Source organism: Somniosus microcephalus, chromosome 1, assembly GCF_052327205.1.
Source record: "Somniosus microcephalus isolate GS21.2 chromosome 1, FLI_Smic_1.0, whole genome shotgun sequence".
Lineage (NCBI taxonomy): Eukaryota > Metazoa > Chordata > Chondrichthyes > Squaliformes > Somniosidae > Somniosus > Somniosus microcephalus.
In genome coordinates this window covers 208,071,985-208,203,199 of record NC_140987.1, presented here as the reverse complement: position 1 = coordinate 208,203,199, position 131,215 = coordinate 208,071,985, and the positions used below count along the sequence as shown (strand labels likewise).

At 45.4% G+C, this 131,215-nt stretch overlaps 1 protein-coding gene across 1 annotated transcript; it reads right to left on the bottom strand.

The window, feature by feature from the left end:
- Positions 1-28,854: 28,854 nt before the first annotated feature.
- Positions 28,855-92,467, bottom strand: hapln1b (hyaluronan and proteoglycan link protein 1b). The gene is made up of 4 exons (XM_085989363.1): positions 92,252-92,467; positions 63,515-63,889; positions 57,595-57,897; positions 28,855-35,444 (listed from the first exon to the last, which is right to left on the bottom strand). Exons 1-4 carry the CDS (start codon positions 92,355-92,357, stop codon positions 35,158-35,160), a joined length of 1,071 nt encoding a protein of 356 aa, XP_085845489.1. The 5' UTR covers positions 92,358-92,467; the 3' UTR covers positions 28,855-35,157.
- Positions 92,468-131,215: the final 38,748 nt, after the last annotated feature.

Genomic DNA, 131,215 nt, shown 5'->3' with positions numbered 1-131,215 from the left:
TAACAGAGAATGTGGTGTACATTGACTTCCAAAAGGCGTTTGATAAAGTGCCACATAATAGGCTTACCAACAAAGTTGAAGCCCATGGAATAAAAGGGACAGTGGCAGCATGGATATGAAATTGGCTAAGTGACAGGAAGCAGAGAGTAGTGGTGAATACTTGTTTTTCGGACTGGAGGAAGGTATACAGTGGTGTTCCCCAGGGGTTGGTTCTAGGATCACTGCTTTTCTTGATATATATTAATGACTTGGACTTGGGTGTACAGGGCACAATTTCAAAATTAGCAGATGACACAAAACTTGGAAGTATAGTGAACAGTGAGGAGGATAGTGATAGACTTCAAGAGGACATAGACAGGCTGGTGGAATGGGCGGACACGTGGCAGATGAAATATAATGCAGAAAAGTGCGAAGTGATACATTTTGGTAGGAAGAACGAGGAGAGGCAATATAAACTAAAGGCTACAATTCCAAAGGTGGGTGCATGAACAGAGAGACCTGGGGTATATGTGCACAAATCGTTGAAGGTGACGGGGCAGGTTGAGAAAGCAGTTTAAAAAAGCATACGGGACCCTGAGCTTTATAAATAGAGGGAGTCCAAAAGCAAGGAAGTTATGATGAACCTTTATAAAACACTGGTTTGGCCTCAACTGGAGTATTGAGTCCAATTCTGAGCACTGCACTTTAGGAAGGATGTGAAGGCTTTAGAGAGGGTGCAGAAAAGATTTACAAGAATGATTCCAGGGATGAGGGACTTCAGTCACATGGATAGACTGGAGAAGCTGGTGTTGTTCTCCTTAGAGCAGAGAAGATTGAGAGGAGATTAGATAAAGGTGTTCAAAATCATGAGGGGTCTAGACAGAGTAGATGAAAACTGTTCCCATTGGCGGAAGGGTCGAGAACCAGAGGACACAGATTTAAGGTGATTGGCAGAAGAACCAAAGGCGACATAAGGAAAAACTTTTTTATGCAGCGAGTTGTTAGGACCTGGAATGCACTGCCTGAAAGAGTGGTGGAGGCAGATTCAATTGTGGCTTTCAAAAGGGAATTGGATAAGTACCTGAAGGAAACAAATTTGCAGGGCTACGAGGAAAGGGCCGGGGAGTGTGACTAGCGGAAGTGCTCTTGCAGAGATCCAGCATGGGCTCGACAGGCCGAAAGGCCTCCTTCTGTGCTGTAACCATTCTATGATTCTATTAAAACCAGAAGTCTCATGAGGATCCTGTCCACAAACATCTTTTAGAATTTCAGTGGAACTTTATATTTTCAACAGAAAAATCGTAAACGGTATTTCTAACAACAAAAGGGAGAAGGGTTCTGGCCTTGTAATTTTTTGTTTTTTCCTCAGTCTCATTCCAACACTTCTCAATGCCAACTGAGTGCTTGGGGTCTGAGATGCCAATTTAAAATGATCACTAAGAGAGTGAGGAGGTAGGTTAGGAAAAATGTTGTTATGCAGAGACTTGATGGATCATGAAATGCTTTGCCACAAGGAGTCCAGACTGGTGCTGCTCTCTTGATGGAAGGCAGACACCTTGGAGCCATTTCCTGCTCTCCCACTAGGTAAGTGTTCAAGATATTGGGTGCTAATGATTTGGGGAAAACAGACCTATCATCTCTGAGAAAGCATATATCCTGCAAACTTTCTGAAATAGTGGTCTGGAGATCAGAATCGAGTAGATTTTGCTTTCTCTACTCACCCCATTCCATCACCCAGGGCCTAAATGCTCAGTCAAAGGTTCCACACTGGAAGTGATGACCTCCCTCCAGGCCTCTGTGTTCTTTGGGACATAAGCAGAGGTTCCTGCAGCTACCACCCATTCCAGGCTGCTCTGCAGTGTTGAGGAGCCCACTCTGATCTTGCTGCAAAGGGAAGCGTTGAACTCTTCCACCAGCTCTGATATCTGCTGCACATTTTCAGAGAGGCTTTTTATTTTGCCTTGAGTTTGATGCTCCTGCTGGCATTCCATTTTTTCATGGCAGGACCCCTGAGATCATTGTCCAAATGTTCGTCAAGCAAGTGCTGCTACTTCCTTAGTCTACATCCAGGACCATCCTTCTCCACTTTCACTGCTGCTTCCTCTGGCTTCCTTGTGTGTTGTGGGTTGGAGCCAAAGGCCAGCTATTCGTTATCCTCCCCCACAACTTCATGAGCTTCAGTGGGTTCAGCAATGGAGGCCACAGTTAGGTGGATCCAGCCAGCTTTGCTAGCCCGTGGATCTCCAGGGCCAGAAGGTTTCAGGAAGATTAAATAGTTTTAAATCCAAATAAAGAAAGTAGAGTTTTTATTAATTCAATAGCTAAGTTTGTAAGCACAGAGAGAAAGTAAAGTACCACAGCCAACAGAATAAATACAATAGTGTAAGATTATCTAAAATTAAGAGAAGATAACTGAATTAAAAAGAAAAAAGGAAGACTTGCATTCATATAGCGCGTTTCATGACCACCGGACATCTCAAAGCACTTTACAGCCAATGAAGTACTTTTTGAAGTGCAGTCACTGTTGTTATGTGGGAAACATGGCAGCCAATTTGCACACAGCAAGCTCCCACAAACAGCAATGTGATAATGACCAGAAACTCTGTTTTTGTTATGTTGATTGAGGGATAACTATTGGCCAGGACAATGGGGATAATTCCCCTGCTCTTCTTCAAAATAGTGCCATGGGATCTTTTATGTCCACTTGAGAGAGTAGACTGGTCCTCAGTTTAGCATCTCATCCGAAAGACAGCACTCCCTCAGCACTGCACTGGATTGTCAGCCTAGATTTATGTGCCCAAGTCGCATAGCGTGGGATTTAAACCCACAACTTTCTTGATTCGGGGGTAAGTGAGTTACCCACTGAGCCACAGCTGACACTTAAGTGGGAAGTAAGAAACTGTCTGTAGATGATGATTCGCTCCAGACGTAATCCTGAAATAAAGCCAGAACATCCCAGAACTGTCTAATGCTCCAGCAAAACAAACCTCCCTCTGCCCTAGCTCTGAATCCCTGTCTTAATCTAGTTCATCTCCTAGCTCACTAGTTTTCTTTTCGAGCTGATCTAGTCCTCGTGCTCCCTTGACTACTTTCTTATTAAACTGCTGACCACCTAACTTTCCTTCATAGTCCCCACACCAGTTAACATGGTAAATGGTCCCCTCTCCTCAAGCACTTCCCTCCACTTTCAAAACTACCTTCACCACCCCACCATCAAAAAACTCACTCTCAGCTCCTCTCTCCTTGCAAACTACTGCCTCATCTCCAACCTCCCTTTCCTCTCTTTCAATGTGTTGTCACCTCTCCAGTCTGTGCCCATCTCTTCCAGTTTGAATCTCTGCAATCAGGTTTCCGCCCACCCACAGCATCAAAAAAGCCCTAATTAAGTCATTAACTACATTCTCTGTGACTGTACAATGATGCTTTATCCATTCTCTTATTCCTCTACCTCTCTCCAGACTTTAACACGGTTAACTTCACCATCTTCCTCCATTGCCTCTCCTCCATTGTCCAACTCAGTGGGACTGCCCTTGCTTAGTTCCACTCTTACCTATCCGATGGTAGCCAGAGGAGTTCCTGCACTGACCTTGCTTCCTATCCCCTCACTGTTCCTCTAATCCTTAAGCCCATACTATTCCCTTGGTGACAGCATCCACAGGCATGGAGTCAGCTTCTACATATGCACCGAGGGCACACATCTCTACCTCTCCATTCCCTCTCTTGGAGTGGGACTATGAACCCCCAACCTTCATGACTCAGAGGCAAGAGTGCTACCAACTGAGCCACAGCTAACACTGGACTGGACCTGCGACATTGGGCCTCCTGCTGAGCGCACAGTCTGAAGCAGCGTGTTCGTTGCTGGGCTGTGCGTTGAAATCATTCATATCAGCAGGCAGCACCAAATTTTTTTTAACAGGCATGAGCAAATCTCACCCCGCAGTGCCACTGCACATTTTCAGGCCTTATCCAATTTCTATGCCTCCTTAAATAAAAACAGAAATTGCTGGAAATACTCAGCAGGTCAGGCAGCAGCTGTGGAGAGAGAAACAGAGTTAACGGGCAGGATTTTCATTGGGCCGTGGAGGCGGGATTGGAGGCGTGTTGGGGGTTAAAATCCCGAAATCGGGGGGCACAAACCCATCCTGCCCCCAACCTGCCTCCATGCCAATTTCAAATGAGGCGGGTACCCGACCCGCACTGGGACCCGCCTCCTCGAGGCGGGAAGGGGATTAGTGCCAATTAACTGCCTGTTAACAGGTAGTTTTTAGCCTAATCCCTATTTTCATTGTTGAAATGTGGGATTCCCGACAGCTCCAAACCACGCCAAGTTAGCGAGGCGGGCTTGTCTGACATCCAGTTTCCTCCAGCTAAACATTGGGAAGACCAATGCCATCAACTTCAGCTCCTGCCACAGGATTTGTACCTTTGCCACCAACTCCAGCCCCTTTACTAGCCAGTGTCTCAGGCTAGGCCAGAATGTTTGCATCCTCAGTGTCCTATTCATCCCTAAGCTGAGCTTCCGACCACTCCCACCCTATCCTCTCCATCACAAAGAAAGCCTAATTCCACCTCCGTAGCATTGCTTGCCTCCATCCATACCTTAGCCCAACTGTCAGTCATCAAATGAGACACATGATAGCCAATGAAAATCACCATTATTAAACTTCCTAGTAGAAATGTTGATTGTGTCTTTTTTTTAAACAATTAGTACATTTGAAGAGTATCAGTATTACATTCATCACATGGCACTGTTATTGGTGTCTATGATCACATCGCAGCATGATTTTAACAGCAAGTCCAATATTTCAGATACAAAAAGCACAAATTCAGACAATTAGAGAGCTAGCTAGTTAATTACAGGATGTATCCACCAGAAAGCTGATATTAGACAATGTCCTAGATTGACTTGATTGTTTAAAAGGAAACAGCTCACTTCAAAACATTTTGGCCAGCCTTTACAGTTCATTTGCCAAACACTCAATGGATTGACACAATCCATGTTGAAACACGTCGCTGAGTCACCAAAAAATTGTTGTATCATTTGCACATGATGCTAATGTGATGAACAAATTCACACCACTGAAGTAATGTGTTGGTCATCTATCTTCAGCTGCTCAGCATGGGGCATTTTAAAAGATATCTTGCAATATTATCACAATGCCTCCATCTAGTGGTCATTCCATGTGGAGGGATTTTCCTGTTGCTAGTGATACAAGCATTTTGCTATTTGTTCTTGGGATGTGGACGAGGCTGGCAAGGCCACATTTATTACCTGTCACCAGTTTCCCTGAAAAACTGGTGGTGGGCCTTCTCCTTGAACCGTTGAAGTCCTTGTGACGATGATACTCTTACCGTGGTTTTGATAGGGAATTCCAGGATTCTGGCGCAGTAACAATGAAGGAGCAACGATATCCAAGTCAGGATATGTACTTTGGACATAACCTTGTTCCCACAACATTGCTGCTTTTGCCATTCCCAGTGGTAGAGGGTGCAGGGGAGAGAGGTGCTGTTGAGGTAACCTTGATGAGTTGCTGTGGCACATCCTGCAGATTGAACAGCCAGCAATCCCAGTGCACCAATGATTGAGCCTGGTGATCGAGTGAACTGATCTGTCATGGCTGGTGTCAAGCTTCTTCAGTGGTGTTGCAGCTGCATCCATCCAGGTGAGTGGTGAGTATTCTATCACACTCCTGACCTGAACCTGGAGACTTTGAGGTTTCAGGAAGTGAGCCACTCATCATGGAGTACCTTGCCTCTGCCCTGCTCTTGTACCTATGGTGTTGATATGGCTGGTCCAGTTCAGCTTTTGGCCAAAGTGTTGATGGTGGGGGACTGAGTGATGGTGGTGCCAAGGGGAGATGGCTGAGCTTTCTCTTGTTTGAGGTGGTCATTACCTGTTTCTTATGTAGCTGGATTGTGACCTGCCCCTTGTCAGTGTAAGCTCGAATGTTACCCAGGTCCTGTTGTAGGCTGCTTCAATATTGGAGAAGTTGTGAATGGAGCTGAGAACTGTGGAATCAGCAGCGAATGGCCCTACTCCTGCCCTTATGATGGACGGAATGATAATGGGGCTAAAAGGGTTAAATTATGAAGAAAGGTTGCATAGAGTAGCCTTGTATTTTCTTGAATATAGAAGATTAAGGTGTGATCTAATTGAAGTATTTAAGATTAAGATTTGATAGGATAGATAGAGAGAAACGATTTCCTCTGGTAGGAGAGTCCAGAACAAGGTGCATAACCTTTAAATTAGAGCTAGGCCATTAGGGGTGATGTCAGAAAGCACTTCTACACAGAAAGGGTAGTGGAAATCTGGAACTCTCTCCCCCCAAAAAGCTGTTGAGGCTAGGTCAATTGAAAATTTCAAAACTGATATTGATAGGTTTTTATTAGGCAAGGATATTAAGGATTACGGAACCAAGGCAGATAGATGGAGTTAAGATAAAGATCAGCCATGATCTAATTCAATGACAAAACAGGCTCGAGGGGCTGAATGGCCTACTCCAGTTCCTATGTTCCTAGATAACATTATTAATGATGCAGCTAAAGATGATTGGGCTGAGGATGCTTCTCCGAGGAACTCCTGCAATTATGTCCTGGAGCTGTGATACAGGTATCTGAGGTATAATGAGGTCCGCATATGCTCGGTGTGCAGCATCCAAGTTCTGCGATTCTGGTGGGTGTGGGATTGTATTCTATTCTTAGGGAGGTTCCAGCAGTCAAGAGGAGGGGGATCAATTACCGTTGAAGAGACTTTTTTCTTATCTCCTCTTTGGCCCATTTTGAGCCTCCTGTGTCCCTTTTGGCACTGTCCAGTTCTGACAACCGCCTCTGCAGTAGGCTGGTGCCTCTAATGCACTATAGGGGTTAGCACCTGCCCCGAATATGTAAGTTTGTGGGGGAAGGTCAAACGACAGGCCAAAGTGGCAAATAGGAGCCCCATCCTGCTGCTCTTTCGCCCCATTAGAATGTCTGTGGAACTTTTAGCCTTATGACTCCATTGCCTTGAAGAAAAACAGTGTGGTCTTGAAATTATTCCATGGAATACTAGCGTATGACCAGTTATAGGAACATTGGAACAGGAGTAGGCCATTCAGCCCCTCGAGCCTATTCAATTAGATTATGGCTGATCTGTACCTCAACCCCATTTACCCACCTTTGCTCCATATCCCTTGATAGCCTTATCTGACAAAATCTATCGATCTCAGCCTTGAAAGCTTCAATTGACCTAGCATCCACAGTCTTTTGTTAACACCAGCATCTGAAATTCCCCTCTCCGCTCTTAGCAGTGAGACATTGGGGGTGAATTTTCATACGGGTTCTCCTGATCATCCACTTGGGTAAAGAATTGCAGAAATTCCAGTAAAATGGCATAAACAGTATTTATTAATTTGTAATGTGAGCTACTCCCTTAAAAATAATTTTGAATTGGGCAATGGAAAACATCATAAAACGATTAGACAATATTTGTTACTTATAGAAACCGTTTTCAAAAGTCTCGTCCTTATAGTTCTCATGAAAATACAGTATATGATTTCTAAGTATTAAGAATTTGTTTTTTTTAATGCACAATGTAGATGTGCATCCTTCTATCTTGTTTTGTAATGTGGTAAGTTCAGCACTTTCACCAGTGCAATACAACATGCCATTTTGAAAAGTGTCCAGCATTTATCTGTAAAACATGTTCTCAGATTCTCAGATTCTCAGATTCATAGATTTCTGTCTGCAGCAAATGCAAGCATATGAAGTCAGTGTTGGTGCTGCTACATCACCTCCTTCTCTCCCTGCAGGCAAAGAAAGTGAATAATTCACGCCAGTGGATAATAGTTTCAGCATGTACCATGTACGCAATAGAACTGATCTAATGTTAATATCTAGATGTACTTACTATAGTTCAGTTTTCTTACTGCAATATGTTTTACAGCCTCGGGTTAGAATATAAAGCAACCTTTCTGTCCGGGTGCAAGATTATCTTTGTGACTTTGCTGTTGAACTGGACTCAATGGGACCTGTAATCAGGCGTTTTGGCATACAGCTAATGCCAGAAAGGATTATAAATTATGCCCAGTTCTGGTATGACGTAGGGCATTGGAGGCTCACTTATATTCTGGACTGCTTCAAGTTTAATGTTTCAAGTCCCATAACATCTGTTGGAGCCACTGAAATGGACATATCTGTGATAGGTCCTGCAGTGAAAAACAAATCTTTGGCTTACATGAAATTTACACAATTTGGCCCTTTTCTTTTGAACTTCCTCTCAACTTCACAAAACAATGAACCAATTCAAGATAATCTGATGGACATGAAACTGGCTTTCTATAGCATATTGATGATATATAAAGAAAAGTAAGGAGCATAGCCCAGCAGTATTATTCAATTAAACTGAAAAATTATTTTTCTTCCATTTTGACTGTACAATGATCATCCATCCTAGGAACTTAGGAACAGGAGTAGGCCATTCAGCCCCTTGAGCCTGTTCTGCCATTCAATTAGATCATGGCTGCTCTGTGTCTTAACTACATCTACCCACTATCCTAGCTTTCTAGTATTAAGCGTTGCAACTTTACAAGCATCACAGGGGTAGATTGTGGCTTTGTGTGATAATGCAAAATGGGTGCTAGCGAATGGGCAGTCTGTTTTACATCACTCCCGATTTTTATTTCCATTAAAGTCAAAATGGAAATAAAGTACGGTGGGGTCAGTGTTAGTGTGGTCAGGCGGGCGGAAATCCTGCCATGCTGCACTGGCAGTAGTGATCATGCCACTGAGGAAAATCCAGGCTCTAGTGTTTTATTTTCAGTGCTGAGGAGACCGACTCAGTAATTGTCAAGAGAGACGTTGATCCACCCATCTCTAGTTTGTACGAGAGTTATGAATTCTCCTTAGTTGTTAACATTCAGCTGCTTGGCTGAGTCTCATCTGATCTACAAGGGCAAACGAGTGGCAATGGTGTTTGGAAAAGTACAGTTGACCCCAATTGCTGGTGACCAAGAATTTCTGCCCTGTGATGGAACAGTATAGCCTTATTTGGCATACAGCTAATGCCAGAAAGGATTATAAACTATGCCCAGTTCTGGTATGACGTAGGGCATTGGAGGCCCGCCTGTATTCTGGATTGCTTCAAGTTTAATGTTTCAAGTCCCATAACATTTTTTGGAGCCACTGAAATGGACATATCTGTGATAAGTCCTGCAGTGAAAAACAAACCTTTGGCTTACATGAAATTTACACAATTTTAGAGAGAAGGACACTCAGCTCTGAATATTGTTTTGAAGTTGCCATGTTGGTTCCTGGGAGAGTGTACATTGTAGCAGATATAATGTGCATTCTAATGCAGATAAGTATGTACCGTAGCATATATAATATGTGGATTTTGTAAATTGTTCCCTGTTTATTAAGACAGCTTTTCCCCCTGAAAGGACAGTCAGTGATGCAGACGGTGTCACTGTGTCACTGATGACCTCATACAGGCACCATTCAATACATTTACCACATTCTTTTCAGTGGCAGCAAAACCCCTTTAAACGAGCTGAAGTCCTGCACAATTTTAAAGAGAAACCATCGGAGCAATGGGAGGCTTTCAGAAGGGAGATTGAGAACATACAATGGCAACATGTTCCCGTAAAGGTCAAGGGTGGTTCCAAAAACCACAGGGAACCTTGGATGTCAGGGGATATACGGGAATGGATTAGGAAAAAAAGGAGGGCTTTTGGTAGATACAAAAGGCTAAAGACGGAGGAAGCCCTAGAGGAGTACAAAAAGTGCAGGGGGATACTTAAAAAAGAAATTAGGAGATCAAGGAGGGGCCATGAAATAACACTGGCAAGCAAAATAAAGGAAAATCCGAAGATGTTTTATAAGTATATTAAGGGTAAGAGGATAACTAGGGAAAAAATAGGGCCCATTAGGGACAAAAGTGGCAATCTGTGTGTGGAGCCGGAAGATGTAGGAGGGGTTCTGAATGAATTTTTTGCGTCTGTTTTCACTATGGAGAAGGACGATGTAGACATAGAAATAGGGCGGGGGGACTGTGATATGCTCGAACATATTAACATCGAGCGGGGGGAAGTATTGGCGGTTTTAGCTGGCCTAAAAATGGATAAATCCCCAGGCCCGGATGAAATGTATCCCAGGCTGCTGTGTGAGGCAAAGGAGGAGATTGCGGGGGCTCTAACACATATATTCAGGACCTCTCTGGCCACAGGGGATGTGCCAGAGGACTGGAGAACCGCTAATGTAGTACCATTATTCAAGAAGGGTAGTAGGGAAAAACCGGGGAACTACAGGCCAGTGAGCCTAACATCAGTGGTAGGAAAATTATTGGAAAAAATCCTGAGGGACAAAATGTGTCTCCACTTGGAGAGGCAAGGATTAATCAGGGATAGTCAACATGGCTTTGTCAAGGGAAGATCATGTCTGACTAATTTGATTGAATTTTTTGAGGGGGTGACTAGGTGTGTGGATGAGGGTAACGCAGTGGATGTGGTATACATGGATTTCAGTAAGGCCTTCGATAAAGTCCCACACAGGAGACTGGTCAAGAAGGTAAGAGCCCATGGAATCCAGGGTGCCTTGGCACATTGGATACAAAACTGGCTTAGTGGCAGAAGGCAGAGGGTGATGGTCGAAGGTTGTTTTTGTGACTGGAAGCCTGTGGCCAGTGGGGTACCACAGGGATCGGTGCTGGGTCCCTTGCTGTTTGTGGTCTACATTAATGACTTGGATATGAATGTAAAGGGTATGATCAGTAAGTTCGCGGATGATACAAAAATTGGTAGGGTGGTAAATAGCGAGGAGGGTAGCCTCAGTCTGCAGGACGATATAGATGGGTTGGTCAGATGGGCGGAACAGTGGCAAATGGAATTTAACCCGGAAAAGTGCGAGGTGATGCACTTTGGGGGGACTAACAAGGCAAAGGAATACACAATGAATGGAAAGACCCTAGGCAAGACGGAGGGTCAGAGGGATCTGGGTGTGCAAGTACACAGATCCCTGAAGGCGGCGGAACAGGTGGATAAGGTGGTAAAAAAGGCATATGGGATACTTGCCTTCATTAGCCGAGGCATTGAATATAAGAGCAAGGAGGTTATGATGGAGCTGTATAAAACACTGGTTAGGCCACAGCTGGAATATTGTGTGCAGTTCTGGTCGCCACACTACAGGAAGGATGTGATCGCGTTAGAGAGGGTGCAGAGGAGGTTCACCAGGATGTTACCAGGGCTGGAGCGCTTCAGCTATGAAGAGAGACTGGGCAGGTTGGGTTTGTTTTCCTTGGAGCTGAGGAGGCTGAGGGGGGACATGATTGAGGTGTACAAAATTATGAGGGGCATAGATAGGATGGATGCTGAGGAGCTTTTTCCCTTAGTAGAGGGGTCGATAACTAGGGGGCATAGATTCAAGGTAAAGGGCGGGAGGTTTAGAGGGGATTTGAGAAAGAACTTTTTCACCCAGAGGGTGGTTGGAGTCTGGAACTCACTGCCTGAAAGGGTTGTGGAGGCAGAAACCCTCACAACATTTAAGAAGCATTTGGATGTGCACTTGAAATGCCATAGCATACAAGGCTACGGGCCAAATGCTGGAATATGGGATTAGATTAGACAGGGCTTGATGGCCGGCGCGGACACGATGGGCCGAAGGGCCTCTATCCGTGCTGTATTACTCTATGACTCTATGACTCTATGACAAAGTGAAGGACCCACAGTGCAGGACACCATTAAGGTAGCGAAGTCACAGTGCACAGGAGGAGGTGGTACTGGCAGCAAAGGATATGCAGGAACCTGCAGCCTGAATGGCCACATAGTTGATATCAATGGACCCTCTACTTTAGGAAATACAGCAATGCAGTAACATTGAGTAGCTGTGTCAAGGAGATGAAAGTGTTGGCTCTGCTGATCATTGTACAAGTCACCTGTTTGATTCATGTGTGGCAGCACTTTGGTTGATACTTCAGATGATCCCTATGCTAGCTTGGAAGGAGGCCTGGGCAGAAAGGTTGGAGGTGGTGGTGCCATTGGCAGTGCCATTGTTATGGTGGAAATTGACTACGGGGATTGTATAACAGATGCAGACTCAGAGCATGAGGAACCAATTGCTCTCAGCCACTGCCTAGTAGGTGTGCCAAGACCTACAGGTATTATTGGGTTTGGGCAGTCTGGCTGCGGGGATCTGGTGCCTGCTGATTTAGCATGCCTTATTTCATCTTGCGCTACTTCAACCCTGTGATTGAGTCATTTTCCAAGAAAAATAGAAAGACTTTCATTTATATAGTGCCTTTCATGACCTCAGGACATCCCAAAGTGCTTTACAGCCAATGAAGTACTTTTGAAGTGGAGTCACTGTTGTAATGTAGGAAACATGGCAGCCAATTTGTGCACAGCAAGCTCCCACAAACAGCAATGCGATAATGACCAGATAATCTGTTTTTAGTGATATTGATTGAGGGATAAATATTGGCCAAGACACCGGGAATAACTCCCCTTCTCTTCTTTGAAATAGTGCCATGGGATCTTTTACGTCTACCTGAGAGAGAATATGGAGTCTTGGTTTAACATCTCATCCGAAAGATGGCACATCCGACAGTACAGCACTCCCTCAGCACTGCACTGGAGTGTCAGCCTAGATTTTTGTGCTCGCTGTCTCTGACGCGGGACTTCAACACACAACCTTCTGATTCAGAGGCAAGAGTGCTATGAATCGAGCCACGGCTGACAAAGCTAACTTAATAAAGGATTAATTTTAAATTGTCCTGCCAAACAGCAGGAGACTCTGTAGCTTGAAGCTAGATGGCTTGTTGCTCCATGAGCTGGATTGAATATTTATATTGTAACAGCACCTTTACATGGCTGCTTTTTATGCCATTTTCCGTTACTGGTGAACTCTTATAAATGCTTCGATTACTGTGGGCTACTTGGAACTTTTGCAAAAAGTAATCGGATGTTTCTGTTTCCATAGAAACATTCTGACCATATTCTGATGCCAATATAAAAGCCTAAGCTAAAACAATCCAAAAAAAAAAGAAAGTGGAAAAAGCACATTAACCATATATTTAAAAACACAGCAGTAGAAAGCTACTGAAAGAAATAAAAATGTTTATTAAAAATACCCGTGTCCCTTACAGAGCTCTTCCACCCATGAGCTTCTGCTCATTTTAATTGTGGATGGATTGTTAGGTACACAGCAAGATCCTGTTGTAAAACATGGAAACTCGTGTGCCCTTATATATACACATGAATGTAATGTCCGTGTGTAATTGAGACACGGACTGCAGGAGTTGGTTATAACAGGTGTTTACTGAATGGAAACAAAACTGGAACTACTATACAAAGTTACTACACAGGCTTATATACAGGGGTGGTCACTACTGGTACTGCAGTATACAGGGGCTGCAGAATATAGTTCCTTCTTCAAAGTACATACACTACAATTCCTCCCCTTTTAGCTAAACAGTACATAACATTCGATTAATAATTAAATAACATATTTACAATTACAGTTGCCATATACATTAGCTGAAGTTAAGCAATTATAAATTCAGTCTTTGAGGAGGCTTCCTGATTCTGGCCAGATAACGCCTCTTTGGGGTATCAGGTTCTTCTGGCAAAGTTGATTCGGGATCAACATCGTTGTTTGGTTCGTCTGCTTCCAATATCACCGATTCTGAGGTAGATGCAATTGGTACTTCGGTTTCATCACCAGGTGTATCGGATCGTGGTGTGGATTTGACGTTTTCCAGTGACTCTAGAATCTGGTCAGCATGGTGTCTTACAATGCTCTCTCCAACGTCCATGGTATACATTAGAGGTCTTTGCCATGTGCAGATCATTCCTGGCTGCCATTTCTCTGTGCGGTAGTCCCGGGCCAAAACTGGTTGACCTATCTTAAAACTCCTGGTTGGCCTTTCATTCATATTCTGAAGCTGCCTGTTCTCCACATCTCTTCTGATGTTTGGCTTAACCAAATCCAAGCGGCATCTTAGTCTTCGATTGAAGAACATCATGGCTGGAGTTTGGTTGGTAACCGCATGTGTCGCATTCCGGTAGGCAAACAAGAAGTTATCCACCTTGTGTTGTAGGGGTATGTCTTCATTACATATTGCCTTGATAGCCTTCTTGAATGTTTGAACGAACCTCTCAGCCAATCCATTGGTGGCTGGATGATATGAGGCGGATGTGTAATGCTTAACACCATTGTTCTTTAAGAACCTCCGGAACTCTTCAGACACAAACTGTGGTCCATTGTCGGAGCAAATCTGTTCAGGCAGCCCATTTCTGGCGAATATGGTTCGTAAGACTGTGATAGTTTTTTCTGTGGTGGTTGAGGACATTTTTATTACCTCTGGCCACTTTGAATGTGCATCCACCGCAATTAAAAACATCGAGTCCATAAATGGACCAGCAAAATCAATGTGCACCCTTTGCCATGGAGATGAGGGCCACTCCCATGGATGTAGAGGGGCTTGTGGTGGGGCGTTTTGGACCTTCTGGCATCCTGTACAGCTCTTGGTCATCTCTTCGATTTCTCTATCGATTCCTGGCCACCACACAAATGCTCTGGCTAAGTTCTTCATTTTTACCCCTCCCAGATGACCCTCATGAAGCTCATTGTCATAATAATCGTAATCTACTTTATTGTCATTGTTAGTGCACAAGTGCAGTACAACGAAATGTAGGCTTGCGGCTCCCGAGAGTGTACATTTAGATTAAGACATTTAAACATTCAACATACATTTGGCTTGTAATACATTAACATAAACATAACCATAATAAAGTGCATTGGCAGATGTGCAGGCTTTAGAGTTTATTTGTGGAGTTCAGTAGGATGACAGCCCTGGGAAAGAAGCTGTTCCTAAATCTGGTCGTACGGGTGCGAATGCATCTGTAGCGTCTCCGAGATGGCAGGAGGGCGAACAGACTGTGGCTGGGGTGGGTAGGGTCTTTGATGATGGTCCGTGACCTCCGTAAACAGCGTTTCTGGTATAAGTGCTCTATGGTCAGTCGCCGGGTGCCGGTAATGCGTTGGGCAGTTTTGACTACCTGCTGCAGGGCTTTCCGGTCATAGTAGCTACAGCTGCCATGCCATACTGTGATACAGTTCGTCAGGATGCTCTCTATTGTGCAGCGGTAAAAGTTAGAGAGGATCAGGGGTGACAGGTTACATCCCTTCAGCCTCCTTAGCACTCTATCATTCAATTTGGGTGGAATTACTACTCTGGACCCACACATCAAGGTTCCTCGGCACACTGACAGCTGTTCTCTTCTTGGCGAGAATGCTGGCAACAGTGGTTCGCCATGTGCTGGCCATCCCTTCACCGTTAAATCATAGACCCTGGAGAGTGTCGGGTCATTTCGTGTTTCCTTTTCTATGTTTGCATTCGTCACAGGTAGACATTCGACTATGGTCGAGTGGAATATCTCCACAGGATCCACTGCAGGTGCTTCTTCCACCGTCGGCAACGGTAGGCGCGACAATCCATCAGCATTCCCATGCAGTTTAGTTACTTTGTACTCGATGTCATATTGGTGTGCCCCTAGGAAAAGGGACCACCTCTGTAGCCGTTGTGCTGTCATTATCGGGAAGCCCTTCTGGGGGTTGAAAATGGAGACAAGAGGTTGATGATCAGTTAGTAGAGTAAATTTCTGTCCGTGCAGGTAGTGATTGAACTTCTTCACCCCCCACACCAGGCTGAGGGCCTCTCTGTCAATCTGGGCGTAGTTACGCTCGGCTGAAGTTAACGAGCGTGACGCAAAAGCTATCGGCCTCTCTGAACCATCAAGGAATTTATGTGACAGTACCGCTCCAATGCCGTAGGGAGACGCATCACACGCCAGTCTTATCGGTAGTGATGGGTTGTAGTGAGCCAATACTTCTCTTGAAGTGATTAGGTCCTTACACTTCTGAAAGGCCCGCTTACATTCATTGCTCCATTTCCATGCTACTCCAGTTTGTAGTAGGGCGTTCAGTGGGTGCAGAATTGTGGACAAATTCGGCAAAAACTTATGGTAGTAATTCACCAATCCGAGGAATGACCTCAGTTGCGACACATTTTCAGGTGCTGGAGCCTTAACTACCGCTTCAATTTTGTCAGGGGACTTATGTAACCCCTCTTCATCAATCACGTGGCCACAATACGATATCTGTTTCTTAAATAACTCGCACTTGGGGCGATTGGTTCGTAGCCCATGTTCCCTTAGTCTAGTGAGCACCTGCTCTAGGTTGGCAAGGTGTTCACTGTCATTTTCACCTGTCACTAGGATGTCGTCCAAGTAACACTGAGTCCCCGGAATCCCTTGCAGGGCTTGTTCCATCGCTCTTTGCCATATCGCCGGAGCTGATGCTACTCCGAATACCAGTCGATTATACTGGTAAAGACCTTTGTGAGTGTTTATCGTGAGATATTTCCTAGAGGATTCTTCAACCTCCATCTGCAAATATGCTTGTGCTAGGTCAATTTTTGTAAAATGCTTCCCTCCAGATAGTGAGGCGAAAATATCTTCTATCCTCGGGAGAGGATACTGTACTGTGTGAAGGACTGGGTTCACAGTCACCTTGAAGTCCCCACAGGTGCGAACCTTCCTTGGCTCCTCAGACTTATTGTTTAACGTTTTCTTCATGACAGGAACGATGGGTGTCGCCCACTCGCTCCAGTCTACCTTAGATAACATGCCTGCATTCTCCAGATTCTCCAGCTCTGCCTCGACGGCTGGGCGAATTGCATACGGTACCAGTCTTGCTTTGAAAAACTTGGAAATTGCATTCTCTTCTATTTTTATCGAGGCGGTTACGCCTTTAAGAGTTCCCAGTCCTTGTTGAAATACCTCTTTAGCGTTAGCTAAGATTTTTGACAATCGTCCAGGTGTGACGTCATCATCCTTTTTACCAGCCACAGTCAGTGCCTGAATGGAGTACCAGTCTAAACTTATCTTTCTGATCCATTCACGTCCCAATAACGGTGGTCCACCATCTTGCAGTATGCACAGATACAATTTCTGTATTTCCTTGCCGTTGTATTCGACAGGCACCCTTATTTTCCCTCTGGGGTATACTTTCTGCCCCGTATACGTCTTCAAGACAATGGATGTGTCTTTCAAGGGTATGTGTGAGAATAGCCGCTCGTAGTCTCGTCGATTCATGACGGTCAGGGCTGATCCTGTATCCAATTCCATTTTGACTTGGGACCCTGCTATCGTGAGGGTGACCCAAATGTTTCGGTGATCCTCTTTTGTGATTATGTTGTGTAGTTTGAGACAGCTTAGTCTCTTGTTCCCGGATTCACTATCGCTCTTCTGGTCTTCGGAACTACTGTCCGTCATCTTTTGTACTTTCCTGTACTGTTCCTTAGTAGCCTTTTTGTTGTCGTTAGTCTTCTTCCCGGACCTGCAAACTCGTGCAATGTGTCCCATCTTTCCGCATTGCCTGCATGTTTTGTCCTTGGACCAGCAGTCCTTCTGGTCATGGGTTGTTCTGCCGCAGCGATAACATTTTTCAAATCCCCGTGTCATTTCATGGGTGCCGTATTTCTGTGGCTTTTGCTGTATTTCTGCAGCTCCCCTTGCTGCTGCTTCGTACGATACTGCCACGCTGAAAGCCTTATCTAGCGTCAGCTCTTTCTCTGAGAGTGACCTCTTCTGGGTTCCTTCACTCAGGAGTCCACAGACAAATTTGTCCCGTAGGGTATCTGCCAGTCCTGCTCCGAACTGGCAGTGCTTTGATAGCTTGCGTAGTTCCGTAAGGTAATCAGCATTGCTCTCATTTTTATGCTGATTTCTCTTCTGGAATTTAAATCTTTCTGCTATCAGCAGCGGTGTAGGATTTAGGTGTTCCTGTAGGATATCAACAATTTTGTTAAAACTCTTCGCCATCGGTTTGACTGGAGTGATCAGGTTCCGCAATAGGCCGTACGTTCTTGCGCCCATTAAGTTTATTAGTACCGATGCCTTTTTCTCATCGGCTACTTCATTTGCCTTGCAATATACTTCGACTCTTTCCACATACGTGGTCCAGTCTTCTATTGCATTATCGAAGGCAGTGATATTGCCAGTCTTCGGCATCTTGGAGATCTAAGATGGCGCCTCCCGCGCTTTGCCTTCTTCCCTGATTGAACAAAATGGCGCCTCCCGCGCTTTGCCTTCTTCCCCGCTGGATTAAGATGGCGCCTCCTGCGCTTTCTGTCTTTTCCGCTGTTGCTAGCATTGTTGCTGCCGTTTTTATGCCTTGATGGCGACGCCCTATGGTCTTCACGCACTTCCCCCCCGCGCTGCTGCCAACGCCGCTCTCCGCGGTCCCCGTGGCAAACTGCAGCCCCTCGTGGCTTTCTGCGCTTCTAATTTCTTTTATTTTAATTACTGTTCCCGTTGTCAGAGCAAACCCTATGGGACACTTCCCTCCCTCTTCTCGGGTCTGTACGCTGCCCGGCTTCGTAGCACCGGCTGCGCCCTGTGTTCTCCACCCTCTCTCTCTCTCTCCTTCCCAACAACGCTGCTCGGCCCCGTTGAAAAGCCACCCGATCGAGCTCTAGCCCGCCGCAGCCCAGGAAGGATCAGTGTACTACCTGCCACCAGCCCGATTAGCTGGAACACCATAGACTGGATAACCAAGCCCCGCTCTCGACAGCCTCTCCTGCAAATCTTTGAATTCGATGAATCAGAGGGCGGTTGCCCACGGTCGACGCCCGTTTCTTCTGTTTGTTTTTTTTTCTTTTTGGATTTCTTCCTTCTGGCCTCGACCTCTAACAACTTCGCTTCAGGGATGGATCCCCGTGAGGTGGTGCAGAACTGTAGGTAAGTTCGGATCTGTTCGTCGCCAGTGTAACGTCCGTGTGTAATTGAGACACGGACTGCAGGAGTTGGTTATAACAGGTGTTTACTGAATGGAGACAAAACTGGAACGACTATACAAAGTTACTACACAGGCTTATATACAGGGGTGGTCACTACTGGTACTGCAGTATACAGGGGCTGCAGGATATAGTTCCTTCTTCAAAGTACATACACTACAATGAATATAATGGGCTGTTTTAAATATTAAAATTAAGCTCTTTGCATAAAATGTTTGTGAGAGGAATTTCGGCAGATGTTAAACCCGAACTGACAAATCTTGGGCGGTGGAATTTCAGTGGTGACTGGGCAGGATTGTGCTCTGTCAGATCTGCTAATCTCTGTGTACACATCAATAGGAGCAAGCTCCCATGAACAAATTGGGGCCTATTTTTGATTTGCAACCAAGGTATGCTTCTAACCTGGATGCAAATCAGAAAAATAAAAGAGATGGAGACTTACAGTGTCAGGCCTACACCCTCTTTGCACTGCTTGTGGGTTTCTCCAAGGAGGACAGCATCAGCGTGCCTCCTAACTTGTTTTCCTGGGCCTCAACATGGTGGAGACCCAAATGTAGAGGTTCCCGCAGTTAGTAATCATTACTGCTAGTGCCCAGATCCCTTCAAATTGAAGGTTCTGAGAGATGATAGGCAGCAAAGTCTTGGAGGTAACAAAAAGGTAAGGTTCTTTATTTTTTTACAGAGCCAACAGAATGAGCATTGGAGCTGGAAGCTGCTGCACTGCCATTTCTGGAAGGCCTGAAGCAGGTGGTCATGGTACTCTGCTCCTTCACTTCTGGGCTCTAGCCTCTGTCAAGGGATGTTTGTGCATCGGGTAATGTCAGGTCTATGCAAATGACCTGAACCTGGAAGTACAGGTGGATTATGGTCAGGACAGGCAAAGGGCACTTAGGTATGCCCAAACAGGGGTCGGGGAAGAAAATAGGCTCCATTGCATCTTTGATGAGCCGAAGGGCCCATAGTTCCTCGGGATACAATCCTGGCAGTACACCAGGATCATGCCTGTAGGTGCCCTCCATCGCTGATCAGCTGGAGTTTGCCGGTTCAGTGGGAGGACACTTAACTTGCATGGAACAGGCAAGAACATAAGAAATAGGAGCAGGACTAGGCCACTTGGCCCCTTGAGCCTGCTCAAGTGCGCTGTAGTTGCATCTCCAGTGCCCGCCTGCGACATAGAGCCAGAAATGCCAGTGCCTGTCATTGTGGCCGTTGTTTCCCAGGGCTTCTCAACCTTGGTTCCCCCAGCTCCATGTGCAAGGTGAATGAGCACGAAAGATAACCTAAAAAACCTCAATTTTCTTTGGGGACCAGGCTGCTTCTCTGTCCTGGATGCCATTGGTGGGGCACACTCCTGCCCATCTGGAGGCCAGTACACCTCAACTCACTCAGCCTGCCAGCCTTCAGAGATACATTGGGTCCTGAATGAGCCGGTGGAGTGGAGTTTCCACAACACATGGCAACGTTACAGCGGGAGCAGCTCCGAGGATATTCCAGGCCTAGGTGTCTGCCACTATCAGGGGCATTCCGTCAGTCTCCTGTCAGAGTTACAACAGGAGACTCGCGGAACCACCACAGAATATTGGCAGCAAGCTTTTCTTTGCCTGGTTTAAGGGCAATAAGAGATCAAGATGTCATGCTTCAGTCATTGCAAAAGGGTTAGAGTTAATGTGCACTGAGGTTGTGCAATCTGAACTGGTTAGTTCCACACCAGCATTTAGTTTTATAAACACCAGCTGTAGTCATTCCCATTGGAGTGAAAGAAAGCATGAAACGGACAGTGAAAAATTACAAAGTTTTTGGAATTACTGCCTCAAATTGCTTGATTTGTGAAGGATTCAGAAAGTGTTCCAAAGTGGTTTGTATTTTATTTCTACAGTAATCATGGATAATGGAACATTTATGTTCTCTTCAATTAACTAAACTTTGGAAAACCAATTCCTTACTTAGCATATTGCATGAGATTTATTCTATTTGCATTAATCTCCTCCACAGTAGTATGAAATCTGTAATATTCTATATAATAAAAAAGGGGTAAACCTAGTCTTGTCACAAGGGCATAAATAACAACATGACAGTAAAATTATCTTGGACAGCACATCCAAGTATTGCTGAGGAGAGTAAAATGGTATATGGTCCCACTATTCCTCTGATGGCTACAGGAGGCATCCCAAATTTGTGGGGTGCGAAGTCCAGGAAAAATGGATGGAGAGCCATTATGCAGTTTTTCTGTCTCAATTGCATTACCCTGATACTTCCACTGGCGTCCTACTACTGCTGCGCTTCATTACGTTTCAAAGTGGCCTTGAAAATAGGGGTCAAATTACGTCACAAAGGCCCGTGACCAGTTTTCCTCAGTTCCTGCAAGTCAAACACTGGCTGTCCCCATGAAGAGCAGTGATGAGGTAGTCATAGAGTCATAGGGGTCGATTTTGTCGAACCTGTTGGGAAGAAGGCGGGGCTTCCCCTTTCGGGTTTCTGACCCGCCTACTTCGACGTCCGGCCAATCCGCGCGATTTTCCCTTGATTGACCTTGTTGAGCCCGCTGGGCGGGCTCAGCAGGCCAATTAAGAGCCACCCGGCAACAGGTGACGTCACAGACTGAAATTTCATCTGTCAAGATTTCTGACAGATGAAATATCAGTGTTTTACAGCTGTTTAAAGCTGTCAAACACTGACAGTCTGATTTCTAAGATGAGTCCTTCTGCGCAGACTCATTTAGAAATCTCAGCAGCACTAAAAGCTAAAGGCTGTCACTTTTGACAGATCGCAGACATTCAGCTTTCAGTTCCGGCTGAGTGCTGCGCTCCCGACGGCTACAGGAAGAAAGGCTGTTAAGGTAAGTAAAGGTAAGTAAAAGTTCTTTACACACTTTAGACACACCAAACACACTTACCTTTACACTCATGCACCCATCACTCACCTGAGCGCCGACATCACGACCCCTCCAACTCATTCAACCCGACGGCCCGCTGCTCTAACCTGGCGTGGTTTGGAGCCGTCGGGAAACCCACACAAAACCCCTCAAAATGGGGATTAGGCTAAAAACTGCCTGTTAACTACCTGTTAACAGGCAGTTAATTGGCACTAATCCCTTCCTGCCTGGTTTCGGCGGGTCCCAGTGCGGGGCAGGTACCCACCGCCCCTGAAACTTACGTGGGGCGGGGTTTTGGGCGGGATGGTGTCGGGACCCCTAAAGTCAGGATTTTCCCCCCCCACACGCCTGAAACCCCGCCTGACGGCTCCCCGAAAATCTAGCAAGGTTATACAGCACAGAAATAGACCCTTCGGCCCATCATGTCCGCGCCGGCCATCAGGTCCTGTCTATTCTAATCCCATTTTCCAGCACTTGGTCCGTAGCCTTGTATGCTATGGCGTTTCAAGTGCTCATCTAAATGCTTCTTGAATGTTGAGGGTTCCTGCCTCTACCACCCTTTCAGGCAGTGAGTTCCAGATTCCAACCACCCTCTGGGTGAAAAAGTTTTTCCTCAAATCCCCATTAAACCTACTGCCCCTTGCCTTGAAATTATGCCCCCTGGTTATTGACCCCTCTACTAAGGGGAAAAGTTCCTTTCTATCTATCCTATCTATGCCCCTCATAATTTTGTACACCTCAATCAAGTCCCCACTCAGCCTTCTCTGCTCCAAGGAAAACAACCCCAGCCTGTCCAGTCTCTCCTCATAGCTGAAGCGTTCCATCCCAGGTAACATCCTGGTGAATCTCTTCTGCACCCTCTCCAATGCAATCACATCCTTCCTAGAGTGTGATGACCAGAACTGCACACAGTATTCCAGCTGTGGCCTAACTAGCGTTTTGTACAGCTCCATCATAACCTCCCTGCTCTTATATTCTATGCCTTGGCTAATGAAGGCAAGTGTCCCATATGCCTTTTTAACCACCTTATCTACCTGTCCTGCTGCCTTCAGGGATCTATGTACATGCACACCAAGGTCCCTCTGATCCTCTGTCCTTCCTAGGGTCCTACCATTCATTGTGTATTCCCTTGCCTCCTAAAATGCATCACCTCAGGCTAATAAGCCAAGGGAATACACAATAAATGGTAGGATACTAAGAAGTGTAGAGGAACAGAGGGACATGTCCACAGATCCCTGAAGGTAGCAGGACAGGTGGATAAGGTGGTTAAGAAGGCATACGGGATACTTTCCTTTATTAGCCGAGGCATAGAATATAAGAGGAAGGATATGCTTAAACTGTAAAAACCACTAGTTAGGCCACAGCTAGGGTACTGCGTACAGTTCTGGTCACTACATTACAGGAAAGATGTGATTGCATGAGAGAGGGTAGAGAGGAGATTTAGGAAGATGTTGCCAGGACTGGGGAATTTTAGCTATGTGGAAAGATTGGATAGGCTGGGGTTGTTTTCTTTGGAACAGAAGAGGCTGAGAGGAGGCATAATTGAGGTGTTTAAAATTGTGAAGGGCCTAGATAGGAAGGACCTATTTCCCTTAACAAGAGGTCAATAACCAGGGGGCATAGATTTAAAGTACTTGGTAGAAGGATTAGAGGGGAGTTGAGGAGAACATTTTTCACCCAGAGGGTGGTGGGGGTCTGGAAATCATTGCCTGAAAGGGTGGTAGACGCAGAAACCCTCATCGCATTTAAAAAGTACTTGGATATGCACTTGAAATGCCGTAACCTGCAGGGCTATGGACCAAGAGCTGGAAAATGGGATTAGGCTGGATAGCTCTTTTTCAGCCGGCGCAGACACGGCTGAAAGACCTCCTTCTGTGCTGTGAATTTCTATGGTTCTCTATGATTCTTTTCTTTTTCTTTCTTTTTTTAAGAGAACAGCAGAGTGTGAATCCACCTTCCCTGCCATTCACTTGCTGCAACCCAGGCGTCAGCAAGAATTCCTTAATGGGGGTAACTTGGAGTGCTGCACTGCAATGAAACCATCAGCGGAACCTTCTTATCTTCTGAAGATATAAAGGTGTGAGTTGAAGAACATTTGCAGGGAAAACAGGAAGATGTGAAAGGCCTTCTGCCTCCTTGTGGAGATTTCAGGGAAGACATGGGCTCAGAATTACTTCAGAGCTGCTTCCATTCTGTCACTGTGACTTCATCAGGCATATGGCAGGAACTCCATTTCCACGTTCACAGGGTTTCCGTTGGAGCACGGTGGCACAGTAGTTATGTTACTAGACTAGTAATCTAGAGGCCTGGACTAATAATCCGAGAGACATGAGTTCAAATCCCACTACAGCAGCTGAGGAATTTAAATTCAGTTAATTAAATAAATCTGGAATGAAAAGCTAGTATCGATAATGGTGACCATGAAACTATCAGAATGTCACAAAAACCCAATTGCTTCACTAATGTCCTTTAGGGAAGGAAATCTGTCATCCTTACCCAGTCTGGCCTATATGTGCCTCCAGGCCCACAGCAATGTGATTAATTCTTAACTGTCCTCTGAAATGGCCTAGCAAACCACTCAGTTGTACCAAACCGCTACAACAAAGTCAGCACTGTGGGAGTACCTTCACCACACGGACTGCAGTGGTTAACGAAGGTGGCTCACCACCACCTTCTCAAGGGCAATTAGGGATGGGCAATAAATGCTGGCCTTGTCAGCGATGCCCACATCCCATGAACGAATAAATTTTAAAAAACTTCCAGGGAAGTTACGGTGACGGACCAGCTCTGAGGAAATTCTGGGCCATGATGTGGAACACTGATAATTATGCATTCAGATTTGCTGTGAAAATAATGAATGTTGGTCCTCTTACCTTGGCTGACCTGATGAGGTCATTAACCTTTTTTGACATTAACTGACCATGTAAGGGGTTCTTTAGGTGGCACTGCCGGTCTCAGCCACCTCCTTCTACTGGGTCTGTACTGTGGACTTTGCTGGATTCCTGTCCAGTGGGCCTTTTTCTTGTCTCTGACCATAGCACCTTCACTCCATTGAGAACTCTGTAAACCTTTGGAGTAACTTGCTCTGATGATGCGCCCTGTGACAGCTCGCTTCTTTTTTTTCAACTTTTCTTCTCTCAAAATGGATGCAGTGGCCCTTCCGACCAGAGGCTGGCGGCTAATAGAAAGCTAAAATAGAACTGGGATCCCAACCACAATTGTGCCCCCAGGAAAATAGGGTGGATTCACAACGGTGTCACAAGTACCATTGGAAAGGCAGTCTTGGTGTTATTTTAGTGCAAATCCAATGCAGAAGAAAATCTAGGCCAGCATCATTATATTAATGTAGCAGTCACCTTTTTTTTGGTATAAGGGAGGGAGCTGCGTAAAGGCACACAAGTGGTGACACGAGTACAACCAATGGCGTATTGTACTTGGCAAATGTCAGATAATATTTGTGAGTCCAAAACTAGGGGACTAGACAGTCATTAATAAATCCAATAAGGAAATCAGGAGAATCTTCTTTACCCAGAGAGTGGTTACATTGTGGAACTCGCTGCCACAAGGAATAGTTGAGGTGAATAGCACAGCTGCATTTAAGGGGAAGCTAGATAAGTATATGAGGGAGAAAGGAATAGAAGGATACGCTGATAGGGTTAGATGAAGAGTGGTGAGAGGAGGCTCCTGTGGAGCACACACACTGGTGTAGATCAGTTGTGTCAAATGGCCTGTTTCTGTGCTGTAAATGCTATGTAGCTCTATGCAATAACTGAAAAAGTTGGGTCTGCCATTCCAGCCACAACATGTATTTTAATTGTTGACCTTGGGATATGCAGATGTGTGGCAAAGGAGAGCATATGTTTGCTCAGCGATGCAGTGGCGAGCTGCATACTGGCTGATCCAAGTGACGGCTCCTGCTGGTGCCTCGATGGATCCCATGGCATATAATGTTAGTCTCTTTCATTTCTGCTGAGAGTGCTATATGGATGATGCTTGTTAGTTGTAAATCAGGCACCATGAATTGAGACAGATCAAAGATCATGTGCCTGCTGAGGCACAGCTTCTTTGTGCATTGTTTCTTCCTGAGGTCCAGGTCAGTGGGATGCCTGCAGTGCTTATTCTGCAGTGGGAAGTAGACAAACCTGAAGGTCTGCCTTCAATGACCTTGAACCTCCTGAGTCATCATCTTCTGCTGTTCATTCTCCTCCCCCACCAAAGTATCTAGCAAGAAGAAGCTATACGTCTGTTCACTAAAAGACTCTAACTAATTCTATATTCTACTCTGCTGACCCCCAAAACTCTGCTGGTTCCCTCTGGTGCTCTTAATACCAGTTTCAATTGTGCAACATTAATGCCATGTGGGAATCAAGTAAATCCCGAGTAAATTGGTAAGTTCCCCTTTAATTGTGGCTTAACAAGCACTTTATTCAAAACAAGTTAATGCTGGGTGAGTTCATTAATGTGCATTAGACCTGTTTACTTTCAAGAGCAATGTAGGAATGTTCCATTAATGTTCACATATGACACTGTAGGGGGTGGCGTGTGCCCAGTCAGCTCTGCCCCTGACTGTCCCTGAGCGGTTCGAATCGCTCCCACACCCCTGGGTTCTAGACACCAGACTTAGGTACAGGCGGCGATACAGAAAAACGAGTAGACAGCTGGTTCGGTGCAAGAAAACCGTAATTTTTATTAAAGGCAAAACAAAATCACAATACTGAGAATTACTAAGATAATTACAGGCATATAAAAACCAATACAGTTATTTGGGAATGGGGAACACACGGCACATCGAGGGAACAAACACATTAAAATCCCCTTATCCTAATCCCACCCCCAATACCTAACTAGATTAAGCTATGAGGGGCCAGGGATTCATGCTCACCAATTTGAAACCTGTTGACTTTTTAACTGGTTGTGAGCTTTGGGGTCCACTCTTGCTGTCCTTTGGGGTGTGTTGTTGCCACGTGGTCACAGGGCATGGCGATGGAGTTGTTTGTGCGAAGCACCCTCCTTTTCCTCCGTTAACGCCTTCGTTGAGTCACGATGGGTCTTCTTCTTCTTCTGGCGGTTTGGTCGCCGACGGTATTTATTACGGTTGGGGCTCGGTTGGCGGTTTATATTGTCAATATGCTTTTACTACCCATGCTTCAAACGCCAGTTTATTCATCAAACGCCAGCTTATAACTAGGCCGTTTGTTCCCCAACGCGTCTTCCCGCTGCCCTTCTCTGCCTTTACCGGTTTACCATTTTCTTCACCTCGTCTTGTCTCGTCTGCCCGTTTGTGGCCCCATATGTCCTGTGCTTGTTTGAATCAGGTCTTGTTCTCCTCCCGCATTCGGCCCTTGGTGTAGTAATGGGCGTCCTTGATGTTGAGCGGTGCGGGGAGCGAGAAGAGAGCCCGCCACGAGGCCAGGGCAAGAGAGTCAAGAAGCACGAGCGGCAAGAGAGGGAGTCAAGAGGCAAGAGGACCTTGGCTACCGGTGGGCCTACAATTATACCCGGTTCTTCATCCCTTATCTGCGTGCCAAATCAGGTCAGTCCTTTGTCTAACTTTTGGCGGGTTTGTCCAAAGTGATTACGGTCATCTACTTTAATGGCCTTTGGGGCGATTGTCTCCTGGTTTAATGGCTCCGATATCCTGGCTGTTTGTTATTTATGAAATTTAATTGTCCTTATCCTGGCTTGATGGCTACTGTGAACTGTTACCGATTATGTATGCAGAAACTTAATGGCCTCGCGATTAGGCCCATTCTGACTTGATCTGTTCCAAGGTGAGGAATGCATATTCTGTGTTTACCTAGCTGTCTGGCTTCACAAAGTCTTTCACAGATTCATGCATGTTAGGTCTCGTTTCAGGTTTTGAAAGTGCCTGCCCTTTTGCGGGGCCTTGCTTTTAAAATCCTGTACTTTTGGTCACGAGGTTTCAGAAGCCATTTTGGGTACCCTTTTTAATAACTTGTCCATGCAGGCTCCCTTTATCCATAATTTTCGGGGAATGTGGGAATTTTGAGAACCCTACAACACTGCTATACTTTCAACAACAATTAGCATATGTGATAGCTAATAATGTTCAGAGCGAAATTAACTCCTACAGCGAGCTTTAAAAAAATCCTCTGTTTGTTCGTTATGGACATCCACACTGTGTTGCCGTGAAAGGCACAGCTTCTATCAGCTCTGTGCATTTTTTGTAATAGTGCAATGTAATGCCTAACCAATGAGGTGCAATATGCAAATCCAATGTAAATGATGCATTTACCAAAAGAGCCACTTCAGCAAAGCTTAACTGCAGCAAAAAGATCAAGCTTTCAGCACAACTGGCATCTCTGACACAGACAGATTAAATAAAAAAAAGTCAATAGTGCTCTTTCCCTCCAACACCCCTCCCAACAAAATCTTCAACTCAGTTCTTAAAGTAATTTAAGCAACTTGTTTTGGTGTAATGTCCTTTCAGTTATCAGATATAAAAGCTATTACATTTTTAATACTTGTTTTACAACATGCTAATAAAATTAACACAAACAAAAAATATATTAATAAAATACTCCTACACAGAATGGCTTGTTCACCCTTTAGGGCTCAGCAATGGTCAAAGCAATTTGGGGTAGATTGCGACTAATGTGTGCCGTACTGGCAGAGCATGCTGATCGACCGCCCATTCCTATCAGTTTGAGGCACCGGCCTCATTTAAATTTGTCAGGGGAGCTGCAGGGCCCCAAACAGGCATCCTATTGCAGCTCGCCAAATTAAATACTGAAAATCGGGCCAGAGATGCCGCCAGCCATGTAACTACAGGTTTATGTCATAGGAACCCGATTTCCATATTAAAAGGGGCCTATCTCCTGAAATAGGCGGGCACTTTGGACACCCGGTTGCAGTGCCCTTTCAAACCATTGCTGCTGTTAACGGGGCAATAAGTCCACCGAACACATTTTGAGGCTGTTACCATCCCATTGACGCCAGGCGAGCGCACTCAAAATCGACCCCTTTTTTGTGTGTGCGTAAAATGAACAATTGAAAGCAGTACACAATCACATTAAAACACCTGCACAAATTGCCTGAAATACATTCGAGTGCTGTGAATCATTTGATGGGGCTGCATTTGATAACAGAGATCATTACTTCATTTGATAAAATAGGACGATAATAAATCACAAAATAAAACTCAAGGAGAGGGTTAGTTTCATATTTTTATTAGCATTGCTGTGCTCCTGTCACAAAATGCAAAAAAAAAGTTTTTTATATACTTGAAATAAATTCCTTCCAACATTGATCTTTGGGGTTGAGTTTTACCTAACTTTCCATATGTTATGCTACAATTTACATTATATCAGTTGTTTCATTTTGTTAATGTATTCCAAGTAATTTTCTAGAAGACACATTAATAGTACTAATGCGGTACAGTGCAAATAGATGCAAGGATGGCATACAAACATAGAAGCACATTATAAATTCTATTTACATAGCACAGGGCCCACTGAGTTCTGAACGACTCTTTCGGCACCCAGCAGCATGCCAAATGTTTAGTGCCATTAAAACAAATTGTTCTATGTGCTTGTGTTCTAAAAATAAATTTGCATTTTCTTCCTCCATAACATTAGATTTCCGTAATGATGCCACCAGGATGCTGCAGGTTGTAGAAAAGTATTCAGTACTCCGAAGGTTAAATTAAGAATAGTGTGACAAAATACTGCAGTATGTGAGAACAGGAAAAAATAGTATAGTCAGCAAAAAAAACCCAGCACCTTTCCCTTGGGCAAGACGTATGCAGCAAACCTTGGCGCTATTTAAAAGACAGTCAGCAACAAACTTTTACCGTGCCATTGTTCCACCAGCTGAAGCAGATTGCTTGCTATTAGGGAGTCGCATTTGAATGACCCATATGCTGGACTGTATGTTTATGTACATTCGAAAACTAACATTTGGCCATAAGAAAGATGTTTGAGGTGAGATGCTTAACTGTTGAAGAATATATGGGGAGCATTGTTACTATAAGAAAAGTGTGGTTCTCTGCAGGAATCAGTGTCACAATCTTGAACTAGCTCCTTCTGTACAACCATCCACATTTCATATAATGCATGACACAATAATCTTTATACATTGCATGGTGTTCAAAAGGATTGCTGTGCATAGTCAGGTCTTGAGAAGAATATAGATTTTTTTTCACTTCCAGGATTTACTCATCTCACATATATATATATATAAATAATATATATATTGTACATACATTTTTGTGAAAAGGTTATAAGATTACTCCATTGTTCCAACTCAAAAAATTTGACACATATTTTTAAAGAAATTATTAATAAACAAATAAGTCTAAATTGGATTTAAGCATCTATGTTCTAGTCAGCTAAATCTTCATCTAACATTGTTAGTGCGTACGAATTGATGGCCTCACTTATTCACTGCCCTTATACAGTACGAGCTCAAACAGGTTAAAACACCAATTTTTACATTCCACAGCAGCTAACAGATTTGATATGAGCTAAGGAAACATGAATTAATTACTGAAACATTTCACACTGTTTCTTTGAGCATTCGTTGCACAAGCACAATAACTGTCTTAGTAAATTCAGCTTAATTCATTATGGAGTTTGTCCTATCATATTCCTTAATATCATTTGTAACTTCGTCTGTGACTAGCCACAAAAGCAACTGCTAATTTAAAAACACTTTCTCCATATTTGAAACAGACAGTAGCAGTTTTTGTTCGTAACTTTTAGGTGCCTTATTTAGTCATAATCTCTCTACGTAGCTGAAGATGAATAAGCATCATACATTAGGAATGTTACAATGACACAAATATTTTGAATGTAGCTAATCATATGGTTCCTCTGCCCTGCAGTTTTGTCAGATAACTATCCTGAGTTCTTATACAACTAATTTATCTCAGAATTAACAGAAATATCTCTGTAGTCATACAATGTACAGTAGTACTTCCCAGGCAATGACTGCCAAACTCTAAACAAAGCATTCACATTGTCTCATTGGAAAATTTGTCTGCAGCATATAATATTTTGCAAAAAAAAATGCACTGCCCAGCTAAAGCCGCTGCATGCACATTCTAAGATACATATTGATTGGACACAAAAGCACAAATGGAGACTGCAGCCAGAAAAGTAATTGAACAGTATAGCACAATTGAAGCTCAGCTAGGGACCTTTAAACCATGCAATACTGCCCACTGCGTACAACCTGATCATCGAGTCAGAAAAACAAGTATGGCAAAAAAATAATCACTCCATTATAAACAGTTAAACACGCAAATAGCCCCATAACATTTACAACCCCAGTCTACCACATGCAACCTCTTCCAGAGACAAATTCCATCTACCTGATAAATTCCTCATTTTCCCTCTTGAGATCCAAGGAGCATTTCTCCCAACTCAAGTCAAGTCTCAAGTCTCATCCTTCCCAGAAAAAATGTCACTTTCTAATAGACAATCTGTACCTTCCTAACTGACAAAGTCTATCAAAACTCAGCATGCTCTTTCTTCTAAGCCACCACAACCACTTCTCATTCAGCAAATGTTGCTCCTCAGCACAGCAGAATCTCTCTGCCTATTCAACATAGTTTAATTCCCTAACCCAACAAATTCTTTCCAATGGGGAGTGATTTTCGTCTGCACTACTGCCCTGCTCATGCTGAAAAAATAAGGCGGTAAGCAGACATTTTTTTCAAACTACCACTCACTGGCCTTCCGAGGCCCATCCAACTCGATTTTTGAGCAGGCCTCGAAATAGGTGGCCATCGCTCCTGCCTGAAACAGATGGGAGCCTAATTAAAATATTTAAATTTGGGTCCTACACTGGTTGTAAGGCTCAGATGCAATTTTCAGGTGCCATTGAGTGGCGTGTGAGTGACACATGCTCTTCCCAATGGATGCAGAGTGGCATAAACAATGGCTCTTAAAGGGACCATTGGAGGCTGCTCTGGAAATATTGCAGATAAGTTTCCCAAATGATTTTTGTGGGGCCCAGAGGAGCAGTCATGCTCCTACTGGCCCCTCGTAAATATTACGGCCTGCTGCTGGTCCTTTTATGCTCCCCCCCCCCCCCGAATTGCCATTCCTACTCGCCTTTAAGCATGTACTTTCGGCTCAGTTTTGTAGAGGAACCGCCAGATTTCCTGTCCTCTCCCAATCAGTGAGTTCCTGTCAGTGGTCCTTAAGCCCTGGTGATTTTATACAGATGAAACCTGACCATGAAAATGCCACTGCCCAGCTGATTTGCAACACAGTTGAAAATCACCTCCAATTAGTTAAATTAGTTCAGGATAATCATGCTATCACAGCCACTAATAAATTGACACAATGTCAGGAACAGCTTTGAATGTAATCATGTCACAAGGTTTGATATTAGTTAATATTCCACCACAAAAAGAATCAGGTTTAAAACAGAAATAGAAATAAGTAATCAGAAAAGAAATCAGGAAAATACAAAAGCATTCATGGCATAAATGGACACATGGCGTGTTCCATTGGAATACAGCTGTTGTACAAGTGATAAATTCAGTATCACAACACACTTGCAATCACATTATACATTATGTAAAAGTTCATCCAGTGGAGCCCACCATGTAACACTTGGTCCTTTATAATGCAGTACACTTTGATCACACAATGGCTAACAGTTAAACACCATTTTCTTATGAATTAATCGGATTAGATATTGTTATGTTAACCAAACTGTTGTGTCATTTCATATAAAGAATCTATGCATGTGAATCCATGGCAAAGTTTGGACTCCAGTTTGGACATTGAACAAGGTTCTCCTTTCAATGGACTATAGTTGACGTATTTCTGCACTAAATCAGTAATGCATGTAGATGAAGAATGGGATATATAATTATATTAAAACGACACCACATTCTTATTGTCATTCATGGTCACTCCTACTCTCAACTAGTAGCTGTTCTGGACCATACGGTCTCTAGGTAAAACCCAGAACTAGGTTTTTTTTTGCAGTCTGGAAATCTCTTTTCCATTGGAACAGAGTCACAGGTGAATAGTGGTGGTGGCATATTTCAGTACTTCATTACCAAAGATAACCAGTGCAGAAAACTGAAGAGCACAAATTGTAATCTGAAATCATAAAGCAACAAAGTAAGGCACCAGGCATTGTTAAACTGAAAGCATACCATGACCAATGTCCAATTTTAAAAAACTTCCAAACTGAGCAAGACTACCCAGTGGTAAATTCCATATAGGGATTGCCTTTTGTGATTTATGGACTTGAAACTTGTCTATTTGATCAGGCAAAGACATTAAATAAAGTTTTTATTCTCTTTTAGTTAGTGATGAATGAAACCTTTATTTGTATTGCTATGAAATTGGTGTTGAAAACATGTTTTGACAACAGTTTGCTTTACAGATGATTCTTGGTTAGATGGAACAGCATTAGTAACCTTTGACCGGTGCAGGATTTGAATGCAGCACATTGTACACTGTGAACCCATGGCTTAGCCAGGAAATATATCCAACAGGGGTATGGAAATGAAGGCAAAATTTTAAATGAGTTCTACACTATCTTTTTAATTGTTAAATGAAAGAAAGTAGAACAAAAGCCAATTCTGAAGTTTTTAAACATAACATTGAAAGAGAATGATAGCTTGTATAAAGTAACAGATGTGTAATTTCTTCAACCGCATAGCTAAAGAAATATAGAGTGATGGTCTATTACTGGAGTTCCTTCATAAATGATAACAACCCCCCAAAAAGTCATACACATCTCAAGAAAAGCTAGGATGGTCTTTCACCCAATATAAAATCTTCTATCACACTGACACTGGCACAATTTACACTTTATTCTGTGAGTTCATTCTTGACACTAAACTGTAATTGCACCATACCATTATCTATTTTTTTGGCCCCATAACTAATAACACAAGTTTCGTTTTGCCATTTTAGTGCTGACTTTAAGATTTTGCTTGTGGAATGGATGCACAGTGAGACCTGCAAAGTGCTGTTTAACTGCACCTAATTACTGTTTTGAGTTGCAACAGAATCACTAACACCCACAGAATAAAGTCTCTCTTCAAAGTCAGCTCATCCCCTTTTTAAAAAAAACACGTGACCTTCAGCCGATTTTGATGACATGAAGAGATTGAAGATGGTGTTGCATTTCTCAGACAATTCATTATTCAGCACAATAACCACAACAATTTGCCCAGGGAGAGAGAAAAAAATACTACGTGTGTATCAAACATTGTGCTTTACAACAAAAATCTGGAAATTAATCTACAACAATTTATTGAAAGAAATTTCATCATAGCCAGAAGGAAATACACATTGGGCCTGATGTTACTTTTTTTTCTTGACACTAAACTGTGATTGCACCAACAATTATGTTTTTTGGCCCCATAACTAATAACACAAGTTTAGTTTTGCAGTTTTAGTGCTGACTTTGCTTGTGGTTACAATGAAGATCACAGAATCCTGTAAATATTTTACTTTTTAGTGATGTAGCCATTCTGCTACCTCATTTTTTTCTAGTTTTTTATTTAAAGGATTCAGCAAAAGGCTTATGCCCCAAATACTATTTCATAGAGCGTTTTTGCATAACTTAAAAAATACATTAGGCCTCTGATCAATGAAATTTCCTTGTTCATCAAATTAGCATCTTAGTACACCACAGTACCACTTACTGACTTTAAAATTTTGCTACCAAATATGGTGCAAAGCCACATAGCACCATTGGAAAAAGTGGTACAAAATCAGGTCTTTTATTTTCTTGAAAACAATAATTGCTATCAAAGTTCAGAGATAAAACTCGCAAATTCATCAAGTATGACATAAATCTGGCAAAACTAGAATAGTACAGGGTTTCTCTATATTGTTCAACATCTAATGGTTTTGCAAAAGCATGCATCATCAATGGCAGCCAAATCAGATACATAAAATATTGGATGAATTATTGGTATGCTGCAGGAATTTAGAGTGTAGCATCAAGTTTCTCCACTGTTTTACCCAACTTTCTTGGAGAGGCAGAAGCGTACTACATTTCAGAAAGTTTTCAAAACAAGATGAATCCTGAATATTTGTATATTTCACAAAAGGATTGAAAGATTGCCTGAGAAATGTCCATGTTTTAATTGAATGGCCTTACAATTCTTAATAAGGTCTAGCTATGGCATGCCCCCCACCCATTCCTGAATGTTCTATCTATTAGACACCATCAGGGCAATGTTTAGGGTAGCTTTTACTAACTGCTACTTTTTTTAAAAAGCAAAATGGTGCTAAATCTTGGTATAGCTTCCTATAAAAATTATATTATTTTTAATTTTTAATGAATGTATGATACATTACAACAAAGAAAAAATGTTTTGGCTTGTATGAAAATGGCATTGTACAGTAAGTAAAAATAGTTTTATCACAGTTTTGGTAACATGTTTTGAGTTCATATCATTGAAAGTACATCCTTCACATGTGCAGAATTAAAATAACACTCGTCTCCATCTAAGCTTTTATGTGAATTATCAGTTGCTTATGAAGCAGTAGACACCATATAATCGGTGTTTCTTATCGGGGAAGCCAGCAAAGCGCACGGCTGCCTCGCTTTCACTGCACCGTTGCCGGGGTCTGGTGATTGGGTAACGGACACTGCCATCAGCTAGCCAGCCCGCATCACAGTGGTCGTAGCCCAGCAACTTCCAGGCGGCATACATCTGGCCAACTTTAGCAATCCTTGATCCATCTTGAATACAGGCTTGTACAGCTTCGCCATAAGTCAGCTTTCTAAAGTGAATTAGATAGTAGAAGCGCCCTAAGAGGAATTCAAAAATGGTAAATTGGTTAGAAGAAATTGTTAACTGGAGCATTTTATGCAGCTTTCAAAAAAATGCACATTCTTATCCATTAAAAATAGTGATTTAATCTAATGATTACAAAGCAGAATTTTAGAAAATGTACAGAATATTTATGCTTGCATTGTTTTCTCAGAGTAATACACTCTTGTCTTGGTTTCTTTTCCTATGTGGTGCATATATTGTACTTCAGTCTTTTGCCAGGAGGCGGGAAGCCGTCCTGCCCCGGGTCCCATCTCCTCGAGGCAGGAAAGGGATTAAATCCTTTTAACTGCCTGTTAACAGGTAGTTAACAGGCAGAAAAAGGATTAGTCCCATTTTACCTTTTCAGGTGAAGGCTTCCTGACCTTGGAGAACCCCGCTGGGTTGGAGGAGTTGAGTAGGAGGACTGCGGGGGTCGGAGGGTCTTGAAAGTGAGATGTAGAGGTGAGTGATGGGTGCAAGTGTGGAGTGGTAAGTATGTGAGGTGAGTGTTAATTGTTAGAAAATGTTCACTTACCTTTGTTTCTGCCGACAGCCTTCAGCCACGGTGGTTCCGGAATCCCAACATCTTCGTTGTAGATTTCACAGACTGGCTGTTGGATCCTCCGAACGAACAGTCATCTGCTTTCTACAAAGTTGAAAGGTTTGATGAGTCCTGAACACAAGGACTCATCAAACTACATAGAATGTCAGTGTTTGACAGCTTCACAGAGCTGTCAAATGCTGACATTTCTTCTTTCAAGAAGTCTTGACAGATGGCACATCAGACGTTGACGTGCTCTGTCAGTGACTTCCCCCTAATTGGTCTGCTGAGCCCGCAGGGCGGGTTTAACAAGGTCAATCAGGGGAAAATCCTGCTGGTTGGCCAGAACATGATGGAGGCAGGACCGAGACCCGACAAGCAGCAGTCCCACCTCCAGCACGTCTCCATTCACAAAATCCAGCCCAATGTGATGATTTGATGGAAGTGTTTAAAATTATGAAGGGATAGGACAGAGAAAAGAATTGATAGAAACAGACTGTTTTACTGATTTTACCTTGCCAAAATTGGTGTTAACTAGGCTGAAAGTAGCCTCAAAATTGGGTTGGTAGACTTACCGCTCGGTTAAAGCCAATGCTTCAGCAATCTCCATTGTTACAGGGGCCCACCACTGGGGTGACTGAAGCGCCCAGCTGTTTCAGACTGTAGGCCCCTTCTAATATGTAAAGGGGGGGCCTGATGCTATTTTAGGACAGCACTTGTCAGAGCACGTGTCATACACGCTCCAACCAGTTTTACCAGAGGCCTGCAAAGGTAAGTTTTAGATTACTTTTGTGGGGTTAGGAAGAACAGGAGTGTTCCTCCAGGCCCTACAAAAATAATCTGGGCTGCTGCTGCCCTGGACCACTCCACCTCCGTGATCATGATGGACGTAAACAATCCCATGGCACTTTTATAGAGTTCTCCATGTGTCCTGGCCAACATTTATCTCTCAACCAATATCACTAAACAAAAGGAATTATCTGGTCATTATCACATTGTTTGTGCACAAATTTGCTGCCACGTTTGCTATATTACAACAGTGACTACTCTTCAACAGTACGTCAGTGACTATAATGCGCTTTAGGACATCTTGAAATGCCCTTTAGGACATCTTGAAATGCAAGTCTTTTTTTTCTTTTTTAGAAACATCTTTGTCACTCTTCTCCAAACTTTCACCAATGCCTTGATGCCATTTTGCAGGTAAAGTATCCAAAACGACACACAATATTGCGAATGTAGCCTCACCAGTGACCTACACAAGGTTAGGATGATTTACGGGTAATTTTACAAGTCTACAGTGCTGGCAGAGCGCCTTGCACACTAGCAGTGCACATCAGAAATTCAGCTCTAGGCTGCTATGATTAAATAACTGATCATTTTCTTGATGGACCATGGTGGCAATGCACTCACACATTTTATGATCCATTGTGCTGATCACCTTGCCACTCATGAGGAGCTTCTGGAGTGTGGTGTTGATCCAGCAAGGGCTCAGATCCAGGCTGGTCAGTTGTCTATTGAGCAACTAGTGACTATCCTTCTTGGAAGGGAGGTGAGCAAAATTTCCAGTTGGTCAAGGTGGCTGCAAGATGACATGATGAAAATTCAAAACCAAGTCAACCCTCTGTGGCAGACTCAGAAATCAAATGCACGAACCAGGCAGGCCTGCAGTATTCCAGGCTATAGTTAATGATTGGCCAGGCATGAGCTCACCAATGGAGCCTGCAGAATTAGACCGTCCACCGGGGCTGGTATTCTTCTCAGCCTCTTCTAAATAACTCTGTAAGCCATTGTGCTAATGGGTAAAGCAGTTCCAGTGGGAGAAGCACAGCTCTCGGGTGTACAATTGTAGCTGATTAATTCCAGTATGATCAGTGTGCATTCCAGGATGCGTCCGCCTCAGAGTTCTGCTGCAGGCCAGGGGTTGGAGGGGAGATCCCATTATTTGCATGGGAATAATGGGCAGGTGTGCCACTAGGGGCATATCTAAGGCCCTAACATGACACAACTTACCAGTTCCAGAGGAGTTACCAGGTCCTTCCACTCCTGGAAAGAACTTTGAAGCATCCCAGCAAACCCCTTTGCAAAGGAGTTGCACTTACAGGCAGCATTTAAAAATATTGCAATCTTTATTTGGGGGTCCAGGCCATGATCACAGCCTGGACCTACGGGTGAGAACTGCTACTGCTCTGAGAGCCAGGGATGTGGGGAACCTCCAGATTTGGGAGGCCCTACCCCTTGGCGCTGTCCCTCCTAAGGCTCTTGATTTGTAAGGGGCAGGTGGAGGTTCCACACCTTAAAAGCCCTGCAGAATCCCTGACGTAAGATGGAGACACAGTGTATTCAGGTCCTGGCCTAATTGCAAAAGTGCGTCAGTAGGTCCACGGATTTTCAGCTCCACTAATTTTATATCCACCAATAATGTGATAGATTTTCCTCTGTGCAATTTTTGAGAAACCCAAGTTCATTAGTGAGAATGGCAGAAAACCAATCACAACACATCCTATAATTTTGTTGCTTTTATACTTCTCAAGCAGCTAACTAGTGATGAAAATGTAATCAGTCTAGCCGTCTAGAATGAACATTTGAAGCATTACAAATGGCTGGAAAATGCAATTTAGTGCCTGGTTATGGAGGTTCTAGTAGACAACATCATGAAGACCTTTGTACACACACAGAAAACTGAACTAATATATTTCAATGTAAAAAATCACCATCCTGTCTGCATATGTAGATGATTGACTTATATGGAGATGTAGTTATTGTTAATTTAATGATTATTGTTTATTTCCTAAGAAAACACACAGTGAGGAATAAATTAATGTATATCCATGAGTGACAAAAACTCTTGGGGCTGGGGTAATTTAGTGGCTTCATCCCACCTAAACCTGCCACTGATTATTTTTAAACATTGATCATTTCCAAATCTTGTTCTTCCTTCTTGTTCCTTCCCTGTCCATGGTTTCAAATTGTTTGTTATGACTGGACTTTAACAAGGGCTTTAGGGGTAGAAATTGTATGCATTATGCCCGCTTTCCGAGATCTTACCTTTCCATCACTGTTTGATTACATTTGTCAGAGGGCAAAATGAACTATCACAAATTATTGTGAGGTGTGCATCGATATTCAGGGTCCATTAAATCTCAACTTTTGAGGATTTGCTGATGATTACTTTTATCTGCTTTGGATCTTATTAGAAAGCATATTTTAAATTGTTCAGAATTATCTAATTTCTTACATTATGTCTGTAATATTGTATTTAGAAGGTTAATTATTAAATATGTAAATTTTGTTATTAATAAGTGTAGATTAGCTTTTACTGTTAATGCAGCTGAATTCCATCTGGATTCATATTCCCTTACAGTTGGAAGAAAATATTAATACCATTTAGAAAATACTACAAACAAATAATTATAAACAGATGGCTACATTCTGCTACTTGAAGTTTTATATTAATCATTAAGCACATTTTTGCTACATGATTTTAAAGAGTTAAATTGTGCTGTTCCTAAAAACATTTTGCTGCTGTTTATTACAGGATGATACCAGGGGTGAAAAGTTACGAAGGGCTTTGATAGATTGAAGAGGCAGGTTAGGGGAAATTTCTTTATGCAGAGATTTGTGTGGGTATGTGGAATTCTTTGCAACAGGAATTGGTTGAGACAGAGGCTACTGCATCTTTTAAGGGAAGAGTGAATAGATATTTGAAGCAAAGGAAGATAGAGAGCTCTGGGAGAGAGCAAAAGATGAGTTTTGGATTGCTCTAGCAAAGAGCTGACACAGTCACGATAGGCTAGATAGACTTCTCCTACGCTGTAAATTTTTATTGTTTTATGGTACAAAACATTCCTTCCAGGCTCATGTCTTTCTTTATGAAAATAATCTGTGGAGATGTAATCTTAGCAATGACGCCAGATTCATGACTGCCATGAAATTCCGCTGTTGACCTTGCTCATGTTTACAGGCTCAGGGGAAGAATCCTACAGGAGTGGGCTTTTGGCGGTTTGGGCTTGCACCTGTGGGGCCCTCTGCCCCCAGCAAAGACGTTGGAAATACCAGTGGTATCTGGTCTGACCGGGCAGGGGTGCTGGACTCACCTCCAGAAGAACTATTTGGATCCCCAAAGCAGCCCCCTTAGAAAGGGGGCCACTTAAAACTCAGCCCACAAGTTTCCAGCCCTCTCATCGTTGGCCCACAACTTGGACCCCAACGTGACACTTACTGATGACCCTTTCAGCCAGGTACACCTACTAAAATCAGGTGTACCTGCATTGATTATGTGCCAGGTCCTGAATGAGAACCTAGGAGTAGCTTAAGAAGACACTCCCCTGGTCATGCCCTCCCATTCCTTACATTTTTAAATTCATTCACGGGGTGTGAGCGTCGCTGGCAAGGCCAGCACTCATTGCCCATCCCTAATTGCCCTTGAGAAGGTGGTGGTTGTAGTGATCAATAACATGTCACTCTGTGGTGGACACTAGGTGGAGCAGTAGAGCTGTATATAGCTGTATGTATAAGACTACACTACCCAGCTATACATTATATTAAGACTACATTACCCATGAGGTTAGGCCACCCACAAGGCAGCAGTCAAGATGGAAGCCTCTACAAGATGCTGTACAAGTCCACATGTGCTCAATAAAAGTAGCTAGCAAAAGCTAGCTGTGTTCATAATAAGAATGTCTATTTATTAATGAACATAACATGGTACCAGGGTGGTGAAGATCTGCTGAAAATTGTGAAAAGCGACATGGAGAATTTGAAGCCACCAGAGCGTTTGAATCTCACAGAAAAAATCGACTACAATTGGCAGACTTTTAAACAGCAATTCAAACTCTACATTGCAGCCATCGGATTCGGTACGAAGCCAGACGCAAGGAAGATAGCGTTGCTGCTTACGGTTGCAGGCCCACAGGTGATAGAGGTATTTAATACATTTGTATTTAATCCAGAGGAGAACAGAGAAAAATTAGAAGATGTGCTAAAAAAATTTGATGCACATTGCTCTCCCAAAAAGAATGAGACGTATGAAAGATACATCTTCCGTTCTTGGACACAGCAACAAAATGAGACTTTTGATAGCTTTATAACTGATCTGAAACTGAAAGCACAGACTCTCTGAGCTCAAAGCATCCATGATTCGTGACCAGATTGTGTTTGGTATTCATGATAAAAAAGTCAGGGAACGTCTGTTGAGAGAAACCGAACTAAATTTGGAAAATGCGGTGAAAATATGCCAAGCCAGCGAGCTAGCTCGAAAGCACGTGCAGACTTTCAGTGAAATCAATAATGATGCGAAAGTAATGAGTGATAATGCTGCTGTCGGTGCTGTGTCCTACAAGGGGAAGAAACGTGGGCAGAACAGAAATGAAAAGCAATCGGAGGATGAAATTTTTAATTGTAAACGCTGTGGTTACAAACACCAGTTAAGACAATGCCCAGCGTTTGGAAAAATGTGCACAAAGTGTAATGGAAAGAATCACTTTGCCAAACAATGCTTTTCAAAAGTAAAAACGATGAAAGGGCAACGAGTTAATGTGATTGAGGACACTGATTTAAGTGAGACATTTTTTGTAGGAATGGTGTCATGTGACGATATCAAAAAAGATACAGAAAATGTGCAGCCCTCAGAAATAGACAATGCTGAACATAAAGTTAATGCAGTAAAAGAGGACAAATGGATGATCCCACTGCAGATAAATGGAGCATTAGTTACATTGAAACTGGACACTGGGGCAAAAGCAAATTTAATCAGTATGAGTGACATTAACAATATGACAGAAAAGCCCAAAATACAGAAAAAGTCAGTACTACTGAAGGACTATAATGGACAGAAAATAGATAGCTTAGGTGTATGCAGACTTAAAGTGACAGTCAAAGACAAAGTGCATCATCTCATGTTTTCTGTTGTGGCTGAAAGGCTTGATTCACTATTAGGTGACAAAGCTTGTGAAGACTTAGAACTGGTCAAGAGAGTCTACCGTATAAACTGTGCCATAAGCAGACCAGATGACTCAGGTGATGAAGCAGAGAGCCCATCAAGGATGAAAAGGCCAAAGGGTATCCATGTCTTCAAAAAGCCTAGTTTCTCCAAGAAGAAAGAAAAAGACTTTAAGGTCAAAGAGAAGCCAAAGGAAGAAAAGCACAAAGAGGAAAAACACAAGGAGAAAAAGTCCAAAGGTATAACCGCAGCAGATGTTGTTAAGCAGTGGAAAGAGAAAAAGAAGAAGCCTGCACCAGAGCAGGAAGCAATTCCGGTGGATACTCCTTCTTCCCTCAGGCCAATCTTTGGTGTTCCATTAGCCGAGGCTGCTGAGAGGACTATGCTGTATGATGGGATCCAGCTGCCAGCAGTTTTTCGAGAGTGCATTGACTACATTGAGAGTTATGGCATGAAGAGTGAAGGAAACACTGAAACCCTCTCCAAGCAAAGATCGCAAGGAGACCTCGATCTATACAAGAGCAGATTGATGACAATGCCGCAACTGCATCTTGTCATTCACCGCCAGAACAATCTCATGAAGACACATCAGACTTACCTGTGTTGAGAAGATCCACACATGAAGTAAAAGAGCCTGATAGACTTAATCTTTGAGTACAATGTAAAGCTTTGAAAATGTGTTGACTGTTTTGAAAATGTTTATGTTTATAGAGCACCAACAAAAGTGTTACTGATATTATCTTTATTGGTTTCTTGAAAGTTGATTGATATTGATTTTGTTAAACCTCAAAGAAAGGAGGATGTAGTGATCAATAACATGTCATTCTGTGGTGGACACTAGGTGGAGCAGTAGAGCTGTATATAGCTGTATGTATAAGACTACACTACCCAGCTATACATTATATTAAGACTACATTACCCATGAGGCTAGGCCACCCACAAGGCAGCAGTCAAGATGGAAGCCTCTACAAGATGCTGTACAAGTCCACATGTGCTCAATAAAAGTAGCTAGCAAAAGCTAGCTGTGTTCATAATAAGAATGTCTATTTATTAATGAACATAACAGTGGCGAGCCGCCTTCTTAAACCGCTGCAGTCCCTGTGGTGAAGGTACTCCCACAGTGCTGTTAGGGAGGGAGTTCCAGGATTTTGACCCAGCGACGATGAAGGAACGGCGATATGTTTCCAAGTTAGGATGGTGTGTGACTTGGAGGGGAACTTGGAGGTGGTGGTGTTCCCATGTGCCTGCTGCCCTTGTCCTTCTAGGTGGTAGAGGTCGTGGGTTTGGGAGGTGCTGTCGAAGAAGCCTTGGCAAATTACTGCAATGCATCTTGTAGATGGTACACATTGATGGCCTTGTAGGGGAAGACGGAGGCTCCTCCCTCCTCGCAAAACTCTACCTTAAAGCTGGGACCAGGCATATCCAGGAGCCGGCTGGGTTTGCAGCTATTCCATCAGACTAGAATGGCTGCAGATTTACTGGGCCAATAAAGTAAAAATTTGAGCTAACCAAACGAATAAGAAAAAATTCAGTAAAAACAGCAATAGTTAAACAGATTTGTTCCTGCCGTCCACAGATGACAGAAATTACAATGTACAATGAACTAATTCTGCCCCATTTTGATTATGGCAATGCAGAATGTTCAGTTAGTCAGTGGTTGCATAACTTACATCTGTCGCCAAACAAAGCAAACACAATTATAGCAAATTGCAATCCCAGGATCTCAAAGGAAATAACTTTTGCCAAATTCAAATAACTTCCATTATCCAGTGGAAAAGGTCTACACCAAGCAATATAGTTGGAGCTCTTCATTTTCAGTTTTTACTTAAAGAAATTAAAATCAGCTGAAAATCAACATTGAGTCTGTACCGTGTGAAATCATAGCTTCAGCTCAAAAAGGCCAAAGAAACCTCCTGCTGATCACCACCTACTACCCAATTGATGAAACAGTATGTCTCCACTTTAAACTTCACTTTGAGGATGCTCTAAAGGAAGCAAAGGCACAGAATGTATTCTGGGTGAAAATTTAAATGTCCACCACAAAGAACTACGAGTGGCTCAGCTGCACAGGAGGGGAGGAAAAAGAGTGGGAGAGCAATAGTGATAGGGGATTCTATCATAAGGGGAACAGATAGATGTTTCTGTGGCTGCAGGCATGACTCCAGGAAGGTATGTTGCCTTCCTGGTGCCAGGGTCAAGGATGTCACTGAGCGGCTGCAGGACATTCTGAAGGGGGAGGGTGAACAGCCAGAGGTCGTGGTCCATATCAGTACCAACGACATAGGTAGAAAGGGGGACGAGGTCCTGCAAGCAGAATATAGGGAGCTAGGAAATAAATTAAAAAGTAGGACCTCAAAAGGTAGTAATCTCAGGATTACTCCCAGTGCCACATGCTAGTGAGAGCAGAAATAGGAGAATAGACCAGATGAATGCGTGGCTGGAGAGATGGTGTAGGAGGGAGGGATTTAAATTCCTGAGGCTTTGGGACCGATTCTGGGGAAGGTGGGACCTGTACAAGCTGAAGGAGTTACACCTTGGCAGAGACGGGACCAACATCCTCACAGGGGGGTTTGCTAGTGCTGTTGGGAAGGATTTAAACGAGTTTGTCAGGGGGCTGGGAACCTAAAGGCATCAAGGGATATGGCGATAGGGCCGGTGAATGGAGTTAAGGCATAAGATCAGCCATGATCTTATTGAATGGTGGAGCAGGCTTGAAGGGCTGAATGGCCTACTCCTGCTCCTATTTCTTATGTTCTTATGTTCTTAATGGCTCGATAATACCAACACTTACTCAGATAGTCGAGTCCTGAAGGACACAACTGCCACACTGGGCTTGCATCAGGTGGTGAGGGAACCACCAGAAGGAAGTAAGCTACTTGATGCCATCCTCACTAACCTATCTGTCACCAGCACCAGGCAGACCTTAGAATGAGGTACGAGTGATGCCAATAAACAGGGCCACTGGCATGCTAAACACCAAAACCCGTTGAGTAGTCCCAAAATCAATGGATCAAAGCAAAGCTCTGTAACCATACCACAACTAGCCAACTAACAGGCAAATGAGGCTCCATGAACATCCCCATCCTCAACCATGTTGGAGCACAGCATATGAGTGCAAGAGACAGAACTGAACTGTTTGAAATTATCTTCAGCCAAAAGTGGATGATCCCACTCTGTCTGTTCCTGAGGTCCTCACCGTCGTAGATACCAGTGTTCAACCAATTTGGTTCATTAGACATGACATTAAGAAGTTGATGAATGCACTGGACACAACAGAGTCTATGAGCCCTGACAGCATTCTGGCAGTACTGCTTAAGACTTGTCCACCAGAGCTAGCCACTCCCCTAGTCAAGCTGTTCTAGTATAGCTAGGACGCTGGTATCTACCCAATAATATGGAAGATTTCCCCGCTATTTCCTTTCCACAAACAAAGTACAAATCTATCCCAGCCAATTACTGTCTTATCAGCCTCCTCCCAGTCACCAGTAAAGTGGTGGATGGTGTAATGATATCAGCAAATAGTGATGGTATTTGCCTGTTTGATTATTTATGCCTTACCAGCATATTTGCCTGATTGATTATTTATGCCTGACCAGCAGAGGGCATGAGAGACAAGCAGTTTAGTTTTCGTTTCGTTTTAGATGGATCTCTAAGATGGTGTCTCCTGTAATGCTGTTAACTGAGTTGAACATACTTTAGATAAAAAGTCATTCTCTTTCATGAATGTGTCATCATTGAACCCACATACAAATCAATACATGGTGTCAGAAGTGATTGAAAGAGATGAAGAGGAAAAATCTGAAGTTAAATCAGCTCTCCACATATTAGCAAGCCAAAAGAGAACATCGTTACTTACCATTGGAGAATAGCTAACGAAGTGAAAAAATGGTAGGATTACACCCACCGGCGAAGCTTCAGTTGACAGGTAATGTGGCTGAAAATTGGAGGAGGTTCAAACAACGTTTGGAGTTGTATTTATCAGCAATCGGAGCTGACGAGAAAAGTGATAAAATGAAAGCGTCAGTGTTCTTACATGTCGTGGGTGATGAAGTGCTGGAAGTGTATAATAACTTCACATTCGCTGCTGATGGAGACAAAATGAAGCTAGATAAAATAATGGAACAGTTTGAGGCCTACTGCATACCTAAACGTAACGTGACGTTTGAGAGGCACAGATTTTTCACATGTGTACAGAAAACGGGAGAGACTATTGATCAGTATGTGACTGAACTGAGAAACAGAAGCAAATCATGTGAATTTGGGGGACTGACAGACTCGCTGATAAAAGACAGACTGGTGTGTGGTATTCCAGATAATGGTCTAAGGGAAAGACTGCTAAGAGAGCAAAATCTAGACCTGGGAAAAGCCATAGCACTGTGTAGGGCTACAGAGACTGTGAAGTCGCAGGCAAAGGAGCTGTTCAGTGACAGTAGCTGCAACGTGGATGCAGTGAGTAAGAACGGACACAAACCGTTTAACAAAAAGAGCGCCAATGTGAAAAAAGAGGCGTGGCCAGCGAACAAAAATTAAAGGGGCAATCGAAAGTCATGTAGTCGATGCAGTACACAGCATCCACCAAAAAAGTGTCCAGCATATGGTAAAACATGCAATAGTTGCAACAAAAACAACCATTATGCCCGTTGCTGCAAGAACCAAGCGCAACAAAGCAAGGTCCATGCAGTAGATGAAAGCGAGATAGCGGAGTTCTATGTAGATGTTGTGTCTGAAAACAAAAAAGAAAAAAGAGACTGGATGTTGACACTAAAAGTGAATGACATACACATTCCATTTAAATTGGATACTGGAGCACAAGTTAATGTGATATCAGAGACTGATTTTAAGAAAATTAGACCCAGACCAAAGATACATGGAATAAAAGTGAAAGTGACAGGATACTCAGGTACTGATATACCAGTGAAAGGAAGATGCATTGTCAAAGTGACACACAAGGACAGAGAGCACACACTAGCATTAATCGTGGTGCCAAAGGATGTGCAAGCCATACTAGGTTTAAAAGCCTGTGAGAGACTGAACCTGGTAAAGAGAGAGTCCTCGTTGTGGAAAGCGAAGGAGAGACAGTCTATGATGAACTCATGAAAGAGTACAACGACCTATTTAAGGGTCTAGGCTGCCTTCCAGGAGAACACACGATCAGAGTAGATAAAAGTATGCCAACGGTCATACATCCATGCAGAAAAGTTCCATTTGCTCTTCAAAAGCAACTGAAGGCAGAGTTGGACAGGATGGAAAGCCTGAACGTGATTCAGAAGATAGATGAGCCAACTGAGTGGGTGAGTTCCCTCGTCGTTGTGGACAAAAAGAATGGAAAGCTCATAATTTGCCTGGATCCAAGAGATCTAAACAAAGCAATAAAGAGAGAGCACTTCAAGCTTCCTACACGTGAGGAAATCATGTCACAGTTTGCAAATGCAAAGTATTTCAGCAAGTTAGATGCATCATCAGGATTTTGGCAGATGAAATTGGACGAGGCAAGTTCAAGACTGTGCACGTTCAACAGTCCATTTGGCAGATACAGATTCATAAGGTTACCATTTGGCATTGCCTCAGCTCCTGAAGTGTATCACAAAACAATCCATATGATCTATGAGCACCTGGAAGGAGTTGATACATCAATGGATGACATCATAGTATGGGGAACCACGAGAACTGAGCATGACGAGAGACTGAAAAAAGTGCTGGAAGCAACAAGGAAAACAAACCTGAAGCTGAATAGAGAGAAATGCCAGCTCGGGGTGACAGAACTGACATTCGTGGGCGATATCCTTAGCAGTGAGGGCATCAGACCAGATCCCAGAAAGGTGTCCGCCATTGAGAATATGTCAAAGCCACAATGCAAAAAGGACGTGCAGAGGTTTAATGGAATGATCAACTACATGGGTAAATTCATAACCAACCTCTCAGAAAAGATGGCGCCACTGAGAAGACTAACTGAAAAAAACATAGAATGGGAATGGAATCATGAGCATGAGAAGTCATGGAGCGATCTAAAGAAACTGCTCACAGAGGAACCAGTTCTGAGGTTTTATGACCCAGCGAGACCCATAAAGATATCATCAGATGCATCACAGAGTGGGCTCGGTGCCGTTCTTCTGCAAAAATATGACTACTGGCAACCTATTGCATATGCATCGCGCTCAATGACAGACGCGGAGACGCGATATGCTCAAATAGAAAAGGAGCTGCTCAGCATCACATACGCCTGTGAAAGATTTCACCAGTTTGTGTCAGGACAAGCAATCAGTGTAGAGACTGACCATAAGCCCTTGATTGCATTGTTCCAAAAGCCACTAAATGGGTGTCCGCTTAGAATACAAAGAATGATGATCAGGCTGCAACGCTTTACACTGAATGTTGCGTACACACCGGGTAAGCTGATGTATACAGCAGACACGTTGTCCAGAGCTGTTGACCCAAGTGAGCCCACAAACACCAAAATGGATGAAAAAGTGAACGCCTATGTGGACATGATCACAAGTGCACTGCCCATAGCAGATGCAAAAATGGAGCTCATAAAGACTGAGGCAAACAAAGATGAAACAATGAGACGACTGAGGAAAAGCATCTTGGATGGATGGCCCAACATGAAGCAAGACTGCTCACCTGACATGGCAGAGTACTGGAACTGCAGGGCGGAACTATCAGTGGTCGAAGACATCATCTACAAAGGAAGTAAAATAGTTATCCCAAAGAGTCTGAGAAAAGAGATGCTAAAAAGGATCCATGGAGGACATCTGGGAATCGAAAAGTGTAAGAAAAGAGCACGAGAGGTGATGTACTGGCCACGAATCAACCAAGATGTGACAAATGAGGTGTCAAACTGCACAATATGCCTGAAATATCGAGCAAGCAATCCGGTAGAACCACTAAAGCCACACCCAGCGCCAGACAGACCTTACCAGAAGGTAGGCGCTGACCTATTCGTATGTCAAGGGAAAGACTATCTTGTAGTCACAGACTATTACTCCCTGTATCCAGAGGTTTGTAGACTGTTCACCAACACTGCAGATGCTGTGATAACATGTATGAAAGCCATATTCTCCAGACATGGCGTGGCAAGCGAGGTCTTCACAGACAACGGACCCCAGTTTTACAATGCAAGTTTCCGACACTTTGCCAAAGAGTGGGACTTTGTCCACACAACGTCAAGTCCTCACTTTCCACAGTCCAATGGACTAGTGGAAAAATCGGTCCAGACAGTGAAAAGACTGATGTACAAGGCAAAAGACAGTGGAACTGACTTCTACCAGAGCATGCTTGTATACCGCACAACGCCGCTCGAGTGTGGTATGTCAGCAGCCCAACTCCTTATGGGACGTCTGCTAAGGTCAAACCTACCCATCCCGGAGAACCTCCTGAAAACAAAAGAGGGGGAGAAAGTGAGGAAGTTCAAAGAACAACAGAAAGAAAAGCAAAAGTACTACTATGACAGAGGAACACAAAACCTACCTGAACTCCACACTGGTGACCAAGTAAGGTTCAAAGACAAAACAAACATATGGACTCAGAAGGGAACTGTCCTGAGTGAAGCCCAACCAAGATCATACACCATTCAGACAGATGAGGGTGCTGTTCTGCGAAGAAATCGTCGGGATCTTCTCATGGGACCAGCCACAGCAAGTCAAAAGACTGATACTGTTGAACAACCTGATCACACAGCAGGTCAAAAGACTGATACTGTTGAACAACCTGATCACACAGCTGAGAAATCATCATCTGAGGCAACAACTCAGATTCAAGGACAATCAATCAGAAAATCCTCAAGACACGTGAAGCCTCCTGAGAGACTCATTGAGCAAGTTTAAGGACTCTTGTTATAGAAGGAAGTAATGTTATCTTATTCTCTCTTCAAGTTCTAGTGTATTTACATATTTCATGTGAACACACAAAACAAGGTTAAAAAACCTTGATCATGATAATGATAATGTAAGTTCATTAAGTGTTACAGTTAAAATGCAGAGTAATACAAAGAAAACATGTTGTTAGATAAAAGTAAAATACTTTTGTTTTAAGAAAGGGAGATGTAATGATATCAGCAAATAGTGATGGTATTTGCCTGTTTGATTATTTATGCCTTACCAGCATATTTGCCTGATTGATTATTTATGCCTGACCAGCAGAGGACATGTGAGAAACAAGCAGTTTAGTTTTAGTTTCATTTTAGATAGATCTCTAAGATGGTGTCTCCTGTAATGCTGTTAACTGAGTTGAACATACTTTAGATAAAAAGTCATTCTCTTTCATGAATGTGTCGTCATTGAACCCACATACAAATCAATACAGATGGAGTCATCAATAGTACCATCAAACAACACACCAATAACCTGCTCTCTCATGCTTAGCTCAGGTTCCATCAGAACTACTTGGCTTCAGAGCTCATCACAGCCTTGATCCAGACATAGACAAACGAATGCAAGCGGTGAGGTGAGACCAACTGCCCTTGACATCAGGCAGCACTTGACTGAGCATGGCAGCCAGGAGCTCTGGCAAAACTAGTCAATTGTAGTCAAAGAGAAAACCCTCCAATGGCTGGAATCATAGCTGAACCAAAGAAAAATGGCCGTGGTTGTTGGAGGCCAGTCATCACAGCCTCAAGACATAATTGCAGGACTTCCTCAGGGAAGCATCTTCAACCCAACCATCTTCAGCTGCTTCATCAATGGCATTCTGTCCATCATAAGTTCAGGAGAGGAGCTGTTTGCTGATGATTCCACAGTGTTCAGCTCCTTTTGTAACCCTTCTGTTAAAGAAGCAACCTATACCAACCTACAGCAGTACCTGGATAGCATCCAGAGTTGGGCTGACAAGTGACAGGCAAAATTCACACCATGCAAGTGCCAGGCAATGTTCCCTCTAAGCTGCGTGGCTGGGTAATGGGAAAGGTTTCACGCAGGCCGCTCACTGGCTTTTCCATTGTAAATACCATGCATGCGCAGGAATTTAAAGGGACCGCACACTAAAAGAAACAGGCCACGCAGAACAAAGCAAAGCTTACACGGAATGTTGGTGCCAGGTAGTGATTATCTCAAACAAGAGAAAGCCCAGCAACCTGCCCTTGACCTTCAATGGTACCCTCATCACCAACACCAACCATTCAGGACTGAGATGAGGAGAAATTTCTTCACTCAGAGGGTGGTGAATCTTTGGAATTCTCTACCCCAGAGGGCTGTGGAGGCTCAGTCGTTGAGTATATTCAAGACAGAGATCGATAGACCTTTGAATATTAAGGGAATCAACGGATATGGGGATAGTGCAGGAAAGTGGAGTTGAGGTAGAAGATCAGCCATGATCTTATTGAATGGTGGAGCAGGCTCGAGGGGCCAAATGGCCTACCCCTGCTCCTATTTCTTATGTTCTTATGTAACACCTTGGGGGTCACCAGTGACCAGAAGCTGAACTGGATCAGCCATGTCAACTCTGTGGCTACAAGAGCAGGTCAGAGGCTGGGTACTCACTGGGTACTGAGTGGATCACCTCCTCACTCCTCAAAGCCCCACTTCAATCTAAAATACTCAAGTCCGGAGTGTGCAATGTTACAGAAGTAGTAATGATGGGCAATCCACTATATGTTATTACACCGTCATTACAACCTTATTTAATTATACAGCACCTGTTTTATTTGGATATAGGTACTTCTGCCATCCGGTGGAAGTGATGCTGGAAAATCTGGCAACTGCACAAATGGGCAGGGATCTGGTGTAATGGATCCCTGGTGCATTCTCTGCCACTGTCTACTAAAATAATGGCCCGTAATTTCCGATAGGAGGCTTCCTGCATGCGAATGCCTCCTATCGGAAAAAAAATCTACGAACTTACCTGAGGGCTCCCGAGGTCCGGACACTTCCGCTCCTGGGCCTCTCCACAGTCCCAGGGGTGCATACAGTTCACAAGCATCCCTGGGATCATGTGGGCCAGGCCACCCAATAGGACAAGGGAATCTCCATTCATACTTTTGACAGATAGACCTGTCAAATATATGAATGGAGATCACTCCAAAAACACAGTAAAACATTAAGGGAGTAAAATTGAGTCGCGCCCCCTTTGAGGCGCGAACTTCGCTGGGGTGCTACTTTTAGCGCCCCTGAAAAATTAGCGCCCCTGCGGCCAAAATTGAGTGGTAGCGCCCCAAGAGGGAGGTGGGGCGCTTCCAGTAGTGCCGCACTTCCCTCTTGGGGTGCTGCGAGGGAATATCGTGGCACTATGTGCCGCAGCGCGCGTCGCGCCGCGGTATACACAGCGTGTACACACACGTAGGCATCGGAAAATACGGGCCATAGTCTGAAAATTTGTCGGTATTCATAGGAAAATCCTGCATAATGGGTGATGTTTGTTTCTAAAGTTGATTGAAAGCCTCATCAAAACTTTATTTTTCTTTATTTGTGATGGTTAATGATACACATCCATTTTCCAGAGTGGGCCAATTGTTTTTTTTTGGCAGTCTAGTAGTATGCATTCATCTAAGTCCCCTACAGGCACTATGCTGATGGGGTTTATTTGTAGGCCCCTGACAGCCTGGCAGAGGAATCCCCTGCTCTCATATTAGTAGTGATATCCAAATTAATAATGGGTTCAGGATCTGAATTCACTCTGAATCTCGACCCCTCTGAATTTAACTAAATACTCATCCTTAATCTATACCATTGACCATGGTGTGGAGATGCCGGTGTTGGACTGGGGTGGACAAATGTAAGAAGTCACACAACACCAGGTTATAGTCCAACAGTTTTATTTGAAATCACAAGCTTTCGGAGCACTGCTCCTTCGTCAGGTGAAGTGACGAAAGCTTGTGATTTCAAATAAAACTGTTGGACTATAACCTGGTGTTGTGTGACTTCTTACATTTATACCATTGACAGTTCATTGCACTATGCTATTTTTACTACAGTAAAAGCAAATTTGGAACAGTACAGAAGTTCTAGGGAATTACAAGGTAGCAATTCAATTGAGTGGTTCTGATAACATTACAATTTTAAAGAAGGAGGCCATCAGTCGACCTCAGGGCTGCAATTACTGCCTTAAACTTACAACCAGTTATTTTCTGTTCTTTATATTATACTGCTTTAAAAAAATTACTAATGAATCTATTCTTGCTCAATTTTCTCTGCATTTCACACTAGGCATACAGAGTGTGGTAGAGGTGGCATAATGTAGGTGAAAGGATATTTAAAGTAATACGGTCGCACAGCATCACATAATTGGTGTTAAAGTAATCCCCATCAATTTGACAACTAATTTTGCTGATTATGCTTAAGGGCAAACAAAAAAGGACACGAAAATGTCAACTGCTCCATCTAGCCTGTCGCATTAGACATCATGCAACCTACATGCATCATGTCCTCCCACATGGTGGGGAGGATATTGAGGCCCTGGAGAAGGTCCAGAGGAGGCCTACCAGAATGATACCATGTCCCAGTCATGCAATCTCCTGGGAGTGGCAAATAAACAGAGAAAAGAAACAGTAGGCCAATTTATGAAAAGAAAGCAATTAATCAAACTCCAGGAGATTGCAATAACTGATAACACTAGTCACTGCTGGCACCACCAACCTTCTATAACTTGAGATGTGTCCCACTGTTACGGATTTATCCAGCTTCCTTCTGAAGGCCTGAAGTGAATATATACTCACCGCATGTTCTGGAAATCTACCCCAGAGGTTTTATTCACATTGAAGCACATTTGCCACACTACGGCCTATTCCATCAATGTATCTAAATCAGCCTGAAGTTTATTTTACCTAAAGTCCTAACTATCTCACACACCTTAGTGTCATCAACAAAATGTACTATACCTCCCAATGCCTTTGTCCAAATCATTGATAAAGATGGTGAAGAGCAACGATCCTAATACAGATCACAGTCAGACTCCACTAATTATTGGATCCACATAGAGCCACTAACCTTTGCCTACGCAAATGTAACTAATTCCCAATCCAGAAATCTGACTGTCAATCCCAATTAATACACGTGGGGGGCTCCGAGATGGGCGGGAAACCCGGGAGGCAGGGGAATATCGGGGATCGGGAGGGGAGGATTGGGGATGGGGAGTGGTCGGGGTTTGGCAGGGGGTGTTTGGTCAGGGATTTGGGATTGGAGGATTGGCGGGGGGGTTGGCTAGAGCATTGGTAAGGGGGGAGAGAGGATCGGGGCCAGTCACCGGAATTGTGGCCAGCCTCAGCATCATCGGTGGGGTTGGGGGGGTGGGGGGGAAGGGATCAGAGGCCTGGGGACTTGGGGGGGGGGGGGGGGAAACGAAGACCTGGGGAGGTGATTGGAGGCCTTGTGAGCGGATCTCCGATCGTGGGGGTGGGTTACGCAGGGTCCCTGGATCCAGGAGGTAGGTATAAAGCCACATACCTCCTGGATGCAGCAGCCCCCGCCTCGGTTTAACAGCCGGGTTTCACGAATTGTGTGAAACCTGTCCACATGCAGTTAAATTCAAAATGGAATTGGAGCCTCATTATAATATTTAAATTGATGTCCCGCCCCCTGGGAGTGGGCTGGTCACCTGCCCCCCACCCCGTCCCCATCCCGCCTCCGTTATAACTGGAAATGGGCGGGTTGGAGGCAGGATCAGGTCGGGAATTCCATTTTTAACAATTTAACTGGCCCCACACTCCAAACTCACCCATTTCTTTAGGGGAAAATTTCAGCCATATTCTCTGCATTATTATTCTAGTAACATAACCACGACACGACCATGCCCTGTGTTGAGATACATTTCAGCCATGATCTAATAGAATGGTGGAACAGGCTTGAGGGTCTTTTCCTATGATGATAATATTGATGATGTTGATAGAAACATAGAAGATAGGAGCAGGAGTAGGCCATTCGGCCCTTCGAGCCTGCTCCGCCATTCAATGAGATCATGGCTGATCATCCAAATTCAGTACCCTGTCCCTGCCTTCTCCCCATATCCCTTGAACCCTTTAGCCTTAAGAAATACATCCAACTCCTTCTTGAATATATTTAATGAACTGGCCTCCACCGCCCTCTGTGGCAGAGAATTCCACAGGTTCACCACTCTCTGGGTGAAGAAATTCCTCCTCATTTCAGTCCTAAATGGCTTACCTCTTATCCTTAGACTATGACCCCTGGTTCTGGACTCCCCGGCCATCAGAAACATCCTTCCTGCATCTAGTCTGCCCAGGCCTGACAGAATTTTATAGGTTTCGATGAGATCCCCTCTCAATCTTCTAAACTCCAGTGAGTATAAGCCCAATCGACACAATCTCTCCTCATACGTCCTTCCTGCCATCCCAGGTATCAGCCTGGTGAATCTTCGCTGCACTCCTTCCATGGCAAGAACGTCCTTCTTCAGATAAGGCGACCAAAACTGCACACAATACTCAGGTGTGGTCTCACCAAGGCCCTGTACAACTGCAGCAAGACATCCTTGTTCCTGTACTCGAACCCTCTTGCTACGAAGGCCAACATACCATTTGCCTTCTTAACTGCCTGCTGCACCTGCATGCTTACCTTCAGCGACTGGTGCACAAGAACACCCAGGTCTCTTTGCACTTCCCCTTCTCCCAATCTATTGCCATTCAAAAAATAATCTGCCTTCCTGTTTTTGTCACCAAAGTGGATAACCAGCACGGTGGCATAGTGGTTAGCACTGTTGCCTCACAGCGCCAGGGACCCGGGTTCAAATCCGGCCTCGTGTGGAATTTGCACATTCTCCCCGTGTTTGCGTGGGTTTCCTCCGGGTGCTCCAGTTTCCTCCCACAGTCCAAAGATGTGCGGGTTACGTTGATTGGCCATGATAAAAATTGGCCCTTAGTGTTAGGGGAGATTAAATATGTGGGGTTATGGGGATAGGGCTTGGGTGGGATGGCTGTTGGTGCAGGGTTTGGATGATTAGCCATGATCGCGGAGAAGGGCTGAATGGCCTACTCCTGCTCTATGTTTCTATTTACCCACATTATAGTGCATTTGCCATGTTTCTGCCCAATCACCCAACCTGTCCAAATCGCACTGGAGTTTCACAATACCCTCCCACCCAGCTTTGTGTCGTCTGCAAATTTGCAGATATTACATCCAATTCCCTCGTCCAGATCATTACTATATATTGTGAACAGCTGGGGTCCTAGGATCGATCCTTGCGGTACCCCACTAGTCACTGCCTGCCACTCGGAAAACGACCCGTTTATTCCAACTCTTTGCTTTCTGTCCGCCAACCAGTTCTCTATCCAAGTCAATACCTTGCCCCCAATCCCATGTGCCTTAATTTTGCATGCTAATCTCTTATGCAAACGATGATGATGATGAGGAGGAGGAGGATGACTGGGGAATTTGGACTCCCTCATGTCGAATGGTAACGATGAAGGCGATGTTGCGCTAACCTCCTCCAATTTACCACTGGCGGCACTTGTTCCCTCTCTCCCAGCCACCAGCACAGAGACTTTCATTCAGGGGAAATTAGATAGTGGTAGTGAGAAATTGGCACCAGATGTTTCACTGAACATGGGGGATCTGGCAGAGTGGGTTGTAGGCGAGGATGTGGAGGCTGTGGAGAAGGCTGCTATGGCTTTGGAGACTCACCTGAAAAGAAGGATGTTTGATGAACCTCATACCTATTTTCTGACTCGGAGGACAATATCCCAGGGTGTGCGGCCACTGACTCGTGTGACTGTTGAGTCTACAGCTCTCCTTTGTAGCAACATCACAAAAGCAGAAAGTAGCAACAGCATTGAAATTTGCTGAAAATCCCCAGATAAGAAACATCCAGGTAGCAGCCGGTTCCTCCACCTGGAAGCACAGACCGCAGCTCTCGCAGCAATGGGGGACAGATTAGAGCACAGCACAGATCATGGCTTCCAGACCATGGCCATTGATGTGTCTCAGGGCTTTCAGGATCTGGCAGCTGTCATTAGACCAGACATTCCACTTATCAGTGAGGCCACAGATCCAGTGCCCAGTAGAATGGCGACAGCTAGAGTCCAACTGCCTGATAGTGCCATCTCTCACAATATCAGCAATATTCCCCCTCACAACACCATGGTAGTGGTACATGGAAGGTAAGACCAGCCTGCCCAGGAACACCTTCTAGAGATGCAGTCACCAGTAACTCCATGCCTAGGGGCAGATTCCATAAGATGAGGACAGTTTCTTGACCCTTCTGTACAGCATGAGGAGCCAACCATCAGTTATCAACAAATAGAATATGAATTATAATTTTGTGAAGTTCCATAGGCAGTGTGGAGCCTTGTAGTGGCAAGTGTGTCAAAGAATTAGGGCTATTGAGTTATAACCTTATCTCTAACTCAGACTTTAATGTTTGACGTTGGCAGCAGAGAATCACAAAATTAGCTCCATAGTTTCTGCTTGATGGTAGGGCAACATTTCACAATCCTATCTTTAAATCAAATTTCTCTCTTTCTCTTTCTCTCGGATAACATCTCCACAATGTGCAGCATTCTCCATCTAAGGGCTTAGCAAGCAATCTTTTCTTAGGCCAATGCCATCGCCACACTGTAACCAGCCGTTAGGAGGAGTGCAAGACTGCTGCAGATTGACTGATTTTCACACTGAATCTGCTCAGTGGCTCCATCAAATGGTATGACTAAGACTGAACTCTACTACTGATCCAGTTTGTTAACATATCAAAATTCCATATCATTAAGACAGAACAGAACATTTGAATTTCATACCTTTGTAGTTGGATGTAAAGCAGAACACATCATATTTGTTCTTCACCTTGTCTCTGTATCCATAGCTTCTGACACCAGGCACTGTATTTCTCCCTCCACATGGTTCCCTGGGTTCGGTGATAGGATACTGCACAGACCCGTCACTCAGCCAGCCTGCATTACACCAGTCCAGTCCTGCTCTCCATGCATCGTAAAGCTGATCAAATGAAGCAACTATCGCATCTTGATCTTCACACGCCTTCTGAGCCTCAATAAAATTCAGGTTGTAGCGACCTAGGCGTGGAAAGTATGGGAACACAATACCTGGAAACAAATGAAGGACACAAGAAAACAGAAATGAATATATCCATATAAAGAGTTTACCAGCCAGATGCATATGATGACTGTAAGCAGCAGAAATTCAATGGTACACAGGATGTCAGACACATGCATAATTAGATACATCCATTCAAATATGTGCTCATTTAACATCTCTCCCACTTACTTGCTAGGACCGGAGGGCTGTTCTGATTCTGTGAAATTTCAATTATTCATTATTCCATATTGCTATAATTTGACTGTGATGTTCACAGAATTTGCACATTTCTCCTGCAAAATTCTGTGTATATATCTTAATTTTCAGAACAGATTGTCAAAATACTGTTGCTAAGTTTGTGAACAACCAATGAGAGGACTGCAAGTGTTTTTTTCCCCTGGACTCATTACTGTAAATTTATTCATACATACATATGCATGCCTGCAACCCTTCTGCATAAGTCAAGTCAAATCAAATCAAATAATATAAAGTCTGTCAGCTTTCAAGGTGGAAAGCAAATTTAAATTATTTATAATTGACTGAATTGTGTGACTCTCCTCACTGCCTTTTTGCATGTTATTTTTATCCCCCCATCTCATTAACTCCCCTGAAACATACATCATTCCCGTCTGAAATTTCAGTAATAGCTGTTTCCAGGTCAATACCAGCCTTGCACAAGTTTCTAGGAGGTGAATCTTTGCACTGGGTTGATTAATCTTTTGGATTTTGTTTAGACCCATGTCTGACCATTCTGTGGCAGTGTGTGCGCACTAATGAGCTGTGCCACCACATCACTTCTATTTTAATTCATCAATGCATATGAAACCTGTAACTTCCTTTACTAGGTTTACTAGGTTTTTTATTCTCAACAGTTTATATTGGAGAAATATAGGATAGTGCCAGAATATGTAGGACAAGCTATAGCTTAATTTAAATTTAACAAATAACTCTCAGTTAATTCTGACAGCATAGAGGAGTTAGAAGTACAGGATTGGGACACTTAGGTAAACTTCAGAATTCCCCTGTTACACAAATCTGAGTCAGTCATACCACATTGCAAGGAATGTGCCAGTGGTAGAATTCTACAGTTTTTGTTGAAAAGTTGGATAGAGGATATTCAGTATCCAGTCATAATCGAGCAGAGGGACATAAAGATCAGCTTATGGGTCCCAGATGTTGCATTTCTGTCCCCCTCCTGAAGTTTTGCTGTTCCTCTCTTGCCCTGGATACCTGTTGTTCTGCTATACCTCTCCTGCCCTGATTCTTTGACCTTCTGCTGCTCCTTTCCCTGCCCCCCAATTTCCTGACGTTGTGTTATTCCCCTCCTGCCCTGAATCCCTGACCATGTGCTTCTCCTTTTCCCGCCCCAGATTCCCCGAGGCAGTATTATTCCTCTCCTGCCAAGTTCTCTGCTGTGTTACTGCTGCTCTCCTATCTTGGGTCCTAATGTTCTGCTGGGCCTCCCCCAACCAATAAAGTGTTGTTCCTCTCCTGCGCATGAATATTTTGCTGAATCTGGCACACTTTATTAAAAGCAAATGTTTTCTATTGAGATAAAAAAAACCTATGAAATCTTAATCAGTTGTTTTCTCTTCTGAAGCTTGTTTAAAGAAATGTGCAGTATTAACAGAAATATTATTGTAAATAAAATGAATTTAGTTACAGTATTTTCAGGGGAAATTATGCATTAATTTTTTGGGTGGCAGGATCTTTAATTGATAATTGATTGAAACCCCATCGATTAATTGCACAAAATCTGCTGCTAATGAATGTTAATCAGAATTGCAGTGAAAAACATAATTTAAACAAAATATTGGTCATTATTTAAAACACTGCGTTTCACTATCTGGGTCAGGCTGCACTGCAACATCTATTTGTAGATGTGATCCCACTACTAATCAGTATGGGAATTTGGCCTGCTACCTTTCCAACCTCGGCTGGTTCACCCTTCTTGACACAATCTAGTAAACCTATAACCCCCCAACTGGGAGGGAGAGCACTAACAGGATAACTTCTATACAAAATGTACATTTCTAGCTCCAGCCTGAATCAGGATAAGTATAACAAACAAATATAAATGAACTGAAACAGTTTCAAAAATGAGTACAGGTCTACAGTACACAAGCAATAATTCAACACTAAGTACTGTAGCTCTAAATTGGTATTCTCACTTAGAAATAGCCAGAGCTGCTAACATTGGGGAAATGTCAAAAGGAGTGAGATAGATCACAAGCTAATTTCAATGCATGGAGGAACTGTGTTTACTTTTAAGAGCGAGATACGTTAAAATAGGTCACATTTTGACTGAGTCTCGATGCAAATGAATGAGACTTGACAGGCATGGAATTGCCACACGGGTGCTGCAGGAGATGCTTTTCAGAGTTTGGCACATTATTGGTATAGACAGATTTAATATTAATCAAACCTATCCTGTGCCTTTCCTGGGAGCAATTAATATCAACAAGGGGTAGAAAAATAGACAAAAAAGATAACATTACTTTGGAAAAATGTCAGGAAATGAAATATAACCTTTTGCTATGGATTTAGACACAGACAGAATCTGCATAGTGACTAAACAGACATCAGATACACAGAATGGTACATATTCATAGAGGACATCTTGTGACCCATTATTGACTTTAAAAGAACAGGCTGTTCTGATTCTGAAATGGCCTGAACTGGGCAAAATTCAAATTTACCCCAGGTTTTCAATTAGTTTCAAATATCATTCCTATTAACTGCTTATGGCATTTGCCGCGCTAGTACAGATATACACAATCAACTGTAAATTCAATTTCTATCTTCAGTACAAAAGTGGAAAAGTACTGCTAAACAAGGGAGACTTCTTTTATGAGTCTCTCCACTAAAGCTATTAATGCTGCACCAGTTTTTACTTGGCTCAATTATTTTATATGAAGTAGATCCATTAAACATACAGGCCTAGAAATTGAGTGGGCTTAGCGCCCATTTTGCGGCGCTAGAGGGCATTGCGCTGGACTTACAGCCGGTTTTGAAATTGACTAGGGCCCAACATCGGCGTTACACCGGTAGCGCTGCGCCGGCACCGATGACGTCATCGGTGTGCGCAGCGTCCCGGTTGCCGTGGTGACGGGCCCCAGCGCCGAAATTCAGTTGCGGCCGCCTCGCCCGTGGCAGCCGCAACTAAGACTCTGGCAACAGAGTCTTGCACGACTTTGCGCCGGCGCATAAAGGTGGAGCGACGGCCGGCCGCTTTCCCGCCGGCCGCCTGCCCGCACCTCCCTTCCCGGACTCCCCCACCCCCCCCCCCCGCGGAACAGATGCTTCTCGGCTGCGAGCCCGGCACTTCCCCGAGGTGCCGGGCTCATTTTTGTGAAGATTTTACCGGCCAGCGGGCGGGTGCAGGCAGCTCCTCCTTAACTGAAGGAGGAGGCCTGCACTTCCCGAGCCTGCCGCACCGCATCGGGCGCCGCAGCGCCGGAATAGCGCCGCAATGCGGCGCGTAGCGCCAGTTTTCAGGCGCAAACAGCCTTCAGTAGCGCCGGCAGCCGTTTGGGCGCGGCGCTACTGAATTTTTGGTGCGCACAGCGCGACTTAGCACCGGCGCTAAATTTCCGGCGTTAAGCCCCGGCGCAGCGCAACCTCAATTTCTAGGCCACATACTTTTAAATTTAAGTGAGCGGCCACCTATTCATTCCTTTTATAATCAAAATGTGGAATCTATTTTGTAGCTTTCTTTTCCTCTGGATTTTTTAGAGTGGATTGTGTATTTTAAAGTGCTTGCTAATAAACAGCACATCATAAAACTGATGGGATGGACATAATCTGCTATTTTACATATGAAGGCAGTTCTAAACAATGTAATTGAGTTCCTCCCCTTAGGGAAAATTAAATCTCAGTGAAAATTAGGCCAAATGTCAGAAATACTTTTTTTTAAAAGTATGCTCCTTAGAAAGAAAGGCCTTGTTAGAACGCAGGGCACCAGGTGATAATTTCTCGACAGTCCAGCAGAATCCAGAATTTTAGCAATTTCATAGCGCCATAATAGAAAGAAACTCCATAAGGTAAGAGAGAAAAATACACCGAAAACTGCAAATAAAAATAGAAATAAATACATTGGATACAGACTAAAATATTTGTGAGATAGGAAGGAGGGAGAAATGGACAAAAGAGAAAGGAAAACTGCTGAATTAGAGGAGTTAAAGAATCTGACAAAATGAAAGAAATCATTTCTCCACTGGCACAGTGACATTGGCCTCTCAACTCTTCAGTTCTGGATTTAAATCCAGTCCAAACTGATGAGATGGTAGTCTTGTCTGTCTGCTGGATGCAAAGATCTTATGCAAAATTAGTTTGGTCAGACTTCTACTGAGGTAGAAATAGTGGCCTAGAAATTGGGTTTTGGTCTTGCCAGGGCTGTAGCGCCAGAAAGTTTGCGCCAGCGGTAATGCGGCAGCGCGCGCCGAAAATTCGGGTGCGCCGGGCCCAGACGGCGGCGGGCGCTAAAACCCTCCTTTAGCGCCTCAAAACGGGCGTGAACTTGGGTTTCCCGGCGCTAATCCCCCGCTGCGGCACCCGATGCGGTGCGGCAGGCGGGGGAACTGCAGGCCTCCTCCTCCTGTTAAGGAGGAGCTGCCTGCAGCCGACAACTGTCCGGCGGATTGACCCGACATCTGAGCCCGGCACCTCGGGGAAGTGCCGGGCTCGCATCAGACACTGATCAGGGCCGCGGGGGGGGGAATGCAGGAGTCCGGGAAGGGAGGTGCGGGCAGGCGGCCGCCGGGAACGCGGCCGGCCGCCGCTCCACCTTTATGCGCCGGCGCACACTGGGGGAAGACTCTGTTGCCAGAGTCTTAGTTGCGCCTGCCACGGGCGAGGCGGGTGCAACTGAATTTCGGCTTGGGGCCGGGTTACCACGGCAACCGGGACGCTGCGCACACCGATGACGTCATCGGTGCCGGCGCAGCGCTACCGGTGCAACGCCGATTTAGGGCCCCAGGGAATTTCTCAACTGGCCATAACTCCGGCGCTAGGCCCTCTAGCGCCTCAAATGCGGCGCTAAGCCTACCGAATTTCTAGGCCAGTAACTGCAAGCTCACTAGACACATTTAAATATAAACTGAAGAATTTGAATTAGTAATTTCACTGTTGCGCTCGCCTAGTGACTTCACCCCTTACAAAGTTGGCCAAGTATAGCTAGACTGCATATGCCAACTCAACCGAGACAAGACAAGACTGAGGTACTTGAGGTAATCTGAGGTGAGTGCTACTGAGTTTATAGTGTTTGTGAGGCCACAGAACAAAACTGACACCAATCAGCCACTCAGCAAAATTGACAATTTCACCCAGGGATGTGATAGGGATGGCTGGTGTGGAAAATGGAAAATTCACACTGGTGCATTAGGGGATGTGATTCTGAGGTTGAAGCAGGATATATTATCGAGACAGAGTAAAGGTAGCTTTGGTCTACCAGCCCTGGAATACTTGCTGCTGATATTGGGTGCTATAGTCCTTTGAAATGATATCTTTCACCTTAATGAGCACAACATTCACCCAAATGCTTTTCAATAAACACTCTTACCAAGACATTTATTAATTATTAAATAATTACTTCTTTTAGCATTAAAAAAAATCAAACTTTTGTACCTTGCAGGTCCAGCAGCACAGTCCCGGTGGCATCATCTAGTCCCTCAATTATTTCACATTTGTAGTTACCGTAGTCCTCCAATCTTAAATCTGTTATTGTTATAGAGGCATCATTCTCATTGGCTTCATCTAGGAAAACTCTTCCCTGGTAGTTTCCAAAACTTTTCCAGTTGTTTCCCAATGAAACAAATACATCAATTTCCTTGAGGTAATCTGAAGTGAGTTTGGTCCACTTGATCCTGACCTTAAGAGGGGCTTGAACTGCACGCACAGGCACGGGCTTGTAATAGAACTTACAGGACAGAGTGGCATTGCTACCTCGGTATGAGACAACTTTAGGCTGTTCTATCTTTATGCCCAGTCTTGATCCATTATCTACAAAAAGAATAATGGATAGTGTTAACAGAGATCCAGTTGTATTGTCTTCATGTAATTCTTATACTGCAAGGAATAGTTTAACATTTGATAACTTGGTATGTGGAAGTTGAAATGGTGTAAGCACCTGAAGTTTGCCTTAAATGCACAGATAGCAAAGCATCAAAAATCTACACATTAAAATTTTTAAACAAATTTATTAGAGTGGGAACACCCTTTTATGTAAGACTGTTTGCCTCAATAATATTTCTGACTGACTTAAGAATATTCAAAATGACTTTTAGGATTTAATTCTTTTTTCATACATTAATGTAGGTGCTACCTATAATACTTTGATTGGGAGAATGAAAAAATATCACAAAGCAGACAATTGCTTTCAAAATGATTATTTCAGAATTATGTGAAAATCAAATGAAATGTTTACAAAATTGTAATGCATGTGGATAGAACAAATGAAGGACAGAGCCACAATGAGTTGCTAGTCCATGTACTTGCCTTATTAGGCCAGAGTGATTTGAGCATGCTCATACCAAACCATGTGCTAATACATTACACTGCTTTCCCCCTTTTAAAAAATGTTTGTGTTCCCCTCTCAAATACAACAAAGTTATGCTCCCACCTTTCCCAGCATCACATGTACCACATAACAAAAACTCCTGGCTTTCTTTCTTTTAAATGAACTACAGATCCTACAAATGAACTACAAATCCAGTTTAATAACAGGTTTGCAGAGTCTTCCTGATCTCCTTACAGAAGGTTTTGGTGTTGAACCAATTTTCGGGCTGTTTTGTTGTTCCAAACTCAAAGATGATCCTGTTTCTATCTCAGACTTGTTTGAACCTGGTACTTCAGTTACTGAAGTCTGAACGGAGTCAAACTCAGGTATGTGTTCATGATCAAGTGGTTCATGATCATGTCTTGGTTCATCTCTAGCAGAGATCATTTGATCTACATGAACACTTTGGATTTTGTCGCCAATTTCAACCAAATATCTCTTGGCTCCACCACTATGGTTCCTACATCCCACTTGTGTGCACTCAACTTGCCGGGGGACTGAGAACACGAACACACTCTTTCTGATTGGTGTCATAATAATGTTTCTGATTCAACTGTTTCTGTTGAACTCTTGAGGCCAAATTCGGTTGAACAAGACTCAATCATGTTCTCAATCTCCTCTTCATCAAGAGTTCTGCTGGGGTATCTCCAGTTGTAGTATGCGGAGTAGTTCTCTACTTCAGCAAGAAATTTGCCAAAAGTTGCTTCATGCTGAGTCCCGAACCCTGCATCACTTGCTTTTTGAGAGCTTCTTTCACTATTCTGACTGACCTTTCGGCTGTGCCGTTTGAAGCTGGATGATATGGTGGAACAAGGGTGTGTTTGATACCTTTCCGTTTCATGAATTCTTGAAATATAGCAGAAAGGAACTGAGGGCCACTGTCAGAAACAAGCTCTTCAGGTAAGCCATGACATTCAAAGATAGACCTCAACTCATCTATGGTACGTTCAGTTGTAGTATTTGAACCCATGTGCTTCACTTCAATCCACTTTGAGTGACTATCTACAAGTATCAGGAAATAATCATTTGCTTTCTCACAGAAGTCTACATGCACTGTCTGAAAAGGTCTACTTGGCCATGACCAGGGTTATAGTGGAGTTTTGGGTGGTTTGTTTCTGCAATTTTGGCAAACGCTGCATTTGCTGACAAGTGATTCAAGGTCGCTATCTAATCCAGGCCAGTAAACAAAGCTTCTTGCAATTGATTTCATACTGTCGATCACTGGGTGTTCAGTATGAATTTCGGCCAGAATTCTATCTCTCAAAGAAATAGGTACCATCACTCTGTTTCCCTACTTGATATAACCTTCCTTAGAAGATAATTCAGTATGACAGTTATGGAATGGTTTCAATTCTGTTTCCATACATTGATCAGTCCATCCATTCAAGTTGTTTTCATACACTCTTTTCAGTACTGAGTCCTTTTGAGTCTCAGCTGCAATCTCAGTTGCACTCATGGGAAAGTCTTTGTCAACTGCACCTAGCGTGAAAATTGTACCTTCACTCCCAACACATGAGTCCTCATGTGGCAACCTGGATAAGGCATCTGTGGTTGCGTTTTGCTTTGAAGTGCAATATTCAATCGCGTAGTCATATTGTGACAACAACACTGCCCAACGTTGCATTCTTGATGCGGCCATTGCAGGGATGGCAGATTTGGGCCCCAATATTGCTAGGAGCGGTTTGTGATCGGTTATCAGGGTAAACTCTCTGCTGATCAGGTACTATTGGAATTTCTTGATTCCAAACACTATGGCAAGTGCTTCTTTTTCAATTTACACGTAGTTTCTTTTGCTGTTTGTGAAGGTTCGCGATGCAAACACAATTGGTTTCTCTTGGCCTTCATCCATTATGTGGCTTATGACAGCTCCCCCCACCATAATCACACACTAACTTAAGCTAATGCTGCGTAAAAATGTTTTCCTCACATGCCCCCTGTATCTCATTTATCAATAATAATATATGATGAAAACCTGCTGCGATTTGTCAGGGTGGACATTATCATACATTAAGAAAATATTCTAGGAATGAAAGAAGGAAGAATAGTCAAGTTTAGCAAAACTAGAAGACCATCTGAAAAAAAGAATTGTTGCAGAAGAACCAGAGTTAATCAAATATGTGATTGGAACTGGATGTGGTAATCTACATCAACATCTTGGCGATCACCATTGACCAGTAACTTAACTGAACCAGTCACATAAATCCTGTGGCTACAAGAGCAGGTCAGAGGCTGGATATTCCATGGCAAGTGTCTCACCTCCTGACATATGTTACCCCTAATATTTTTTTGGGTGTGTGGCCTCTTTAAGGAATGTTGCTCCTGATTCCCGAAAGCCTTTCCACCATCTACAAGGCCCAAATCAGGAGTGTGATGGAATACTCTCTACTTGCCTGGATGAGTGCAGCCTCAACAACACTCAAGAAGCTTGACACCATCCAGGACAAAGCAGCCCGCTTGATTGGCACCCCATCCACCACCTTAAACATTCACTCCCTCCACCACCGGCGTACCGTGGCTGCAGTGTGCACCATCTACAAGGTGCACTGCAGCAACTCACCAAGGCTTCTTCGGCAGCACCTCCCAAACCCGCAACCTCTTCCACCTAGAAGGACAAGGGCAGCAGGCGCATGGGAACACCACCATCTCCAAGTTCCCCTCCAAGTCACACACCATCCTGACTTGGCAGTATATCGCCATTCCTTCATCGTCGTTGGGTCAAAATCCTGGAACTCCCTCCCTAACAGCACTGTGGGAGTACCTTCACCACACGGACTGCAGCGGTTCAAGAAGGTGGCTCACCACCACCTTCTCAAGGGCAACTAGGGATGGGCAATAAATTCTGCCCTTGCCAGCGACACCCACATCCCATGAACAAATAAATAAAAATATCTGGCCAGCTCCAAAGTCGAAATAAAAGGATTGAATAGGATCTGATTGGCAGAATATAAGAAACAGTTGTAAACAGAGAGAAATGGACATCTAACAATGATTAAAAAGTAGTAATCGAATCCAAGGGGTTCATATGATGTCATCAACAATGACAGCAAACAACCCTGAGAGAAGATGACAGTCTTGAAATGACTCCAGCTTATCTACTATATCCTTTATTTTTGCTGACAGCTGCTGACAGATAGTGTGCAGAATGCTTTCTTAATATATGAGAATGTACACCCTGAAGGATTAAGAAAACACAGCAGGTTTTCATCATATATATTATTAATTGCTAATAACCCTCAGTGAATCAATTCATGTAATGTATGTGTGTTTATTTGTATCTGGGTGACCTTCAGAATATATTCTTGAGCCACATTTGAAATAGGATTTGAGTTGCTCATTACTTGAGACTTGTGGGGCAGAGATTACTCATCAGCTAGCAAGTATTCCTGCAGGGATGAATCACATGTTGTGAAAACCCTGCCTCTCTTCATAAGTAGTACATATTAAAGTGCTATATGTCAGTAAAACAACAGACAGCATTCGACCGAGTGTGGCACCAAGCAGTCCTAGTAAAACTGAAGTAAATGGGAATGGGGAAAAACTCTCCAGTGGCTGGTGTGGTTGTTGGAGGCCAATCATCTCAACCCGAGGACATTGTTGCAAGAATCCCTCAGTAACCTCCCTAGGTCCAACTATCTTCAACAATAATCTTCCCTCCATCATAAGTTCAGAAGTGGAGCTGTTCACTGATGATTGGACAGTGTTCAGCTCCATTCGCAGTTTCTCAGATAATGATGAAGAGGTCCATGGTTGTATACGGCAAGGCCGGGACAAAATACAGGCTTGGGCTTGTAAGTGGCAAGTAACATCAGTGCCACACAAGCGCCAGTCAATGACCATTTCCTATAAGAGAGAGCCTAACCACCTCCCCTTGACAGTCAATGGCACTACCATTGCTGAGTCCTCCACCATCAATATCCTGGGGCTGCCATTGACCAGAAACTCACCTGGACTAGCCACATAAATGCCATGGCTACTAGAGATCAGAGGCTGGGTATTCTATGGCCAGTGGTTTGTCTCCTGCCTCCCCAAAGTCTCTCCACCACCTACAAGGCACAGGGAATGTGATGAAATACTTTCTACTTGCCTGGATGGAGGCAGCGGATGGGTGCAGCTGCAACAACACTCAAGAACCTCGACACCATCCAGGACAAAGCAGCCCGCTTGATCAGCACCTTATTCCCTAGTCTAAATGTCCACCCCTCCACCACTGATGTACCACAACTGCAGCGTGTACAACCTATAGGATTCACGGCAGCAACTCACCAAGGTACCTCAGCAGCACCTCTCAAACCCACGAGCTCCACCATCTAGAAGGACAAGGACAGCAGGTGCATGGGAACACCATCACCTTGAAGTTCCCCTCGAAGTCACACATCATCTTAGCTTGGGCATATACTGATGGTCCTTCATCGTCACTGGGTCAAAATCCTAGAACTTCCTACCTAACAGCATTGTGGGCATACATTCACCACATGGACTGTGGCGGTTCTAGGCCACCTTCTCACACGCAACTAGGGATGGGAAAAATGCCAGCCTTTTGTGCGATGCGTACCTCCCGGGAATGAATAAAAAAAGAAGCGCTATACTTCAAAATAATGTTTATAATCAAATACGGTCACTCTGGGCCCTGAAATCCTTGGACTTTCTGACACTGTGCTGCAGTAACTTTTTCGGAAGTGTGGCAGAAACCCCATTTATGTGAGTATGAAGCTATGGCTGCTCAGCAACGGGACGTCCAAATATTTTCATGGCCATGGTCTTAAATAATACCATTCAATTAGCAACATATTATGGCAAGAAACATTCTTAAGAACACAAAGAGACTTTTTATGCAATTTGTACAAAATAGTGAAAGCTGCATGTTTACATCTAGATGTTAGTTAGTTTTGAAGTGTTATGATTAATTACCTCTATTGAGTTAGGCTTGCATAAACCCAAAGCAAATGGTTGTTTTTGAATAAACTAATTTGCATTCAAATTTGGTTACTATAAACCTCTTCCAGGCAATTGTAATAGGAGTTAATGAATTGCATACTCAAGGTTACTGTCAACATCTCCTGTTATCTGGGTCACACCATAAGTATATGCACATGGCCTACATGACAGGAACATATCTGATAGTGCCTATGGATACTTTCTGTTTCATTAAGGACATTTTTATTTCAAGTTTGATGAATTTGGATGGGAGTACAGTTTCAAATTACAGTACTATTTTGTGAACTTGCTGTGTGTTTTATTGTGGTTAGAATATAGTTTCAGTACTAAATTTATTTTTGCATTCATACTGTCCTTTTGTTTCAATTAACTGAAATCTTCTCAGATATACTTATTTGTAATTATTTAACATTACTTTTTTTCAAAGTGCGAAATCTGTTTTATATTCTGTTATTTCCTCCCTATTCCTCCAACTGGGTTCCCCCTGCATCACACACCATCCAAAACTACGAGGGCGTGTCCCTATTGCTCACAGGCCTTCACTGGTGTCACTCCAAAACCAATCACTAAGGGGAGTGCCACTGTGTATACAATGGCTGTGGTGAAGGCGAGACTGATTCTTTAAAGCTTCCTCCTTTGTTGTTGGGAAATAGCTGGCATTTCTCCGCAATGGTCTGGCTGAGATCAGTAACTCAGCAAGTGGAGAATATGGGCATGAACCCACATCTTATCAAGGCACTACTCTGCTCCCTAATTAATTGACATTAGTTGGTAATTATTTCTAAAGATGCTTATTTAAACTTGGATATATGATAGTCAATTCTATTGGTTTCAGCACTGTTCAGGATGTAAGTTAATTTGCTTTGGTTTAATTGATATGAATGTTCTCGTGAGAGGAATTACTCTGATCATTATGTGTAGTGACATCACAAATGTGTTCTTTCCTCCAGTCAATACTTCTTGTGAAAATGTAAATACATTCATTTTGAATGCGTTCACAGCTCTGCTAGCATATCGACCAGAGGAAATATCAATCAACACATTTATGACATTATTACACATAGCAACAAAAGTAATTCATCCCTGCCTAATGGTTGCTGGGAAATTTTATTTTCTATTGAAACCAGTATCTGCTGTAGCTAAACATTTGAGTGGCATGCTACAGTAATTTTTTACTCGTCAAATATTCAAAATGTTGAGTGGTCTCAAGATGTTAAAGGTATTGCACATGTAGGTGATGCTGTAAACACAATGTAACATGACAAATGGAGTCAGGCATAACGTTATGTGATGCTCAACAAGCAAACACAAAAGAAGCATAATCTGATGCCTCTTAGATGAAAATTCCACATCCCCCCATTGAGCTAGAAATAATCTCTCAATACGCTCCTACCCACATATTAACTTTTCATCTCTCAACCCATCCTCGCCATTGAGCAAGTTTTCGGTCTTTAAACTCTTCCCCATCAGCAAAATTTCTACCTTCAATCCCCCCTTCCTATTACAAAAGCTCTCCAAATATAACCCCACCCCATTGAGTAAGTTTTTGGGCCCCAGCCCTCCCTGTAACTGTGCGTGTTTTTGGTCCTAATTCCCCCCACCCACCATTGTGCAAGTTTTTGATTCTTAACTCCCTCACCATGAACATTATTTTAGCCCTAAATCATTCTGCCATCTACTGAGCAAGATTTTGGCCCTTAAGCCCTCCCCCAATCAAGGTTGTGGCCTTCAACCTCCTTTTACCACTGAGCAAGACTTTGACTCCAAAAAGATTTAAACTCCTTTCCCTATTCCCGCTGGCTGCATTTCCTGTTCCAACTCAGCGATTGGCTGCCAATCCTTTCTCCCGCAACGCCCCATGGGCTGCAATTGCCCCTCACAGGGTCCCCCTATCTTGCTCCATTTCCCCATTGCCAATAACCCCTCCATAGCAACCCCTCCCATTTCTCCACCTGATGGCTGACTGTTCCATGCCTCAAATTCCCAATCTGAGTTCCCTTTCTCAGCACTCCCTTCGCTCCCCCTCTCCTTTCTCTTTCTGCCCCTCCCAAATTTCCTCTCCCCTGCCCTCTTCTCTCCTTTCCCACTGTTTTCTTCCTCCCCTTCTAGCAATGCTCCCTTTTCCCTCTTCCTCTTCACTTCCCAATTCCTCTCCCTTCCCCCTCCTTGCCTTATCTCCTCCCCTCCTCCTCCCTCTCCTTTCCCTCCTATTTGGTTCCTCCTCCTCCTTCCCTCGTCCCTGCCTCCCCACATTAATTCTATTATCCCCCATTCTCTCATCCAACTTGATTTGATAAATGCATATTGGTCTTGACTACCTGTGTGCAATGTCATGGGAGACCGATTAGTACTAAAATTGCTCAGTGACATAAATTATGAACATCATGTTATGGATGGTATTATTCACAATCTGTGTATTATTCACAATCTGTGTATACAAAGAGCACTGAAAATAACTATTTTCTTGTAACTTTTTAGTGGCATCAATGCCTCTTTACATTTTTGAATTAACTGTTTGTTGCCAATGACACAGCAAAATCCCTCACATTGCTCAGGCACTATGCAGTGTTATGCAAGTCAAAACACTGACTGATGAAATTTACAAAGTTATGACAATTAGGCTAAAGAAATACCAAACATTATTACTGTAGGCATTCAAAACAATATACCCAGGCACAATCAGGTCTAGCTGCCAAGGTTGTCCTCAAACCATTTTAGATGTATACAAACTCTCTTATTCTACCATCACCCTGTCCAACACTAGTCTATACCACCTTCTCCCACAAATTCCAAAACAAGCCTACACTATCAATTCCCATACTTTTCCAGTACAAATTACTGTCTCCACTTAATTTAAGCTGAATCATCAATGCAGTGACTGAGGGAATGCTGCATTGTTCAAAGTGTTGCCTATCAGATGAAATGTTAAACCAAGGCCCTCTTCAGGTGGATGTTGCAGATTCTACAGGACCAATTTTAACCCTGCCTGCCAAGCAGAAACCGGGCGGGCAGTTAAAATGGCTTGTGGGACTTACCTGCACTGATCTGGCTGCCTTCCCGTGGGTTCTGATTTTAACCTGCTTCCTTAGCAGGTGAGAGGGACACCCGCCAGGAGCCAGCAGGGTCCTGCTTTAAATATGCAGATCAGGCTCTGATGGCGTCTTTGGGGCCCAACTACAATTTTAACTAAAGACCTGTATGAGGAAGCCGTTGCGGCTTCGCTGCCAGACCAACCTAACGAGAAGAGGAGTTGGGGCCAGAAAAAAGCCCAAAACAGTCAGCGGATTTTCTTTTTCTTACTTTCCTTTGGGCCAAGAGAAGCAGGGGCCCACATGTAAAGTTCAAGCCTCCCCTGCTCTGGGCTTTCACCCTTCCCCAGGCCACAAGGCTCTACCAAATGCCATAGCAACCAATTAGCTGATTGCTGGGGACCGTTCCTTCGGGTCCCTGATGGCAGCCTCCAGCAGCCCGACATGTTGCTCTGGCCTGCCAGCCAGCTGCCCTTTCCCATCAAGTGTGGGCAGGAGACTGACGGGGCTTATGCAGATGAGGCCCGGGAGTTACAATCTCACACTGCTGCGGTCCAGATGGTTTGCCATCTGTCTCAGCACCCACCCGTTAAAGTCAGGCCTTATGACACTATTTGAAGAGGAGCAGGGAGTGTCCATTTCAACATTCCTTCCTCAACCAACATTATTAATAAAAACAGATTAACTGGTAATTCATCTCATTACAGTTTTTGAGATTTTGCTGTGTGCAAAAGTTTTCTGAAAAAACAACAGTTCAATGTATGTGAAGTGCTTTGGGATGTTTTGTAACACTTCTCCGCCTTCCATAGCGCCTTGATAAAAGTTTCTACCTCCTTCCTAGTGCAAGTTTCTTGTACTGGCGCTAACATTTGTAAAAGACACTGCTGCAAAAATATACAAAACAAGTCAAATATCTCCTATGTTGATGTATAACAAAATAGAAGGATAAATGTTCATTTTGAAAACAGCTATCTCCTCCATGTAGGACCCTATAGATTATTCTCATCTCTCTCCATCTGCATCCTCAAATTCATACCTTTCTATTCCCTATTTTTTTTTAAATCAGCACGGTCTGCAGCCAATGGGAGGGATGGCAATCTAGTCCATATCTCAGCAACCTCAAGTGTGCAGAAGTCCTTCTAAAATTACATTTCTTTGCAATTTCCTTTGCATATAATCATGCTAACTTATTCTCTTCTCCCCACCCAGCACATCTGCCTCACCAACTCTCTTCATTGGTTTAAATATTTATATTGCCTCCTCAAGTTATCCCAATGTAAACAGTTATCTACATTAGCGTCTTAAAATCGTCACTGCTCAGATCAGCATAGTAACTATAAAATTAGCTTGGCTCAGTGGTAGCAATCTTACCTCTACATTAAAAGGTATGGGGTTCAAGCCCCATTTTGGGACTTGAGTTCATAACCTAGGCTGGCACTTCAATGCAGTACTAGCGAGTGCTGTATTGTCAGAGATGCAGGTTTTGGATGAAATGTTAAATCAAGGCTCTGCCTATCTGTTTAGATGGTTGTAAAAGATCTCACTGCATTTTGTCGAAGAGAGTTCTTCCGGTGTTCTGAGTGCAAACTGGCTGCCACATTTGCCTACATAACGACAGTGACTGCACTTCAAAAGTAAATAATGTCCTGATGACATAAATAGAAGAAGGCGGCGTCTAAGGCCCCAAATGAGATTTAAAATCCTGCATCAGTTTAAAGGGGCAGGGTGACTCAAGGAGAAACAGATGGCATCTGCAGAAGGAGTGAATAAACAGGCTGCAAACTTTACATAAGCAAGGTGGAGGTATTGATGGGTGATATTAGGCAGAATAAGGAATCTATTCTTGGTGCTGGACACAAGAGACCTGCCAATGCAGCTGCTAGTATGATGTGGAAGGAGCTGGCAGTGGCAGTCAATGGCATCCCTATAACCTCCTAGAGTCCCCTACAAATTAGGAAGAAATGTATTCACTTGACACAAAGGTAAGTGACCTGCCAACACAAAGTGAGGTGACTGGTGAGAGCTCAGAGAGACACCATCATTGCCTGCCCTCAGTCTTTAGGCACTGCACTTCATGATGCTCCATGCACCACTGTATCTCTCACATGGATTCCTCCACTTAACCTCCCCATACTGTTGTGTATGTACCTTTAAGGGAATAACTGGTCTCAGACTGCAGTACCGGCAGTGACCACCCCTGTATAAAAGGCCCTAGCAGGCTTCTGTAGTTTCAGTTTCCAGGTTGTCTCCATTCAGTAAAGACTTGTTATAATCAACTCCTGCAGTCCGTGTCTCAATTATACACGGACATAATACATACATCTGCCATGCATGTTTAGAGCTCAGCTCCCATGTTCAAGCTTCCTTACAGGTCCTTCATCTTCACTCCACACTTTGAAAGCTAACAGATCAATTGCTCCCACATTCGGAACTATCCGCAGCTGTATCTCATGCATGCAGGATATCCAGTGCATGCTCTCTAAGGGTTCTGAGGACTTTAGTGCCACCATTGTTTGTTCTTCTGCAGATTATAGAGCACCAGTATCCTATTCCTAGTTTGGATGGGACAGCTGGAGATCACACTGATGAAGCTGCTTTCCCTCAGGTTAACAGCACAACAGAGATATTCAGCTAATAACAGAGATACATCCCCGATTCCTTCACAGGTGGAAGGAACAGAACAGACTTGGCTGAGGATGAGCCAGTAACAAATAATCAGCCTGTCACAAGTTTACCTCAGACTCAGTGGTACCAAGTGAAGGGCCATTCCATCCCAAGAGGCTCATCATAGTTCTGAGCAGCCATTAATGTCTCAGAACCCTGGCCTTTCAGTGGCACTTAGGCACACTGTTAGAATAAGCCTTAGGAAAAATAGAAAAGTCATCAGGGGATTTCCGTGCTGAAAATTCATTGAGAGTATTATAAATTGGTTTTCATCCATTATTGGAATGGTTTATTTTGTAATTTTATGAATACAGTAAGCAAGGAACTGATATGTTGCACTTCAGTAATCTGTTGGCTTGCATTTTCAGTCAAAGCACCATTCAAGGAGGAATGGAGGGGTTTAATGTAAAGGCAGTTTAGACAAGATAAAGATGCTCTATTAAGAGAAGTGTGCTATGACAAGCGTTGATTTATGCTTCAGGGAAGGTGTTCTGATTAAGCTTCAATCACAGTCCTCTTACTGCTGCAGTTGTTGCTTCTGCTGTTTCCTCTTTCGGTGGCTCATATTCAATCTCCATGATGTCGCCATCTGTCCTCCTCCTCTGGCTTTTAACTTTAAGGCCTTTCTGGGTAGCGAAACTGTAGAGAACACAACAAGCTACCACAATTTGTGATACCATGCTTGGAGCATACTGAAGTGCCTCCTAACCCATCCAGACATTTGAACATTCCTTTTAGCCTTCCTATTGCTTGCTCAATGTGAATTCCTGTTCTTATGTGAGATTCACTGTATTTCTTTTCTGCTGCTTTGGTGAGATTGTGCAGTGGTATAAAATCTTACAGCACAGAAGGAGTTTATTTGGCCCGTCGTGCCTGTGCTGGTTAAATGGGATATGAAAGGCGAGGGGAGCCTTTGTCTCCAATGAACTATCCTGACACTCACCGTTCCTTTTGAAAGAGCAGAGGCGTTCAACTGCCAAACTATATATACATCATGGCAGCTGAAAATATGATTGGCAATCATATGAAGGAACTGATGTCTGGAATCCCATACAAGTTGAAAATTGAGGGAGTGACATTCCTTTCTGTTAGCCACATGAGTGCAGTCAATTCCATCAATAACCCTGAGATACCCTGCAAATCCCTTCTTTGTGGGTGTTGTCTTATTAGACGCAGTACCCGTGCAGCCGCTTGCTTCTTTCCTCCACTTCTTCCTCAAACGTCATCATATGTCATCAATAATAATATCATGTTAAAGAAATGCTATCCCCATTGGAAACCTCAATTTCCAGGGTTCACAGAAATTATGCCAGATTGTCCGGGCTGAGGATCTGCTCCAGGATGAAAGCTTTGGAAGAATAGGGCAAAAAGATTTTTCCCAAAATATGCAGTTGTGGCAGAGCCACTGAGGGACTCTGGACAACTGTACATAATTCCCTTTAACGATGTGTTAGCGACAGACTAAATCCGTACCATTGTATATACTGTTTGTATGTACAGCACGCGGTCCCTTTAAGAGCACGGGCGAACGCGATGACGTCGTGCCGCTAATCACGTGATCACCCAAACGCGGGAAAAACGTGATGATGTGGAGCTTCCGACCTATTAAGACCTGTATTCATAGTTCTCTTGCATCAATCTGTTTAAACTCGTTAGTTTAACATTAAAAACCTTTTTGATTGAGTTCGACGCAGGCAATCAATCTGTAGATAGGAATTTGACCATTCCTACATTGGTGACCCCGACTTTTGTGAACGGATTTCGCAAAAGGAACACAGCATGGAGACGAATGCCGTTTCGTTGAAGCTGCCGCAGTTTTGGGAGCAACAAGCGACCTCATGGTTCATCCAAGTTGAAGCCCAGTTCGCCCTGAGAGGCATCGTTGAGGATCAGACCTGTTACTTATACATGGTCTCCGCACTTGACGGATCTACCGCCTCGCAGATCGTCAGTCTTCTCGGGAACCCCCTAGATGACCGCAAGTATGAAACTCTCAAGGCGCGGCTGCTACAGGTTTTCGGGCTCACGAAATCAGAGTGCACCCGTCGGCTGCTCGCTATGCCCGGGATCGGGGACTCCCAACCTTCCGAGCTGATGAGCCACATGCTCACACTCCTTGGTGCCGAACCGCAATGCTTTCCCTTCAGAGAGTTGTTCCTCAGCCAATTACTGGAGCAAGTGCAAGCGGCCTTGGCGAGATCCGAGGTCGAAGACTGCGCAGCACTCGCTGCCGAGGCAGACAAAATATTCGCTGTTATGCAACAGTATTGTGCTGCCACGAGACGCCCATCCCCCACAGATGCCGGCCCAGCTCCTCATCCCGCGGGGCTGTGCTTCTACCACATGCGGTTTGGCGCAAAGGCGAGATGTTGCCGTCCTCCCTGTAGCTTCTCAAAAAAAAAACAACAACTCCGTCCAATGAAGCACGGGTCTAACGGGTGCCCCGCGGCCGCGATGGCAATCGGCAATGCAGGCAAGCTGCTCTTCATCACAGATGCCCTCTCCGGTCGTTGGTTCCTCTGCGACACCGGAGCGCAGTGCAGCATTCTACCCGCGTCAGCCCTTGATGTACAGGCTGGCAGGCATGGCCTTCCCCTCGAAGCGGCTAATGGCAGAGCTATTCGGACCTTCGGCAGACGGCGGGTCCAGGTGTGCTTCGGCGGCCAGCGTTTTTTCCGGGAATTCGTTACGGCCAAGGTTTTGCAAGCCATTCTCGGTGCCGATTTCCTGTGCGCCAACGGCCTCCTGGTCGATGTAAGGAACCGGCGGCTGATCAACACAGCCACGTTTCACTCTATCCCTTGCCACCGTAGTAACACCATGTCGCGCACCGTCTCCTGCACTTTCCCGAGTCCGAATGAGTTCGCTCGCCTGCTCGGCGAATTTCCAGACCTGACCAGGCCCATGTTCTCCTCCACGGCCACGAAGCATGGTGTGGAACACCACATCACCACCTCCGGCCCCCTGGTCCACGCGCGGGCCCGACGCCTCGAACCTGGCAAGCTAGCGGTCGCGAAGGCGGAATTCGCAACAATGGAACGCTTAGGGACTATTTGCAGGTCGAATAGTCCCTGGTCTTCGCATCTGCACATCGTACCGAAACCTGGCGGCGGATGGCGGCCCTGCGGCGACTATCGGCAACTAAACGACGCCACCACTCCTGATCGATACCCGATCCCCCACATTCAGGATTTCTCTGCCCATTTGGCAGGAAACACCGTTTTTTCCAAGGTTGACCTTGTGCGAGGCTACCACCAGGTCCCGGTGCACCTGCAAGACATCCAAAAGACCGCAGTCATCACCCCTTTCGGTCTCTTTGAATTTTTAAGGATGCCGTTTGGGTTGAAGAACGCCGCCCAGGCTTTCCAGCGCCTCATGGACTCCGTGCTGTGGGACCTCAAGTTCCTTTTCATCTACTTAGACGATATCCTCATCGCCAGTCATAATAAGGAGGAACACATCTCTCACCTCTGCACCCTCTTTCAATGCCTCAGCCAACATGGCCTGATTATCAACCCAGCCAAGTGCCAGTTTGGTCTGCACCAAGTCGATTTCCTGGGACATCGCATTACCTCAGAGGGGGCGGTTCCTTTGCAAGCGAAGGTAGAGGCGGTGACATCCTTTCCTCGCCCGCAGAACATAAAGGCCCTGCAGGAGTTCCTCGGTTACCACCGTTTCATGCCTAAGGTAGCACTGCTCATGCAGCCCCTGTACGAGGCCCTCAAGGGCAAGTCTGGCAAGGATCCAGTGAGCTGGACGGTTGACATGGACCGGGCATTCACCGACACCAAGAGTGCCTTGGCCAACGCGACCATGCTGGCGCACCCGCTACCAGGAGCCACCATCGCCCTCACCACCGACGCGTCAGATTACGCAATCAGCGCCGTTCAGGAGCAGTGGGTGAACAGGACGTGGCAGCCGTTGGCATTCTTCAGCCGTCAACTGCGGCGTAACGAGCGGGCGTACAGTACTTTCGACAGGGAGTTACTCGCCCTTTTTCTGGCCATCCGCCATTTCCGTTTCTTGTTGGAAGGACGTCCTTTCACAGCCTTCATCGACCATAACCCACCGACTTTTGCCATGGCCAAGACCGCCGAACCGTGGTCATCTCGACAACAACGTCAGCTGACATACATCTCTGAATTTACCACAGATAGTCAGCACGTGGCCGGTAAAGACAACCTGGTGGCAGATTGCCTCTCCCGCGCGACCGTGCATGCGGTCCAGCTGGGCATCGACTACGCCTTCATGGCAGCAGACCAAGTCTCAGACCCAGAAGTGCAGGCTTACCGCACGAACACCTCTAGCCTCCAGTTGGCCGACGTCAGGTTCCATTCGGCTGGTACCACGTTGCTGTGCGACGTCTCTGTTCGGGACTCTCGCCCTATTGTGCCAGTCGCCTGGCGCCGCAAGGTGTTTGACGCCATACATGGGTTGTCACACCCGGGAATGAAGGCTTCTCAGAAGCTAATGTCATCTAAGTTCGTTTGGTGGGGCATGCATAACGATGTCCGCGACTGGGCCAACGCCTGCGTTGTCTGCCAAAAGGCCAAGGTACAGCGCCACATCAAGGCTCCACTGGCCACCTTTGCAGTTCCTGAGCGGCAGTTTGACCACGTTAATGTGGACCTGGTAGGACCACTTCCACCTTCACAGGGTTTCACGCACATCCTGACCATAGTAGATCGCACCACCAGATGGCCAGAGGCGGTTCCCCTGTCATCTACTACTTCGGCGCACGTGGCCAGGGCGTTCATCTCTTCATGGGTCGCCCGTTTTGGAGTGCCTGCTGACATCTCTTCAGACCGGGGACCGCAATTTTCCTCCGCACTCTGGAATGCGGTGGCTCAAGGACTCGGTGACAAATTACACTGCACCACAGCCTACCACCCACAAGCGAACGGTCTGTGCGAACGTTTTCACAGATCGCTTAAGGCTGCACTGAGGGCCAACCTCCAAGATGCTGGATGGGCAGACAAGCTGCCATGGGTCATGTTGGGCCTTCGTACGGCCCCCAAGGAAGATCTTCACTCTTCTGCGGCAGAGCTCGTTTATGGTCAACCGCTGCGAGTGCCAGGAGATTTCATGCCAACACCAACGGAGCCATGGTCTGCCTCATGCCAGCTCATCAGCCACCAGGAAGCAGCCAGATGTTTCGCGCTGGTTCCCACATCGCATCACGGGGTTCAGGGCTCTCATGTTCCAGCGGAGCTGAAACAAGCCGACTACATGTTCATCCGCCACGATGCTCACCGCGATCCACTCAAGGTCCTTTCCGCGTGCTAGAGGCAGGAGACAAAACCTTCAAGGTGGATGTCAGTGGTAATCCGGACCACATTTCAGTCGACCGTTTGAAGCCGGCACACCTGGACCTTGACCGTCCCGTTGAGACCGCACAGCCACCGAGACGAGGCTGGCTGCCCACCGTCATCACGCCAGAACAAGAGCAACCACCTGCCAGACCGCCCGCCGTCCAACAGCTTCCGCTTCGGGAATACAGGAGTCGTTCTGACAGGCTTGTCAGACCCCCTCACCGTTTGACTTTTTCCATTAAAGGCAATTCTGGGGGGGCGCATGTGGCAGAGCCACTGAGGGACTCTGAACAACTGTACATAATTCCCTTTAATGATGTGTTAGCTACAGACTAAATCTGTACCAATGTATATACTGTTTGCATGTACAGCGCGCGGTCCCTTTAAGAGCACGGGCGAACGCGATGACGTCATGCCGCTAATCACGTGATCACCCAAACGCAGGAAAAACGTGATGACATCATGACGCCATCCACGGGACCGCCCAGGCATCCTCGTGGAGCTTCCGACCTGTTAAGACCTGTATTCATAGTTCTCTTGCATCAATCTGTTTAAACTCGTTAGTTTAACATTAAAAACCTTTTTGATTGATTGCCTGCATCGAACTCAATCTCTAGATAGGAATTTGACCATTCCTACACAGTTAAAGAAAAGTCTTAACCAAAACCATTTTCCTAACAAAAATCTTCTACAGTGTGCCTTTAGCACTCCACTTCTGCCTTTATCAACTAGCCCTGGCAAACACAGTTGCATTATGCAGGCGCTTATTAGAAGGGCAGAATTCAGGACATGAATGGAGGAATTGACATCTTTAAAATAATAAAGGGATTCCTTAGGGTAGATACAGAGAAACTATTTCCTCTAGTGGAGGGATCTAGAACAAGGGGGCACAACATTAAAATTAGAGCTAGGCCAGTTAGTAGTGAAATCAGGTGGATTTTTTCACACAAAGGGTAGTGGAAATCTGAAACTCTTTCTCCTAAAAGGGCGATGGATGTGAATCAATTGAAATTTTCAAGACTGAGATCAATAGATTTTTGTTAGGCAAGGGCTTCAAGGGGTATGGATCAAAGGCAGGTAAATAGAGTTGAGGTACAGATCAGCCATGATCTAATTGAATGGTGGAAGAGGCTCGAGAGGCTAAATGGCCTACTCCTGTCCATATGTTCCTAATATACATACTGGTCCCAAAATTCTGCAGGGGTTCCACCAGTCTCCTGCTGTAATTCTGGTGTCAGAGATTCTGGCCGCATGGGGCAAGTGGGCACTAGAGATGGGCACTGTAGTGGTGTGGGTGCCTGCCAGCCCCATGCTTAGTTGCATTCCCAGTGACCTTACAAACACCAGCAGGGTCAGTGGTAGAGGATGCTAGCGTGCATAATCCTGGCGTAACTGCCTGGATCCCATTCTGAGGAATTTCAACCATACTGTCCTTAAGTTATTAAGAACATTGTAAAATAATTGGGGAAGATTGAGAGTGACTAGTAAGAATGTAATTTATTTTAAGACTCCTTATAGTTGTTCATGGGTGTCACGTGAAGTCAGAGTAAATAACAACTTAATGTTCACTCTGTATGATTTACCTTTATTTAATATAATATATACTATGATTCATTTTTGTGGCTATCTAGTTTACTCTCAAATTGCTCTATCTACACTGTGGTCAATGGCCCATTCTTTGATTGCTTTCCATTAACTTAGGGGTTTCCCAAGGCACTGTTCGCTCTCCCACTCAGCAGCTTCTCTACACCAATGATCTCCACCTATTATCTGACACTATCCATTCTTACTATTGAATCCAATCTACATTCATATACTTCCTTCAAATCACATGGGGCCAGATTTTGCTGTAGCAGGACATTCAACAGTGTCTGCCATTAGTTAGACTTGCCCCTGAACCCTTCAGCTCAAAACATTTTGCTTACAAAGGGGGTGATTTTCTGACATTGGAGGAGGCAGGTTTGGAGGTGGGAAAGGCGGGAAAATCAGATTCAAAGAGGAGCACAGGGAGGAGTGGGGGCGGGGAGGCTCGGGGGACCGATCGGAGGGCTGGAGGAGCGGGAGAGGGGTGGGTGAGTGTCGGGAATGATTGGGGGCAGGAGCAACAGATTGGGGGCCAGAGGAGCAGATCGGGGGCCAGAGGAGCAGATTGGGGGCTGGAGGAGTTGGGGGGGGGGGTGGGTGGGTGTCAGGGATGATCGGGGGCCGCAGCAACAGATCAGGGACCAGATCACCAGATCAGGGGCCGGGGGAGCTGTTTGGAGCATCATTGGAGGACCAGGAGGAGCACGGGGGCCCAGGAGAAATGGGGGTGAGGCCCCGTGGCGGGGGGGATTCGGAGGCCTGGGGGCGGGTTCGGAACTCTGGGGGATCTCCGATCATGGGGGGAGTGGGGAGGCGGGGGCGGGGGTGGGTGGTGGGGGTTATGCAGGGACGCTGGATCAAGAAGGTAAGTGTAAATGCACTTACCTCCTGGATCCAGTAGTCCTCGCCTTGTAGGAATGGCTAGATTCCTAACTAAAGGACTGAGGTCGAGTCAGTCTATCAAACAAACGATGTTTAATACTAATCAACAGAGTTTAAAACGAAAACACAGGAGAACTACATTACAGGTTTGTACTCTTTGCTGGCTCCATGAGGACTGGTTAGGGCGGCTCCCCAGCCCGACGTCATGACGTCATCACGTTTTCCCGCCGCTGGAGGATCATGTGATCAGCGTGATGACGTCATCGCGCTTGGTCTCATTCTTAAAGGGACCGCGCTATGTACATGCAATGATATGAACAAAGATACAGATTCATTCTGTAGCTAATAATTTGTTAAAGATAATTATGTACATTAGATCAGAGTCCCCCTGGTGGCTCCGCCACAGCCTACTATTAGTTGGCGGGTTTCACGAGGCCTACAAAACCCGACCAGCTACAGTTAAATTTAAAATGGAGATTAAATCTGAAGCATACCAGTCTCATCATATTTAAATGGGTGACCCGCCTCCTGTGGCCTTTCCTTCAGTGTCCATTCCAAATAGGCGATGGTGCGGCTGGGGGGCTGCTCAGCTGTTGCTGCATTACGAAGCGGCCACCTAATTTAAATGACACTTAGGGTCCCAATGTGCCGACACTGCTTGAGCTCAAACTCCCAGCCACTTTTGCACTTGCCGTCCACAATGGGGACTGCTTGACAACTCAATTCTAGGCCTCAGGCCTCCACACCCAAAATGACATGGGTGGCATCTGACATAATATCAGTCTACATAAGAACATATGAATTAGGAACAGGAGTAGGCCACTCGGCCCTCGAGCCTGCTCCACCATTCAATAAGATCATGGCTGATCTAGAGTCATAGAGTCATTGAGTTATAAAGCACAAAAAGAGGCCCTTCGGCCCATCGCATCCGCGCCGGCCATCAGGCCCTGTCTAATCTAATCCCATTTTCCAGCATTTGGTCCGTAGCCTTGTATGCTATGGCGCTCATCTAAATGCTTCTTGAATGTTGTGAGGGTTCCTGCCTCTACCCAGGCAGTGAGTTCCAGATTCCAACCACCCTCTGGGTGAAAAAGTTTTCCTCAAATCCCCTCTAAACCTCCTGCCCCTTACCTTGAATCTATGCCCCCTTGTTATTGACCCCTCTACTAAGGGGAAAAGTTCCTTTCTATCTACCCTATCTATGCCCCTCTTAATTTTGTACACCTCAATCAGGTCCCCCCTCAACCTTCTCTGCTCCAAGGAAAACAACCCCAGCCTGTCCAGTCTTTCTTCATAGCTGAAGCGCTCCAGCCCAGGTAAGATCCTGGTGAATCTCCTCTGCACCCTCTCCAAAGCAATCACATCCTTCCTATAGTGTGGCGACCAGAACTGCACACAGTATTCCAGCTGTGGCCTAACCAGCGTTTTGTACAGCTCCATCATAACCTCCCTGCTCTTATATTCTATGCCTCGGCTAATGAAGGCAAGTATCCCATATGCCTTTTTAACCACCTTATCCACCTGTTCTGCTGCCTTCAGGGATCTATGTACATGCACACCAAGGTCCCTCTGATCCTCTGTCTTTCCTAGGGTCTTACCATTCATTGTGTATTCCCTTGCCTTGTTAGTCCCTCCAAAATGCATCACCTCACACTTTTCAGGGTTAAATTCCATTTGCCACTGTTCCGCCCATCTGACCAACCCGTCTATATCGTCCTGTAGCCTGAGGCTTCCCTCCTCGCTATTTACCACCCCACCAATTTTTGTGTCATCTGCGAACTTACTGATCATACCTTTTACATTCACATCCAAATCATTAATGTAGACCACAAACAGCAAGGGACCCAGCACCGATCCCTGCGGTACCCCACTGGACACAGGCTTCCAGTCACATAAACAACCTTCGACCATCACCCTCTGCCTTCTGCCACTAAGCCAGTTTTGGATCTAATGTGCCAAGTCACCCTGGATCCCATGGGCTCTTACCTTCTTGACCAGTCTCCTATGCGGGACTTTATCGAAAGCCTTACTGAAATCCATGTATACCACATCCACTGCGTTACCCTCATCCACACACCTAGTCACCCCCTCGAAAAATTCAATCAAATTAGTCAGACATGATCTTCCCTTGACAAAGCCGTGCTGACTATTCCTGATTAATCCTTGCCTCTCCAAGTGGAGACTAATTCTGTCCCTCAGAATTTTTTCCAATAATTTCCCTACCACTGATGTTAGGCTCACTGGCCTGTAATTCCCTGTTTTATCCCTACTACCCTTCTTGAATAATGGTACTACGTTAGCTGTTCTCCAGTCCTCTGGCACATCCCCTGTGGCCAGAGAGGTTCTGAAAATTTGTGTCAGAGCCCCTGCAATCTCCTCCTTTGCCTCACACAGCAGCCTGGGATACATCTCATCCGGGCCTGGGGATTTATCCACTTTTAAGCCTGCTAAAACCGCTGGTACCTCCTGTGATGAAATATATTCCATTCATCACTGCCTGTTTTCTGTGTCTTGTAACTGCCTGCTTTCTGTGTCTTTTCCCTTCCCCCAGTCCTCATGTATTATGTATTGGAATGTGCTGGAACTGGTTGTGTGCAGGGCTCCGCCCATACCTGGCTCCTTTGTAATCTAAGTTCAGTCGGGCATCAGCCTCCTGAAGGAAGACATCTCTCTATTTTACGTGTTATGTTCTGAGTTAATAAAAGCCTTACTTTTGTTCTGCTAACTTCGAGTCTCGGAATAATTGAGGCACATCACCTCCTCCCTCTCGATGCTAATATGTTCAAGTATATCACAGTCCCCCTGCCCGATTTCTATGTCTACATCGTCCTTCTCCATAGTGAACACAGATGCAAAAAATTCATTTAAAACCCCACCTACATCTTCTGGCTCCACACACAGATTGCCACTTTGGTCCCTAATGGGCCCTACTCTTTCCCTAGTTATCCTCTTGCCCTTAATATACTTATGAAGCACCTTAGGATTTTCCTTTATTTTGCTCGCCAGTGTCATTTCATGGCCCCTCCTCGCTCTCCTAATTTCTTTTTAAATATCCCCCTGCACTTTTTATACTCCTCTCGGGCTTCCTCTGTCTTTAGTCCTTTGTATCTGCCAAAAGCCCTCCTTTTTTTCCTAATACATTCTCGTATATCCCTTGACATCCAAGGTTCCCTGGGCTTGTTGGTCCCACCCTTGACCTTTACGGGAGCATGTTGCCATTGTACTCTCTCAATTTCCTTTCTGAAAGACTCCCATTGCTCCGATGTGGATTTTCCTACAAGTAGCTGATCCCAGTCTACTTTGGCCATATAGATTATGAAGATCCTAGGATGGATTCCTGGATTGTGCTGCATTTGCTGATCTCTTGGCCACTAATGGAGTTCTGCAATTGGACTCAGTATCCCTGACTTAGATAGTGAAATAAATCAGCAAGGGTTCCTGCCCTTAATTGTTCTAATAACCTCTGAGGAATATGTGCAAATATGGACACTTGGCAAAGACTTAACTGTGATGCTTCCCATGATTGCACAGCCTTTACTGTCTACACTCACAGATATAGAAAGGTCACTGGGGCAAGGCACTGACTGACTACTGGTGTCCTTAGAACTGTATGTCAGCATGATTCAATGACTCAAGAAGAAGTGAGGGAAAAGAGAAAAAATTAAATAAATAGTGTGTTAACAGGGTTTCTGCTAAACCTCTGCCGAAGTTAAGGTGGTTGTGCGGGAGAAGCCCTGAGGAAATCCACCCTCACCTTAAAAGCTGAATTTGATTTGCCAGGAATGGCATGTAGCCGAGGAGGTGAGTGCTGTGTGCAGTAATCTTTGCGGAATATGAGGAAAAAGATTTTTGACCTGAAGAAAAATGTCCAGGTAAGGGGCTAAAGCTATTGTGTATTTTATAGGACATCATCGGGGAAAAATTCATGTTGCCTGTGCCGCACTTTAGCATCAGGAGATGGCGATGAAATGCCGTTGACAGCTGTAATGACAGCTGATGCCAGTTCCAGCACCACACGCCATATCGGTGGTGTTGATAGTGCTGCCGGTAAACCCTAGCACCAGGGAGCACGTCATCATGACGATTGTGACGTCAGTGAGTGTGCAACGCTCACTGGACGCCCGATCTCCAACATTGGATTGAGCCACTTACCTTAAATCAGCACAGAACAATGACAGGGAGAGCTGGCATCTACAAGCAGAGAGCAGGCTGCAGCAGCATTATTTAAAGGCACCAATCAGGTGTAACTGACAGGGCTTTGCAGGTTCAGTGCCTGTTTGCTACTTCCTGCAACTGAAACAGCTCTCTAGTTATTTCAAGATTTTTTGGTGACAGGGAATGTTGATTCAAGAACAGAGGTCACTCATTATTTATTAAAGGCTTCTGCTCACAACACTTCCTCACAGTCATGGGGGCTGCAGGATTGCGGCATTACCTCAGGAGGAGGATGAGGAGGAAGAGGATGAGGAGGAGGAGGACAAGGAGGAACAGGAGGGAGGGCGGAGGCAGCGAGACAATTGACCTTTTGGACGGGCTGTCCATGACCATCTCAGCGGGCTCCGATTCACATGAATGAAACCCCAGATCCCCGTAGCGCACCAGATCCCCATCATACAATCCTATTACAGCATCCTCCTGGGCGCAAAGGTGAAATGAGAGAGACCACAAAATATTCCAAACACCACTAATAAATGTATCTATAAACATAGCACACATATCACATGAATTCTAATAACTAATGATCTTTGTGCCTGCCATAGTTGAATAGCTGTCATTGTGTGCAAGGTGTGAGATGTGGGTGTGAGTGTTGCTAGGTAGAGATTGTTGCTGGGTGAGTGCTGGGGGTGTGGTACATTGAGCAGTGTTTGAAGCTTGTGGTACAAATGGTGGTATGTAACATTTATTGACACCTTCACTCATTCTGACCACTCGTGTGAGCTCGTTAAACTTCCTCCTGCACTGGATGTGGGACCTGGGGCCCACAGTGCTGCCCGTGACATGGTGTGCCACCTCCCTCCACATAGTCTGGCAGACTTGTAGCAAAGGCTTCCTGCCAGTTGGTACAGGACTGCCCGTCTTCTCTCCACTGCTAAAACCAATGGCTTCCAAAGCTTCCTCGGGAAAACCCCCAGGCTCTCTCCCTAGGGCAACGATCTGTCATCAGCATTTGTAAATGAGTGCTACTTCTCTTTGTCCTTCTTCTTACGGTTGTTGAGGCAGCTGTACACCCAACAATGCTGAAAAATGAGGTGCTGCAGCATCAATGGACCTCCCTTTAAGCAGTGAAAAAAGCCTGATGCAATCATTACTTGTGTTTAGACTACATCTGAGATTGGTCCATCTTTTCAGTGTAACGCCAATGAGCTTGGGTTTTTAGACTAGCTTTATGGCTCCAATCATTTTAATGAGGAATGAGGACGAATTTTGCATGCAGTCTAGATGATTTTCACCTGGTGCTAATTCACCATTGTTAGTCTAAACACTGCCCATTCCTTGGCTGTATTGAGCCAGATAGCAATTCCCAGACATTTAGTTGTGAACATGTGGAGCAATAGAATAAACTATCACTGACAATGTTAAAATTACTGTGGTTACAGTACATCAGTAACATTACATTGTACAGTACAAATATATAATTACACAAAGTATGCTGCATGCTGACATTGCATATGCTCGAGGTCCTGTAATTTAAAGCACATATTGCTCTATTTCTAAGATAAATAACCTCCAAGAATGCTCGCCCATAGAGCGCAGGTGGTAGAACTCAAAAGGAAAAATGGTCACTGACATAAAGGAGTCTTTTTTGTAAGTGGAGGATGCAGCAAATGGAGGTCTTATCCTTGATGCTTGTTAGTCTCATTATAACATATAGGCCCTGAAATTCCACAAGGATTCTCTAGGTCTCCCATCATACCACTCATTTTCAGCCATTTACACCGTTTCTCTGGGAGTTCTGCTGGAGTTACGGCAGGAATTTCAAGGCCATAATATTCTTGCAAAAGTGATCATGAACTAAATTCAAACATAGTCACTGTGCCTTCACTGTATATAGCTTATTATTAGAATGCTGCAGAAGAAATGCTCCACATTGCAGTCACATTCTTACTCTGCTCAGTTGCCTGCTTTTATTTGGTGTCGGAGTTGGGTAGATTTCAGATCACCGAGTGATTACGGACCAGCCAATACCTAGTGGGGAACCAGGCAGAAGAATATGAATCATTCTCCGTGGTCCCAATCTAGGAAAGCTCCACAGAAGACCTCCCAGCAAGCAACGACACCTGCATCTTCTAGTATAATGTAATCACTTAGGAGTAGAACATGAGATAGCCCGTACAGCACTACTAGACGAGGCATAACAGGGAGACACAGTGGAGTACCACAATAAATACTGTGTGCCTTGCACAATACACAAATAAATGGGATGCCCATCACCGAACTGTTATTATGCCTCCTTATCTGTGTGCAGTCATATATAGGCCTCTATACTATGCTGTGCCAAATGCGCCATCATGGACATAGTGAGTGCTTCGTATACCGTACAATCACTAAACATTGTTTAGATACTAACTGGGCACGATGGAATGGAGACAGGCATGTTTTGAGTTAAGAAAGGAAAGTTTCAGCCATCAGGAAGCATGGTATTATTTTATTATTTTCTGGTATGAAAGGTATATTTCTGAGCACATTGCATGAAATGATTATTATTAGCAGAATTTGAAATCCAGTTTGTATGTAAGGATATTTTAGAAGGTATTGCAATTTTTTAATGGGGGATGAGTATTATGGTGACTGAATAAGTCAAATTCCATTTTAATACATGTAGTTCTAAGATTTTTACCAGTATTTTGAGGTTGCATTCCATGATTCCATCAATTTTGTTGTAAAAGCTGCAAACCAATAGTCTTGAGTATTGTATGTTACTTTTAATGGCAGCTATATTGTTGCTTTTCAATTGTGCTGTACTATACAGGGCATATAATTCAATGAGCAAAAAAAAATTGATGAAAGCCTGCATTTTGCTTATCTTCTTCATCTATGTCCTGGTGTAAGGCCAGCGTCTCACAAGTGGAATGGTTCTCTCTGTCTTGCAATGTTGTGTAGCATGCAGCAGATCTTTTTAATATGTTCTTAGGCATATTGTAAAATGGCCCAAGATTGACTGAGGCAGCAAAGATGTTATGAGGACCCCAAAAATTTGCCTTATGATGGTTTCCACTTTGATGTGTTCCCAATTGTACCTATTCCCTGACTCAGAACAGAGTTCACCTCAGTGGGGATATGAGCCACAGTAGTGCAGTGCAAACCTTGTTCCACCAGAAGCCACCCTTCCATTTCTACTGAATAGAAAGGACACAAAGTGAAAACGTCATGTGAGCTGCTGGTGAATCGTGGACTGACGTATATGATTTGCGCTGCTGGCCGCAACCCATCTGGATGTTGAGAGGATGCAATCCTTATGGTTGATGCAAGCCCTCAAATTGCAGGTGGGGGCTTGAATAGGTATGTGAGTGCAATCAATAACTCCTTACACCCTTGAGAAGCCAAACATACAATATAATTTCTCAATTGTTTCTCCTGAGGGAAGTTATGATAGAATAGGTATCAATAACGTCCTTTCGATACAACGGTGCACAACAAACTGTCTAATGATGCAGATGTTGCCCATGGGGGGACTTAAAGCTGCCAATAGCATAAAAGGTAACGGCAATAGTGACTTCAACTGTTACTGGCTGTGCCATTTAGACACTGGAATATGGCTGCAGGACTTCTTGCAGCAGCTGGCAGTGGCTAGTCACTGCTGCCCTTGTTAGCCACAAGTTCCTAAGCACTCCTACTCTTGTGGCACATTGAGGTAACCTTGCTGTTGACATACACCTGCTGGAAGGGGTGATGCCCTGTGACAGAGTCTGATTTCATTAGCCTGAAGCTAATACTGCCTCTATTCTTTTTCAGCTCATTATAGATGCTGGATCCATGTCCCATGGCTCAGGAGCAAAAGGAAAGGGAAAGTCTACTGGTAGTATCGTCAAAATTGTAAAGCTAAAGAAAAAAGAGAGCAAAGAAGCAATAAAAAATCAGTACTAGCTATTTAATGGACAGTAGCTACTATCAGTAGCAAGCAAAATCCAACATGTCTCATAAAGTCAGTCAGTTGATTCTGAACACCACTGTTCCTACAATTATTAGGAATGTTTCTTGCACAGTTTCTGTGATAGTTAAGCAATGGGATTTAACACAATGTTTACGATTCCCATTAACAAGCAATTAACAAGTTTTGGTTGCTAGTTCTCAAATTTCACTTTAATGCATGCGATCTGTGTTACTATTTGGTTTAGTAATTCATGTTAAGGTGAAATTTCAGAACTAGCAGCAAAAACCTGAGCACGTAATCTAAGATGAGAATCCAGAGCAGTACTGGATATTGCTGCACTACCTGAGATGAGAATCCAGAGCAGTACTGGATATTGCTGCACTACCTGAGATGAGAATCCAGAGCAGTACTGGATATTGCTGCGCTACCTGAGATGCATCTTTTCCACTTGGTTCAGGTAAACGTTAATGATCACACGGCACTATTCAAAGAGGAACAAAGAGTTCTCCTATAATACCTACCAACATTCATCTCTCAACTAATACCACCAAAAACTAGGCTAATTAGTCATTGCTCATTTCAGGATGTGTGAAAAATGGCTGCCATGTTTGCCTACTTAACAACAAGCATTTCAAAGTAATTCATTCTATGTGAAACACTTTGGGGTGCTTCTGTGGGATTTGATAAGGTGGTATATAAATATGAACTTTTTGTTTTACACAGGAGGAGTTGGTATAACCTCAGATGCTTGGAATCCCGCACATTCTTTGACTCTCTGAGCTGTGCAATTTCAAGGCCACAGATTCCATTATATATGAGACAGTCACAGAAGGCAAAGAAACAACAGCTGGTAAAAGAGATCAACAACAGTCAGAAACTGAGAGACTGCTGTGGAAAAGGGAGGTGCTATATTAATCTAACAGAATATGCCAGTGAAGAATGAGATGGGAGAACTGTGCTTGGTACCTGCTGGTTGCTGCTTGAAATAGATATAAGTGGAATAATTAGCAGGCATATGCGAGAACAATTAGAGTACAAGCTTGAAAAGAGCAATAATCAACTGTTCCAATAATTTATACATTAGTTATATACACTTCATTAATTGTCAACATATACTTAATAAATTACATTCAGGTTTTCTCTATATTTAATCTTTTAAGCAGTGTTCAATCATATAGAGTTACATATGAATCCATTAACACTAGAATTAGTGCAGTAGTATAATCTAACGACTTACACACGCTACTTAACAAAGATAGAAATACATTCCATAGCTCATCTTCCTGCCCGTGCCATTGCTGCCCTTACCTGCAATGTAGACCGTCCTGAAGTATTTTGACTCTGTGGAGTTCAGGCTAAAATGAGAATCAGCCCAGCAGACAGACACCAGAGCAAGTAACAGCAGAGAAGTCATCGTTGTGGCTGCAGAAATTCACTTCACTGTGGGAAAAACTAAAGGAATTTGGGTAGTTGAATAAATGAGCAGAGATTTCAGCAGCTGCAAATCGTCTTGAACACACTGCAGTCAAATACACAGAGTGATCATTATGCTAATCCACAGTGGAATTTGAGTGGACAGATACAAGTATTAAGATTGGAATATGAATTGTTATTACATTAAAATCCAATTCTTGCAACATTAGCAATTTTGCAGCAACACTGCCATACATTACTGAGTAAAAAAAAATCATGTAAAGCTTCAACTACAGTTTCTACATTATTTAAGAAAGATATTCATACTGTAGAGAGAAGCAAAAACTCCTGTTTTTAGCATTAGTTTGGGATAGCACATACAATATTTGCAACTGATTTTTTCTTTCATATTCTGTTTTAATTTTGGTATAAAACAGCTAGATTTGAAGAATGAATACAAAAAAGTATCAGAAAACAACTCAACACTGCAATCAGAAATGTGCTTAGAACTGCAGAAAACCCTTTGCAGTATTTTACTTTTATCCTTTAAATAGAACTGAGACATGAAAATAAAATTCAAGAAATCAACTCACCATTTTAAACAGAGCCATCACTTGAAGTAGCAATGTAGAAGATAATGTAGAAACTAGGTTAGAGTGGACAGTGCTAGCACTGCAGTCACACGGATTGATTTTTCATTCATTTCTAACCTAGAATGCTGACGCAGAAACTCAGTGTGCCAGGTAGTGTGTCCGCAGTCTGCAAAGCTGCATGCAGCAGAATGGCACAACCAGGCTGGGAACAGTCATTAGAGTTGAGCTAACGGCCATCACGAATAGATAATGATACATAAAAATAGATTCTGGATGCTGCATTGCAACTAATTGGGCTGCATAAAACCGTGGCAAATTCTATTTTAGAAACATATTTATACCTAATTCTTATATATGGGCTACTTTCCCTGTCCCTGTCATTATTATTTTGCACCAGAAGAAAATGGAATGATGTGTAATAATTTGCAAACATCCCAGCATGTGCTGCAGTCCACATGGACTGAAATGCGCCATTAAAAGCGTCATTAAAACCGATTCTCCCTCCCTGCAGTCACATTATAAGGACAAAGTGCACTAATAAAAGAGATCCTAATACCGCATCATCAAGGAAATTTGTATTATTGTGCACATAACAGTAGTCAAATAATAGTGTATAACTTTGAATTTTAAAAATACATTTTGGCCACTTTTTTTTAATCAAAATATAGGGGGTGAATTTCCTCACGGTGAGCTACACTGCTGAAACGCCAAAGCTTTGCTTCTGCCGGTGGCCTGGAAAGGTATTTACATGGTTATCAACTTCAGCCTGAGGGAAAGCCACAGTTGCTTACCCATTCAGGCGAATGTCAAAATGACAGCCGATTCACGATGATGTCATCGGGATCCAATCTGTATATTTAAAGAAGGACCGTGAAAACTTTAGATGCATGTTCTTGGTGCTTGTAATTTAAAATTGCAGTCAGCGGGATCGTGGTGGGAGGCCAGCGGGCAAGTCTCCTGCTCCATTTTAACTGCGGCCCCTGGCCCAGTTTCCGACAGGCAGGGGAAAGTAAAAATTTGCCCAAGTTACCCAGAGTACATTGGGAGTATAAAAGTAGGAAACTCAGAGCTGCAGTACCACTGGCCCTCATTATAATATATGTTACCGAGATCAGTCAACACTCAGTGAGCGGTTCACGGGAAGGGCCACACAGCACGGGAGAACTTGGCAAAAGCGTTTTGATAGTGTAAATTGGATGGAAATGGCTTGTGCCTGAATTTCCTGCCAGAAATAATTTCCTGCACTGTTTATAAATAATAATGGTGAAGAAATGCATCTCGATAAAGTTTCTATAACAAATACTGTAAGATATCCTGGTCATGTATACATTAATACCTCGAGGTAGGATTTGGTTTAATCTCATATTCCATTTATTTCTCAGTATATCTACTGCTTAGAGACATTGGACAAACGTAAGAATTCACACAACACCAGGTTATATTCCAACAGTTTTATTTGAAATCACATGCTTTCGGAGCGCTGCTCCTTCGTCAGGTGAAGTGGAGAGATGCATAAAGACACAGCTTATATAGTCAGAGAATAATGCCAGATGATTACAGGTAATCTTTGTAACTGCCATTTATCACACCTCGGCAGAGAGATAATCACAGCAATCAAAGGTGTGAATGGTGTCCAAACAGGTCAGTCAGGAAAACATTACATCAAAGAACAATGAGGTGGGGTCACAAGGGGTAAAATGTTGCAGATGCTGGGGTCTGTATGAAAAACAAAAAACAGACAAAAAACATTTTCTTTGCTGGAAATCACAGCAGGTCCAGCCGCATCTGTGTAGAGAGAACAAGCCAACGACGACTCGAGTCTGGATGACCCTACGTCAAGTGGGGTTACATGTAGCGTGACATGAACCCAAGATCCCGGTTGAGGCCGTCCTCATGAGTGCGGAACTTGGCTATCAGTTTCTGCTCTACGATTTTGCGTTGTCGTGTGTCTCGAAGGCCGCCTTGGAGAATGCTTACCCGAAGATTGGAGGCTGAATGTCCTTGACTGCTGAAGTGTTCCCCGACTGGGAGGGAACACTCCTGCCTGGCGATTGTTGCGCGGTGTCCGTTCATCCGTTGTTGCAGTGTCTGCATGGTCTCGCCGATGTACCATGCTTCGGGGCATCCTTTCCTGCAACGTATGAGGTAGACAACGTTGGCCGAGTCACATGAGTATGTACCATGTACCTGGTGGGTGGTGTCCTCACGTGTGATGATGGTATCTGTGTTGATGATCTGGCATGTCTTGCAGAGGTTGCCGTGGCAGGGTTGTGTGATGTCGTGGTCGCTGTTCTCCTGAAAGCTGGGTAATTTGCTGCGAACGATGGTCTGTTTGAGGTTAGGCGGCTGTTTGAAGGCGAGTAGTGGAGGCGTGGGGATGGCCTTGGCAAGGTGTTCGTCGTCATCGATGACATGTTGAAGGCTGCGAAGAACATGACGTAGTTTCTCCGCTCTGGGGAAGTACTGGACGACGAAGGGTACTCTGTTGGCTGTGTCCCGTGTTTGTCTTCTGAGGAGGTCTATGCAATTTTTTGCTGTGGCCTGTTGGAACTGTCGATCGACGAGTCGAGCGTCATATCCCGTTCTTACGAGGGCATCTTTCAGCGTCTGTAGGTGTCCATCGCGTTCCTCCTCGTCTGAGCAGATCCTGTGTATTCGCAGGGCTTGTCCATAGGGGATGGCTTTTTTATCGTGGTTAGGGTGGAAGCTGGAGAAGTGGAGCATCCTGAGGTTGTCCGTGGGCTTGCGGTAGAGTGAAGTGCTGAGGTGTCTGTCTTTGATGGAGATTCGTGTGTCCAAGAATGAAACTCATTCTGAGGAGTAGTCCATGGTGAGTTTGATGGTGGGATGGAACTTGTTGATGTTATCGTGTAGTCTTTTCAGTGATTCTTCGCCATGGGTCCATAGGAAGACAATGTCGCTAAGGCCATCCCCACGCCTCCACTACTCGCCTTCAAACAGCTGCCTAACCTCAAACAGACCATCGTTTGCAGCAAATTACCCAGCTTTCAGGAGAACAGCGACCACGACGCCACACAACCCTGCCACGGCAACCTCTGCAAGGCATGCCAGATCATCAACACAGATACCATCATCACACACGAGGACACCACCCACCAGGTACATGGGACATACTCATGTGACTCGGCCAACGTTGTCTACCTCATACGTTGCAGGAAAGGATGCCCCGGAGCATGGTACATCGGCGAGACCATGCAGACACTGCGACAACGGATGAACAGACACCGCGCAACAATCGCCAGGCAGGAGTGTTCCCTCCCAGTTGGGGAACACTTCAGCAGTCAAGGACATTCAGCCTCCGATCTTCGGGTAAGCATTCTCCAAGGCGGCCTTCAAGACACACGACAACGCAAAATCGTAGAGCAGCAACTGATAGCCAAGTTCCGCACTCATGAGGACGGCCTCAACCGGGATGTTGGGTTCATGTCACACTACATGTAACCCCACCTGATGTAGGGTCATCCAGACTCGAGTCGTCGTTGGCTTGTTCTCTCTACACAGATGCGGCCGGACCTGCTGTGATTTCCAGCAAAGAAAATGTTTTTTGTCTTTCATACAGACCCCAGCATCTGCAACATTTTACCCCTTGTGACCCCACCTCATTGTTCTTTGATGTAATGTTTTCCTGACTAACCTGTTTGGACACCATTCACACCTTTGATTGCTGTGATTATCTCTCTGCCGAGGTGTGATAAATGGTAGTTAGAAAGATTACCTGTAATCATCTGGCATTATTCTCTGACTATATAATCTGTGTCTATAGGCATCTCTCCACTTCACCTGACGAAGGAGCAGCGCTCCAAAAGCTTGTGATTTCAAATAAAACTGTTGGACTATAACCTGGTGTTGTGTGACTTCTTACATTTGTCCACCCCAGTCCAACACCGGCATCTCCACACCATAGAGACATTGGGGGTGATTTTCATTCAGAAGTCGGGAAGGAGGCGGCACTACAACTTTCGGGGTTGTAGTCCCGCCTCCATCGAGATACGGCCAATCCACGCAATTTTAACTTGATTGACCTTGTTGAGCCTGCCCAGCGGGCTCAGCAGGCCAATTAAGGGCCACCTGGCAACAGGTGACGTCACAGACTAAAATCTCATCTGTCAAGACATTTTGACAGATGAAATATCAGTGTTTCACAGCTGTTTGAAGCTGTCAAACACTGACAGTCTTACTTCTAACCTGAGTCCTTCTACTCAGACTCAGTTAGAAATCTCATCGGCACAGAAAGCTGCAGGCTGTCACTTTTGACAGTTCGCGGCCATTCTGCTTTCTGTGCCGGTTAGATGATGGACTCCCGAAACCTAGAGGAAGGAAGGCTTAAAAGGTAAGTACAGGTAATTTAAACTTCTTTACACACTTTAGACACACCAAACACACTTACCTTTACACAATGAATGGTAAGACCCTAGGCAAGACGGAGGGTCAGAGGGATCTGGGTGTGCAAGTACACAGATCCCTGAAGGCGGCGGAACAGGTGGATAAGGTAGTAAAAAAGGCATATGGGATACTTGCCTTCATTAGCCGAGGCATTGAATATAAGAGCAAGGAGGTTATGATGGAGCTGTATAAAACACTGGTTAGGCCACAGCTGGAATACTGTGTGCAGTTCTGGTCGCCACACTACAGGAAGGATGTGATCGCGTTGGAGAGGGTGCAGAGGAGGTTCACCAGGATGTTACCAGGGCTGGAGCGCTTCAGCTATGAAGAGAGACTGGGCAGATTGGGTTTGTTTTCCTTGGAGCAGAGGAGGCTGAGGGGGGACATGATTGAGGTGTACAAAATTATGAGGGGCATAGATAGGATGGATGCTGAGGAGCTTTTTCCCTTAGTAGAGGGGTCGATAACTAGGGGGCATAGATTCAAGGTAAAGGGCGGGAGGTTTAGAGGGGATTTGAGAAAGAACTTTTTCACCCAGAGGGTGGTTGGAGTCTGGAACTCACTGCCTGAAAGGGTTGTGGAGGCAGGAACCCTCACAACATTTAAGAAGCATTTGGATGAGCACTTGAAATGCCATAGCATACAAGGCTACGGACCAAATGCTGGAATATGGGACTAGATTAGACAGGGCTTGATGGCCGGCGTGGACACGATGGGCCGAAGGGCCTCTATCCATGCTGTATAACTCTATGACTCATGCACCCATCACTCACCTGAACACCGACATCTCGACCCCTCCAAGTCCTTCAACCCGACGGCCTGACTCCTCTAACTTGCCGTGGTTTGGAGCCATCGGGAACCCCACACTTCAAGCTTTAAAATAGGGATTAGGCTAAAAACTGCCTGTTAACTACCTGTTAACAGGCAGTTACTTAGCACTAATCCCTTCCCGCCTCGGGGAGGTGGGTCCTTGTGCGGGGCAGGTACCCGCCTCCTTTGAAACTTACATGGAGGCGGGTTGGGGGCGGGATGGTGTTGGGGCCCCTGAATTCGGGACTTAACCCCCCGCATGCCTTCAATCCCGCCTCCAAGGGTCAATGAAAATCGACCACTCTGCGTGTGTCAAAGACTTGGTTGAACACAATAAATGGATTATGTTGCAACCATATTTGGCATCAGATTCAAATCGAATGTTCTTAATATACGATATTGCAATGGCAGCAAAGTATGATTAACCCATGAGAAATCAACGATATTAAAATCATACTGGTTCTACAATGGGCAGCATTAATGCATAGGCAGTGAAAATGAACAGTTCTCCCCTCATGACAGGAGAAGAATATTTCCTTTGATTGGAGCGTTAGTGAAAAGGGGTCATCAATTTAAAATGATTACTGGGAGAGTCATCAGGTCTCATCTGAATAATTGGGCAAAGCTGCCAGGGCTGGTCGTGCCTCCACAGGCAGCTCCCTCGATAAGAGATGTCAAATTTGGGCTGCCTGAGGGAATTCCTGGTGGGGAGGGGGGGGGGGGTGATTTGAGCATGCTATGGAGGTGGAGGGGTGATTGCGACTCCTGTGGAGTTGGGGAGCACTCCTGCTTCTCCTGGTTCCACAGGAAGATGTTTTCTAGAAAAAATAATGACAGCACTAACCTTTGGTTGGTGGCCCGTCACTTGACCCGCTCATCGGTGACAAATTTATCAAAAGGCTCCTAATTTACATATTCCAGGACTAACCCGCGTCTTAGGCATCTGCTCAGTCCAACAAGGATTTGAAATAACAACAGAAAACCTCAGCAGGCCAGGCAGCATCCGTGGAGAGAGAAACAGAGTTAACGTTTCAGGTCGAAGACCTTTCGTCAGAACTGGAAACAAGCAGGAAAAGGAACAGATTTTAAAGCAAGTTTAGGGGCTGGGAAATGGGGGGGGGATGAAAGAACAAAAGGGAAAGTCTGTGATAGGATGGAAGGCAGGAGAAGAAAAGAGGCATTAAGAGATATTCAAGGCAAGAGGAGATGTTAATGGGATAGGTTACGACACAAAGGATGGCTCTAGATGGAGTGTGAATTGCGCTGGCAGAATGAAAGACAGCTGCCATGTGGGAGGGGAAAAAAAGCAAGCACAAACAAAAAGTGTGGATAAAAAATATACAGGTGATAGGAGCCGAGGTTATGATCTGTGCGTCTTATTCCTCTTGCAGGTCCAAACCTCGTTGCTACACAATGTTGTGCAGATCGCAACAGACCACGACCATTCTGGAGACCCTGGCTGGTGCACACTTAAAGGTGTCTCCAGACCTGTGTAGGCATCTGAAGCACATCTTCAGCATGGTCATATGGCATTCATTGTAGCATTGTTGGGCTTCATTGGTCGGGATTCTGATGGGTGTCATCAGCCAAGTTTGAAGTAGGTATCCCTTGTCTCCTAGCAGGCAAACCTTAAGTTTGCTTGCAGGTCTGAAAACGTCAGGAAGCTTGGACAACCACAGGACAAAAGCATCATGGCAGCTCCCTGGGAATCTTGGGCAACCCTGCAGAAATATCTTTTTGTGGTTGCACATCAGCTGCACATTGATGGAGTGAAAGCCTTTGTGGTTGACAAATAACCCTGGTTGATCTGGGGGTGCTTGGATTGCCACATGTGTGTAATCAATGACACCCTGCACCTGTGGGAAGCCAGCCAGAGATTCTGACTAGCATCATCGCAGGCAACGTTCACATAATCGTCGGCCCTGGCAAACAACCCAACAGTCTTATTCATTTGTGGGCCGCCGACTGAGAGATCCTGGATATGTCTCCGACAGAGCCCTGGAAGGATCCGAAGGCTAAAAGGTTGAGGGCAGTGGTGACTTTGACAGCCACTGGTAATGCATGGCCACAAGGTCCAGCAGGCAGCAGGACTTCTTGTAGCAAGGTGCAGATGTCTGCCAGATGTCTGACATAACAACCTGAACCTCCTGTAATACTGCTGTTTGGACATGTCAAGGAAACTCATCCTCTGCCTATACATCTGTGTCATGGGTAGTGACTCCTCTGCTGCTCCCCTCTCTGCTGTCAAGCTACACGTTTCTCAAGAGCAATTTATTTCACTACCTTAAACGATATGTGAGTGATGTCAGCGTGCTAAGCTATGGTACTTCCCCTTCGTGTTGGTGGATTGTGTATGATGTCTAACCCCTAACCTACTTTGTTTAAGTGATTTAACTGTGAAAGGATTAAGTATACTGGCTGGATGCAGGGTTTCAGTGTCAGTCAGCTGTGATTCAGGTGACCTTGTAGCTCCTTGGGCTGTTTCATGTGATAGCCCTGCAACTGATTCAGCCACATCTGCTGCTGCAGTGGCTGGCTGTTCCTGCCCATTTTCTGGCACATCTTGCTGTCACTTGCACAGGAATATTGGATGGACCAGATGTGGCATTGCCTGAAATACAACAGCTTCACCTATGCTTATTCTGGGCACAGAGTTACAAGGCACTCCCACAGCATGCCCACTGATGTGAGTGGGAGCAACAATGAGGTCTGAGTCCCTGCCGCAAGGTTTTCTCAGTCTGACCACCCAATACATTGAAGCTGGATAATCTTGTAGATTTGAAAACATGGCAACCTACAAAATTCAAGAAAGCTGGCGAGCAGTTTCAGAAGTGACAACTCAAAATACAACGTACAGCTGTAAATCGAAGCTTCTGAACAAGGCCATCCAGGTGACTAAATAAATTAAATTCCTATTTTATTACATTGGATTTCAAGATTTTTACTAGCAATTCAGTTTGTTTTTTATAAGAAAAAATGGAACTGCAGTCTTATGAATGACATACAAAAAGAATTAGTTACAATAGGAGTGCAGTGGGACATGAACTTGTCATGACTCAAGATGTAGCTATACCCAATGTTCCATCAGTTGTATCATATGGGAAGGAAAAAACTGAATTACATAGAAATGTCATTTTTGCATTGGTAAAATTAGAAATTTTTGAAGCAGAGATGAACTGCAATGGTGAACAATTTATTTCCTAGGGCTATCTGGAGGCTTAATTCCTAGGGTCGAGAAACTTTTGGGGGCATTTTTTTAGCATTTTGAAGTGTTCTGTGATTCAGCATTTTCTGGAATGGTTTTATATGTATGATGACTAAATTTTACCAAACAACTAACAAAATTGTCCTAAAAGATTTCATCCCCGATTGTAAACTGTCTCTGTTCTCAAAGTAATGAGTCACACTATTGGTCAATTGAACAGTTTGGTGGGTGATGACATTGAATTTGGTGTAGAAACAAGTAGGTCAAATTAAAACTAAGCAGGGGTTGGGTGGGATTGATTCCACAGCAGAGGAATTGCCATTTGCTTTAGATAATTTTGCACATTGATATTCCTATATTGATTTTCACAAATGTTTGAATAGGAGAGTCTGAATACATGTTTGGCAACATTTCTATCCTAACATTCATTGCTGCCCCCTTTGTAGGCCAGATGGCCTATGGCTTTCTCTAGATTTGGCAAGGATCGAAACACAGTTGTAACATTTGCATGAGCCACAGGATACAGGTGGTTGTAGCTCAGGCCATTCCGTTGGGTTTGCTCTCGGCCTTTGATGAATTAAAATGTGTAGCAATGCGATTGGAATGTCTTAACCAAATGCTATTATTTAACACTAACATTTCTGGCTCTTTTAATTTAGATGTGCTTTGTGTCTTAATATTTTGCTGTCTTCTAGCCTCACTTCCTCAGATACTCAAGGCTAAATGAAGCCTGTCATCTGTTAAGTCTGTGTGTCCCAGTTATGCTTATTATAAATCACTGGACACAGACCACAAGAATAACTTTAACAGGTCTTTACTATTCGGAGGTCAGGGCTGAGCTGCCCAGCAAATCCCTACACAACACTTATATACCGGTGTGGTCACCACCGGTATTACAGTATACAGCAGCCAAGAGAAAGTAGTACATCTCTTAAGGTAGTTCTCTTAAGGTGGAACAGGTTACATACACCACAATCCTCCCTTTTTAGCTTAACAGTTATATCCCCATTTAACATAACATAATAACATAATAACATATACAACTTCATGTAGAAACAGTTCAAAGGTTCAGTCTCTCAGGAGGCCTCCTGATTCGAGTTGGATAACGCCTTTCAAGGGTCTCTGATTCTTGTTGCTGAGGTGACTCCTCTAGTTGGTCTCTTATGTCTTGGACATCATCATCAGGTACATTCACTGCCGAGGTAGATGCTTCAGGTTCACTAACTTCTTCCACGGTTGTCTCTGTCGTAACCATGGGTTCGACCCTTGTTCTTGATTCTACCAGTTGGTCAGCATGACGCCGTATTACATTTTTACCAACATCTACCGTGTACATCAGGGGTCCTTGTCTGGCCCGAATTGTTCCGGATTGCCATTTCTCGTTTCCATAGTCCCTGGCCAACACTGGTTGTCCTACCTCGAAACTCCGAGTGGTCTTGTTATTTATATGCTGGAACTGTTTGTTTTCAACTTCCCTCCGCACATTTGGTTTTAACAAGTCCAACCTGGACCGCAACCTCCTGTTATAAAACATCATGGCAGGACTTTGGTTTGTCACTGCATGAGCGGCGTTTCGATATGCCAGTAGAAACTTGTCCACCTTATGTTGTAGTGGAATTTGATCTTCGCTCATGGCCTTTATTGCCTTTTTGAATGTTTGTACAAATCTCTCGGCCAACCCATTTGTAGCCGGATGATATGGGGCAGAGGTATAATGTTTCACCCCATTCTTCTTTAAGAATTTTTGGAATTCTTCCGACACGAACTGTGGTCCGTTGTCGGAACATATTTGTTCTGGCAATCCGTTCCTTGCGAATATCGTTCTTAACACCGCAATTGTCTTTTCTGAAGTAGTGGTAGTCATCTTGATCACTTCTGGCCATTTAGAATGTGCGTCCACCGCAATTAGAAACATGGAGTCCATGAATGGACCAGCAAAGTCAATATGTACACGTTGCCATGGGGCTGAAGGCCATTCCCATGGATGCAGCGGTGCAATCGGAGGTGCATTTTGCACTTTTTGGCACCCTGAGCAGCTTTTCGTCAGCTCCTCTATCTGTTGGTTGATACCCGGCCACCACACATAAGCCCTAGCAAGCCTTTTCATCTTGACTCCCCCCAGATGACCTTCATGCAGTTGCTTTAGAACTCTTTCCCTTAACTTAGGAGGAATAATCACTCTCGTTCCATACATCAATGTTCCTTGACAGACGGACAGCTGGTCTTGTCTTGCCGAGAATGCCGGTAACAGAGAATCACCATGTGCTGGCCATCCCTTCACTGTCACTTCGTAGACTCGGGACAGTGTCGGGTCGTTCCTGGTTTCTCTTTCAATATTTGAATTGGTGACTGGTAAACACTCGATGATGGTCGAGTGAAATAACTCAACAGGGTCAACCTTCATTGTCTCCTCTTCTTCAGGCAGTGGCAGGCGCGACAGCCCATCAGCATTACCATGCTGCTTTGTACCTTTGAATTCTATCTGATATTGATGTGCCCCTAGGAAAAGGGACCATCTCTGGAGTCTCTGTGCTGTCATCACTGAAACACCCTTCTTAGGGTTAAAAATGGATACCAACGGCTGATGGTCTGTCAGAAGCGTAAACTTTTGGCCCTGCAGGTAATGATTAAACTTCTTTACTCCCCACACAAGGCTGAGAGCCTCCCTATCTATCTGAGCATAGTTGCGCTCAGCAGAGGTCAATGATCTGGATGCGAACGCGACTGGCCTCTCCGTGCCATTTGGCAACTTGTGTGAGAGTACTGCCCCAATACCATATGGAGAAGCATCACAAGCCAAACGAATAGGCAGTGTTGGGTTGAAGTGAGCCAACACTTCCTCTGAGGTTATCAATTCCTTGCTTTTGCGAAAGGCCTTCTTACAGTCCTCGCTCCACTCCCATGGTACTCCCTTCTGCAAAAGAGCGTTCAGCGGGTGCAGTACCGTGGATAAATTTGGCAGAAACTTATGGTAATAGTTAATCAATCCTAGGAACGACCTCAACTGAGATACATTAACCGGAGCGGGAGCCTTCACAACCGCTTCGATCTTGTCAGGAGACTTATGAAGTCCCTCCTGGTCAATGACATGGCCACAGTACGAGATCCGCTTCTGAAAGAACTCACATTTCTGCCGATTAACTCAAAGTCCATATTCTTTCAATCTGATGAGCACCTGTTCCAAATTTGCGAGGTGTTCCTCGTCACCATCTCCTGTAATCAGAATATCGCCCAGGTAACATTGTGTGCCTGGAATTCCCTGTAATACCTGCTCCATGGCCCTCTGCCAAATTGCTGGAGCTGATGCCACTCCAAAAACCAGTCTATTATACCGGTACAAGCCTCTATGCGTGTTGATCGTGAGGTACTGGCGTGACTCTTCCTCAACTTCCATCTGTAAGTACGCCTGCGCCAGGTCTATCTTGGTGAAGTGTTTCCCGCCCGACAATGAAACGAAGATATCCTCAATCCGCGGAAGCGGATACTGCACCGTGTGAAGCACCGGATTAACAGTGATCTTGAAATCTCCACAGATGCAAACCTTCCCTGGTTCTCCCGGCTTGTTGCTCGAAGGACGTTTCATCACGGGAACAATGGGCGTAGCCCACTCACTCCAGTCTACCTTAGACAGTACTCCTGAACGTTCTAGCGCTTCCACCTCCGCTTCCACAGCAGGTCGTATCGCATAGGGTACCGGTCTGGCTTTGAAAAATTTTGGTTGTGCATGTTCTTCAATCTTGATGTTTGCCGTAATTCCTCTCAGTGTTCCCAGTCCCTGCTGGAACACCTCTTTAGCATCGTCCAATATTCTAGACAATCGTTTAGGTTTGACATCTGTTTCCCTGGCATCTACCGTTAGTGCTTTTAAGGAATGCCAGTCCATATTCATTTTTCTAATCCACTCCCGTCCCAGTAGTGGTGGACTTCCTTCAGGTAGCACATATAAGTCCATTCCTCGGCTTTCTTTGCCCTTGTGGACCACCTTTACCTCTATCTTTCCGATGGGGTATACTCTTTGCCCCGTGTATGTTTTCAATACAATCTCCGTATCCCGTAGGGGAGTATGTTGGAATAACCTTTTGTAATCTTTCTTATTCATGACCGTCAATGCCGATCCAGTGTCCAATTCCATCTTCACTTGGACTCCTGCTATCTGAAGTGTGACCCAAATTGTCTGGAGGTCTGCTTCCTTACCAACGTTGTGTACTCTTAAGCTACCCAGTTCATTACTGCTGACGTCTGAATCTGACTTCTGTTCGTTCGAACTGTTCTCTGTCACCTTGTGTACCTTTCTGTACTTTCCCTGCGGTGACTTTTTGTTGCTGGTCTTCTCTCCTGACCGGCATACTTTAGCTATGTGACCAAGCCTGCCACATTTTCTGCATTCCTTATTTTTGAACCAGCACTGGTTCTGATCGTGCATTGTCTTTCCACAACGATAACATTTTACTGTACCCAAGACCATTTGATTTGTGCTGAGTTCCGGTGACCGTAGCTGCATTACCGCCGTGCCTCTCGCTGCGGCTTCGTGCGATGCTGCCATAGCGACAGCTTTATCAAGCGTCAGCTCATTCTACTCAAGCAGTCGCTTTTGTGTCTCTTCTTTTAACAATCCACACACAAATTTATCTCTTAGCGCATCTATTAGTCCTGTTCCAAACTGACAGTACTTTGCTAGCTTACGCAATTCAATTAAAAATTCAGCATTGCTTTCATCTTTCAGCTGCTTTCTGCTGTAAAATTTAAATCGTTCCGCTAGCATCAGCGGCGTGGGGCTTAAATGATTTTTCAGGATGGTAACAATATCCGCGAAAGTCTTATCCGCCGGTTTCTCTGGTGATAGAAGGTGTTTCAATTGCCCGTATGTCTTCGCACCCATTAAGTTTAATAAGGTTAGTGCTTTCTCCCCATCTGGTATCTTATTTGCTCTACAATAAACTTCTATGCGTTCTACATACGTGGTCCAATCTTCGATGTCGCTATCAAAAGTATTAATGTTCCCATGTTTAGGCATCTTTGCAATTTTTTTTCCAAAATGGCGGTCTTTCCCGCGCTCGTCTTCCTCACCCGCTGGCTGCAATGGTGATTGCTGTGCTGCTGCCGGTCTCACCTCCCCAGTGGTTAACAACTCCCCCGACGCTGCTTCTACTCCACCGCGGTTCCCGTGGGCATTCGCGCTTCCCTGCCGTCGCGCCTCGCAGCCCTTCTTGCAGCCCGGTTATGTGCACCCGCTGCGTTCGAATTCACCGCGGCTCTCACGCCTTCAGCTGCCCCAGTCGCTGCGCCTTTCGGCCCGAATGCGGCCCGGCCCTTTTCACCGGCCGCGGTCGATTTCACCGCCCTCTTTCCTCCGTCTTCCCTCCCCTTCGCTACAGCCAACGCGGCCGACGTTCGCTGATTGGCTTACCCACCACCGTGGTAGAAGGAAGATAGCTGTCTGCCGCTGATGGGGGCTTCGAGTTCAGAATTTCTCTTCTTCACTCCGGGTCCTCGATGCCTCCCGCGCGACGTGCTGTTCAGCAGGATGATGAGGGTGGATGCCTCTTCTCGACGCCCGTTCTGAGGACGAAGCTGCCGTGGATGTAAACTGCCGCAGGGTAAGATCGGACTCGTCGCCACTGTTAAGTCTGTGTGTTCCAGTTATATTTAAGGTCAATTACTGACACAGACTAGAAGAATAACTTTTCAATAGGTCTTTACTATTCGGAGGTTAGGGCTGTACTACCCAGCAAATTACTACACAGCACTTATATACCGGTGTGGTCACCACCGGTATTACCGTATGCAGCAGCCAGAGAAAGTAGTACATCTCTTAAGGTGGAACAGGTTTAAGTTCTCTTAAGGTGGAACAAGTTACATACACCACACGAACCTTCCCCGGTTCCCCCGGCTTGTTGCTCGATGAACGCTTCATGACGGGGACAATGGGCGTGGCCCACTCACTCCAGTCTACCTTAGACAGTACTCCTGAACGTTCTAGCCCTTCCAGCTCAGCTTCCACAGCAGGTCGTATCGCATAAGGTACCGGTCTGGCTTTGAAAAATTTCGGGTTTGCATGTTCTTCAACCTTGATGTTTGCCGTAATTCCTCTCAGTGTTCCCAGTCCCTGTTGGAACACCTCTTTAGCATCGTCCAATATTCTGGACAATCGTTTAGGTTTGACATCTTTTTTACCGGAATCTACCGTTAGTGCTTTTAAGGAATGCCAGTCCATATTTATTTTCCTAATCCACTCCCATCCCAGTAGTGGTGGACCTCCCTCAGGTAGCACATATAAGTCCATTCCTCGGCTTTCTTTGCCCTTGTGGACCACCTTTACCTCTATCTTCCCGATGGGGTATACTCTTTGCCCCGTGTATGTTTTCAATACAATCTCCGTATCCCGTAGGGGAATATGTGGGAATAACCTTTTGTAATCTTGCTTATTCATGACCGTCAATGCCGATCCAGTGTCCAATTCCATCTTCACTTGGACTCCTGCTATCTGAAGTGTGACCCAGATTGTTTGGAGGTCTGCTTCATTACCAACATTGTGTACTCTTAGACTACCCAGTTCATTACTGCTGGAGTCTGAATTTGACTTCTGTTCGTTCGAACTGTTCTCTGTCACCTTGTGTACCTTTCTGTACTTTTCCTGCGGTGACTTTTTGTTGCTGGTCTTCTTTCCTGACCGGCATACTTTAGCTATGTGACCAAGCCTGCCACATTTTCTGCATTCCTTATTTTTGAACCAGCACTGGTTCTGATCGTGCGTTGTCTTTCCACAACGATAACATTTTACTGTACCCAAGACCATTTGATTGGTGCTGAGTTCCGGTGACCGTAGCTGCATTTCCGCAGTGCCTCTCGCTGCGGCTTCGTGCGATGCTGCAATAGTGACAGCTTTATCAAGCGTAAGATCATTCTCCTCAAGCAGTCACTTTTGTGTTCCTTCTTTTAACAATCCACACACAAATTTATCTCTCAGCGCATCTGCTAGTCCTGTTCCAAACTGACAGTACTTTGATAGCTTACGCAGTTCAATTAAAAATTCAGCGTTGCTTTCGTCTTTCAGCTGCGTTCTTCTGTAAAATTTAAATCGTTCCGCTATCATCAGCGGCGTGGGGTTTAAATGATTTTTCAGGACAGTAACAATATTCGTGAAAGTCTGATCCGCTGGTTTATCTGGTGACAGAAGGTGCTTCAATAGCCCGTATGTCTTTGCACCCATTGAGCTTAATAAGGTTAGTGCTTTCTCATCATCTGGTACCTTATTTGCTTTACAATAAACTTCCATGCGTTCTACATACGTGGTCCAATCTTCGATATCGCTATCAAAGGTATTAATGTTCCCATGTTTAGGCACCCTTGCAAGTTTTTAAATTTTTCTTTTTCTCAAAATGGCGGCTTCCCGCGCTTGTCTTCTTCCCCCGCCTACTAAAATGGCGGCTTCCCGCGCTTGGCGGTCTTTCCCGCACTCGTCTTCTTCCCCCGCCGACTACAATGGCGGATTCCCGCGTTTGCCTTCTTCCCCCGCTGGCTGCAATGGCGATTGCCGTGCTGCTGCCGTTCTCGCCTCCCCAGCGGTTCTCAATTCCCCGACGCTGCTTTTACTCCCCCGCAGTTCCCGTGGGCATTCACGCTTCCCCTGCTGTTGCGCCTCTCAGCCCCGCATGCAGCCCGGTCCATTACACCGGCTGCGTTTGAGTTCTCCGCGGCTCTCGTGCCTTAAGCTGCCCCAGTCGCTGTGCCTCTCAGCCTCGATTGCAGCCCGGCCCTTTTCACCGGCCGTGGTCGAGTTCTCCGCCCTTTTTCCTCCGTTTTCCCTCCCCCACTCCACAGTCAACGCGGCCGACTTTCTGCTCGTGTCGCCGATCGGCTTACCCACCACCGTGGTAGAAGGGATGATCACTGCCTGTCGCTGATGGAGGGCTTCGTGGTCAGAATTTTTCTTTTTAACCCGGGTTCTTGATGCCTCCCGTGCGATGGTGCTCAGCAGGATGATGAGGGCGGATGCCTCTTCTCGACGCCCGTTCTGAGGACGAAGCTGCCTTGGATGTAAAACTGCCGCAGGGTAAGATCGGACTCGTCGCCACTGTTAAGTCTGTGTGTCCCAGTTATGCTTATTATAAATTACTGGACACAGACCACAAGAATAACTTTAACAGGTCTTTACTATTCGGAGGTGAGGGCTGAACTGCCCAGCAAATCCCTACACAACACTTATATACCGGTGTGGTCACCACCGGTATTACAGTATACAGCAGCCAAGAGAAAGTAGTACATCTCTTAAGGTAGTTCTCTTAAGGTGGAACAGGTTACATACACCACATCGTCCTATTGCCCTCCAGTACTCTACTCACTTTGCCTGTGATAATGATCCCGAGTTGGTAAAATCACCCCATAACCTTTTAGAAAAGTTCACAAGATAATTATAGATGAGGAAGGCTATTCAGCCCATCTTCATTCAACCATCCAAAATGATCTTCAATGTAGCATCCAATTGTTTCTTAAATAATTCAACTTCCACCCATTTGACTGCCGCTGGCAAGCAGCAGGTACCAATCAAACGCCTCGTTGAAGCTCGCTGGTTGTGGTAGGTCAGGACATTAGTTGACTCTCACGCTGAGCTGGCCAGCAGGTCGAATCTGGGGGTGGGGGGTTGGGGGGAATGGGAGGCGGCGGAAACCCCAGAGAAATTATGTAAACAGCCATTAATGCCATTTCTCCACTGAGCTTCTACTGTAAATATTTTTCAAGGTTTTTGAAGCCTGCATTTTCTGGACAAATTACTTAAACAGTTATTTAATTTTTTAGTAACCAATTAGCTTTACAAATCTTGTATGGATCATAAATTCATGTCTCAAGAACATGCTTTATTGTACTGCAAGCTTAAATCTAAACCAAATATTTTAAAGGTAAATATCTATGCTAAATATACATTACAAAACACAAATCCCACCATAACAAGTTGTGAAATCGATTTCAATAAATCTGGTCATTTGTGCTAAAATAACCATGAGAGCTAAAACCCCAACTAGGTCACCCATGCCCGGTCTGGCCTACATGTTACTCCAGTCCATACTATGTGGCTAACTCTTAGTACCCTCAGGAAAACTAAGGATGAGCAATATATATTGCCTTGCCAGTGTCACCCACATCCCAAGAAAAAAAAAGCTCACCACCTATATCTTCCAATGTTCCTGCTTGGTAAAGGAGGTGAGAGTGATGCAAGGTATCGTGAGGTACTGGCTTATTGGGGTCACTGTCTGTGGCATCAGTCTGTTCTTCTGGGCTACGTAAACAGAAGAGAAATGCTACTTTCAAGATGCACTTTCAAGCAGTTCTTGTATTGCTATACATACATATATATATATCTAATGATGCTTTTGAAGTTTAGTGTATGCCGGTGTTTCAGTGACTGCGTAAAGGGGATGACATAACATGAAGATAATGACACTATTCCTGAGTTTCACAAAGGTAGCTTCCCATTTACCCGCAATGCTGTCATGCCTTATGATGCTGCTATTGCTTGGGACCTTGTCCAATTCTACTCTACACACTTTTATCATCTTGTCTAGCAAACCAATAACTAAATAAGTAAACGAAAAAAGTGTGTGGGTGGGGGGGGGAGTGGTCAGGTGAGGGGAAATTTAGAGAGTTTAACAGTAGCAGTGCAGCAGAGAATAAGGTCAAAGCAGGGAATAATGGTAAAAAAATGTAAATGAAGGCTCTTTATCTGAATGCATGAAGCATTCATAACAAGATAGATGAACTGGTGGCACAAATGGGTTTGATCTAATAGCCATTACAGAGACGTGGTTGCAAGGTGATCAAGGTTGGGAACTAAATGTTCCAGGGTACTTGACATTTCAAAAGGACAGGCAGAATGGAAAAGAAGGGGGAGGGTAGCCCTGATAATAAACAATGACATAAGGACAATAGAGAGAAAGGATCTCGGCTCTGAAGATCAGGAAGTAGACTCAGTATGGGTGGAGATAAGGAAAAGAGTAGCAAAAATAAATGTTGGTTCCTTAGAGGCTGAGACAGGAGAAATTATTATGGGGAATAAGGAAATGACAGAAGTGTAAAACAAATATTTTGTATCTGTCTTCACAGTAGAAGACACAAAATGCATACCAAAAATGTTGGGGAACCAAGGGTCTAATGAGGGTGAGGAACTTAATGTAATTAATATAAGCAGAGAAAAAGTACAAGAAAAATTAATAGGACTAAAAACTGACATCTCCTGGACCTGACGGCCTACATCCTACAGTTCTATAAGAGGTGGCTGCAGAAATACTGGATGCATTGGTGTTGATCTTCCAAAATTCCCTAGATTCTAGAATGGTCCAAGCGGATTGGAAGGTAACAAATATAAGACCACTAATCAAGAAAGGAGGGAAAGAAAAAACAGGGAACTACCGGCTAGTTAGCCTGACATCAGTTGTCGGGAAAATGCTGGAATCCATTGTTAAGGAAGTGGTATCAGGACACTTAGAAAATCATTATATGATTAGGCAGAGTCAACATGGTTTTATGAAAGTGAAATCATGTTTAACAAATTTATTAGAGTTTTTTGAGGATGTAACTAGCAGGGTAGATAAAGGGGAACCAATGGATGTAGTATATTATGGGGGAGAAATTCGGTATCGCGCCATTTGGGGCGCAATTATCGGCCGGGCGCAAAGATTAGCGCCTGGCGCTAATTATCGCCTCCGACTGCAAACTTGGCTTTTATTGCCCCTGGAGGTGATTGGAGCACTAAATCAAGCGCTACACAACTCTCTTAAGGCGCTAAGGCCGAGGAGCGAGGCGCTAACTCAGAGGACGGGCGCAGCGCAGATGCTGTCAGTTAACGATTGAACACAGACACACTGGCGCCGGTCAGTTCTTAAAGGGGAGGCTCGATCTTGCTCTGCAACCACACCCTGCTCACTGGAGCCTTGAATCTCGGCCTGGCCAGACCTGTGGCTAAATCTAGCAGCCAAACACTATGGAAAGGGCCAGGGAGCGAGCACAGCGCTTCTGCGAGCGGGCTTTGGAGGCTCTGGTTCGCGGGGTGGCGCACAGAAGATCCATTCTGTACCCAGAGTGTGGCAGGAGGCCTTTGCCACGCGAGTACAGAAGAGTGTGGAGGGAGGTGGCTCAAAGCGTTTCCTCAAGCAGCATGGTGCCTAGGGCCCATGTGCAATGTAGGCAAAAGTTCAACGACCTCACTCGGGTCGTCAGGGTGAGTGCCTTTTTTTTCGAAACCTCTTCATCCCTCCATTTCAGCCTCACTTTATGGCCAGAGGGTCTTGAAAGCCCCAATGCCCAACACTCATCCAACACCTATGGCCCTTTCATCAAACACACACGCACATTCCACACTTTGCATACAGTAAGGGCTATTCAACTATGGGAGGCACATCAGGCAAGACCATGGCTGCATACAGTAAGGGCTTTTCAACTATGGGAGGCATATCAGGCAAGACCATGGCTGTATACAGTAAGGGCTATTCAACTATGGGAGGCATATCAGGCAAGACCATGGCTGTATATTTACTCAGACACCGTCCTTTTTCTTGCAGGCCAAGCTGTCTCATAATAGGAGACAGCAGTAACGGACCGGTGGAGGGCTGCCTCAGCTTCAACCCCTCAGCGATCTTGAGGAGCGCATCCACAGGATTGTGGCAAGCCGGGTGATTGGTCCCGTCGCCACTGGAGATGCCGACCCCATTCTGGACAGCAATGGTAAGGTCATCTCCTTTTTGTCTTCTCTCCTTCTACTTGTTCCTCACAACAGCAGCCTTTGACACTTTCAATCCAAATCACTAAATCGCTGCACTCATGCCTCCCTTGCTGCCACCCTGTCCTCACGCTAAAGCTACTCTTGTACCTCCCTGCTTTCAGATGGTGATTCACCAGATGAGGAGACGGGCCCTCAAGCTGCCAGTGAGGGTGAAGCTGAAGGCGAGGAGGAAGAGGAAGCCGGACCATCAGTGCCACCCTCTATCGAGGCAGCCCATGCCCATACTGGGGACACGCCTTCCCTGGAGGGGAGCAGGGGGGAATGGTCTGATGAGGGTGAAGCTCCAGGACCCAGCGGGCTGCAGCAACGCGATGGGGGTAGGGAAGCTCGGGGGTCTTCTCCCCGGAGGGAGAGTATGGCCTCGAGTCCTACTGCACTGGACGCAGAGGAGGAGTGGGTCCTCGCGGAAATGAGTGCCCAGGCGGAGCACAGGCACATTGAGCTCATGGCTGCAGTAGCAAGGTTGCCCGAATCCATTGAATCACTGGCAAGGAGTGTCGAGCACTTCGCTGTAGCACAGGCGGCTGCCACGCAAATGCTAAGTGCTGCAATGCAGTCAGTGGCTGGTCTCATGCAGACGCAGATTGAGGCCACGCGTGCACTGACTGCTGCCACCCTCGCTGGATCGGGCACATTTCCCCGGAGCTCTCACTGTGCCACAGCAGGCCAGCAATCTGTGCTCCATCAGATTGCTCTGGATGCTGAAGTGCTGCTCCATGGGAGTGCCAGTGTGTCGGTCGAGCAGGGAGTTGCTGTCCTCTCTCAAGATGACAGCATTCCTGCTGCCACCACTGGCACTTCTCCACTGCAGTTGCCACCACCTGTAGGACAGACTGCTGCCGCCCATGCAGAGTTGGTGCTGTCAGCAGCCGGGCCTTCCAGGTCCAGAGCTGGTCCAAGCCATCCCTCAAGGGCATCTGCAGTCTCAGTTTCTGACACTCAGCAGCCTTCCCCCAGCCTTGCTCCAGCCACTGGGGTCCCATTACGGAGGAGCTGCAGGGTGGGAAGGGGGCAATTTCGCAAGGGAAGCAGATCACCCTCGAAGGGCAAAAAGGAGGAGGTGTGGCAAAATGTTTTTCATTGTTTTATTGAAGGCCGAGGTTCGTGGTCAAATTTTTGTTACTGTTTTGGACCTTGTCTCCAGATTGTGAGAGCCAGTTATGTGAATGACTGCTTTTTTTGTGTTTCTTTCTATTACTTTGTCATGCGGAAATGAGACACACAGAGTTTGTGAAATAAAGAAGTGTCTGTATTCAAAATGTACATGTTTGGTCTTTGCACTCATGGTTGCCTTGACCGGCTTAGGGGTTGCGGGATGCTTTCATTCAGGTTGTTTGAATGGCAGAAGCCATTCCCTCAGAGGGGGCCTAGAAGCGACTTGCTATGAGCCTTTGATGGACGGCCCTTCCACTTTGTGCCTCCCTCCCGCCTTGGTGCTGCTGATGATCATCCTCCTTATCTTCCTCCTCCTCCTCCTCCTCCTCTGGTGGTGTTCCAATGTCTGGTGGCATTGGCTGGGTCCTGAGGATTGCCAGGTTATGCAGCATGCAGCACACAACAACGAAGTGGGAGACTCGCTCAGGCGAGTACTGCAGGGCTCCTCCAGAATGGTCCAGACAGCGGAACCGTTGCTTGAGCACGCCGATTGTGTGCTCAACGATGTTCCTGGTAGCTTGATGGCTCTTGTATCGCAGCTCAGCAGGGGTGCTGGGCGTACGGAGCGGTGTCATCAGCCAGGTGCACAGAGGAAATCCCTGGTCCCTGAGAAGCCAACCTCCTGGGTGATGCAGTGCCTGGAACAGTTCTGCCACAGAAGTCTGGCGCAGGATGAAGGCATCGTGGCTGTTGCCTGGAAAGTGGGCATTGACAGCGAGTATCAGCTGTCTGTGGTCACAGACCAACTGGACGTTTAAGGAATGGAAGCCCTTTCAGTTGCGGAAATCCTCGGCATTCTCTTGCGGCGCCCGCAAAGCCACATGCGTGCAGTCAATGGCGCCCTGCACCATGGGGAAGCCCGCTATCCTAGCAAAGCCCATTGCGCGTTCACAGAATCACAGAATCACAGAATCACACAGTGCAGATAGAGGCCATTTCGGCCCATCGAGCCTGCACCGACACATATCCCACCCGATCCCCGTAACCCCTCCACCAACACATATCCCACCCTATCCCCAGCGCGTTCTTGCTGCTTGTCTGGGGTCATGGGGAAAGAAATGTACTCTCGTCTCCTTTTAAAGAGGGCATTTGTTACCTGACGGATGCAGCAATGCACCGCGAACTGGGAGATATTGGCGATGTCCCCAGTAGCTGATTGAAATGAGCCGGTGGCATAAAAGTTGAGAGCCACTGTTATCTTCACTGCCACTGACAGAGACATCCTGCTCCTCAGTTGAGGCTGCAGATCTGGCTGAAGCAGGTGGCAGAGCTCAGTGACCACCTCCTTGCTGAATCGCAGCCTTCGCAAACAGTGCTCCTCAGGCATATTGGCCCAGAAATTCGTGTCGGGGGCTACACGAATTACACTTACCTAGCGCGCCGACAGTTGAGGCCTGGGCCTGCGTGGATTTCCTGTCTGTGGCCCGTTCCAGCTCCCGGCGCGCTGTGCTTGCGTGACCGAGCGGAGTACTTAGTGCGATGCGTCGGCTGGGATCACGTGAGCACTGGGCAACCAATCGGAGGAGGGAAAAGTCCATTCATGAGTTTGACATAAGACCTGTCAAACTCATGAAAACTCTGGGTGCCCAAAACAGTACATAACCTTAAAATAAATTTTTTTAAAACATCACACTATTTAAATCAACTATAAATAACATTAAATAACCATTTTAAACAATAATTCAAATTTTTGAAAAAAATAATTTTATAAAAAATCAGAGCTAAAAATACACTTACCTTACTGTAAAGTATTTAAAAATAATAAACCTGTGGAAAAAATGTTCTAATTTTAATTAATTGACCACTTACCTTTTAAAATGAAGTCCTTACGTCTGCTTTTTTAATGTGTAAAAAGTGGAGGCCTTCACACACGGGCAAACCTGTCAAAAAAAAGGAAGTTCAACGCGCTCGCGCTGCCTCATACGTCGCACGCGTTTCACCTCTTAACCCCTGCTTTCAGGGGACCGGAAGTGCCGCTTTCCCGCGCATGCGCTGTGCATGCAAGAAACCGGCACTTCCATCGGGTCCACGTGTGGGTACCCCGTGCGTACTCAGGCGTTGGGACCCGAATTACTGGGCCATTAATGTAGGAGAACTGCTGGCGAAAAACCCTGGGAGGATAAGGTCTCCTGTACCGAGGCCTGTTGGCCCTCCTCCGTCTGGCCATGATTGTCACTTTCTCTCTGCGACTCTGTGCCCTCCAAATGTGATGGAGAAGGACGACGTTCCCATCCATTGCAGCCCCCATAGTATCTGGGCAATCAAAGTTATGAAGGTCAAAAAGCAAAGTGCCTGCAAAGTTATGGTCAGGAACCAAAACTACCTCAGACAGCATTGACTCAATGCAGAAGTCTCTCTTTCTCTCTTTGTCTCTCTCCAAATCTCTCTCTCTCTCTCAGAACGAGTGGTGCAAAAATAGCTACCACACAAAAGCCAGGAAGAGGCCCCCTTTAAATAGCGCCCCCCCAGCCCCACAGCGACTGGGATGCGTTCCAGTCAACCTGTCGTTGGTAGCGCCAGGCGGAAAGGAGGGGGGCGCCACTGAATTTCCGATCCGGGGCACCCCAAGGGCGTTGCACTCTCAAATGACTTCAAGATCTGCGTGCGCAGGAGATCGGGCGGTATTGTTTAGCGCCACCGCAAAATGTCCGGTCAATTTCACGAGAGGCGCAGATATCACCGCGCTCGGGCGCTAGTTGGTTTGCGCCCCACTTAGCACCCTCTTAAGGCGCTAATGGATGGCGCTACCAACTGATTTTTTACCCCTTGGATTTCCAAAAGGCTTTCGATAAGGTGCCACATAAAAGGTTATTACACAAGATAAGGGCTCATGGGGTGGCGGGTAATATATTAGCATGGATGGAGGATTGGTTAATGGACAGAAAACAGAGAGTAGGCAGGCTGTAACTAGTGGGGTGCTGCAAGGATCAGTGCTGGGGTCTCAGCTATTTACAATCTATATTAATGACCTAGATGAAGGGACCGAGTGTAATGTATCCAAGTTTGCTGATGATACAAAGTTAGATGGGACAGTAAGCTGTGAGGAGAGCACAAAGGCCGCGATTTCGCCCGCGGAGGCGGGATCACAGCGGGAGAGGTGGTTGGCGGGTCCTAGTCCTTCGATCAGCTCCAGCCTGCTCTCTCCAAGTGATTTTACGTAGATTGGGCTTGTTAAGTCCACCCTGCGCGTTTCCTGGCCAATTAAAAGGAAGCGGGTCTGATGACGTCATTTGATGAAGTGTCATCAGCTGATTTCCTTAAAGGGACCATGTCCACATCCATTTTGACAGTTGCGCTGTCAGTGTTCTGCAGCATTGAGGTGCTGCAAACACTAACGAACACTGCACAAAGGTGCACGGCTGCACCCAGGCTCTCCCATGACTCCCTCCATATGCTTATGGAGGGAGTCACAGCATGCAGGGAGGTTCTCTTCCCTTCCCATGGACGGAAGAGACGCCCCCAGGAGATCAACACAGCCTGGTTGCACATTGCACAGGAGGGCAAATGCAGGGATGTCGTCAGGAGGACCTGGGTGCAGTGGCGCAAGCCTTTCAATGATCCGGACAGATCATGAAAGGTTACTGCCAAGCCACACTCAACCTCATCCTGCCGTGCCACTCATCACACCCACATCCCTCTGCCTTCTCTACCCTACTCCTGCACATCTTTACTCACACCAACTTACCTTGCACCTCCACCCATCCCTCTCTATCTACATTATCACTTCCCCATCTCACTAGCCACCCCTCACACTCACCCTCATCCTACTGCAAACAACACACAAGGGTAGGCATTTGGGTGGTTTAGCCAATGTTCATGTGAAGTTTCTGTTAATGTCTTATCAAACATTGAAATCTATATTTTCAACACATTACTTTATTGGACAGATCTGTGCTCACATTTAGAAGTGTCTTAGTGAGTTCCAGTGAATGTTGAGACATAACTTCCCCCTCCTCCACAATTGTGATGAGTGTGAAAGGAATGGCTTGGGCAGCTTTATGGTGTTGGTATGGAGTGGTGTCAACCTGGCGCATCATATGACAGCAAGGTGTAAAGCGTTCAGTGAAGTATATCTAGCCATGGTGATGCCATCGCTGGTCTCCTGGGCAGCAATGTTGTCGGGTGTTGATGCCCTGTGTCCTATGCAGCATCAGGTGATTGCAGAGAAGGTTGGTATTGTTGTTGGTGATGTTGGTGTGCCTGGTGATGTTGGTGTTGGGGCTGATAGTGGAGGGATTCAGAGGACCAAGGTGAGATATTTTTGAAGGGCACTGATGTTACTGGAATAGATGGCAGCTGAAGTTGAGATGAGAGAAGCGATCTGTCAATGGTGAGTGAGCTTGCTCCAAGGAGGTGACAATGGATAGAGAGTTTACTCCAAACACTTCCAAACTGCATAAAGCTCAAAAGTGTCTTCCAACTCCTGAAGGCTCAAGCTCTGACATTGAAAAGTGACCAGCTGTGAAATGTAGCTCTCATACCACTTTTGCAGCTGTCACCTATTCACAGCAATGGGGAGTCATAGAGAACCCAACCTACTTACCTGACGTGATCTCCGAACGACGTGAACTCCGTTAAAAATGTGGTCAAATAGAAATAGGCTGCCAAAATAGTAGTTAACAAGCATCTATCTTAAATGCCTCCCCCGCCGCTTGGTGTCAGGTCTGTTCTGAAATCGCAGACCCGACACTTTGGAAACTTACATGGAGGTATATTCAGAGAGGGCTCCCAATCCGCTGTCAATCATTTCGATTTTGACAGTGGACCCGCCTCCAAACCCACACTCTGAGCGCTGGCAAAATCGCGGCCAAAGTGTCTGCAAAGGGATACAAATAGACTAAGTGAGTAAGGTGGCAGGTGGAGTATAATGTAAGGAAATGTGAGGTTATTCACTTTGGTAGGAAGAATAGAAAAACAGAATATTTTTTAAATGGTGATAAACTTTTAAATGTTGGTGTTCAGAGAGATTTGGTTGTCCTCGTGCAACGAACACAGAAAGCTAACATGCAGGTACAGCTAGCAATAAGGAAGGCAAATGGCATGTTGGCCTTTATTGCAAGGGGGTTGGAGTACAAGAGTAAGAAAGTCTTGCTACAATTGTACAGGGCCTTGGTGAGACCACACCTGGAGTACTGTGCACAGTTCTGGTCTCCTTATCTAAGGAAGGATATACTTGCCTTGGAGGCGGTGCAATGAAGGTTCATTAGCCTGATTCTTGGGATGAGAGGGCTGTCTTATGATGAGAGATTGTGTAGAATGGGCCTATGCTCTCTGGAGTTTAGAAGATTCTGAAGGGGATTGATAGGGTAGATGCTGAGAGGTTGTTTCCCCTGGCTGGAGTGTCTAGAACTAGGTGACATGGTCTCAGGATAAGGGGCGGGCCATTTAAGACTGAGATAAGGAGGAGTTTCTTCACTCAGAGGGTTGTGAATCTTTGAAATTCTCTACCCCAAAGGGCTGTGGATGCTCAGTTGTTGAGTATATTCAAGGCTGAGATAGATAGATTTTTGGATTCTAGGGGAATTAAGGGATATGGAGATCGGGCGGGAAAGTGGAGTGAGGTCGATGATCAGCCATGATCTTATTGAATGGCGGAGCAGGCTCGAGGGGCTGAATGGCCTACTCCTGCTCATATTTCTTATGTTCTTATGTAAGTAGTCTTGAATTGTGCAAGTTTAGGTATGACAGAGAGTGGCAGAGCTGCCCATACTGCAGCTTATCCTACCAGATATTACGTGAACGTATATCAGGCCGCTGGGTAGACTTAGAAGGCTTTCCTATGTCAAACCCCTTTTAAAATTTCTGGGTGCCTACAGTTTAAACTGTAAGTTGCTGCTTGTATTTCTTCCTTTCAGTAGTACGTGTAGTATGCAGTCAGTGAGTTGTTTCTCTAATGGCAGGACTGAGCAGGACAAACTTCTATTAATTGTTAATATCATTCAGCACAAAATGATTTACAGGTTTGATGTGCCAAATAACTGCCTGAATCCATGAGGTTAAAGCTTAAAACTAAAGGCTTTTATTAAGTAAGAACATGGCATCAAGTTAACACAGTCATCACCGACCCAGCCCTTGGTAGAACATTCCAGAAGAGGGGCGGGGCTAGGGAGGAGCCTTAGTGGTTACACCGGTGGAACATTCCAGACATTAACAAGTACAACAACAACAACAACAACAATACAAATGCCAGAACACAGAGTTATTTCATCACATTCACCCCCTGCTATAGATTCAGTCTGTCAGGAGGTCTGATAATCCTCTGGGAATGACGTAACTCTTGCTGAGGCTCCTCCCGGAGTACTAACTCCGGTTCATTCAAATTCCCAGAATCATCAGTATTTTCCACACAGAGGGTTTGTGTCTATGTGACTAATGCTCCTCCCTAGCCCCGCCCCTCTTCTGGAATGTTCTACCAAGGGCTGGGTCGGTGATGACTGTGTTAACTTGATGCCATGTTCTTACTTAATAAAATTGATGTGCCAAATAACTGGCTGAATCCATGAGGTTAAAACTTAAAACTAAAGGCTTTACACCCTTACAGCAGTAAACTGTTGTTGCTCTTGTAAATCAGTTCTGATGCCCTATTGGTCAATGCACTGTATGAATGTGAAATTTCACAATTTTCTCCGACAGCTAAAATTACAATATGGAGGCAGTTAACAGGTAGGGGAACATTCTTCCAAAACTTTTCAATAACCCACAGTTACACCCCAGATAACAAGAACTTGAATTTATATAGCACCTTTAATGTAGAAAATTTCCCAAGGTGCTTCACAGTTGGCTATTAGGAATGATGCTGAGCCAGGAGGAGAGAGATTGGGGCAGAAAGCGTGACTGAACAATTGGATTTTAAGATTTTTTTAAATAGAAAGAGAGGTGGAGAGCAGAAGGGGTCTGTAAACACAATTCCAGACAGCAAGACCGATGTGACTGACGGCTTTATCACCAATGGTAAGGCAAAGGGAGGGGAGATGTATGGAAGGCCTGAGTAAGAAGAACAGAGCAATCAAAAGAGCCAGAGGAGCTTGCAGAGGTAGGATGGAGCGAGGGTGAGGAGGGATTTATCGACAAAAATAAGGATTTTAAATTTAACACTAAGAGGCAGGAAGCCAATGAAGGTCAATGAGGACAGAAGTGATGGACAAATGAGATGTACTGCAAGACTGGATGTGAGTTGCAGAGTTTTGGATAATTTGTAGTTTATGACGGGAGAAAAGAGGGTGTTTTGAAGGGGGAAGGGATGGTGCCTGACGGAAGGGAACCACTGATTAGGTCAGTTAATTTGGGGGGATGGGAAAGGCAGTTTGGTGACCAGGAGCTGAGTGGGGAAAAGACAATGTGGTGGATCTCATGGATATGATAAGTTTAGAGAGAGTGGCAATGGAGATGGCAGACATTGGTAGAAGGTGGGAGTGCAGGATTGGAGTGAGCAAAAAACAAATAGCACAGCAACAGCAATTTCCAACTTAAATAATTTTCTTCAAAACAAATATCTACAATAAACTTGTTCCCAGACAATAGCTGTCTTTAGCTGGCCAATTGAGAATCCCCATCCAGTTTTCTTCGTCCCCTCCTTCTTCATAGGAAGATGTCTGATCTCTGCTCAATACCATTGCACTAAATTTGTTTATTATTAATTCATTTTTATCCTCATCGAAGTGCGGGAATAGAATATTTTTCCACTTTAGTACTGGGGAATGAAATACCTTCCACTTTTGGTAGCCAGAGTCAGCGTCAAGAAGGAGGTAATTTGACCCATCATGCCTGTGCTGGCTCTCTGTAGGAGCTATCCACTTATTCCCATTCATTGCTCTTTTCCCATATCTTTTTAATTTGTCTTTTCTTTCAAATATTTATCCATTTCTCGTTTAAAAAGCATTATGGATTCTGCTTACACCAATGTTTCTGGTAGGACAATCCATGTTCTTACAACCTTCTGCATAAAGATTCTCCTAACCTTTTCCTTTGTACTTTTAATGATCTTAAATTTATGCCTGCTAGTTACTGATTCACCAACTAGTAGAATTAATTGCTTCCCCCCTCACCTTATCAAAACCCATCATATCAAGGCTGAGCTTCTACTCTAATGATTGCAGTGCTGATCTCAGCGCTAAACGTGCTGCTGATTGGCTGAGCACTGAACGAGGTGGGGGGGGGGGGGAGGCGGGTGGCGATATCGGGTGCAGTCTACTAATCAGTAAAATTTGGACTAGGCTCTCTGTACTACTTAAAGGGGAGGTGCTTTGTTGTAGAAGCACCTCATTGTCGGTGTGGATGAAGCCATGGCCCAACAGGCAAGATAGAGGGTGAGGAGATTTTCGAATGCAGCACTGGAGGCCTTGGTCCTGGGGGTTCAAAGATGACGTCAGGTCCTCTACACACAGGGAGGCAGGAGGCCTTCCAGGCAAAACACCAAAAGGATGTGGGAGGAGATCGCTGAAGCTGTCAGTGCCACGAGTGTTGTCCCCAGGACCTGGATCCAGTGCCACAAAAAGTTTAATGACCTCACACGAGTGGTCAAGGTCAGTGAATGCATCTTCAAATGCAATATCCCAACTTCTGCACCATGAGCCTCACAAACTGCTCAATGCACAACACCCCATCACTCACCTACCAACAATCTCTAGCAATCACCACTCATACCTCACAATCATAGCTTCACCTCACCCTTACACACTTGCAGCAAGTCTCACACCCACATCTCACACCTTGCACTCACTGCCAGCTATTCAACCATGGCAGGCACATCATCCAAACACATTGCACCACACTCAGTGACACACTTCCCTTTCTTTGCAGGCAAAGGTGGCTCATAACTGCCGGGAGCAGCAGCAGATGGACAGAGAGGAAGCCCCACTGCAGCACCTGACAGAGTTGGAGGAAGCAGTGCTGGAGATAATTGGAGTGGCCATCACTGCGTCCGTGGCATGTGGTGAAGTTGAAAGCATTGTTGATGATGATGGTATGTTCATACCTAATCCTTCTTCTCACACCCCACGTCCCCCTCATCCCACAATCTCTTCTCACTTACAAGCTGCTGATGGTGTATGCATGGATACTTAACTTTCCCCCCCTCTCCTCACCACAACCCGACCCTTGTGCCTTTCTCCTTTTAGATACCCAAGAAGTCCCATCAGCCCAGTCTGTCCCCAATGTAATGGAGGAGGAGAGTGAAGGAGAAGAAGAGGCACCATCACTCCATCTGACACTTGCAGGCACCAGCTCAGAAAATGGCACTGCATGGACTTTAGAGGGATGTATCAAGGCGGGATCTGCATGTGGTGAGTCACCAGGCATGAGTGGGCTGCAGCCAGGCCAGGGGGAAATGGTAGCTTGGGTGCCAGCTCCCCGGAGAGTGAGTTCGTGCACGAGTTCTGCTGCACAGGACTCAGATGATGACCTCAATGGGGCGGCCTTCAGAAGAAGGGTGATGGGCATGCACACAGAAATACAAGAAATAGCAAGCCTGGCAGCGAACCTCTTGTCACTGTCAAGGAGAATGGAGGAGTCCGGCTCCAACATTGCACGGGGCTTTGTGCAGAGCTTGGAACCCATGATTTCCAGGATGGAAGTGATGGGCAACTCCATTAGAGACCTTGTGGACCCAACCATGATGCTGGGTGTGATGGGCGATGTCGCAGCTTCCATTGCAGCACAGGCAGAAGTGACCCAGCATCTCAGATTTCTGCTATTGTGGCTGGGTTTATGAGTGCTGAAAGGGGCTTGCAGGGTTTCACAGCAATCTAGCAATCTGTCCTCCAACAGACTTTGGCGGCAGTAAAAGCAGCGGGAGCGGCTGGAGAGCGCGAGACTTTGGCGGCAGTGGGAGCGGCTGGAGAGCGCGAGACTTCGGTGGCAGTAAAAGCAGCGGGAACGGCTGGAGAGCGCGAGTCTTCGGCAGTAGTTAAAGCAGCGGGAGCGGCTGGAGAGCGCGAGACTTCGGCGGCAGTAAAAGCAGCGGGAGCGGCTGGAGAGCGCGAGTCTTCGGCAGTAGTTAAAGCAGCAGGAGCGGCTGGAGAGCGCGAGACTTCGGCGGCAGTAAAAGCAGCGGGAGCGGCTGGAGAGCGCGAGACTTCGGCGGCAGTAACAGCAGCGGGAGCGGCTGGAGAGTGCGAGACTTCGGTGGCAGTGGGAGCGGCTGGAGAGCGCGAGACTTCGGCGGCAGTAAAAGCAGCAGGAGCGGCTGGAGAGTGCGAGACTTCGGCGGCAGTGGGAGCGGCTGGAGAGCGCGAGACTTCGGTGGCAGTAAAAGCAGCGGGAACGGCTGGAGAGCGCGAGTCTTCGGCAGTAGTTAAAGCAGCGGGAGCGGCTGGAGAGCGCGAGATTTCGGCGGCAGTAAAAGCAGCGGGAGCGGCTGGAGAGCACGAGACTTCGGCGGCAGTAACAGCAGCGGGAGCGGCTGGAGAGTGCGAGACTTCGGTGGCAGTGGGAGCGGCTGGAGAGCGCGAGACTTCGGTGGCAGTAAAAGCAGCGGGAGCGGCTGGAGAGCGCGAGACCTCGGCGGCAGTAAAAGCAGTGGGAGCGGCTGGAGAGTGCGAGACTTCAGTGGCAGTGGGAGCGGCTGGAGAGCGCGAGACTTCAGTGGCAGTAAAAGCAGTGGGAGCGGCTGGAGAGCACGAGACTTCGGCAGTAGTTAAAGCAGCGGGAGCCCAGGAGAGCACGAGACTTCGGCGGCAGTAAAAGCAGAGGGAGCGACTGGAGAGCATGAGACTTCGGCGGCAGTAAAAGCAGCGGGAGCTGCTGGAGAGCGCAAGACTTCGGCGGTAGTTAAAGCAGCGGGAGCTGCTGGAGAGTGTAAGACTTCGGCGGTAGTTAAAGCAGCGGGAGCTGCTGGAGAGTGCAAGACTTCGGCGGTAGTTAAAGCAGCAGGAGTGGCTGGAGAGCGCGAGACTTCGGCGGTAGTTAAAGCAGCGGGAGCGGCTGGAGAGCGCGAGACTTCGGCCGTAGTTAAAGAAGCGGGAGCGGCTGGAGAGCGCGAGACTTCGGCAGCAGTAAAAGCAGCGGGAGCTGCTGGAGAGCGCGAGACTTCAGCGGTAGTTAAAGCAGCGGGAGCGGCTGGAGAGTGCGAGACTGCGGCGGTAGTTAAAGCAGCAGGAGCGGCTGGAGAGCGCGAGACTTCGGTGGTAGTTAAAGCAGCGGGAGCAGCTGGAGAGCGCGAGACCTCGGCGGCAGTAAAAGCAGTGGGAGCGGCTGGAGAGCGCAAGATCTCGGCGGCAGTAAAAGCAGCGGGAGCGGCTGGAGAGCGCGAGACCTCGGCGGCAGTAAAAGCAGTGGGAGCGGCTGGAGAGCGCGAGACCTCGGCGGTAGTAAAAGCAGAGGGAGCGGCTGGAGAGCACGAGACTTCGGTGGTAGTTAAAGCAGCGGGAGCGGCTGGAGAGCGCGAGACTTCGGCAGCAGTAAAAGCAGCGGGAGCGGCTGGAGAGCGTGAGACTTCGGCGGCAGTAAAAGCAGCGGGAGTGGCTGGAGAGCGCGAGACTTCAGCACGTGGGAGCCCAGGAGAACGCTGAGATACAAAGGACCAGTGAGTGTAAAGAAGTAAAAAGTAATCGAAGTGTGACGTCACCAGAAAACAGGTAAATGATTGGTTGGTGAGTATTTCTCGCTTTATTCCAAACTTGGGTGTCTAAATTTAAGTGCCTTGGTGTAGATTAAAAGATATACATGTTCCAAAGTGACACCGGCGCAGGGGAAGAAGCTGATTGGTGAGTAGTGGGTGAGTGCTTTTTATTTCTTCAATTTTAAGTCTATTTCTTTTAAGGTTAAGATAGTTCGGGAGAGCAAGAATCTGAGAGTTTAAATTTGAGATAAGAGTTTTTTAATTAAAAGTATGACAGGGGACCTCAGTCCCATGCGTTGTACGGCCCGCAGCATGTGGGTATTCCTATACACTTCTTGCAGTCAGGATGACCACATGTGCAGTAAGTGCCAACAGTTTGGCCAACTTGAGATCCGGTTTTCGGAGCTCGAGCATCAGCTGGAGGCACTGGGGTGTATCCACGAGGCTGAGAGTTACGTGGATAGCATGTTTTTAGACATGGTCACCCCACTGCTTCAGAAAGTGCAGTCAGAAAGGTCGATTTTAATATGATAAGGCAGGATCTGGCCAAAGTGGACTGGGATCAGCTACTTGTAGGAAAATCCACATCAGAGCAATGGGAGTCATTCAGAAAGGAAATAGAGAGAGTACAGCGCCAACATGTTCCCATAAGGTCAAGGGTGGGACCAACAAGTCCAGGGAACCCTGGATGTCAAGGGATATACAAGAATGGATTAGGAAAAAAAGGGAGGCTCTTGGCAGATACAAAGGACTAAAAACAGTGGAAGCCCTGGAGGAGTATAGAAAGTGCATGGGGGTACTTAAAAAAGAAATTAGGAGAGCGAAGAGGGGCATGAAAAAACACTGGCGGGCAAAATAAAGGAAAATCCCAAGGTGTTTTATAGTATATTAAGGGCAAGAGGATAACCAGGGAAAGAGTAGGGCCCATTGGGGACCAAAGTGGCAATCTGTGTGTAGAGCCGGAAGATGTAGGTGAGGTTTTAAATTAATATTTTGCATCTGTGTTTACTATGGAGAAGGACGATGTAGGCATAGAAATCAGGCAGGGGGATTGTGATATACTTGAACAAATTAGCATTGAGAGGTGTAATGTATATACAGGTAGACTACCCTTTATCCGGACTTCCGAAAACCGAAACCCTCTAAAAACCGAAGGTTTTTTCGTTCAGCGTAAGTCGTGCGTGCGACTTACGCTGAACGAAAAAACCTTCGGTTTTTAGAGGGTTCCGGTTGCGGAAGTTCAGATAAAGGGTAAGTCATGCGCACGACCACCCGCCGACCCCCCCGCGGACCCCGCCGGCCCCGACAACCGCCGACCCCGCCAGCCCCGACAACCGCCGACCCCGCCAGCCCCGACAACCGCCGACGCCCCCGCGGACCCCGCCGGCCCCGACAACCGCCGACCCCGCCAGCCCCGACAACCGCCGACCCCCCCGCGTACCCCGCTGGCCCCGACCCCCGCCGACCCCGACTGACTTACGCTGAGCGTCAGCGTAAGTCGTGCGCACGACCCCCCCGCGGACCCCCGCCGACCCACCTTCCAAAATCCGAAATTCTCCTTTATCCGAAACTCGGCTGGTCCCGAGGTTTTCGGATAAAGGATAGTCTACCTGTACCTTTAAGGGGGGAACTATCTTTTACAGCTCATGTATACTGCAGTACCGGCAGTGACCACACCTGTATATAGCACAGAGTAGAAATCTGTACAGACCAGTTCCAGTGTGAGCCACGTTGAGTAAACACCTGTTGTACCGTTCTCCTGCAGTCTGTGTCTTATTATACACAGACACAACATTGGCGACAAGGCAAGTTCGAACCTACCTGCAACTGTGCATCACCTCCCGGGGATTTGTTCCTGGAGATCAGTGGATTGGAGGTCAAGGCCAGAGACTCGGGTGTCGACCATGGGCAACCGCCCAGTCATCCAGCAGAGACTCGAGAATTGCGGGGGAGGCTGTCGAGAGCCAGGCTTGGCTTTCCAGTCGAGGTGGTCCAGCGAAACGGGCTGGCAACAGGTAGCGCGCAGACCCTTCCCGGACAGCGGCAGGCTAGAGCCCGACTGAGCGGCACAGCAAAGGGCCGAGCAGCGTCGATGGGAGAGAGAGAGAGAGAGAGGGCAGAGCGCACAGGGCGCAGCCGGTGTTCAGGGGCCGAGCAGCGTCGAGGAGAGGGAGAGAGAGATGCACAGAAACCCGCGAGGCGCCACCATTGCCATGAGGACCACCGAGAGTGGCGTTGGCAGCAGCACAGGAGAAGCGCGCGAAACCTACAGGGCGCCGCCATTGCCATGAGAACCGCCGGGAGCAGCGTTGGCAGCAGCGGGGGAGAAAGGAAAGCGCGGGAGACGCCATTTTAAGCCATTGGAAGACGCCATTTTAAACCACACCCAAAATGCCGAAGAGTGGCAGTATCACCGCATTTGACAATGAAGTCGAAGATTGGACTACATATGTCGAACGAATAGAGGTATACTGCAAGGCAAATGAGGTGTGAGATGACAAGAAAGCGTCGGTATTGTTAAATTTAATGGGTGCAAAGACGTATGGTTTATTACGAAATCTAGTAACCCCAACGAAGCCAATGGAAAAAAGTATTGAAGACATAGTAACGGTACTACAGGAACATTTAAACACCACACCGCTGCTGATAGCAGAAAGATTCAAGTTTCACAAACGGAACCAGCATAAGGATGAAAGCAATGCTGATTATTTAACAGAACTGCGCAAACAATCGAAACACTGCCAGTTTGGAGCGGGACTGGCAGATACCTTAAGGGACAAGTTTGTGTGTGGGCTTCAAAGTGAAGGAACCCAGAAACGGCTTTTATCTGAAAAGGGCCTTACGTTGGAAAAGGCTTTCAGCATTGCGGTATCATATGAAGCAGCAGCACGGGGCGCTGCAGAGATACAACAGAGACCGCAAGAATATGGCACAAACAAAATGTCATATGGAACAGAGAAGTGCTATCGCTGCGGCAGAACAACACACGAGCAGAATGATTGCTGGTTCAAAGACAAAGTGTGCAGACAGTGTGGAAAAGTAGGACACATAGCACGAGTCTGCAGGTCGGGAAAGAAAACCAGCAATAAGAAACCTACCAAAGAAAAGTACAAGAAGGTACATAAGATGATGGAGAATAGTTCAGATGAACAAAAGAGTGATAATGACTCCGAAAGCAGGGAACTGAGTTGTCTGAAACTACATAATGTGATCACAACGGAGGATCACCGAACCATTTGGGTCACTCTCAAGATAGCAGGAGTCCAGGTAAAGATGGAATTGGACACAGGATCAGCCCTAACTGTCATAAACCGACAGGACTACGAGCGGCTATTCTCACACATACCCTTGAGAGACACAAAAATTATTTTGAAGACGTACACGGGGCAAAAAGTCTACCCCAAAGGAAAAATAAGGGTGACCGTTATATATAATGGTAAGGAAACACCAAAACTAGACCTGTATGTATTGCAAGATGGAGGACCACCATTACTGGGACGTGAATGGATCCGGAAAATACAACTGGGTTGGCATTCCATACAGGCACTGACTGTGGCTAACAAAAAGGTTGACGACGTCACACCTGGGCGACTACCAAAGATCCTAACTGACGCGAAAGAAGTGTTCCAGCAAGGACTTGGAACACTAAAAGGCATGACAGCGACGATTAAAATTGAAGAAAACGCAAGCCCAAAATTTTTTAAGGCCAGACCGGTACCTTATGCGATCCGCCCAGCCATCGAAGCAGAGCTGGAGAGTCTGGAACGTTCAGGTGTACTGTCTAAGGTAGACTGGAGCGAGTGGGCTACACCCATCGTCCCTGTGATGAAAACGTTGTTGAGCAACACGCCTGGGGAACCAAGGAAGGTTCGCATCTGTGGGGACTTTAAGGTAACAGTGAACCCGGTCCTTCACACCGTACAATATCCACTTCCGCGGATTGAAGATATTTTCGCCTCGCTATCTGGAGGGAAACGCTTCACTAAGATTGATCTGGCCCAGGCGTATCTGCAAATGGAAGTAGAAGAAGCATCAAAAAAATACCTCACAATCAACACCCATAAAGGTCTCTACCAATACAACCGGCTGGTATTCGGCGTAGCATCAGCTCCAGCTATTTGGCAGAGGGCAATGGAACAAGTCCTGCAAGGGATCCCAGGGACCCAGTGTTATTTGGACGACATCCTGGGCATGGGCAGAAATTCACCTTGCTGACTGATCACCAGCCTCTTGTCTCCATTTTTAATCCGAAGAAGGGCGTTCCGGTGATGACTGCGCAACGACTACAAAGATGGTCACTTTTTCTAGGGGCGCACCACTATGAGATTGAATATAAGGGCACGAAACAGCATGGAAATGCTGATGGGCTATCACGCCTGCCACTGCCTACTGCGGAGGAAGCACCAGCAGTGGATCCTGTCGAAATATTCCATTCGACTATAGTTGAATACCTACCGGTAACTAACGCTTGTATCGAAAAGGAAACCCGAAATGACCCGACACTGTCTCGGGTATATGATTTGACGGTGAAGGGATGGCCAGCACATGGCGACTCACTGTTGCCAGCATTCTCGACAAGGAGAGAACAGCTGTCAGTGTGCCGGGGGACCTTGATGTGTGGATCCCGAGTGGTAATTCCACCCAAGTTAAGGGATTGAGTGCTCAATGAGCTTCATGAGGGTCATTTGGGAGGGGTAAAAATGAAAAGCCTAGCCAGGGTTTATGTGTGGTGGCCGGGAATCGATAAACAAATCGAGGACCTGACCAAGAGCTGCTCAGGATGCCAGAAATTCCAAAATGCACCACCACAGGCCCCTCTACACCCATGGGAGTGGCCCTCGTCTCCATGGCAACGGGTGCATATTGATTTTGCTGGTCCATTCATGGACTCAATGTTTTTAATAGCCATGGATGCGCACTCAAAATGGCCTGAGGTCATGAAAATGTCCTCCACCACCACGGAGAAAACTATTGCAGTCCTACGGACCATTTTTGCCAGGAATGGCTTGCCAGAACAGATTTGCTCCGACAACGGACCACAGTTTGTGTCCGAAGAGTTCCGGAGGTTCTTGAAAAAGAATGGGGTAAGGCATTACACATCCGCCCCGTATCATCCAGCCACAAATGGATTGGCTGAGAGGTTCGTACAAACCTTTAAGAAGGCAATAAAGGCTATGTACAATGACAACATTCCGCTGCAGCACAAGGTGGACAATTTCCTGTTCGCCTACCGGAATGCGACACATGCAGTCACCAACCAGGCCCCAGCCATGATGTTCTTTAACCGAAGGTTAAGATCGCGCCTGGATTTGCTCAGACCAAACGTACGAAGAGATGTTGAGAGTAAGCAAGTCCAGCACAT

Coding starts and splice junctions, on each gene's coding strand:
- hapln1b (XM_085989363.1), bottom strand. CDS start 92,357: ATGACTTCTCTGCTGTTACTTGCTCTGGTGTCTGTCTGCTGGGCTGAT. Junction 63,890..92,251: donor CAGGACGGTCTACATTGCAG/GTAAGGGCAGCA, acceptor TTCTTTTTGTAG/ATAATGGATCAAGACTGGGC. Junction 57,898..63,514: donor TGTGCTGCTGGACCTGCAAG/GTACAAAAGTTT, acceptor ATTTGTTTCCAG/GTATTGTGTTCCCATACTTT.